The 109874-nt window shown below is 41.7% G+C and overlaps 1 protein-coding gene across 1 annotated transcript; it reads left to right on the plus strand.

The window, feature by feature from the left end:
* Positions 1-511: 511 nt before the first annotated feature.
* Positions 512-58657, plus strand: ETV5 (ETS variant transcription factor 5). Its single transcript, XM_080655042.1, has 13 exons — positions 512-658; positions 3751-3869; positions 4008-4095; positions 4222-4269; positions 4363-4413; positions 28882-29011; positions 29919-30212; positions 42979-43238; positions 45770-45829; positions 50101-50169; positions 50331-50500; positions 54724-54825; positions 56132-58657. The coding sequence occupies exons 2-13, from the start codon at positions 3825-3827 to the stop codon at positions 56351-56353; spliced, it is 1539 nt and encodes a 512-aa protein (XP_080511168.1). The 5' UTR covers positions 512-658; positions 3751-3824; the 3' UTR covers positions 56354-58657.
* Positions 58658-109874: the final 51217 nt, after the last annotated feature.

The raw sequence follows: 109874 nt of genomic DNA on the forward strand, positions 1-109874 counted from the left end.
ATGGGGCCCAATCCTGGCGGTAGCGCGTTGCTAGTGGGAGAAATGGGTGAATGGGGAAGAGGGAAGAGCCGTGCCTCTGTGAAAAGTTGGGAGCCCTGCGAGGAGACAAGTAACCGCAGTTCCTCCGGGCCTCGGCCCCTTTAAGTGCTTCACTGACTCAGCTAAGCTTCCCCCTCAGGTCGTGTTTTTTATGAATGAAAAACGTCCTTACATTCATTATATAAACAAGCCTGTGCTGATTGGTCAATGGCCCCCGGTGCATAGATTATGTAAAACAGATCCCTGAGGGGTGGGGAGGGACGTCCCGTTGACCAATGGGAGCCTGAGTTGATGGGGCGGCCTGGCTGGATTTGCCCGCAGACAGGGTAAACAAGAGGTGATGGACAGCTAAGAGAGAAACCTTAAGCCAATGGGAACGCGGCAGGGCTAGGGCTATGGGCCAATGGCGACGGGCGGAGCAGCGGGCTGCGGGGGGCCGGGCCAGTGCTCCAGCCTGGCTGGCAGCTGCGGCGCAGAGTCCAGCGGCTTGTGTGCGGAGCGGTTCCCTGTACCTAGAGCGGTTCGGCCCAGCCGTTTGCTTAGGCGCCCAGGCCCGGTGCGCGCGTGCGTGAGCGCGCCTGCGCCCGGGGCCGCTGCAAGGGGAGAGCCGCCGCCTCAGGTACGGGCGCGTTGGGGGTGGCCTCAGAGGAGGAGTCCAGGAACGGGTCGGACTTCAAATCGGGGTGCACTTTTTATTTGGGGTGAGCCCCCCCCGGGGGGGTCTGACCGTCCCCTCCTCTCGCGACCCGGTCCGGTTCGATTTCTGGGAGGCTTCAGGCGGGGGTGGCTAACGGTTCCGGAGCGCGTGGAGAGCGGGTTTCCGCACGTCTCGGGGGAGGCGCTCGGGAGCGCGAAGTGCGGGGGCTCCCGGGCGGGGATGGGGGCGCGGAGTCGCGGGGCTTTATAGTCTCCGGAGGTATGAGAGCCCGGAGGGGACCTGGAGGCTCGCGAGAAGAGACGCTCCGCGGAGCTTTGCAGTGGGGAGGAGGGGGCCGAGAACAGCATAGGGGGGAGTATTTGAGAGATGATGCCCCAGAACCCCAGGAGCGGTTAAGTGACATTAGGCTTGTGCAGCCTGCGGGATTGGAGGTCGGCCCGGAACTTGCAGGCCTTGCAAGTTTCAGGGTGTGGAAAGTGGACACCCAAGCCCCCAGCGAACTGAGCGTCAAGCTGCACAGCGATTCCCGAGAAATCCGGGAGCATCCAAACAGCGGTCTGGGGATGGTGGGGAGAAAAACGGGTGCGGTGGGGGGGATGGAGCGATGCTGGAGCCTCGCGCAGGATTAGGGATCTAACCTCATTTTCAGAGGAGAGGGGACCTCTGGAGGGGGGAGGTAGAACTCCTCGTTGAGAAGAGGTGCCAAGGAGGGATGTTCGGAGGGTCTTTTGGGGGGAAGGGAAGGAATTGGGGGCGGTTGGTAGCTCCCGGCGCCGCAGCTCGTTTTTATGAATGTGAGTGACTTTATGAATGAAGCGGGTTTCTTTCGTTGGCTCCTGCTCCTTACGGCTTTTTCTTTTTTTCTTTCCCTTTTTGTGAATGAAGCATTGAGCTTGCTTCCTAAAACGCTGGGGTGAGGGGCCTGCGTTGGAGGCTGGGCGTGCGTTGGGAGTGGGGGCGGGGGCGCCTCTGAAGGAGTTTTCATGAATGGGGAAGGCTGGGAATTGGGTGGAAGTGTGTCTTGTTTTGTGAATGGGGCCCAGCGCGAGGGATCCAGTTACAGGCTTTACCTGATGTGGCTGCCGCGGCTCGCTCTCCCATTCATAAAACCGGGTCCGCTGTGCGCCGCGGGGGAGGGGCCTGCATCGCTCCGCTGCTCCGTGTTAAAGTTTTCCTGGGGGCACCGAAAAGGACGCTGTGGCGGCGGGGGGGTGGAGGGGCGCAAAGGAAGTAGTTTAAACTCCTGGATGAACTCAGCCTTCCCTTCAGGTTTAAATATATACATATATATATATACTTTGAACACGATTTATCTAACCCTTGAACTGCGAGGGCTGCTTTAAAGATCCTCAGTGCCTCTTGGATTCGCGTATGGCATCCTTTTTTTTTTTAATTTTTTTAAAAATATATTTGCTCGTCGTGGTGAAGTATTTTGCAACGTATTTTATCATGAGTCTCTGAATATATCTCCCCCTCCGGTTTCCCCCCTCCGATCTCCTCCCCATTGTCCCCTTCCCGCAATAGACATTTACAGAACTTCTAAAGCCAGGATTTAATCGGGCAGGTTTTTGAAGGGCACAGAAGACTCATTTTCATGCCCCTCAACTCAGTGCTGGTGATTCTCAGATTTTGTATATGGGTTGGTGACATTTGATAAAGGGGCTTTATTCTGAACGTTTTAGCGATATTTGGAAGGCACGCAAGCAGGCCAGCAGGAGTGTTTTTTGTAGAAAATTATGAACTGTGTGCAGCTTTGCTCCTTTCCCTCTTTCTCTTTGACTGAAAATATCTGATTACTTGTGCCAAAGTGCTGAGAGGAGGCTGGCGATGAAGGGTTTCCTTGCATTCTGCTCACCAAAATTTAATATGCTCCACACAGTGTGAAAAACAAATTGGATGGAATTGTCCACTGAGAAAAAGTTCCCTATTTAAAGTTTATATACAAGTTAAACAAAAGAATTATCCTTAAGCATTTTACATTGTTTAAAGTTCGAGCGGGTGAAATTGTTTTCCCCATTTTGTTGACTTAACTGTGTTTCCTTATTTGGAGAATAAAATAAATTGTTCAGGAAGATGGTACCTTCCTAAAATTGTTGTTTTATTCCTCCCAAATTAGAAAAAGTTCCCTCCTCTCCATTTTAACCCCCAATTTCTCTTTCCACCCCCAAGACTTGACAGTACTGAAACAAGTTTAATTTTATAATGTGGCATGTTTGGGAGGGGGGAGGAGGATGGACATCAGTATAAGGAAAATATTGAATTTTCTTTTCATGGATTTTTTGCTTTCAAATGCTTTTAAAAAAGATCTGTGGTAGATATGCCTTTAAAATATGTACAATGGAATTTAGTTTCCTTTATCCATTACTTTTCATAAGTTTTTATTCTTTTAGGAGTTAGAGATATCATAGATATCTCTGTAAGTTGCCATGGAGATTATTTGTGACATTACAGACACACACCTGTTTGGACAGAAGGTTTAAGTTTTAGTAAAGAGCAATGTGAAGATAAGTATACCTTTGGTGGATATATTCATGGAACTATATATAGTGTTTTGCCACTGACCTACAAAATACTTTTAGAAACACTATGTATGTCAGATTCTTAATTGCCAATAATTTAGAATGCTTAAACCCAGTTTTCTGCTTCCTGTCACTGTAGTAGAAAAATTAGATTATATATATAACAATCCCAGCACTACAAATGCCTTGGAGAATCTTCTATTGAAGAGAACTTGAAGTCACCCTTTTATAATGAAAATAAGGTGTCCCTCCTTTTTAAAAAAAACAAAAACAAAGAAAAGATAATAGCAAACCTATACTCTAATGATAGAGAGAGAAAAAAGGATGAGTAAATGGATTTGGCACTAAGTACACGATGAACCTTTGATGCCCTTAAACCCAGCAATAGTCTGTAAAGCTAACACCTTGAGTGGGCTTCACGTACCTCAAAGAAAGGTAGTGATTTACATAGGCCCTAAAGAAAGGATGGAAAAAATTATTTCATTTCTCTTCTCCCTCCCCCCTCAGTAAAAATCTCCCAAATTCATATTACAGGAGGACCCCTTTCCCCCCAGAAATTACTCAATGCTGAAACCTTTCAAAGTGGTATTAGAGACGTTGGAAGCACCATGGATGGGTTTTATGACCAGCAAGTCCCTTTTATGGTCCCAGGGGTAAGTTTATGTGGCTTTTGATTTGTTTTGTCCTCCCTCTTCAAATTCCAGTCTTCTCCCTATTGATTTAGTAATACCATCCCCTTTCAAGACCCCTTTTTTACACTTGAGTCTTCAGTGTTTGTTTGCCTTTTTCAGAAATCTAGATCAGAGGAATGTAGAGGGCGGCCTGTGACTGACAGAAAGAGGAAGTTTTTGGACACAGATTTGGCCCATGATTCTGAAGGTAGTGAAGCTTTCCCCTCTGTGTTGTGGCTTCCTCAAATGGCTCCCAGGGACAGCAGCACGTAGATTCTTCCCTTCTCCCCAACAGAGGAATTCTCATTCTGGTGTCTTCTGTTTTTAATTCTAGAGTTGTTTCAGGATCTCAGTCAACTTCAAGAGGCTTGGTTAGCTGAAGGCAAGTTTCTTGGCTGTCCTATTTTCCATATAAAACATTTTACTGTGCTTTTTAATAAAACGTTAAGATCTAAAATAAAAATCTCTTTTTCAGCACAAGTTCCTGATGATGAACAGTTTGTCCCAGATTTTCAGTCTGATAACTGTAAGTACCTTTCTGGTGGTGGCTGGTTTGTTCTGAAATTGTTTGGTCTTGGATTATCCATGTCTAGATTGCTTTTTTCAGTTATATAGTCAGCGTATTTGGACAGTGGAATGCATTTTGTTTCTTTTAATCAAGTTAACCCCCAAAACATTTGTTTCATTCCTTATTGAAATTACTTCTAAAGTGCTTTTATTCTATTACAGGTAAGGTTTACTGAACATAATTTAACCCTAAATTTTTTATTCCCTAAGAATATTGCAAGGCTTCAAGCTCAAGATTATAAATTAATTGACATTGTATATAAGATGTTGTACCAAACATCCATTAACCAGACATTATCTTACAGTGTTTTATGTTTGTTTTATGAATTAAGTCCTTGATGCAAATCATGAGCCTGACATTTTATTTTCTTTTAAAGGTGCAGAAAATAATTAATGGAAGGTTCAGTTAATTGTGGCTTCACCTATCATGTTGTCAATTTTGTTTTCTACTTCTAAGCTGAAAAGGGGTGGTCACAGAGTGACCTGATTTACTCCTAATTTTCACGTGTTGTCAGTACTTTATCATCCAGAGAAGAGTAAAACTACTTTAAAAAACGGTCGTTAAGTGATCATGTCATTGAGATAAGAAATAAGGTGGCCAGCTAAAAAGACAGCTCTCCAAGCTGGCAGGGGTGTGGTTAGCTTTGCACTGATCTTTCAGAGCTGTCCTCAACAGGTTTGGGGAGCTTTTATGGTCCAGGCAGAGCTATCAAGGACAAAGCTGGCTGATGAAATTTGAGCAGCACAGGGCAGCTCTAGAGAGCATTAGTCACTGGCGAATGAGCAGGTTTAAGAGAGGCCTGGAGAAAATGCTGCCTCTCTTGAGAGTTGCATCATAGAGAAATTCGTGTCTCTTAGTCATAGTTTATAATAGCAAGCACCTGAGCCAGGCAAGGATTCGATTTCTCATTTTGTACCAACAAATTCTTCCCAGCTTTGTTTTAGAGAGAGAGGGAAAGAGAGAAAATGAATGACATAAAGAGAGAGAGAAAATGCTTGGGGAGAGAGGGTGTCTTTGAGTCTCAGTAAAATCTGGGTGTTCTAAATCATTCAATGAAAGATCAGAAGCACCAGCTAAACATTCTTTAATGATAGGTCTCATATTCAAGGCATAATGCCATGAGACTTAAAAGGGGATAAACTATAACCCACAGATGCATGGTTACCTTAGCTTTGTCACAGCTTGCTGTGGATATTTTCTTAGGAAAGTAAATGATGTTAATTTTTGCCCTTTGATTGCTTTTAAGTGATTGGGAAACTTACCACTGAAAGACTAAATAAAATAACCCAAAGTGGGGTGTGTGGGTGTGTGTGTGTGTGCGCGCGCGCGCGCACGCATGCATGCATGGATGCGTACATAAGATAAAAGGCAGGATTTGTAATCCCACTCTGTTCTGTGTTGACAACTTGGCCCAGCCTTTCCAGTTCTTGCTCAGAGCAGCATAAATTGCAGTCTGTTTGGGAGGTGGCTTTCTTGGCAGAGGTTCATTGAAATGCTTTTATGACACTTTTGTTTGTTTCACTATAACCCAAAAGAGTGAAAGGGAGGTGAGATGACTGCATTCAAATTAATTTCATGTGCTAGAGCAGAGGTACGTTCTTTAGAGAAAGATGTCAGCAAACAGGATTTATATTCGGAGAGATATTTGTCTGCAGGAAAGAATCAATAAGTGGCTTTTGGCTCCTTAGAAGCGAATAGAATGTGCTAAATTCTTTCATTAAATTGTCATACCGAAAATGGAGGTGCTTTGGGAGATATTTCTGCTTACCAAGTGTGCTATGTTTTTTACTTTGTTTGCTTTTTGCTTTAACTTCTTACGGTTGAGCTTTGCTGTCTTTTAAGGATAAAACAGATGGTTGGGTAGCCTTGAAAGGTATTTTAATAATTCTTTCCCCTTCTCTGTTATTCCTGGAGATGGACCTTCAAGAAGAATAGATTTTAATAGATCCACTTGCTTTAGAGGTTAGTGAAGAACACAAATTTGGAATGGTGTATCCTTCATCCATCCATTCTTGCTGTTAGTGTGACTGGTTTGACTTCTGTTGAAACTGACAATGTAGATGCATGGATGCTGGCAGAGCCCAAGGCTGGGCCCACTCTTCTCTGTGAGTGCATCTCACAGCCTTGGGCTGAGGATCAGCTTCTACTCCTGTCACTTCTCCTTCTGGAAGAGCCTATGATTATTTCAGGGGAGCGGGAGAAACTCATTCATTCAGATTTAATGAAACTTTATAAGTTGGTTTGAATCAACTAGTCCATGAACTATAAAACAAACCTGTACTTGCTTGGTAAAGCAAACCTTTCCCTACTCTAGCAGATCATTTGAAACAAGCACTCTCCTGAGGCCTGCCACTTGGAATGGTCTGCATTTGCTGGTAATGCTGATTTGGTTAATTTTCTATTGTTCATATGTGAGACTGTAGGAGAGACAGAAAGAAATATCATGTGGGTAATTGTCTTTATTTTAGAATTCAGTTTTGAAAATTATGGTGTACTTTCTTCAGTAAGCACTTAGAAGGTCAATTTCTAAAGAGATGATATTTTGTTAAGTATTCTAGCTTTAGGTTCCTACCCATAGGCATCCATCCACAAGTGTGACTTGAATAAATTAAACAATTGTTCTTATAAGTCTTATATAAATGCCCAGCTTATTTCTAGCTGTATAGATTTTACCTTACTTCACAAATACAAACATTAGTAAAGTATCTCCCATCTGGAAACTCTTAAAGGTCAAATTCAAGGGAATAAAAAGTGCAACCTATAGCCTATAGGTGTTCTGCCAAGTTTTCCCAATGTCCCTTGGTCCTGAGAAGTAACCCTGAAAACCCCAGATTGTTTGAGCTGGAGGTTTCTTGCAAAGATAAGTCTTGTCCAGTCCCTTCATTTTACAGAGGGCCTAGTATAAGGACTGAATAGCTGGAGAGACTGACTAGTATTAGGGGCCAATAGCAGGGGTTAGGTGAAATGATAAGAAGAAATTATACAATAATAGCCTTAAAGAAGCAAAAGCTACAGAGGCAGGGGGTACTGGCGGGTTCAGGTGTGCCCAGGGCTCCCCCTCATTGTTTCAAATACCTCCATACGGCCCTCAGGAGAGCCTTAGAGAGACTGCTGGCTGCCTGGTTCAAAACCTCAGTTCTCTTTATTCTGTGATCCTGAGAAACGTATTAAATATCTCAGTGCTTTGAGTTTTTTCCATCCAGGACTAAAAGAGAGAGAGAAATTATAAAACAGAAAAATTATAAAATGGACATGTTTCCTAGAAGACATATTAGCATGTGTATAGATAAAACTGAGTGTTATATATCCTGTATATTATAAATGCATATGGCTAAATATGTGAATTAACACATAGAGCTACCAAACCAGGAAATCTGGGTCAGTAGATAGATGTATGCACATTTTTACTATACATTTTCACAGAATTAACTACAAATCAAAACCATAGACAAGAGTGGAACTCAAAATCCATAGATTTGGGGTGGGGTTGAGGTTATATTGATTTTTCTGAACTGAGTGCTTGAACTTTAAGGGTATTACTGGATTTTAGCATGTACAAATCGTTTTCTTAATGCAGATTTCAATTTTTCTATCTTATTTATTTCATTTGTGATATTGTGAATGTTTACCAACATCTCAAATAACAAATACTTTATGCTGGGGAGAAGGCATGATAAAAATCTTATTTTAAAATCATGGCCTCCATACTAAGTATAATTTAGAGAATTGTTTTAAAATCTAAGTGACCTTATTTCCCCCTGAACTGTTATTTTTAAATATGTGTTTCAAAAAGAATGGCTGGACTGGAGGAAGTACAAGTAATTTTCAAAGGACTAATTAACCAATGAAATTGACTTTTCATAAATACTTTTCATAGATGGCTGGGGAAATAGGATTAACTATTATGACAGCCCTTGAGCCGAAAACACATTGATCTTAGTCCTGTTTCAATATGAGATTATTCAGTGGGATTTTTTCCTTTTTTACTGTGTCTGAGGTTTATGTAGTCTACTATATCAGTGCCTTCCTTTTGGAGAGGACATACCATTGGACCCAGAAGTGGTGTAGCAAAACTCTAGGTTTACTTGATCTCTGGTCCTGGACCATTTCCATTTGAAAGGATCCTCCTAAAGTCTTTTTTGTTATAGAAAGTAAGAAAGAAAACTGTAGGCACTTTTTTTAAAAAATATATTTTATTGATTTTTTAGAGAGGAAGGAAGAGGGATAGAGAGTTAGAAACATTTATGAGAGAGAAACATCGATCAGCTGCCTCCTGCACACTGCCCACTGGGGATGTGCGCGCAACCAAGGTACAGGCCCTTGACTGGAATCAAACCTGGGACCTTTCAGTCCACAGGCCGACGCTCTATCCACTGAGCCAAACCAGTCAGGGCTGTAGGCACTTTAAAAATGAGAATGTTGCCCAGCCGGTGTCGCTCAGTGGTTGAGCGTCAACCAGGAGGTCACTGTTTGATTCCCACCTTGCAGGCTCCATCCCCAGTAGGGGGCGTGCAGGAGGCAGCCTGTGAATGATTCTTTTTCATCATTGATGTTTCTCTCTCTCTCTCCCTCTCCCTTACTCTCTAGAATTAATAAAAAGATATATTTTTTAAATGAGAATGTTGAAGAAGCAAGGCTATCAATTTATCGTTTTTGAAGCCAGTAGTTGGAAGGTAGGGAGAAGAAGGAAGAGTGCTGAAGAAAGCCGGAGGAAAATGTGGGGTTGAGGGAGATTATTTCACTCCAGGTTACAGTGTATTTTCAAAGTCTTTGTGAGCTAGTTCTGACCTCTGAGAGGGTGCTAAATGATTGGATATCCTTCCCATTTTGATAATGTCCAAGATCCTTTGACCCAAGTCTCTTAAGGAACCAAGGCCTAGAGTTCCCATTTAACTTTAAGAGCCATATGTTTATACACATCTGTTTTCCTCTAACTTTAATTCAGTTAGGCTTATTAAAAACAATGGATTTTTCTCTGCCTCTTAGATGTCTTTCTGCTTTTAGTCCTCTGATAAAACCTAGTAACCTTTCCAGTCCTTTGTGTTTGGTGAGAACGACTTGGGATGGGGAATTACATCAGGTCTGCCTGGTAGATCACTTAGGTAAATTCCAGGTAACAAAATCCCATCATCCCTCAAGAAATTACCATCTATCCCCTATCTTACATTTTTCTTCACTTTTATAAGATGAAGACAGGTAGCGTGGTAAAGCTGAGAATTTGTACTATCTGCCATTTCTACCTTCTAGTAGTGTCATTGGTGGTGGAGTTAGGTGGGGTGTGTGGTTCTCTACCAAGAAACTGTTCCCTCCACATGTTTCTCAGGTTTTAACGATGGTAAAGTACATCCAGGCTCAGAGGCGGACAGCCCCTGTTGGGCACATGGCTGCCCTTGAGGCAGCTCAGGCCCCATCTGCACCCTGGCACACAGTGCTTCTCCACTTGCAATCCGAGGAGTGCGGAGCCTCGTCATGTTGCAGCTCCCAGCTCTTGGACCAGTGCCAGGCAGGCTGATGCCAGTACCAGATTAGGTTGCTTTTTTAAAAATTTATTTTGTGAACTCATCAAGCTCATTTAACAGAGGCTTTGGTCGTCAGTTTATATCATTGTCCCATTCCTCTTAGGGGCTCAGCTTGAAGGAGGGGCAAAATAGTAGGCCCTAATATGGGTGTGTGTGTGTGTGTGTGTGTGTGTGTGTGTGTGTGTGTAGCCATAATGTAAGTACACCTTTGGGCTTGGCAGGTAGATCATGGACTAGCAGCTCTCCTCAGGGAAAAGAGCTCTCAGCTCCCCATCTCTCCCCAGCCTCCCTCCTCCCCTCCCCCCTCCGCCCCAGGAAAGGACCCTGCATAGCAAATACAGGAGGCTCCCATGCCTAGAAGGAGAAAGCATCCAGAGGAAAGTTAAGGCAGAGGCTGCAAGATGCCAAGGAGCAGGATAAGATCTAGCCTTTAAAAGGCCAGGTGTTTGAGACAGATCTGCAGAACAGCCCAGGCATTGATCCTGATTCTGTGGTCAGAAGGACTTGAGAGAAATGGTTCTCGAGTCACCTCCCCAGTTCACTAGGGAGTGGGGGTGGCAGCAGCAGAGAGAAGAGGTCTAAGCATAGGACATTTGAAAATAGGCAGATATTTTATAAAAAGAGGAAACAGCTAAAATTTATTTCCTGGCTTTAATTTTCACAAAGTAGTATGTTTTTCCTTGAAATAAAGTCAGATTGGCAAACTGGCTTCATTAGATCTCTCTCAGGGTGATTATTGAAGGTTTTAAAAAAATACATGGAACAAACCAAACCAGTTTTTAGCCTTGTACTTTCTTTTACATTGTCGTTGGAGTAGCCCCATATCTCCACTGCTCTTCTCTTTGAATGTCTCATGGGTATTCAGAGGGGATTATAAACCTTACAGGCTGGACGAAGAGCCAGGAAAAGAAACTGGGAGTGAATGTGTTAATAGTAGGTAGCTTGCCTCCTGCCCCTCTGCAGCCAGAGAATCTAGTAGAGTCTCCAGAGACCCTCTCCCTTGGGGGAAAAGCCAGGTGGCTCCCGATGTAGCAGTTGGCAATGAATGCAAAAGCAAGGAGTCTGGAAAGGCCAGCTTCCAGAGAAAGCTGTCCTCTAATGCAAACCAGCTCTCCCCCGGGGGCAGGAGAAATACCGCTGAAGTCTGTTTCTCTCGGCTAGTAGCAACAGTCCGATTCTGAACCAGGCAGTGCAAGATAGTTTTCTTTTGCCCCTCCCCCTTTGCCAGAGGGCACTTGTCGACCCCACTTGGAGCGGACTTGCACACCCTTGCAGATTTCAGCCCCAGTCTGAGCCATCTGAATCTCAGGGAGGGTGCGGAGCGGGCAGGCGCCTGCAGCGTCTGAATTTCTTACATAAACACAACTCGCTGGGCGAGCAAGCGTCCCTGCGGCGACAGCTGGGCTCTGCTCCGACTGCCCCAGTGAGCCGAGCTGCGAGTCCCCCTCTTGCTGAATGGAGCATTCCAAATTGGTTGTGAATGGAGGGCGGGGCTCCCTTGCAGACTTTTTCAATGAATAACCAGACCCCATTGTGTAGCTTGTGGAAAAACAACCAACTCAAACAACACTGGGACTGTTAGAAATATGCTTGTGATTGGCAGCTTGGAGAACCTCCAAAATTAGTTTCCTTTGGCTTCCCTGCTGCTCCCTGTTCTCCGAGCCTGGGCTTAATGGGGTTTGAGTTTTCTTTCAAGTGCTGACTTTAACCCTTCAACTGCCAGGCTGCTGGCCTGGGTTTATGGGGGAAGGGCTGCTCCTGACCAATCAGGCCCCCCTTTCCTGGTCTCCCATTATATTGGTAGACTGTAGCTGTCTAAAAGGAGTGATAATAGGAGAGGGTGGTTTAGCTTCCCTGGAGGGAGAGGTGTTGAGACTTGATCTGAGGATATTACCCTTTTATCTCCTGCTTCCCCTGGGGCTGGGTCTCTAGCTTCCTAGTGAAGTTTCCCGCCCATTCTCCTGCTGCAGGCTCCAGTCTTCCCTCCTGGCCTGAAGAACGGCTGTTTGCCTGCCCCCGTGCAGGTATTTCTTGTTCAGGCTTACACTTTAACATGGGAGCGACAAAGCTGTAGTTTCTCCACTCTTTGGCCTTCCTTCTTCTAATTAATTTCCCATTGTGGTCAGATATGTGTCATCTTAAAATGACACTTCCCAGACTAGTACTCAGCTATAGGGGAGCCCTACTATGGCTGCAACCCTTCCAGTGGGTGCTCCTCAAATGCCTTGCTTCTTCAAATGAACATCCCGGCAAGTACCAGAAAGAGCCCAGCCTCTGAGCAGCAACCCCAAAGCCAGGGTAGCCTCACCCCAGAATGAGACCAGGTTCTAGGGGTACACTAGCCTCAGTAGCACTCCCTAAACATCCTCCAGTATCTTGGCTAACACCTCACAGACTACCCCAAGGAGCTGTATGATGCGCATAAAAAGGACAACCAGTTAAAAAGCAAAACAAAACTTAATAGTAATCCAGTGCAATTTCCTCAAGGTTTTTTAAAGAGCTCTTCTTAGTCCCTAATCCTTATCCTCACAACCAAAATGAGGCTGTTTGCATCTGTGTTTTGCTATAAGGATTTTTTTTTTAAATAGTTCCCTTGGTATAAGTTGGTCCTTCTCTGTTAAAAAAGGAACAGGCCTGGGCAGATTGTCCTTTTGTGAGAGAGTTTGAAACCTCTCAGGAGGTAACCCTAGATATCAGCTGTGTGAGAGGATGCTGATGTTTGTGCTTGCTGAGGAGAGGACTTCAGCTTACATAAACACTTTTCAGCCCAGTGCCTGGAAATGCTTTGTAATTGCCTGAAAGGGCACTTAATGAGGGTCTTTTATACTTTTCCCATAGAAAGGGTAGAATAGAAGAGGGGGGGGGGTCTCTTCTATGTGACCGCCACTGTAAAGACCAGATCCTGGAATGCCTACTTTTAAATTTCCTAATCTGAATTTTGGTAGAGAATAATTTAGTGTTGAGGGATACCTCGAGTCAGAACATTTCTGCCCCTCCTCAAGTCCCTTTTAATTCCTTTCCTTCCCCACCAGCCTGGAATCTTATTTCAAACTTTAAATGGTTGCCTCTTAGAATAGAAATCTTGAGGAATAGGGAGAAAGCAGCATAAGGTTTTAATGTGCAGTATTTGGTATCTTGATGAATATTAAACTTAGTCCCTGCTTCCCAATTTCCATTCTGTTGAAACAGGAAACAAATTCTCTTTGGCTCTAAGTGTCTCCAATAACAGAGAATCACTGCCTTGTGTTTCCTCATGCCTGTCTCAGCCATTGCACCTGCTCTGCACACAGCCAGTACTTGGTGAATGTATTTTGCACCCTACCACATTCTCTATTATGTTCCCTTTCCACCCATCTTTCAACAGCCCCCAAGTCCAGCCTCTAGCTGGTAGGGAAGTAACTCTGTAGAGGGTCTCAAGACCTGAGTTCTGAGAATCCTTGTGATGACCTTAGAGATAAATAGAAAAGAACTAGTTAGGGCTACTTCTCCTTTTCTGATTCCCCTTTTAAACACACACACACTAGCCAAGTCTTCCTAGGCTGCATTTAGACTTTGTGCAGCTAATGCTGTGTTTCCCAGAAAGAGCATGTGCGAGAGGACAGCCACAGTTGAGGCACCCTTGATACCCTTGCTGAGTTACTGCTTTGGGAGGAGGGCTATAGACAGAAGGAATGGCAAGAGGCACCGATTCCTCTAGCTGGGATTTTCTCCTGTCAGATTTTAAAGATGAATTTTAAATTGGAAGATAAATTTTTCCACAGTGCTTAGATCCTATTTCAAGTATTCCCTTTACTGCCAATTTAAATGAGAATTATATAAATTGGAAATAAATTACAGAAGGGATGTTAGAGAAGGTTTAGTTTTTGCATTTTTTCCCCTTTCAGGAAAAATGCCCAGTTTCCCCTTTACCTGATGGTGTATTCCACAGTGAGCAGCCCTCCGGGGTAAAATAAAATCTAAGGTTGACCAAAGGCCCACGGTAGGGAAGCCATCCTGTCATTTCTAATAAAACTCCAGTTGGGAGGACAGAGCTCTCTTTAGGCCTCTTTCTCAACTGTGAAAATTAAACAAATAGTTGTCTATCATATTGGTAAAGACTGAATATTAAAATTTTTTGAACAGCTGCCCCAGGAAAGTAGATGGTATGAATCATACTTGGCCCCCCCTTTTGGCTTAATCAGGCCAGTCAGTCACCTTCTCGTCCCAGCAGTCTCTTAAGCTTGAAGGTAACCAAACACCCCAGGTGGAAGCAATGTCTCGAAGCTGCAGGTCTAAAGAGATGCAGCCTGTGGCAGTGGAAAGGGGCGGTGCATTCAAAACCAGAGGAACCACTTCTATCTTGACTCTCCTCTTGGTCAGCTCTGTACACTCAGACAAGCCTTTTATTTGACTATCAAATGCTTTGGTATCTCCATAACCCACAAGTTTGGGGATGTGACATCTTACACAATTAGAAATATTCATCCTCTACACAATATTTTTATGAAAGAGCCCCATATCTATTAATACACAAGCCCTACCTCCATCAAAGTTGGGCCCGTTCTTTTCTAAGCTCCTTTTCCTCCCTTTAATTTCTGACTCTCACATTCAAGGCCTCTGGGTTTCCTTTTTCAGAATTCTAAAGTAGCAAACCTAAATTATTAGGATAAATGAGTTCTTTGAAGAAAAGGTACTGCACAAATCCAACCTATACTTCAAAAATAATTCTGAAGTGTGGAGACAGTGTGCACTTAAAGGAAGTAAATCTGAAACTAGTTTATCTGAGTTAAAAAAAAACAAAACCCTCTCTATGACCATTGGTATTAAATTATCTTCTTTAATTGATAGCAGAGAATTTTCTGTTTGGAAATGACTATTTGAAAGATTTGCAGATTTGTGCCAAGAATGAGATGCAGCTATTCCGCGATAGACACTCGTTTTTAGCCAGTTCCCCATCTGTTAGTCAGGACATTCCTGGTTTGGTACATACATTCCTTGTTGGGCTCCTCTTGCTAGCACAACCACTTCTTTTGGGAGGAGGAGAGAAGAAGCATTAATACAAAGAATCTCTTTCCTTCTATTTTAGCCAGACTTAGAATAGAAATCTTTAAAAATCACTCATGTCATTATTGTTAGTACTGATAGAGGCGAAGAGAGGACAAGGCCAGTATCCCAAATTCCATTTAGCAACTAGTCCTCCTAGTTGATGACCAAGGACATGACCAGCCAAATTCTTTACCCTGATAGACCTGTCCTTGGACCATTGGTCAGCCTTGAGGACTGTCCTTCTCAGAAGGCCCATTATCACCCCTACTTCTTCCCAGGCTGAAGAGTAGCTTCCAAGTTCCTTGCAACTGAAGAGGTAAATCGCCTTGATGGCCACTTTTGCTCTTCTTAGCCAAAGCTATCCCATCACTGTCCTCTAGGACCTGGGTGTCATCCTTGAATTGGATCACATGTTTTCCTTTCTGGAGGGGGAGTGAACAGGTAGGGGAAGCCTCGAGCTCCCATGAAGGGTAGGACACCCTCCCACCCTCCACATTTCAAGTGGTCAGCCTGAGTGGTACTATTCCAACTTTCAGGTTGCAGTTGTACATTTATACAGTGACTTCCCAAACTGACTTTCATGGGGGAAATTTGATTTTGAGATACCATGTACTGGCCTGCCGACCAGCTGCTACTATTGTTGAAAGAGGCAATGGGAGGAGAGGAGCGAAGGAGGGAGGAAATTTGGGGGGAATGTTCTAATCATTGAGCTGGGACTAGTAGAAGCAAACCTCTAAATCACCTCCTCTCCTCCCCATTCTATGAAGCCACTAGATAATATAAACATACTGTAGTTTAAATTATATGATCCCAGCAGTGTAAAGAATGCCCCCAATAAGGCCCTGTAAAGTATAATCCCCTTGTTAGGTCAACTCCCACCCCTTCCCACAGAGAAATTAAAGTCTCTTTATATGTGTAAAACCATTATTTTCATCTTTTACTCTAGCCAGAAGGACTTTGTTTTGGGGTCTAATGGAAGCTGCAACCTGGGGGGCCCTTACGCTGAAACCGCTAATGTGCTTTGGCATCTTTGGAGCTGGGCTTCTCCATTGTTGAGTCTGTCTTGTAGCACATATCCCACATTCCAGAGAGCAGTAAGGGCATAAAATAACACCAGTCCTATGCAAACAAAATTTCCAAACACTTCCCTCTCCACGCCAGCGTGAGCACTGCAGCATCTTGTCATCCAAGCACCAATCCTAAGTACTGCCAGCATTTCCCCAGAGAAAGGAAAGTTCTGCAACCCCAATACATTTATCTGTGGCTCCACTTAGACCTATGTTGCTGTTGTCAGCTCGAGTCCATAGCAGAGATTTAGGGTTATCCGAGATAAACAGAAAATGGAAGAGAGGCTTACAGAGAATAGCCTTGTGGTTTTAACTTCTCCGTGGTATCAATTCTGTTGTCTAATTTAAAACCCAGGTGGGAGAAACTCTATCAGTAACTCTAATTCCTGTATTCTGGGAGAAATTCCACTGTCTTTGCAGGTGGCCTCTTAGAGTTGTTTTAGATACCACTCTCTACTAATGCTATTTATTCAGGGGTTGGTAAAAGTAGGTTTACAGTTGTCAGTATGCAAAATACAGTTTATACTTGTATTATTATTTATTACTTATTGTATTACTTGAATTCTTTGCCATATTATTATTATTTTGTATTCTTAATTACAATTTATCGTTTAGGTAATGATGGCTGGTAATTTAATCTACTTTTGCCCATCCCTGTGTATTTTTTAAATTGGACTATTTTTCTAAGCTCCCTTTACTTTTATTTTTATTTATTTTTTTTAATCTTTACCCGAGGATATTTTTCCAGTGATTTTTAGAGAGAAAAGGAGAGAGAGGGAAAGACAGAGAGAAATATCAATGTGGAAACACATCAATTGGTTGCCTCTTGCATAAGCTCTGACCAGGGTCAGACCTGGAAGGAGCCTGCAACCAAGGTACGTGCCCTTGACCAGAATTGAACTTGGGACCCTTCAGGCCACAGGCCGACGCTCTATCCACTGAGCCATACCTGCTAGGACTAAGCTCCCTTTACTTTCTAATGCTATATTCAAGGCTTCGGGGTTCCCATTATCAGAATTCTGAAATAACTAGAGGCTCCGTGCACGGATTTGTGCACTGGTGGGGTCCGTCGGCCTGGCCTGCAGGGATGGGGCTGAAACCGGCTCTCCGACATCCCACGAAGGGTCCCGGATTGCGAGAGGGCACAGGCCAGGTCAAGGGACCCCACCGATGCATGATCGGGGCAGGGGAGGAGCTGCGGGAGGGCTCCAGGGGTGTTCGACCCATCTTGCCCAGTCCTGATGGCCGGACCCCAGCAGCAATCTAACCTACTGGTCAGAGCATCTGCCCCCTCGTGGTCAGTGTGCATCATAGCAACTGGTCGAATGGTCAAACAAACCGTTGGACACTTAGCATATTAGGCTTTTATTATATAGGATCTTCTCATGACCCTGCTAAGCCTGTTTTTCTACCATCCCCGTTGTGAGTTGAGAGAGGGCTCTCTGGAGACACAGTCTCCACACTATCAAGTAAGTGCCTATCATCTATACTAATAAAAGGGTAATATGCTAATTAGACCGGGAACCTTCCGGATATCCTTCCGGACAAAGCCATGGTGGCAGGGGCAAGGCAGAGGCGGTTAGGGGCGATCAGGCCAGGAGGGGAGGGCAGTAGGAGGTGATCAGGCTGTCAGGGGCAGGGGGGTGCGGGCAATTGGGGGCGAGCAGGCCAGCAGTGGGGGGCCAGTTTGGGGTGAGCAGGCCGGTGACGGGGGCAGTTGGGGGTGAGCAGGCCGGCAGGCAGAGTGGTTAGGGGTGATCAGACAGGCAGGCAGGTGAGCAGTTAGGAGCCAGTGGTCCCAGATTGTGAGAGGGATGTCCAAGATTGGAGAGGGTGCAGGACGGGCTGAAGGACAGCACCCCCCACCACCCGAGCACGAATTTTGTGCACTGGGCCGCTAATTTTTTAATAAGAGCTCACTGACACAGTATTCCTGGCTTGTGTCCCAAAACAGGTTCCAGCTCTTGAATTTCCAAATACTTGATATAAATTTCCATCTACTCTGATGGGCAAGAAAGGTGTCTTCCTCCCTCACCTCTTTTCCCACTGGACCAAGACCTGGCTCGAGTCTCATTGGTTATTCTTTCACTCTGGTATTCCCCAGCCATTTTCATGCAGGATCATCAAGACTTAAGTCTCACTCTTGGGTTGGTCCTGTTTCTATATCAGTGTAACCCTAACCCTATTTGTTCACTCTATCTTTTCCCATAGGTTATGTCAGAAGTTCAAAGCCTTTTTTCTTTTTTTTGAGCTGATTTTATTATCCCAAGTTTCTAGCTCTAAATCATGAAAAATAAAGTGTTTTTTTTTTTTGTTCACACATCAACTCCTGAAGCCTCTCTCCTGCTGACTGTAGGTTTTTGCCACTGCATAGGAGAAATCTGATTCCTGGAACCAAATGTTCCAGGAACTAGCTTTATCAGTTGCTAATTTGGCTCTTTTGTTATTTCTTGTACAGATGATATTGGACCATATAGGAAGGCCTTCTACAATTGTTAATTAATGAATTCTGCTTCCTCATGTTGATCCTGACCCCTAGGGCTCTGAAATAAACCATTAGCATGATAGTGAGTGGGTCCTTACTGAGAAAACAGGACAAGTAGGAAATTACCTGGAGTAATCAACACCATAACCCCACCCACCCATCACCACCACCATGATTAATCACCAACCTAAAATTCTGAATACTATTGCCTCTGGTCAGTCCTGAAGAGGTCGTTTCCTATACTTACTGATATCAAATTCTACCCCAGAGCAGAAGCCTTGCTTTCTTCTTGTAGGACTTTGTCCAGGACAAATTCAGCTTTTCTTGTAGTTTGAGATTGTAGAATGAGCCTGCCTGGAATTTCAGCCCCTGTATGTGGTATGCTTACCTAGATGTTGGCTGTACCAGATGTTTGTCATATTTACCACGAGTTGCACGGAAAGCCTTGATTCCACATGAGAGTCCTACATCCATCCTTGATTCCCAGAATATAAATGTACAGAGGATTCTCCAACATACTTTCTTTAATACAATGTAGGTCTTCAGCTCCACATTCCTTTCTGATCTCCTAGGTTGACAAGCTAGGTTGGACCAGTTAGAGCCCCCAGAAACACTTGTGTCATTTTTCCTTAAGGCTCAGAGCACCATAAGCCCAGGCCACGAAACTTGGGGAAGCACACGAGACTTGTTTGGAAAGGTCAAGGAATAATTAGGGGCGCTGCCTTTGGCACTCCCCTAATTAGGAATTCCGATAAACAGGGCAGGCCGCCTTCAGCACACTTCCCTTTTCTCAGAATGTCCTCCTTACAAACTTTCCCTCCAAGTCTCGTGTGCTCCCCAACAGCCACCCATTTCGAACTTCTGGCCCTGGCCCTGCTCAGCCTTTATGGGCAGAAGGAGCCAAACCAGCTGCTTTCGAGGGAAGAGCATACAGGAGAACCTCAAGGAAGAAAACTTTAATTATTTTTAATGTTGTCAGCCTTCACAGGTTGGTGATGGTGGCACTATTCCCTTTTTTTTTTTTTTTTTTCTTTTTTGTTAATCCTCACCTGAGGATATTTTCCCCATTGATTTCTAGAGAGAATGGGAGAGGGTGAAAGAGGGAGAGAAAGAGAGAAAGAAACATCGATGTGAGAGGGACACATCGATTGGTTGTCTCCCACACTCACCCCGACCGGATTTGGGGACTGAACTTGCAACCCATGTACATTGCCCTTGACTGGGAATTGAACCTGTGACCGTTGGATGCTCGGGCCAAGGCTCTAACCACTTAGAAAACTGGCCAGGGTTGCACAGTATCCTCTTGAATACTCTGGGATGAAATCTAATGAGTTGTCTAGTTGTTTTGGTAATGTTCTAAACCTCTTGGGCATATATATGCACAAAGAATGGGTGTTCTCCATTTTTTCCCCCAAGAATGCTTTGTGGTCTTGAGTAGGATGTATGTTTTACTTTATGTATATTAATATCTATATGGAATTGCTAATAGATTTCAGTTTTGTTAATATTTGTACTTATATAATTGATGTCGTTTTACAACATCAGTTGGAAGAGGGGGCAATGGGCAATAGTCATGTTGACAGTTTTCATTTTGTCCGCTCCTGGGTGTTCCCGTCTCTTTTCTAAGTGGGCCAGAGCCACACACAAAATTTGAGAACCCTGGCTTAGAAATTAGGGTATGACCAACATTTGTTCTTGTGTAATTTTAGATTCCTGGGGCTATGTTATCCAAACATAGTAAAGGTACAAATAAACAGGTCAGTATCCTTTCATTTTGGCAATAGGCCTGGGTGACTTTCCTCATGTGTGAATGCATGGTCTTGAAGTTCTTCGCACATCTACTTGTGACCTTTTTAGTCAACCATAAGATAAAGGGATTTTTTTCCTCTAAGTATCTCAGAGATGTGATATTATACCTGTTTTACTGATTTATTTTTAAAACATTGCTACATTTGTTTCATTTCTCTATATATAGATGTTTTTAATTTCTGGATCATTTGAAGTAAGTTGCAGACATTTTGATATTTTACCTCCAAATACTTTAGTGTACATCTCCAAAGATTAAGGACATTCTTCTACATAGAAATTAACTTTTATTCACTGATATTCAGAATTCCCCAGTTGTCCTCAGATGTCTTTTATAGCTGATATTGATTCTGTTTTTTATCTAGGATTCCATTAAGAACCATATTGTTATGCCTCTCCCATCTTCAATCTTTAACAATCTGCCTACCTTTTCCCGCCCCGCCCCCCATGACACTGAGGGTTTTTTAAGAGGCCTGGTCAGTTGTTTTGTAGTTTTGACTTTTTTAGGATACATTTTTAAAGGATATATAGAAATGCAAACATACAAGAATGCTAATCTTAAATCTGGAAGTCTCCTCTCCTGTTTAAGTCTGGAAATCTGTTGTCTATTCTCATATCTGATATCCTTGTTATTGTGTTGACTTTAAAACACTGGTAAAGCCCAGCCGGTGTGGCTCAATGGTTGAGTGTTGACCTATGAGCCTGGAGGTCATGGTTCGATTCCCCGTCAGGGCACATGCCCAGGTTGTGGGCTCGATCCCCTGTGTGGGGCATGCAGGAGGCAGCCAATCAATGATTCTCTCTCATCATTGATGTTTCTATCTCTCCCTCTCCCTTTCTCTCTGAAATCAATAAAATAAATAAATAAAATAAAACACTGGTAAAAATAGTGAGTCCGATGGAGATACCTGGGTCAGAGATAGCTTGTGCATGTTCAGGAGAGGGCGTTTGAGGGACTCATTTAAAAAAAATTTAGCATAGCTTACTAAATAATTGATTTATGGGTGATTTTTCACTATATTCAACTTTTGAATCTATGCTTTCAAATCTTAGCTGTGTCAGATATTAAAGAAAATGGCATACCTCCTCCCCTATACCTCCTCCAATTCTTCATTTAGAATCTGTGCCCCCTAACTAAATTTGATAATACTTAAAGTTTTTATTTTTGGAAACTATTTCCAGGCGGAATAGGTGTTAACCATTAAACGAGTTTGAGCATGTCTCTTACTTGGTTTGGAAATCCAAAGGCCTCTCCTTTTCCATATGTTCTTTGTTAAGTGCCAGAACCACTTACTTTACTCCAGAAACAAGAGGTTCATATCCTTGTCATTCACTAGTGCTGCTATAGCAATTACAAAGAATATTGAGCTATTAATAATATATTTTATGGTTGAAATGAATTTCTAATCTTCTCAGCCCTAGAATAAAAACATTTCTGACCTATTAAAAAATAAGTCTCATACTGTCAACCTCTTTTTTTCTTACTAATTAGCTATTTGAGCTTTGTCTAAAAATGTGTCCTAAAAAGGGCCAGAGCTAAGGAAAGGCAGCCTTTGTTGGGAAGTAAGCCTCTTGCTTTTTTGTACTCTTCAAATCAAAGAAACCAAGGGATGCTGCGTTTGGTGGCTTAAGCCCTTTGATCTTTGGCAATGGGTACTCTGACAAGTTAGGGGTAAATCAGGGGAGAAGAAGTCACACCTGCTTCTTCAGTTCTGTTTTGCCAGTGTCACTTTATGGTCACATGTCCATCTGCTTGATAGTCTTTCCCTTTGCCTGCCTTCCTCGTGTTCCACTCACTGTCATATCCAAAGAATAGTATGGGCAAATGCCTCAGGCTCCTTCATTCCCACATTCTTGAACTACACAGCACATATTTCCTAATATGGCAGGAAATGAGGATGGGTGGTAATGGTTTAAGAGAGGAACAGTGAGCTAACGCTGGTGGCAAAGAGAGTAATAAGCTTAGGAATAGACCTTCACTTCAGGATTACGGCTCTGGAATCCTGAGAAGTCTCTGACCGCGACTATGTACATTCCACATCATGTTTGTTCAGAAGTGCTGTGAGAGGCTCTGCAGACTGAGGCTGGCCACCTGAGACATAGCCTCATGGACATGCCGTTCTAGTCAACTTCCGCATGAGACACAACTTTCCATGTAAAGTAAGAAGATCATGGCTGTCGAGTGTGACCAAATAAGGTCCTCCCTGAGGTCAGTCTTGCACAGCTGATGAGGGAAAGATGAGTCTGCCCCAGATGAAGGTAATGAAACTGCAGAAGAGGGAAACCCCCCAAACAAGATCTAAACGACAACCGGTGGAAGGCAGGCAAAGCGGGAGAAATAAGGACTGTGTGTGAAGCGGGAGAAATAAGGACTGGCTTGGTCTTTCTCCCTCTCAGACCGCAGTATAACTGATTGGCAATTTCTTTAACACTTGACAACTGCATACATGTTGTATGTATTCACAACAGTCTGCGACATGTTACAACTTTGATGATTATGAAACACCAAAGTAAAGGTTTATTGGACAAGGTGTTTTTTGTCTTTCTAAGAAAAGAAACAAAACAATTTCTTGTGACTTAAATTGTTGTTCATCATAACATTCAACAGAAGTGTTTTCCTTTGTTTTGATCCTTGAGGCTGTAACAGTGAAGTTCACAGCCAGCACTGGCATGGGGTAGCTTCCTTGGGATAGATTCCATAGGCCTGTACTTGTGGGCAGGAAACAGATTTTAGCAGCAAAGAGAATTATTATTTCTCTTGAATGGGCCAATTTGTCTATTTTTTCTATTTTAAAACAAGTGGGGTATTTCTTTGAAAGACTGCTTCTATACCATCACAGAAGAATTGATAAAATTTTAGACATCTTAACTCGATGATGGATAGGGCTCCTTAACTCGATGATGGATAGGGCTCCTAATTGAAATAACACATAGCAATCATAAGAGTATAGTTTGATAGATTTTCACCAACTGTATAAACATTTAGATCAAGACCTAGAACTTACCAGAAAACAAGAAGATTCCTTGTGCCCCTTAAACTGGCACTACCCCCAGACTCAAGAATAACCTTCACCCTGACTTTAAACACCATAGATTAGTTTTGTCTCCTTTTGAATGTTATACAAATGGACTCATGTAGTATGTACATTTTTGTGTCTAGCTTCTTTTGCTTAACATGTTTATGAAATTCCATGTTGAGTGTAATTTACATTTCATTCTCATTCCTGTGTAGTGCTGAGATTTTGTTTGGGGTTACCATGAGCCTATACATAAATTTGGGGAGAATTGATATCTTTATAATAAGCTTTTCAGCTCATAAATATGCCATATCCTTCTTTTTATTGAGAGTTCTTCAATTTTTCTTAGTGTTTTGTAGTTTTTAATTGAGGTATCTTACATGTTTTTTATTAGATATGTTTCTAGGTATTTGATGTTATTTGTTGCTATTGCAGATGCATTTTTTTTCAATTTCACATTGTTTTAGTTACAGTGTATGAAAATAGTTCTTTTTATATATTGGCCTAATGATCGTGGTAAATTAACTTATTTATATTTTGTAGATACTTTTATGTTTTCTATGTACCCAACCAGGCCACCTGTAAATAATGACCTTATATTTCTTCCATTCTAATTCTCCTGCCTTTTATTTATTGTACTTGACTTATTGCATTGGCTAGCATCAGGCATGACTTTTGATCAATTTGTCAGAGAGAAAATTCTTTCATGGAGTTCCCTAGTGAAAAAAGCAATTATGAAGTTAAGTTGGTTGATTTGTGAACATCATATCTAAATTTAAAATGGTGTTATAATGGCCTACAAAGCCACCATACACTGTTCTTTGTTGTGCATACCCACAGATATGGATTTAAAATCTTGTCAGCCAGCCACCCTTGTCTTTCCTACCCCAGAGAAGCAGAGCATCTCATTTATATTTGTGCATGGGTCCTTAACAGAGTCTCGTAGTCAAATAGGGGTCCAGACAGCTCACTGAAAATGTTCTTGCCTCAGAGGTGGAATTAAGAGAGTATTGTCAAGAAGCGATTTCAGGAGGGCAGGGCTTGTGGAGAGATGGTATTCATGGCAATGGTGCCGTGTCTGGCAAGCCATTGGCTGTCTGTAGAAGATACCAAGTCTTCCAAAGTGCCTGCAGTTGTCTAAAAGAGCAGACAATTTTGGTCAGCTAGCATATAGAGAATGGTATCTTTTAGATGGAACACTAGAACTGGAGGCAAGGATTGTAAGAAGTAAAAGCTGCTGGAGTCAAGAGATGTCAGCTGCCAGTAGGAGGTGGGGAGGGATCCTGGGCCTAGCGATAGGAGAAAGTATAAGTCCTTGTATGAATTCAGGTGTATCAGGTGTACCTCCAGCTGGAGAGTGCAGATTTAATAAACATGAGGATACAGACCCTGAGAGGTGGCAAAATGTATTCTTCCCCTCTCTTCTTTGGTGTTGTCTTCCTTTGCCATCTCTTTCCCTATTTCCTTTAATCCCTTTATGATATAGTCTTTATCTGTCAGATTTCATCTGGGAGGCAATGTGACGGAATGACTAAGAACTATTTAGGTGGGAATCCTGACCACTTACAGCTATGCAACCAGAACAGATTACTTACCTTTTTTAAGCCTTGGTTTTCTCATCTATAAAATGGAGACAGTGGAAGTAACTTTTTTATTGGGTTAGAAAGATGAAATAAAATAATGTATGTATGTAACTTGGCACAAAGTAGACGCTAAAGGGCCTGTCTGGCTGCCTCTCTCTTGGTCTGTCTACCTTGTTCTTTTCCAGAGGTATTAGTTCTTATGCATGTTTCCCTTGTACTAAGTGTAATGTGTTTTTCTTGTTTTAGTTGAAAAAAAGCTTTATGTCCTATTGTTTAACGTACAAACTCCTTTGGGCCCCAGGGTCCTTATCTATTAATGTAAGGGACTAGATTAAGTGGACTCTGAGGCCCTAGTCTAACTCTAATTGTATCTATGAGAAGATGCTAAAAGTCAGATTCCTCACTAAATTATACATGCCATGAAGAATCATGTCTGTTTTGCTTATCATCATATCCCAGCGCCTCCAGGATGCCTGGCCCATAGAAGATGTCAGCAAATGAATGATTGACATCTTTACAATAAGGAATGTGGTTCATATTCACCAGTTGTTGTTGTCAGAGCACCATTGGCTTTATGGGCCCATCTTATATAACAATGAGAAAAATTTCTAATTGTAGAAAATGCTTATCAACTCACATAGTCAACTTTTTTGGCATTTATTTTCAAACTTACGAATTCAAACTTCTTAAATATTTTAGAGTTCATGATCCTTTCTCAATTTCAATTTGTTGCCATGCTTTATAGCCCTAGGTCTCATCTTTGTTCAGTAAGTCGCCTGTATGAAGGTAAAGACTCTATTTTTGAAAGCACAGTGTATAATTACACAATATCATAACACCATCTGCAAGGTGCTGTGCCATTTTCTTTATTTCTCAAGGCAGCATCACATATTTACCAAAGGAAGGAACAGACTAAAGGCCAAGGAGCATTCCTTGGGCTTCTTCATTCCTGCTTTAAATATACATCACTATCTCTGACTAACGCATGCCATAATCAGAATCCTTTATACATCCTCTGGCTCAGCAGTTCCTTTGGAGAGCTGAGCCTTCTTCCTTACTGCTTACAGGCCCCTAATGGCTTTCCTATCAGTGGTCTGTGAAAGTTCCAATTCTCATTCCTGCTGTGTTCCACTCTCTTCTTTCTCCTTTAAATGGTTGATTCCTGGGGAAGAAATATTCATGACTATCACTGTGTCCAGCTTTGTAGGCTAGATGTGGTTAAGAATTAATTGGAAATTTAATCCATTCAGTCTCTCATTGTCTTAATCCATTCAGGCTGCTATAACAAAATACCATAGACTGGGTAGCTTATAAAAAAAAAAGTTTACTTCTCACAGTTTTAGAGGCTGGAAGTCTGAGATCAGGGAGCCCGCCTGGTTGGGTGAGGGCTCTCTTCAGAGTCTAGAAAGTTGGCATCCTCACATGGCTCTGCCCTCATTACCCAATTATCTCAAAGTTCCCTCACCTTTTAATACCATCACATTGGACATTAGGATTTCAACATATGAATTTGAGAGGGACACAAGCATTCAGACCATAGCACTCACCAGATAGTATTTGAATTACTCCTTTGTGTAGAGAACATAGGAACCCAGGTATAAGACAATTTGGGGGTCATAGAAGGTAAATAATTTAGAGCTAAAATGGTGTGGTCCAATTTAAAGAAATCAAGACTTGGGATTATCTGGCAGTTTATATTCTCTTGCAAAGTAGATATACACTGTTCCTGAAGCCATATAAAAATTTTTTTTTCTTTTAGGGCAGCTTTGGTTTACCCTCTGGTGTTAGTCTTATCAGCAGAACTGATAATATTTATAATAATATCGTGAAAATGTCAAGACATTTCTAAAGCCTGAAATGAGAAAATTGAATGGTACCATAATCATTTACTTTCTAAACTTAGGTAAAACAGGGATTGATTGCAAATTCTTTTCTTTAGATAAAGCAAGAAAAGTAGACACAGAACCTTTGTTCACATTGGAACATCATCACCTTTCCTCATTGTGTTCCCAGAACTTTTATGGCTGAAGACTAGTAGGAGAGGCCATGACGAAGGGGCAGTGCTGCCTTGGAGAAACGGTTTCTGTGTCCAGTTGTCTGACTCTCCCTTCTCGTTTACTAACAAGATGCTAACAATAACAAGCCCAGCCATTTTCTATGTCTGAATGTCTGAAAACATTGGATAACAATTGAGAATTGGCTGCCATGTTGTCACCATCAAAAAATCATGCAAGAGACTCTAATGGCTTCTAAATATAATCCTCCAGTTCTGAACTTATTTCATGCACTCAGGAATAGCAGCTAGCATTATGTAGGGAAGAAATTATGAAAACCTGTCCTCTCCAGTCAGTCACTGGCAGGACTTTGCTGTATAAACTTGTCATCAGTGATAGACTCGCCTGTCTCATTTGTTCACTTCTGAGACCAGAATTCGTGGTTGGAGGAGGCACTGAAAAACCAGTTGGCCTAAAGATTGTTCAGTCTTATCAGACAGAAAAGGGATGATTGTTTAGCTATAAGTCTACTTCCTTTAATCACAAAGAATTTGCCAATCTCCTGAAAATATTTTAGGAGTAAACACTAAGTCAAACAAAATGTTCGTGGGTTACCAGGGCACTGACTGTGGTTAGCTATTTAATGAGACCTTTGATTCACTGGAAAGTAGCTAACACAAATGCTTAGCTCATTCGCGCCTCCCCCACCCTCCAGGATAGCTGGACAAAGTAGCAATTCTGACCTATAACAAGAAGAAAACAGCCTTCATGGTGCAGCATCTTTCAAGTTTGTCCCACTTTGGGTAAAATGCTCCCTCTAAAATGAGTTAGCGCCTAGATAAGACAGAAAAGGCAAACCTGGTCTGATTTAGTTCAGTTTGGGTTTGGCTACTACATGTAAGTCACCTTGACTTGAAAAACTCTTTGTTACTTTGGCTTCTCAAAATCACAGATGGAATACGCAGTTGACTTCCAAATGGAAAGCAACAGCTCTGTGTGCTGTTTCATTAACTTAGGAAACGTAATTGGCACCATCCATGAAAGGATGAGGTGTAAAAACCTGCCCTTCCTGGTGGGTCACTAGGAAAATCAGACATAAGCACAAAGGTTTCCAGGACATTTCCTGTACACAATTAGCTTTTCCTAGGTTGTGGTCTGGTCCTTTGTTGTACTCCTTTGCTTTTAAAATGCTTGAAATGCCCCTAAAGTTGAATATCTCCTATTCAGACCTGATATTTAGAGTTGCTTGTGGAGGGACTTTTAAAAAGTCACGTATTTAATTTATAAATATGCCTCCAAATATGAAATGTATTTGCCAGAGGAATTTCAAGTCTTTGATGAGTTAATGTGTAATGTCTACCAATATGTTTTCGGCTGTTTTGTCCTTTGTGGATACAGAATTCCTCATGCCTGCAATTCTTGGTTTTCTATCACACCTGCATTGGGGAGGAAAGGGGAGCATCACCTGCAGAATGTTTTAAGTGTTTCAGAGCCTCTGGGAAGCAGACTCAACACCAAAGAAATTTGGAAAAGACACTTGGCCCTGGCTGGGTGGCTCAGCTGGTTGCAGGTTCCCCATCAGGGCACACACCTAGGTTGTGGGTTCGATCCCCATTCTGGAGGCAACTGATCTCTCTCTCTCTCTCTCTCTCTCTCTCTCTCTCTCTCTCTCTGAAAATCAATAAAAATATATATCCCCGGGTGAGGATTAAAAAAATAATAATTTTTTAAAAAGTGTCATATGATGGATCATTTCTGAGTTTAAAGAACTTTTCAATGGTTTTAGATGGAAGACTCTATATTTAAGCACTTGGCTTTCTCTGGCATGTGATTTGACATGAGTTCCAAGAACAATCAGCTCATTTCAGGGTTTGCAGAAGGAAGCACTGTGCTCCCTATTAATCGGCTGTCCTCCCTCTTCTCATTTCAGTGGTGCTTCATGCCCCACCTCCAACCAAGATCAAACGGGAGCTGCACAGCCCCTCCTCCGAGCTGTCATCCTGCAGCCATGAGCAGGCTCTCGGTGCTAACTATGGAGAAAAGTGCCTCTACAACTATTGGTAAGTGGAGCCAGAGAAGGCTGGCAGGAAAGTAGCCTTCAAACTGACTGTTTCAAATATTATTCAGCAGACACTGAGGATAGCAAACCCCATCTTTCCCCGCAGTGTAATCCTCTAGGTGTAGGCCAGCTCAGATGGGCCTTTCTTTGTGCTGAGCATGAAATGCAAAACTGTTAAACTGGCTGGGGTAGTGGGAGGACTCAGTGCTTGGCGTACTGACCACCGCAAGGGAAAAATCCTTGAATACTGGGATATTTGATCTGTGACTTCGAGGGAGGGAATATATACTCCTTCGTGTCTATCATATGTTAATGTGAACTTTAAGCACCAAAGAAGTAATCTTCAAATCAGAATATATGAAAAAGCCCTGATGCTTGTGCCCTTTACTTAAGAATATCCAGGCTCAGGAATGAAGCTTTATTTTTAAATCATTCTTTGCTCTAGAAGATAAACATAGATCTACTTGAGAGGGGGAGGAGAAGAGTTGTTAATTCAAGTGATGTTACAGCAGAAATTCGTCTTCAACGAAGATTCTAATTTCTGGGAACCCTGGAATACTTGGGAGAGGGTCTGGGAAACTCCTCCCGACACACAAATTCTGTCCCCATCCGGCCACCTTACACACACATACATGGAGAGCTCGGTTGGAAGTGTGGAGAAAGGAAACCGGAAGCAGAGGCTAAAATTATCTTTGAGAAGAATCACTAGAAGTGTTAAATAGTCCCTGTGACGCAGTGTGTTTGTCACTTTTCAGAGGTACAAATACTCCCTCAGGGCTGCCAGCAATTTAACTATGTTAATGCTGTCATTTCCTGGCAACCGAGGGCTGCAACATTCTGCTGGACCTGGTGACCAAGCTAATGGCTTCATTGTAGCTTACTGGTTCCTTCTCTTTTTCTGTTTGCAGTGCCTATGATAGGAAGCCTCCCTCTGGGTTCAAGCCATTAACCCCTCCTACCACCCCCCTGTCACCCACCCATCAGAATTCCCTATTTCCCCCACCTCAGGCAACTCTGCCCACCTCCACCTCCGTGCACCCTGCTGCAGCCGGCCCAATACAAGGTGTGGGCCCAGCCCCCACCCCCCATTCGCTTCCAGACCCTGGACCACAGCAGCAAACCTTTGCGGTTCCCCGGCCACCACATCAGCCCCTGCAGATGCCAAAGATGATGCCTGAAAACCAGTATCCATCAGAACAGAGGTGGGTGCTGATCCGGGCTTCCTTCGATGCCTCTATTCCCCTCCCCTTTTCCTCATTGGGAGACCGGGAGCCGTTAGTCATATTTACCAGGTGTCTATAAAGTTCTCATTCCACTGAGGCATCTTCTGAGGTAAGACTAATAATAACATGAATATGACCTGTTTACATGTCAGCCTGTTCCTGAGGTATTCCAAGTGGTTTATAAACATTACAACATCCTTTTGAAGCAGGAATGGGGAGATAATTAGTACCTGTCCCCCCATTACAGAGCTTGGGGAAGAGAGACTTTCCCAGGACACACTATCCAGTGACCCTCACTCAGGGCAGCTCTCCTGGCTGCTCACTGGATTCTAGAATTGAACCTTGATTTATGCTACCCATACATCCTTTATGAACACTTACCTACTGGGGAAGCTTGCTGACAGGAGGCATTATTACTCATCTGATTTTCACAGATTTTAGCAGTAGGAGATTAACTAAAGCCTTTATTTATAATTACCTACTTTTGAGATAGAAACCTCCTGATTTCACTCCAGGTAGTTCTACATTTCAAATAAGGATACTAAGGCACCAGGAGGAACTCGCCCAGAGTCATGTATTCATCAAACAAACCAACGTGCGAAGGGAACCTCCTCTGCAAACCTGAAACTTAGGTCCCGGCCTTCCCAGCCTGTTATCTGCCGTGTTCTAGAATTTTGGATGCTTGTGGCCTTGCTTTATGTAGGGTGTCTTGGGGGGTCTGGGTTTTTCATTTCAAGTCTCTCTGGGATAAGGAGGTAATGTAGGCGGCAAGTTGTCAGTGATGTTACCAAGGGCTGCAAGATGGTGGCCATTGTATTTGCTTTCTGTCTGTCTTGCTCTGCACTGGGTGGGTAAGAGGGCGAGAGGCAGGAGAGGAGGGAGGATGTATGAGTACACCTCCTCCAGGCCTGGTCCAACCCAAATGCCGCCCCTCTTTACTCAGAGGTCACTTTCTTTATTTCTAAATAAAATGCAGAAAAACATTAGCACTCCTATCTGGTTCCAATCCCCTGACCCCCTTGCTGTGAAATTCACCATAAAGAACTACATCATTTGGCTGGTAGTGTTCATTCCCCTGGTGAGGCCAAATGCCACAAACACCAGTGATACATAGGGCCCAAGGGGTGAGTATTGATTGGAGGCTGGCTCAGTAGTGGGCCTCCATTTAAACAGAACTCATCTAAAGGAAGCAGCCACCACTAAGCTTTGCCAATTATTACCTTGTTAACAGCCTTGCACTTTTCCAGGAGAATTTGGAAATTTGGATTTTTATGTAAAAATTCCAGGTTGCCTTTTTTAAAGTTGGCAACTAATTCAAATTAAAAACAACAGCAACACTTTGCAGACTAAACAAAATCTCTCTGTGGGCAAAATTACCCTGCAAGCCTGCCAGTTTGTGAACTCAGGCCTGGATACCATTTTTATTCCAATAGTTTTTGTGTGTGTTTTTAAATAGTATCCTCCTGATTTTCTGCAGGGATTATTAATTGAGGGGAAGGGATGGAGTTGGACATATATTCAGTATTTCAAATACTTAGTAAACTTTGTATTTGTCATACCATGTATAAGAGAAAAATCTCTTTTATTTATACAGCCGTACACTGCTTAATAACAGATACATTCTGAGAAATTCATTGTTAGGCGATTTTGTCATAGAGTGAGTGCACTTACACAAACCTAAATGGTCTAGCCTACTACACACCTAAGCTGTATGGTGTAGCCTATTGCTCCTGGGCTACAACCCTGTACTGCATGTTACTGAATATCATAGGCAATCGTAACACAATGGTATTTGTGTATATAAACATCTACACATAGAAAAGGGATAGAAAAAAATGTATATAAGATAAATAATGGTCCGCCTGTCTGAGTGTACCTACCATGTTTGGAGGACCAGGAGTTGCTCTGGGTGAGTCCGTGAGTGAGCGGTGAGTGAATGTGAAGGCCTGGGACATGACTGTGCACTACTGTAGACTCTATAAACACTGTGCACTTAGGCTCCACTCGATTTATAAAACAACACGAGATTAAATCAAGCACAAGAGAAATGATGTAATCAAGCAGCGGGGTAAACACGAGACGTGTGAAGCTGCTGCTGGCGTAACACAGCATGCTATTTTTGTGCACTCTAAAATAGAATCAAAAGTATAGTAAAGCATAAACCAGTAACACAGTCACTTTTTGTTATCAAATCGAATGCAGTGCACCTAATTGTATGCTCTATACTTTAATATGATTTGCAGCTCAGTAGGTTTGTTTACACCAGCATCACACACAGACACGTGAGTAATGTGTTGCACTGTGCCGATACAGTGGCTGTGACATCACCAGCTGATAGGACTTTTTCATCCTTATTATAATCTTACAGGATCACCACCTTTTTGGGGTCACTTACATTGTTGACTGAAATCATTAAGCAGCTCATACCGTATTTCTCTCTCAATCCCTATTTCTTATCAGATTGTGTTCAAGGTTAACTGAATCAGGGAAAGAAATACCCTAATTTGGCTGGAGGTTATTTGTCCTCAGGCAGGCCTGGCAGTGAGGGGGCCTTGTCTCCAGGCTGCCCAGCCTCCTCCCAAAAGGAGGAAATTTGATCCCTGATAGTTAAAAGTTTCTGACTTCAAGTGTCCAAAGGGAAAGAGGTAGGAACCAGAAAGTAAGCATTTCTTTTATAGGGTGATTCCTTCCTGAATTTTGTCTGTTCGTCTTGGACTTACTTCCCCTTCCCCCTGCCATTAGGAATGATGAGTCTAAAATAAAAAGACCTCACATTCCCTGGGTGATACAAAGATCCTTGAGAGAAATGGGGTGAAGGGTGAAGTTCTGAATCGATAAATAAAAAACACTGGGGCACTTTGGCTTATACAACAGAGCACTGTAGTCTCAAAGTTGAGGGTACACAGGAGTTCCCACGGGAGCTTATTAGAAATGCAGATTCCCGCTGCACCCCAGAGATTGAGTTGGTGGGTCTGGAGCAAGGCCTGGATATATTATTGTCACACTTTGAGACATCACAATCCAGCCCTCTCTTTTATCCCCATCTCTACTCCAATCCCTCCCTTTCTTTCAGCATCAAGTACTCAGTACTCTGAATTTTTTTCTTATTGCCCTGGTCTATGACTAATGAGATAAAGTGATATCTGTGTGATGCAAAATGCATTTTAAAAACGACAAACAATTTTGCTTATAGATTCTGGGTAGCACATGGAAAATGAGACAAACTGAAATCCCTGGTCTGATTTTGTAACGGTAACAGTAATTGCAGGCATGTATGATAACAAGCTTAATAATCACATATTTAATAACTTTCATGCATGCCCGAAAGTGGGGCAGATTACTCTTGTTAGTAATTGTAGTTTGTTCTCTGCTAACTCTTTATTTAAATTAGAGGGACTATTACTTCAAAAACTAACCCCCTTAACAAAAAGATATGGTATTTTGTAGGATAGAAGGAAATACAGTCTTATTGGAGCCCTGTAACAGCTCTGTAAACAAGGCAGAGTAAAAAAAAATCTATTTTACAGATAAGAAAATCAGGCCTCAGCAACTAAAGGACTTCCTAAATATCACGTAGCCAACCAAATGCAGGGTCCCCCATTTAGAAACCAAAGTGTTAACTTACAGCTACGCCATATGTTTTCGTTACGATTTGGGTGTGGGGGGCAGGTTGCTAACATTTACTAATGTCTATTAAAAACTGAGTAAGTGACCTTGAGAAATTTGTTCTAGCCTTGAACTCTATCCATCTATTTATCTCTTAAACTATCAGAACATAAGCCATCTCTTAAACTATAAAATCCTACTAAATTCCTTCATCACTTACAGACGTGTTGTAATACGTATCTGTTTTGTTTTGATCATTCTGTGCCTTATCACTTCAGTTGAATGGAGTAAGCCTGTTGAGGTTTAAAACTATGATTTAGACCCCATTTTTTAGACCACATTTAACCCAGTATCTTACTTGTCTTCAGTATGTCTCTTGATGAAGTGATAATAGTTTGCTAAGATTACACTTTAAACAACTAAAATATAATCTAGTCAAAAGTACATTCTTAATGTTTTATGCAATCTTAGTATATAATTCTTCACAACTCAAAATTTATTTTTAGAAGATAGATACTTGCTTGGAAGGGTGATTTATATTCACTATTTCCTCCCCTCAAGGAGGAAAAACCCTTGTAATTTGGCATGTTCAGACCTGTTCCATTTATCCTTAAAGACCACAGCTGCTCTTGAAGAGGAGAGGCGAGTGCTTTTCATTCATCCACTGCAATCTCACACGGCTTCTCATCGTGCTGTTGACCATGTTTACATGGCTAGGTGCTGGAACTTAGAAAATACTCTTACGTTATGCCCATAGTACTGGCCAGATATGGTTTTGTCTGTCACTGTACCATTTCTCATTGCATCTTGAGTTGAGACTCCACAATTCAGTTTAGGCTCAACTAAAAAACTGGTCATCTGCCCTGACCGGTTTGGCTCAGTGGATAGAGTGTCAGCCTGTGGACGCAAGGTTCCGGGTTCGATTCTGGTCAAGGGCATGTACCTTGGTTGCGGGCACATACCCGGTAGTGAGTGTGCAAGAGGCAGCTGATCGATGTTTCTCTCTCATCGATGTTTCTAACTCTCTATCCCTTTCCCTTCCTCTCTGTAAAAAAAAAAATCAATAAAATATATATATTTTTTAAAAATTGATCATCTAAGAATTTTAGAATACTCTGCTCTCTCATTTGACATCAAGAAGCAAAAACTCAAGAAAAGACAAAATTTTAAAAAATATTGCTGCTGTTGGAAAAATCCTCTGCTTCTTGGATGAGACCTGAAGGCATCAGAACTGTAATAGGCTGTTCTGCTGATATTGATAGAATACAGTGCCCCCGAGTCACCTAGAAAGGATTGGTCACGTGTGGCATCTTCTGAAGGACCAATGGCCTACCCTGCTAAGTTCTGTCCCTCATTGGTTATGACCAAAGCTTCAGAGCTTGAAAGGATGAGCCTAAGTGTCCTGGAATTGTGATTTACTAGATACTACTCATTCTCTAAAGATGCTAGTAAGAGAGTTAATATATGCAAGTTTTTCTCTTGTTTCTACTTTCTCTTTTAAAGCCCATCCCTAGTAAATTGCTGTTCGTTTTGGTCCGTCATACTTTGTAGCTTTTAGAGGGGGAAGAACTTGACTGAGTCACATTTGTTAGCCTGGACTGGAACGAAGTGAGTGTGTCTGATGCATCTTCTCTCCGTGCACTCCTGTTAATAGCATGTTACGAATGGCAGCACAAACTCACTTTGGGATCCGAAACTGCGTTTCATAGATGCTTAATGGAACCTTCTTTAACAGACTCAGTAATCTATTTCTAATGGTTACAGTGTGGGTGTTTTTAGTTCTGAATCTTAAGAGAGTTTGTTTTCAGCAATTCACCATGTTTACTATAGGGTTTTTGTTACCTTTTAATTAGGCTAAAGGAAATTTCCTACTATCCCTAGTTTACTGAGAGTTTTTAATGGCATGGATATTGACTCTTATCAAACACTTCTCCCTCTGTTGAGACGATCAAAGGAAATTTTTCTTTTAATTTCCCACTGTAGAGAGTTACACTGATTTATATGGAACCAACCTTGTATTCTTGTGATAAACCTAACTTACCTGTTATGTATCATCTTTTGTACGTTGCTGGACTTGATTTTCCAATATCTATTTAGGACTTTTGCATCACTGTGATTGAGATAAATATATACTTTTTCTTATATTGTCCTTGTTGGGTTTTAGCATTGAGGTTATACTTATCAAATGAGTAGGGGGTATCCTCCTTTTTATATATTCTGGAATAGTTTGTGTGAAATTGGCATTCTTTATTCCATGAATTCTTGGAAGAATTTGTCAATAAAATCATGTGGGTCTGATATTATCTTTGTGGAAGATGTTTAGTTACTGATTCAGCATCTTTGCCTTTTTATAGTTTTGCTCTGGGATTTCTATTTAGTTGAGTGAATTTAATAAATTATTTTTTCTAGGAATCTTTTCATTTTGTGTGAATTTTTAAATTAACTGCCATAAAGTTGTTTATAATGTTTTTTTAATAAGACCTCTATCGCATCTATAGGTATCCCTTTTTCATGTTTGATATCTATCTAGATCTTTTTCTTCCATAGTCTTAGCAGACAGTTTCATTTGTCTTTATAACAAATCAACGTGGGCTTTACTCATCCTCTCCATTGGGTGTTTTCTATATCACTGATTTCTGCTTTTACTAAAATAGCTCATTTTTATTTATTTCCGTTTATTCGGTTTCTTTTTCTAACTTCTTTGGTTGGATGATTACCTCATTAATGTGTAGCTTTTTTCCTTTATAATATAAACATATAACCAAATAAAACTCCTCCTAAGGCTCAGTGACCATACATTTAGTTTTTCCCAGGTTGTGTATGGTTCATGTCTTGTCTGGATGTAATTGCTAATAGCCTCCGCTTTAATTCCCCAAAATATCCTGGTTGGGGCAATCAATTATTTTATCTCCCTGCCCAAATCCTGCTTAAGCTGTCCCCACAAGTTCTGATGTGTAGTATTTTAAAAATTCAGTTCCAACTGTTTGCTATTATTTCTTTTAGTCTTAAAGTTCTTTAAAAAATATATTTCTTAATTTCCAAACCTATGTGAGTTTTCCAGTTGCCTGGACTATATTTTTATTTAAATGTCATAAGATAGTATTTAAAAACAATTGTAGAAACAGTATAGGCCAATAGCTCTGGAGTTGGACAGACAGACCTCGTTTTGAATCTGCCTGACCTCAAGCAAGCAGTTAACTGCTCTAAGTGTTGGTTTCTTCATCTGAAAATGGAGAATAGTAGATACCACATGTATCATTGGGTGGATTAAATGAAAAATCATATTGGCACAGAGAAGGTACTTATTAAATGTTAACTTTTATGACAATTTCACTGCTTAAAAATCACTCTTATATTTCATAAAGGAAACTATACTTAAGGAATCTTCCAAAAATAATGTAGATAGCACAATTTTAGAAATTGCAAGTTTTGAAAATGTAAAATCCCTCTTTATCCCTAATCTTTTCAATTTATCATCAGACTTATTAATGATGTACATATAAAACTAATACTTTCACTACTTTATATTGGGGACATCTCATGTTTACATCACCTTCTTCCATATTTGATCTTGAGAAATCAGATAAGCTTCTAAGCCTTTAAAGTTTTATCACCCAATGTTTTATCGCCATTTAGATGGGCCAACTTGAGTCTAAGCAGAGCTGACAGGCCTCTCAGAGCCCTGAGAGCTGTTTCAGAATTCTCTGGTTTGCTTTTAGGGACGGTGTTTGGGTTTTGCTTTGCAACAGTGTCTGGCTTGGTATACGGCAGGAAAAATAAACATTAGTGTGAAGTTGGGTAGCACATTGCCACCCAGAATATAAATCAGCATTCTCTTTCTGAGAAAGCAAACTAGATATTGGGTAGGCATCTAGAAGGCTCTTATATTTGGTGTGTGTGATAGTACTCTCTCCCAATTCCTTAAGGTCTTTCCTTACATTTGCATAACTGCTGAATTTGGCTTGTTGCGGGCTAGGAGAGGGCTGGTACAGATGATAGTAATGTTTAAACGTAATATATATCAAGAACCTAGCAGAGTGTGGGGCCCCGTTTCATATTATCTTACATAGTCTTTACAACAGACTTTTGGTGCAGATCCCCTGGTTGTCTTTATTTTACTGAAGAGGAAACTGAGGCTCAGAGCAGTTATATAACTCACCCAAGGTCACACAGCTAATAAGGATAGAGATTGGATTTCAACCTAGGATGTTCTGACTTCACAGCCAGAGCCTCTTACCCAGCTATGCTGCTGCTCTATTTTCTATCTGCTCTTAGCCTTAACGGAAATATTAAGTACTCGGTGTTGGTGTCTTGGCTGATCTTACGTATCATCTCTCAACGGCCTCTGAACATCACTGCTTCACCTGGCACCCAGGGCCACTGTGTGGCCTTCATTGAATCCACACTTTTCTCCTTTTTTTCCTCTAAGCATTGTGTTTACTCTGTGTGTTGGCAGCAGAAACCAAAAAGGAAATGCAGAAAAAGCATCTAACGGTTTTCATAACGTAAACCAAATGTTGGTAGCGTGGGTGAGCTCTTGGGAGGAAAGGCGCTATATAAATCTGACAGATAAATAAATAACTGGTTCTGTAAATAAACTGGCACTGAAAAAGCCTTAATCTGTAACCTATTGAATTTAGAATCCCTCTGTAGTCGGAAGTCTCCTTTTGCTCACCAACTGTGACTTCACTACCACCTGGGCCCTGTTGGGATATGAGTTTGGGGGTGAGGGGACAGAGGTTTGTTAGGAACCAGGCCCCTCTTCCACTGAAAATGCTTGCCTGCCTCAGTAAACACGAGGCATCTTTGTCACAGCTGTATTATGTATACAACGCATTCTTAGGTACTTCAAAGGATTGCGAACAGGGAAAAGGGTTCAAATGAAGGTCAGTGAGTTAAGTTCACAGAATGTATTTAGGGGAGAAGAACTGAATTACTTTACTAATCTCAGCAAATAAAAGCCGTTATCAGCAACAAGCTCTGAGAGACTCTTTCTTCCAAATATGTTGGTTTTGTGAACTTAAGATCCTCTTTGCTGCTTCCACTCCCTCAAAACAAACCAAGAGCAATCCCAATGACAGAATCTATCTGCAGATCCCAGGCCCCCAAGTTTCACAAATCCTTCAAGTTATGCTGCCTGATGCCCATATGGAAGTCCCTTTTCCTGAATGGGGCTGTACCAGGGCAGCTCTAGAGTTTCATTCTGAAAGGTGAGAAGATGAGCGGAAGTGGAGTGGTTGGGCCTGCCAGCTGCAGAGGCTCTGGTTACAGAACTGAGTGGTTCCTGCCATCCCGGAGCCATCAAAGGAAGTGATTTGTGCAGGTCACCTTTGAAGGTGCTGAGACGGTGGCAGAGGAGAAAGATAGAGAAAAGTGCCTTTATTACTGTTCCTTCCTGCTAGCCTAAGGTTTGGGTACTTTATAAAAATAAGACCTTGAGAATATCCTTATCTTTCTTTTGGTTTCCCTTCTTCAAAATTCAGGTTTGCAGTGTAGTGCTGGTGCCTATATTCTATTTCTTTCTTTCTTTCTTTCTTTCTTTCTTTCTTTCTTTCTTTCTTTCTTCCTTTTTTTTTTTTGTGGTTAAATTCTAAATGTCAGGTCGAACCCCGAGTTTCAAATTTACACTTCTTCAAACACTCCACAAGGGTTTCCTTAAATAACAGCATACTAGAAAATCTCATTCCTGATGAAGTTCCACTGTAATGCATTCAGTCCCTCAGTGAAAGGCTCTCAACCCACTAGGCCTTATATAGTTTTAAAACTTATTCAGTACATTGGCCAGGTGGATCCTGATGCTTTTAGTTCTGGAATAAAAGGGTAAGTATATGTAAAATTGTTGGTGATCTTTATGTTGTAAAATTATCTTAAGCTGCTGCTTTTTTTAAAATCCTCACCCAAGGAGTGAGGATATTTTTCCCATTGGTTTCTATAGAGAATGGAAGGGAGGGCGGAGGGGGAGAGTCAGAGAAACATCGATGTCTCTCACGTGGATTGGTTGCCTCCTGCATGCTCCCCCCTTGACTGAGAATCGAACCGACCCTCTGGTGTGCAAGCAGATGCTCTGACCACAGTTATGCCGGCCAGGGCATAGGGTTCTGCTTTTGATAGGGTAGTAAAGACTCAGAGCCATGCTGTACCCTGATCTAAAAAGTACTTTATCTGCACCCAATCTTTTCAGTTTAAGATTTTAAAGCTTGATGTCCTAGAAATCTGTTGGCCACCTGTTGCCACAGACTGATTAAAATCAAATTCAAATGATTTGATTAAAGCTATTAATAGGATTCAAGCTAACAGGAGAGAGTAAGACCTTAATTTTACAGGATTATATTGTTGATTTTAAAAAACGTATTGAAATTAGTTGTTCTAATATCTTTTCTTTTTTCCCCCTGAACCTTGGCTCATATTTTTTACCTGAGAGCATATATTTGCAAATGCTTTTCTTTATACACATAAATTATGCATATTTCATGGATTAAGGCCTCACATTGAGGGTTCCCATCTCTAACTTCTGCATCCACCCTCCTGTCCTGCAGTGATTACAGCTGTGCCAGAAACCATGCTTTTGTAGACATGACTTTATTTCATCTCTCCAATAGCATTTGGTCAGATAATATATCCCCATGTTACAGATGAGGAAACTGAAACCAAGAAAATGTGCCCCCCATCACTTCCCTAGTAAGTGGCTTCACTTCAGGACCCCAGGCTTTCCCTTTTACTACTCCGCCTTTGCAACAGGGCAAAGGCAGTTGGCACTCCTCTGGGTTTCTCTGACAGCTAAAGAATGTTAATGATACTCATTAAATAACAATAACAAAGGCTTTTATTGTTCTGTCTTATTATAAAACTAGAAGCCCAGTGCACAAGTTTGTGCACTGGTGGGGTCCCTCTGGGTGGCCTGCAGGGACCCAGCCGAAACCTGCAATCCAATGCTGCCTGCAGCTCCTACCTGCCGCTCCTGCTCATCCGCCAGCCATGAGCCCTGCATCGGGCCCCTTCCCAAGGGGAGTGGCCTGTGGGATCGAGCTGAAACTGGCTCTCCCATATCCCCTGAGGGGTCCCGGAGTGCGAGAGGGCACAGGCCAGGCTGAGGGACCCCACCGGGGCACTATCGGGCCGGGGAGGGACTCCAGGAGGGCTCCAGGGCGTGTCGGGCCCATCTCGCTCCATCCCAATCAGCCGGACCTCAGCAGCAAGCTAACCTACCAGTCAGAGCATCTGCTCCCTGGTGGTCAATGCACATCATAGCAACTGGTCAACCAGTTGACTGACTGTCCCCTGGTGGTCAGTGCACATCATAGTGAGTGGTTGAGCAGCCTTAGCATATCATTAGCATATTATGCTTTGATTCGTTGTTCAATTGTTCTGCCATTTGGTCTATTTGCATATTAACCTTTTATTATATAGGACTAGTGGCCTAGTGCACGAAATTCATGCACATTAAAAGGGAATTAATTAGAGGAAATATTTTAATATTGCTATTTGCCCTTTCTCTATAATAGAAGTGTCAGAGATGAAAGAAAATTAGTAAAATGTATTTGAAAATCTTCCTCCTGTCAGAGTCTAGAGTGCGCCGCAGGACCCAGAGTCAAGTTCCTGCCCATCCGCGCCTTGAAATCGCGCGAGACCCAGACCTGGCTGGCCCCACCCCTGTCAAGCCCCACTGGGCGGGGGGCACAGCCTCAGGTCCCCTGGCCTGGTGCCAGGTGGAGGGCACAGCCTCAGGTCCCAGTCAAGCACTGCTGGGCAAGGGGTGCAGCCTCAGGTCCCCCACCCCAGCCCAGCTCCACGCAGCCTCAGGTCCCTGCTGATCGCTTGTTATGGGAACCCCGCCTCCGCTGTGGGTGCAGCCATCTTGTGATGGCATGATGGTTAATTTGCATATTACCTCTTTATTATAAAGGATAATGCATATTTATTCAACTATAGATGAGCAAAAAAAGAAAATCACCTAAAATCATTACCACCCAAAATAAGCAATATGTACATTTAGATACAAATCCAGGATTTTATATAACACCATACACACTTTCCTTATGTTTGTGAAAATGTGATGCTCTTTGTACTCTTTCACAGCCCACCTTATAATATCCAAAATACCTTTGCAGGTCCTCATATATTTGTATATCATTTTTTATAATTCCTTTCAACTAAATGGCTGTATTACCACATCCTTAGACAGTTCCTTTATTAGACATTTGTATTGGTGACCATCTTTGTAGGTAATATCTAACTATATGATTTCAGTGTGTGTTTTTTATGTGTCAGACACAGATTTATTAACTGCCTGCTCATCCTCTTAAGTAATCAGGAAAAACTGTCTCTCCTTATGATTATTAATGAAGTTAAACTTTTTGTTTATTTATGAGTGCTATTATTCCTTCCTTAGTGATTTTTCCTGGTTTATGTCACTTACCCATTTTTTTCAGTTGGGATGTTCATGTTTTATTGATTTTTAAAAGCCCTTTATGTCAACAACATTAACATTGCTATATTTGTTAGAGAATTTTCCTCCAATTAGTTTAATTTGGGGGTTTGATTCTGGTATTTCCTGACTGTCACAGATTTTTCCCCCCAGTTTGTTGTTTCTTTGTTGGTTTTGTTTCTGATGTTTTTTGACTTGTAGAAACTTATACAGTGAGTTGTGTTCATATTTATTTTGGTGATTTCTGCTGTTGGTAAAATGTATAAAAAGGTGTTTTTCGCCAAGATTTTATGTTTTACTATTATGTTTTTACGTTAAATCTTTATTCTATATTAAATTTATTTAAGTATATGGTATAAAATAGAAGTTCAACCTTTTCCCCCACTAATTTGAAATGCCTATCTTAACAAATTTTGGAATATAATTGACAGTTTCTAACTTTCCATTCAATTCCTTTGACATGCCTATCTTTCATTTCTTCTATTCCTGTATTATTATGGCTTTATAATATTTGTCAGTGTGGAATAGATCATTATCTCATTTTAAAATTATTTAATCTTTTAAATAAAGTTTAGGAACATTTTGTTAAGTTGGTTGGAGAGGCATTGCTTTGCAAATAATTTCCTTAACCTGAACACCTAATCCTCAATGCTAAATTATAGTAGGTATTCGTGATGTTCTTAATTAAACAATATAACTACTTTCTTCTTGCAGATTTCAGAGACAACTGTCTGAACCCTGCCACCCCTTCCCTCCTCAGTCCGGAGTTCCTGGAGATAATCGCCCCAGTTACCATCGGCAAATGTCAGAACCTATTGTCCCTGCAGCTCCCCCACCCCCTCAGGGATTCAAACAGGAATACCATGACCCACTCTATGAACATGGGGTCCCAGGCATGTCGGGCCCCCCAGCACATGGGTTCCAGTCACCAATGGGAATTAAGCAGGAGCCCCGGGATTACTGCGTTGATTCAGGTTAGTATGAAGTCATGCCACTTCTTTCTTCATTCTCTCATCTATCTTTCTGGGCATTATTGAATGTCTTCCTCCTGTAGGGCTTTGGGGAATAGTTTCATAAAATTAGCCCTGAAAGAACTTAGGAGCTAGTAAAGCAGGCGTGTTTATGCATAACTGAATAAAAAACAAAAGACAAAAGACATACAAATGGTAGGAAGTGCAGGAGGCAGTCAAAAGTGGTGCAGGGCGATTTCAAGATGGTGATGAATAGGTGGAAGCTACACTCACCTCCTCCGGGACCAAACCAGAATTACAACTAAATTAAAAGTGGTGCAGAGTACACCTCTGAGGCCAAGCCTGAAGATTGCTGGGGTCCAATATATTTTTTTTTTTATTTCAGAGAGGGAGATAGAAACATCAATGATGAGAGAAAATCATTGATCAGCTGCCTCCCGCACGCCCCACAACTGGGGCATGTGCCCTGACCAAGAATCGAACCGTGATCTCCTGGTTCCTAGGGTGATGCTCAACCACCGAGCCATGCTGGCCAGGCCTGGGGTCCAATCTTGATGATGCCCTTTTTAAGACCTATTATCTTAGAGTCACTGGACACAGGGAATATTATTTCTGCATCTTAGTCCTATCCCTAGTTCTGTGACTTTCTTTCTTAATACAAGACTCATAAACTTTCAATATAAGAATATGGAAGAGAGCCCACATGTGGGACGGGATTCTTTCTATTCTTGAAATGAATGGTGTTCCAAGAAAGGACCTGGTGTGTCATAGCTCTGTGGAGTGCTGGGTGAGCCATGGAAAAGGTGTCTTTCTGGTTGCTTCATGGGATTCACTGCTCTATTGCAGTGCTTTCATCTGGAAAAGTTTCTGTGTCCTTCAGTGGCTGCTGGTGTACCCAGGGAGAAATACATTAGGATTCCTATTATTTGGTTACTAGAGGCCCAGTGTACAAATTTGTGCACGGGTGGGGTCTGACCGGCCCACCCCAATGGGGGCCGATCGGGGCCAGGCCAGCTTGGGGGAGGGGCTGCAGGAGGTTGCAGGGGAGCTGATCAGGCCCCCATCGGGCCGGTTGACCACCGCAGTGCGCATTATAGTGACTGGTCGTTCCAGTCGTTCCATCTTTCTGGTTGCTTGGCTTTTATATATATAGATAGGTTATTCTTATCTGGAACCTTAAGCATATCAAGAGTTTAAGCTGTACTTGGGGGCCCTGCTGTCCCCCTCCCCTCCACACACACTCATTCACTGACTACATATCTTAGAGGTCAGGCTTATTAAATGAGATCAGCAGGGAAAAGGAGGATTGGATTGTAGCTTGCACATTTAGAAACTGTTTCTTCCTCTTCGTTTTTCCTTCTTTCAGAAATGACTTAAGTTTTCACTCTTCTTTTGCAGTTGGTGCTAAAGGAATTTGAGGGTTGGTGGGTAGGTTTTCAGCCTTCCCCAGGCATGTTTTCCTTGAAGACCCTAGGGAAGGGCGGGTGGGGCAGTATATACTTGAATGGCTTTTGCAAATGGAATAGGTTATAGAATTTACTCAATGGCCTTTTGTGAGATAATACATAGGTTGCTAAATTCAGGCAGAAATTGATTATGGAAAAGGCTGGGGAGGTAAGCAGAAGGGAGACATCTGTTGCTTTATGATAGAAAAATTACCAAGTGTAGGTATCAATAACTTGTAAAATTCCCACTGGCGTTCCTCCTGAAGGCTTTGATGTATTTATTCTCAGGAGTAGGCATGAACAGCTACATTTTTCTTTGGGATTGACATTTTAATCTGTCCTGACCAGTTTTTTACCCCATCCCACTCCCTTAAAGCAAGACACACAGCAGATGTTTTACCATATCTGTAATTCTTTGGTCTGAGTGGTGTCTTGATATGCAGGCAGGCTTGTCCTGCATAGACACAACTCAACTCACTGTCTTGAAAACATGATGCCAGAAGAAGAAATGGATGTGCAGGGGTTCCATTCTGACAGGTCCAGCATAGTGCAAATATACTTGCCAAATCCACTCCTGCCAGTTCTTGTCCTAGCTTCATAGCCCCTAATCTCTTTAGCCTAAAAATACCTTCACCTCTTACAGCAGAACTGGATGTGACCATCAGCTATAAAGAGTAAATTGGGAAGATCTTAGTGACCCTCCTCCCTGTCCAAAACCCCAAAGCCGCAGAGTCATTATAGGCATAAGTCCAACCTTGGCCTTTTAAAAGCCAGTTTCTTCTACCATTAACTCTCTCATCAAGTTTGGTGTTAAACTAATTTCTAAATGAGCAAGTTGTGAGAACGAGACATTTTTTTCTCTCAGTTCTCGCTTTAGGAGTCAAGAGTCCTACTTTCAGATGGTGGGTTATATCGTGTTTTCCATATTGATTATTAGGGTGGTACCTCTTTCCCAAGACAAGACCAAAATGACATGACCTTGGAGCAGGAGAAGGTTAGGGCTTTACTGCAGAGCTGCAGTTTGATTGTTGTGATGACTCACCACAGAAATGATTGATGAGAGTGTGTATGTCTGTGCTTCTCTTTCAGAAGTGCCTAACTGCCAGTCAGCCTACATGAGAGGGGGCTATTTCTCCAACAGCCATGAAGGTAAGTAACTTAAAAAAAAAAAAAAAGTATTCAAGGAAGCTTAAGATTGCTCAGTTTCCAGGCTAAGATTTGAGATCATAGTTTAAAACCATCCTTAGCTCATGAATATGAGACCTAGTTGATAATATTCTTCCGTTATTTTGCACACAGGGTCTGAGGCATGCTCCTGAGCACAGTGAGGGCTGCCAGCATTTTCAATAGCAATGACCCTAACCTTAGGAGTTCAGGGGAGAATATGAAGAGAAGGTGAACCAACCAGGTTTCCACATTTCCATACAAGGAGATTACACAGCTGTATATAAGACATTCGTCCTAAACTGGAATTTAGGAATTATGACTTGAGATGGTAGGTTCAGGACTTCTTTTCTGAGCATTGAAACACGGGAGAGTTTTTTCCTTGGAACAGCTTCCCCAGAAGTATGTCTTATTTTCTGTCAAATTAATCACTCCATAAATATCTAGAGCAGTGATTTGTCAAACCCAGGGCATCACCTTCATCTGGAACTTGTTTGAAATGCAAATTCTCAGGACCCACCCAGACCGGGTGAATAAGAAACTCTCAGCAATCCGTGTTTTAACAAGCCAGGTGATCTGATGCACATTCAAGTCTGAGAACTACTATAGAGCAGAGAGTCTCAGCTTTGGCTCCACATTAGAATCACCTGAGGAGCTTTTAAAACATCTGATATCCAGGCTTCATCCAGCCTGCCGTGGTCGGCAAACTGCGGCTCTCGAGCCACATGCATCATTTGGTCCCTTGAGTGTGGCTCTTCCACAAAATACCAAGGCCTGGGCGAGTCTGTTTTGAAGAAGTGGCGTTAGAAGAAGTTTAAGTTTAAAAAATTTGGCTCTCAAAAGAAATTTCAATCGTTGTACTGTTGATATTTGGCTCTGTTAACTAATGAGTTTGCCAACCACTGAGTCCCAGAGCATTAAAATTGGAACCCAGGGGTTAGTAGCCTCTAAAACTTCCCAGGTGATTCTAATTTGCATCCAAAATGGAGAACCACTGTTCTCTATAGAGTTTTAGAGGAAGGTTGAAAGAACTAATAAAACAGCACTATGAAACATTGGCTGGTTTTTGTAAGTGATTGGTTCACAAGAGTGGTTTCAATGAGAAATTATTTCCCACTGGCTTGGTTGGAGGGGAGACCAGGTGTTGCACTGGGCACTGGGATATTCAGAGTGAGTGTCCAGCCCTGGGAAGGAAGGGCTTCTATTGGACCTCTGACTGTGATCGGCACAGCTGTGTGGGGCTCTCTTCCAGGTTCCCAAATGTTTCTACAGCATCAATTGATGTCTGCAGCAGGCAAAATAAGAGGGAGTGGGGGCGGGGCGGGGAAGAGGGAGGAAAACATTTTGCATAATTACAACATTTAGAAAGGAGCATGCTCTTAAAGGAATTATTTTTAGTAAGGCATTGGGCTGCTTACTACACACAAAAAATACCTGGTGAGTTTGTGTTCCTTTTCCTGCCCCCACACAGTGAAGAAGTTCATTGCAAAGAGACCTGCATTCTTAATTGCTCAAAATTATTCTGACATGGTTTTTCTCTCCGTATACAGGCTTGACCACAGGTGCCTGTGAAACAGTTAGTGGAACAAGTGTTTCTGATTGGCATCTGTGATTACCAAGATAGCCATCTTGCCTTAGGGTTCACCTGGAATCTTTGCGTGCTGTTTTGAATCTCTCATTTCTACTTTGCTCCTCAAATAGGTCCTTCCTTCCTGCCACCTTTATTTGAGTGATTAGATAGTTGTAGCCACAACTGATGTAATTGCTGGCGCAAATTCAACTGACTTACATTTCACTTAAACCAACAGCATCTTCCAGATGTTTTAGAGAATCACATGTGGTAATAACTAGAAACCACAAAATACATCAGAACGATACTCATGGGCAGGCCTTCGTCTGATTAGTTTGAAAAACAAACCTAGAAGGTAATCTAGCTTTACATTTTCTCCCGGTATAACTGTATTATCTTTACATTAGAGGAAGAAAAGCTCTAAAAATAACACAGCAAGTGTAACGGGTGTGTGAACTTTGAAGTAGTATATTTATAATGACTATAATAAGGCCATTCAAACACCACTGGAATTATCAAAATCCATATGGAAAATCAGGAATCTGTAGTTTTCTGGCAAACAAGGCAAAAAGCATGATGTAACTCTTGTTGATGATATGAAGTATTACAGTTTGTAATAAAAGTCAGTTTCTAATCAAATTGGAAAATAAATGTATCATAGGAGTCACTGAATTCCTGATTTAAAAGTTAGCATTGTATTCCTAAGTCTTTTTTAATGGAGACTATAGATTCTCTCATTTATTCAAATACTTATTGAGCACTTATTATGTATCAGGTGTCATGAAGATATGAAGATATTCAGAATATGATCCTTATCCTCAAGGAATTTAGAATCTATGAGAGAGAATAGAAGATAAAGCTCTCACATTATTCAATTAATTTCTTAATAGTACTTATCACAATGTGCAATTAACTATCTTAACTTTTTTTAATTATCATTTATTGCACACTTATCTACCAGGAGCTATTCTTGGCACTAAGATAAATAGACCCATGGAACAGAATGTATATTAACTCATTAAATTCTCACAACCCTATAAGGTAGGAATTATTATCTTCCCTAGTCTTCATATGAGGAAACTGGAGCACAGAGAAATTAATTAACTTATTCAAGGTCACACAGCTAATCTAGGTCCATCAATCTGGCTCTAGGGCCTATACTCTTTAAATGTTCCATGCTACACCATGTCTCATTTATTTATTTTTTTCCTACTTAATTGTCTGTCTTCACCAATTGGGATGAGAGCTCCATGAGAACAAGCACAAGTCCGTAGTCTTCTCATGGTCTACCTCCTTCCAGCACAGTGCCTGGCAAAAATATTTATTGAATTAAATAATAAATAAATGACAAAATTATACATCCTTTGAGGTAGTTAAGCAAACAGAGAAATCGTGCTTGGAGCTGAGGAAACAAAAATTAATAATTCAAACTTCAAAAAAAAATCTCAGTTTCCTTTAAGTTGGGCAGTGTTTTCCCAGTTCCAGGCCTCTTAAAAATGGTGCTGGTCCTGCCAAGAACTTGGTCTGGACTGATCATGAAGAAAGAACAGCAGATTGTTTCTTGGCACCTTTATCTGTGGATTTTTCAAGTTATAGCAAATCCCTCTCAAAATGTAAGATAGCCCTTCAGTGCAGAGTGCCTCCCCCTGCCTGTCCCCACTGCAGACCTGGCACACATACACCTGTACTACACAGCCAGGAGAGTGGACCCGAGAACTGAGCACAGGGAGCATCATTTACCAGACAGGAGCTCCTGGTGCTTTCTCCTGAGAAGTGTGCTGGTGGAGGAGAGTACACTGGAGTGCTCACACCCGGAAGCAGGCCAGACCATGAGGAGAGATGTGGTCCCCATCAAGCCTGTCTATTAAGTGGCTTTGATTTGAACTGCTGATCTTGTCAGGATGCCTGGTGACATGGTGGTCAGCATGGAATGCATATTAAGGGTTTTTGTGAATTGCGAATACAGGACATTCCTTCCTTCTTCTTGACCCCTTTCACTTTCTGCCCTGGCTTCCTTTCATTTCCACGTACATGTGTTGTTGGGCCAGTCAGTTCCCTCTTCTTGATCTCTGTTTTGTTATCTATAAAATGAATAAGTTTTATTGCTAGAACATCTCTTCAGATTCCTTCCATGTGCCTGGTAATAACTGCAACCTGCTTTTAAAGTTATTACTCCGTGAAATCCTCCACAGGCCCAAGTCTTTACTCAATTTGGTGACCCTCTCTCCCCTCCAAACTCTTTCATAATTGAATGAGGTATATGGGCAGCCTTGACAAAGAAAGGTTGAAAATGGTGAGACTATGCACAGATCAACCAAATTCATGTAGCTAGGCCGACTGAAATAGATGAGATGTCTTTTCAGATATAAAGGCTTAGTCACAGCCAACACTGATCCATACAGACATCAGAAGCAAGATGTGAAGGAACTTCTGGTGACTCAGTGCTTCCCTGCAGTCTTAGCTCTCAGAGCAGGGCCACTCTGAAGCTCTGGTGATTACATCAGCACGCAAAGGCCTAAGTCCTTTTGAAGTCCCCCAAAATTCAGTCTAGCATCGATATTTCCATTAATAGGGCTTAGGACCCAAAAGGATAGAATCCCATTTTAGTTCTTAGATCCAGAATTTTAATAGAACACACAGAGAATTTGTTAAGCAACATGGTCTTTCTTTTTAACTTCTCCTTCAGGTTTTTCATACGAAAAAGATCCCCGGTTGTACTTCGATGACACTTGTGTTGTTCCTGAGAGACTGGAAGGTGAGTAGTCCTATCCGGTTTGTTGCTAAGCTGGAGGCTCAGGGATGTCAGAGCACCTCCCTCAGTCTTATTAACAGCAGATTAGCATTAACTCTTTTGTGCCCAAATCACCTGAAATACTTAAGATTAAAGTATTGTATGTGTATCTTTGTCCCAAACAGGCAAAATCAAACAAGAGCCCACCATGTATCGTGAAGGGCCCCCTTACCAGAGGCGAGGCTCCCTTCAGCTGTGGCAGTTCCTGGTTACCCTTCTGGATGACCCAGCCAATGCCCACTTCATTGCCTGGACAGGCCGAGGCATGGAGTTCAAGCTGATAGAACCTGAGGAGGTGAGCATTGGATGCTGGACTCGAATGATTTTTTATTTGTTGATGGTGATGATGTTTGCTCTTGTTTAGTTCTCCATTGAGGCTGTTACTGTGTTAAATATGCTCTTCTCATTCAGATCTGGCCTGGTCAATGGGCTTGGCGGTGCCCTTCCTATTATTCAGAGGTCAGCTTACAATTCACGGACAGGCAGAGTTCGCCACTGTAAAATACATTACAAAGCATTAGTATCACTTCTACAAAATCTGGGGAGGGAGGCCATAAAGATCTAAATGGGGCCTGTTTTTCGCCTTGGGAAGTTGTTTACAAGTGTTGTTTCAGTGATAAACTTGTTTTGGTACCACCCCTTATGTGTCATAGCCTATATGTGAAGCTACAGAATATTTGTATGATGCTTTGGTAACATATTACAGGATGCAGCTACCCCAGTACATATTTCAAATGGCTCTAACCTAAAGAAATGAAATTATCAGAGATAGGTAAATCTTATGAGCTTTAGGGTTGTTGTTTTTTTATGTAACATCACAATAATTGAAAGATGACAAAACCTTCATTATTTTGTTAATAGAAAAAGAAATATTGTTAACATTATTACTGTCTGTTGCTCAGAACTATTGACAAAAAGGCCTATGGACAGAACCAGTACCATTTCTTCAGTGGGGAAGACATATTACAGAACCCCTTACCTGAATATCACATAACAAAGTAAATTAAATTAGACTCTCAGTTTGGCATATTCCAAAGGGATTGATTTTTTAAATTTCTATTTGACTTAGATTCTAGAGAGATTATAAATGAGAAGAAATAACAGCCCTGAAAATTTTGCATGTGCTTCATAGAGTAGCATGTACTTAGGTGTTACATATTAAATCAGCAGAGCATAAGTATCTTTGGGTATGTGTAATTGAAATGAAAACAATGTTCTTAGAAAAAATTTGAGCAAGAACTGCAGTTTTAAATGTTGTTCCATTAATTCCAGGGCTCATGTTAGCACACTAAGGGGTTAAGTTGGTATGAGGGCTAACAGCAGAAGGTAACAACCTGGCACTTGATTTGGAAGAAGAAAATGGTCCAAAAGTTAAGAGGAGAATATGTGGATTGGAGACAGTTATAAAAGGAGATGCATGTATGGTGTTCCTTACCTTGTATTACTCACGAAAATGGAAATGTGTCAACATTCCATCTTATAAATGGTTTCTGTCAGGACTCAATCTACCTTCAAAGCCAGAGTCCCGTACTGTTGTGTTTCTAAGCGTTTCTTTATGGCTAAGTCATGTGGAAATGGAGCCATGTTTTCGCCGTCCAGCCATACTGGGGAGCCATGGGCCCACATATTCTGTTCCTCATAACGCGGCCTGGTTTATGTGAGGCTTGAGGAAAGCATGTCGCCTAGACTCTCCGAGGCTTTGTGACAGTAAATCTGTCCTGCGGCAGCCCTTATTGATTTATCCTGTTTCACAAACAGGAGCTTTTATTACTTTATTGCCACTGCCTCAGGCCTAAGCACAGGCTGTACAGCTGCAGGTGAACCTGGTTATGACCCTTTGTAAAGCTGTTATTGAATCTTCTGCTCTCCTACCAGTGGTAAAGAAAATGATGAACAGATGGCAAAGGGCCTCTGCTTTCTCAATAAAGAAACAAATATTAATCCAGAATGCTCATAAATGCCAAGCGGCCAAATCACGTGAGAGGCCCGTGGTGGCCTTGAGCCCCCCTCGGCTGATTGGACAGCTTCGTTTCTTCAGGAAGTGCTTCTTCCCACCCCACCTTGCAATCCCAGGCATTCCATGAACGCTGAATGTTCCCGTGTCTTTACCCAGGACAGTTCTGTTTCATCTCTGCACTTTATCTCAGGACAGGCAGCATTTGTGGTGTGTTTTTCCCACTGTACTCTTTGCGGGCCCTTCTCTTGTTAATGTCAGGAAGATACCAACTCCTCAGAAAAGCTGTAAGAAGTCGTCATTGGGGGAGCTTGGAGGGTGAAGTGGAGGAGGAAGCTGTTTGGGACGTAATTGTAGGCAGCTGTGTGGCTGAGTAGTGCACTCTGGGTAATTATCCATAATATCCATTACACTGTGCATGGAAATTGTGGTTTTAGAACTGCGTTTTGGCAGCCCCCCTAATCAAATGTCTTTTGATAGTCGTCCAGCTTAGCACCCTCTCAATTATGACTGACTCGGCTTTAATCTGGAGCCATTTTAACTGTGAATCTGCATTAATGAATATTTTGGGGGTAGGGTTGTTTGTTGAACATGTGGCAGATAACTGATGCCATGGGAGGTGTAAAAGGATGGGCTGCAGAAAGAACTGCTCCCCATGCTGTGGCTGCTCTCTCTTGAAAAGGGAGGAAAAGATATGTGGATTTTTTTTTTAACTCCTTCGGCCTCCATCCTCAAGATGCCTGCTATCAAAGTAATGGTTGGAAAAGATGAAAGGCAGAAAGAGCTGGTAACAAACCATTCCCTGCTCCCCTCACCCCAGAAATGAGGCAGCCCTAATTCCCAGCTGCTCTGCAGTTGTGCCGCATTATGCATTACTGCAGAAGGAGCAGCCCTGGTGAAGGCTACTGAATCATAGGGCCCTGGCCCAGGAGGATGAGTCAGTAACTATGGCTACCACAGATGCTTTGAAGTCTGTGCATATACAAAACCTCTCTCCAGTAAGCTATTGCATAAGCAAGTGACTGCAAAGAGAGGTTGTGGCAGAAGCAGAGGAATATTCAAGAATGTTTTCCACCACTAAATATACTAAAATGATGAGGCTGAGCTTCTTTTAAGGGTCCCTGCGTCACTTGTGGCTGACAGTAGTTGAAGTACGGTTTCATAGTGTCATTTCTATTGAGCCAGGGTAGAAGAACATATATTGGGTTAGCAGGTTTCCCTTTACACTACTATTTCCAGATGTAATTTTTGGTTATTTTTGCCCTTTTGGCTATTTCAAAAATAGAGCTGAATGGATGCATTATGGAGAAAGGAGAGCCAGGACATCATGTGTGCATAGGGGCAGGAAATAAACGAGTGGAAATTTAACTTTCACAGTTTCTTGCAAGGCAGAGTGGAATCATGGCTATTAAATTATTCTAATGTAATTAGGACAGATGCATTCCTCCTTACTTATCAGATCATTTCTGGTATTTATTAAAGGTCATTTTAGAATCCTGAATTCAGATGTTGTTTTCATTCTGCCCAAATACTTTAAGCAAAATGCTGTCTTATGATTTACTTTTCCACTTGCAATCTCCCTACTTCCCATTCCATATTTAACATTTGGTGTTTTAATATAATTATTTTGCTTTTTTAAAAAAGTTTCCAAAACTGACTTAAAATGTTCAAAACATGACCCCTGGTTTGCATATATTTAAAGACCTCTGAGAAAACTCACATTTCTAGGGTTGTTCTTTTCCTGCCTTGACAGACATCTTTATAGGCAGGATTTGGGCTCTTGAGATACTTGAGAACAGAAATTGCTTGGCTGTCCTGAGAATTGGGTAAACTCTACTAGGAAGTTTTCTGGCTGTAAGACTTTTTTGCCCAGAGCTCCAATTACTTCTCCCCATCACTGCACCTCAGGTGGACTGGGTGGGTATAATGCACTTCAGAACTGTTTGGGAAACCCTGTTAATTTTTCATTAAGTGGATAATGGTGCTACATGTTTTAATGTCCATTCTGCAAGTCCTCTGGGAGCAGGGGATTGGATGGCAGTAGGCTGAAATGATCTGATTCCCCCTTATTCCATGAGCTGCAATAAGTAAACATCTCCCAGCCCCTCTCCAATCTTATTAGAATTGAACTTTTGCTCTGCTGGCCCATTAGCAACTCACTAGTGTGTTTCTAATGTTTCAGGAATGACCATTCTAATTATTCCTTATTGACTGCTACAGAAACTATAGCACTTAATGGCAACATGTTAATGGTCTACGGGTATTGGTCAATAATTCATATGTGGAGACGCAGTAGAGGGCCTGCTTCCTCTGGGACATTAGCCAAGCCCTCTGTAATCTACAGTACTAGCATTCTTCCAACTCTAGGTCTCACCTCTTAGCCGTTGTGACCGAATCATCACCTTTGTGGAATGTTTAGTCTTGAGGGAATGAAATGTTTTCCTTCCAGGTCAGGGAAATGGAGCATTGACCAGAGCAGTCAGGGTATAGAACTGGCTCTCTTGGGTCGGGAGAAAACCAGTAGGCCCAGGGAATGAGTTTCCATTGCTTCCCTGTCTCTTTAGGTTGCTCGGCGTTGGGGTATCCAGAAGAACCGGCCAGCCATGAACTACGACAAGCTCAGCCGTTCTCTACGCTATTACTATGAGAAGGGCATCATGCAGAAGGTGAGAAGTTATGAGAGACACAAACCGCTCTGACCACTTTCAAAGAGAATGCCAAGGGCTTCTGCAATAAGGCTGTTTATAATGGCTGGCTGGAGAAAATTAGAAAATAAATGGTCTTCTCAAGTTCTTACTGGAGAAAATGCCAGCCTCATAAGTGATTCTGTGGTAGGAGAAAGTCTTGGAAAAGCAAACTTAAGACAAGAGTCAAGTGAGATATAAAGAGTACCTTTATTGCTCTTGAGTGTACACGAAAACCAGAGGTTGTGTGTAGAACAAATCATGGGAAAATTGGGCTCCTCTGCTTTACTTAAACTGCCTCTAATTACGAAAATGTCCAGACACTTAAGCCAATCATTGTGTCCATAAAGGAGCATGTGTGGGAATTGACTTGAAGGTCTCCACTCTCACAAGAGTTTCATTGAAGTCTTTAGTTGTTAAAACATCTAGACCTTCAAATATATTGGTTTAATGTTCTCAAAAGTGTTAGAGAAGTAACCAACTCTTGAGGTGGGGAACCAGAGATTTAATGTAAAACTGTGGCTTAGAAAAACTAAATAGGGATGGTTAAGTGTATGTCTGCATTATATGAGCGAAGCTGATTTTCAGGTTTGATTTTTGGAGGTATGTGATGCTAAACAACCAGCAGAGAATGGTTCCCAGTGACCTAGATTGCTCGTCAGCTACATCATGAGGCCTTTGGATAATCAAGACTTTTTGGTGCTACTTAGTGTTATGATGCGTAAATCCATATAAAGTAGTTATCAGTTCCTCAGTGTAACAGAACCATGGAATGAGCAATTTAAAACTGCAGATAAGCCAAGAAGCAATTCTTTTTGGCTTTGGAACAAACTTAAAATTTCCACGTAGGCTGTCTGATCAAACTCCTAGCCCTTCAAAATAACAAAGCTTATTGTGGAGACTGAACTTTGGAAGTGACTGAAATCATGGCCTGGCTTCGGCATTGTACTTTCAATGCCGAAGCCATAGTACCTCCTCGTAACACCAAGCGCCAACCTCAGATACCCATTCTTTCTAAGCTGTGACTATAAGACAGTGAGCCTATCTAGTGTGAATTTGAAATTCAGATATCTCAACTGCTGAGCTGTGGTGTCAACCCAACACTTGGCAGGTAGCAGGTCCCCAAGATTTATCAAAATAAATCTGAATGATTTGGATAATCGGTTACTAATGAGCCTCCTTTGGTCCCTGGCTTCCTGAGAGCTTGGTAAATATCTCATTATTCTTCCCTTGGTCCCTACCATGCCCTGTTCCAGCTGGGCCTTATTAGGTGTGTTTTCTCTCTCAGGTGGCCGGGGAGCGATACGTCTACAAGTTTGTCTGTGACCCGGATGCCCTTTTCTCCATGGCCTTCCCTGACAACCAGCGCCCATTTTTGAAAGCAGAGTCCGAGTGCCACCTCAACGAGGAGGATACCCTGCCGCTGACACACTTTGAAGACAACCCCGCTTACCTCCTGGACATGGATCGCTGCAGCAGCCTCCCCTATGCTGAAGGCTTCGCTTACTAAGTTTCTGAGTGGCTGAGTGGCCAAACCCTAGAGCTAGCAGTTCCCATTCAGGCAAATGAGGGCAGTGGTTTTGTTTGTGTTTTTGGCTGTTCCTAAAACTTGCCCTTTGAGTATTATCTGGAGAACCCAAGCTGTCTCTGGATTGGCACCCTTAAAGACAGATACCTTGGCTGGGGAGTGGGAACAGGGATGGGCAGAGAAACCTCCAAAAGGCTGGTGCCTCAGCTCTGATCCTGACAGGGTTTCTGGGAAGAGATTGCAATGGAGCCTCTTTCCCATGGACAATATATGCAAAGCAATACCTTGTTCAGGTTAGTACCCACAAACTGGGAGAGAGTGTGACAATCTGCATCGATCATGGACTACTAAATGCCTTTATATAGAAGGGCTCTGATTTGCACAATTTATTGAAAATGAAATCACAACCCCATAGGATAGTAGGTAGGCTAAGTTGGGGAGGCTCAAACCATGAAGGGTTAAAAATACATCATAAAATTCAGAGAGCTCATCTAGCTCAATCTGAAATGTTTCCCCTTGGTCTAGAAAGACGGGGGAAAGTCAGAACAGCTGTTACCCACTCCATGGTTCTCAAATAATTAGCATTGCTACTCCTGGGAACCTTCTGGCCATGTGGTCACCAAGTAGAACAAGCCCCCTTTTCTCTTCCCAGTCACATGGCTGTGTGCGGATGGCTTTAATATTAGGAGAAGGGTGATTAACACTTTGACAGTATTTTGCTTTGCTTTGATTTGGGAGATTGTTTTGTTTTGGTGGTTGTTTTGGAAAAACAGTTTATAAACTGATTTTTGTAGTTTTGGTATTTAAAGCAAAAAAAAAACAAACCTTTTGGTAACTGCACTGCATCCCTTAGATGGGGCAGTGCCGACTTATGAAGACGCTGCAGCTTGAAAGGGGCTTTGTGGGGGCTTCCCCATAGCCGTGTACAAGCCCACTTTACTGCCCGCTTTGTGCTTTCTGCACCAGACAGCCTGACGGAACACTTGCACCTGAGTTGTACATTTTTGAGGTGTGCAGGGCAGCCTGAACACACCACTTAGATTCTATGTGTATAGTTCCCCACGGTCTCTAACACGCCCTCTCTGGAAAGCAAATGTACATAATACATGTCATGTCCATTTGGAACCTGGTCACCTGGTGGGAACCCAGGGGACTCGTACCTGGGTATGACTGATGACAATTTCCGTTTCATCAGTTTGTTTTGTTTTTCCTTTTTCTTTCATTCTTGGACTTTAAACCCTGCATATGATTCCATAGGGTTTGAGACTTAATGTGACACTGACAGGTAAACAGTGCTAGCATTTTAGTTTCCTGCCACCTTAAAAGAAAATAAATAAAAAGCTTATCTGATTGCTGTATTATATTGATAACGTTTTAAACAACCCAGCTAAAGCTATGTGGAAGTTGAGCTCAAAGTAGAGGAAAAGTTCATTAGGAAGGAAGTGGTAACACCTTGCTGCCGGCCTTCTCTGTTGACAGCGCTCTGTGCTCCCATGACACTTAGCGCTGAGAACTGTGCTGCTCCACACATGAAGGACAGCATGGGCTCCGCGAGGGTGACACCTGCCATGAATTGTTTTCCTATGGATGCAGCGCTCCATAGTCTCAAGTGGTCCCCCCTGTGACCGGCAGCACATTTGTGAAGACGGTCACTGGGGCAAGGGGTGTGTTTTATAGCTATAGAAACATAAGGTTTTCCTCTGTTGGAAGCTACTCAAGCCCACAAAGGTGTTGAACCTATAGCTTGGGCCTTCATTAGCCTTGTACTCTAATCAAAGGACTCTTTTTCAAACCATATTTATAGCTTTCTAACCTACACATAATCTATATACATAGATGCATATTTTATCCCCGGCTGGCTAGAGATTTATTTGTTGTAAATGCTGTATAGGATTTGTTTTTCCTTTCTTTGCTTATCTTGGTTTGGGTTTTTTGGGTTGGTTTGGTTTTTTTAATGGGTTTATGCTATCGTAGCAAGAATGAAAATAATCGCGTAGCCTGAGCTCCCCTTCCCTGCTGTAACCACGTGGCCTGTGCTGTCAGGGGCGTAGGATGGAGGCATCACCGTTGCATTCCCATCGGACTCATGCACCTCCCGAGGGTTTTATTTTTTTGTTTGTTTGTTTTGGTTTGCTTCTTTTCCAGAGTGTGGAAAGTCTACAGTGCAGAAAGGCTTTAACCTGCCAGTTGATTTGAAATACTTCCCCCTGCGCAGGGCCGTATGCATCCTGCCAAGCTGCGTTATATTCTGTACTGTGTACAATAAAGAAGTTTGCTTTCAGTTTACCAAGTGCCTGAAACCGCCTCTTTCTTGCACTCAGTGTCTGATTTTAAAGCAAGCGAAAGCCACCTGGCTACGTCTCTCTTTTTCTCTCTCCCCCCTCTTTCCCTCTCTTACTGTCTCTCAACTGTTGAGCGTTACCCAGGATTGTGGAGGTGACAGTAGTTTAGGGAACTGTTACCTAGAAATAGAGAACACAGCTGCTCTTTGGCCTCACCTCTTAAACTCTGGCTGAAATGTGATCCAAAGGAGAGGAGGAAGAGTTCCTTTCCCCAGCCAGTGATGAGCTGAGGCCACCCCATCCCCTTGAGCCCATCTACTCACCCACACTTTAGTATTTTTTTTAAGATATTTTTATTGATTTCATAGAGGAAGGTAGAGGGAGAGAGAGATAGAAACATCAATGATGAGAGAGAATCATTGATTGCCTGCCTCCTGCACGCCCCACACTGGGGATTGAGCCCACAACCCAGGCTTGTGCCCTTACTGGGAATCGAACCATGATTTGGTTAACAGGTCGACACTCAACCACTGAGCCATGCCAGCCAGGCAACACTTAGTATTTTTTAAAACAAAGCTCATGTTTGGGCTCTGAGTTGTGTGAAAAGATTACTAACTAGCCAGGACTTAAGAGTTCCTGAATGATTCCAGCTCAGCCTCTTACACAGATAATTTTGAAAACTAGTAAAAACTTGAGAAGACATTTATTTCCTAATTTTCCCGAAATAAGTTTTGATCTTAAAAGTAAAAATTTTACTAATAGTTGGTCCCTCGAGAACAACAACAGCAAAAACTTAGGGAGGTCTTGCCTGCTTTGTTTTTTCTAACCCTGCAGCAGTGCAAAAATCTTCCAAATTTGTCTTTTTCTCATGGGTTCACTTGGGTAAAGTCTGGAACAAAATGAAGTTTGCAGGGTTGTGTGCAGTATTATGCCTGTTAGTGTTCCTATTTCATCCTTTTTCCGCAGCTTACCTTGGGCTTTTCAGGACTCCTATTACAGTAGAGAAATAAGTAGAGCCTTTTTTCAAGCCTATAACAGAAGGCTTTCTGTAAGTTTATCTACTTTCTCTCTTCGACCATTTTACAAGCCCTTAAGTGTAAAAACATCTGAGACCCAACGGGTGCACAGCCGCTTGAATGGGAGCTTGTGCGGAATGAATGTCTGCCACATAAACCCATTAGCTCAGACAGATTAAGATGCTTGGGGAGAAGGCCGGGGAGTCCAGGACAAAGCAGCTCTGCCTCTAAGCTTCACCATGATAAGGCTTTGACAATCAGCGTCCCATTATTCATGGGCTCATTATCCAAGCTGGGCCCAGACCCAGATCGTTAACCTAACGCGGGAGGTCACCAAACACTGGGCCGCCCTTTTCATGCTGGGCGCTAGGATAAGGAAGCCCAGAAAATGTGAAGTTTACTCTTCATCGAGGTCCCTTTTCACCAGCCAAGCCAAGGAAACAATGCTTATTCAGTTGTTCAATGACAAAGAGGTAGTGTGAGGGCAAAAGAATGTGCTTTTGAAAGCCAGAGTATGTGTAGAATCTAAATTCTAATGCAGCTGGGACAAATGTAAACGAATGTGGGAGAAAAACACTCATGTTTCCAGTTGGTTGGAAACCTTGGACAGTTTGTTGCCCAGTGGTACAGGTGGCTGGAGCTCAGTGTGTGGCCTCAAACACAAGCAAAAGGGGAGTCGGAGTAGAGAGAAAATCATCAGTTCTAACATATGAGAGCATTAATTTTATTCAACATATATATTGTACTTAAAATAGGGGGTGGGGATGAGACTACCACACAGATAAGCCACTGAGTCCTTTTGATCTCAGCAAATAGCACTGGTGTCCCATTCAGGAGGGGCCCCTTGCATGGCCAGCCTTCCCTTAGCTCTTCCAATTTAAGACCTGGCTCTACACCCGCCTGGGTTTGTTGACCTTGGCAGTGAACCTCAGATAGCTAACCTTTGGATAGCACTTTACAGTTTACAGAGCACTTTTCATTCCCATTATCTTTTTGGCAGACTTTCTTAAATGGTAACACTTTGTTGAAAATGAAAATACTCACGGCTGTTAGCCTCCAAAATTACTTGCTTGGAGTGTTCACAGCGGCTACACTGGGAAGAGGACTAGACACTGGGAGGCAGGACACGGATTCTGGCCCCAGCTCTGAGGTTGATTGGATTAACTGGATGATTGCTGAGCCATCCTGGCCTAAGCTCCTGAATTGAAAATAGATTGTAGGGGAGCAAGACCAAGTAGTAGGCTATTACAGTAATCCTGGTGAAGTGAGACAGTGGCTTCATCCAGGGCATAAGGAGGTCATAATCTGGATATATTGTTAGGGTAGAGCCAATAGGTTTTGGATGTGGAGAGACAAGGAAGTCAGTTTGGCTCCAAGGTTTTTGGCCTGAGCACAAGTGTTGATGTTTCCATTTATTGAGAAGAAAAAGACTGAGGAGAAAAAATTGGGGGTGGGGGTGGGGAAAGAACAGGCAACCTGTTTGGGACATATTGACTTTGAGGTGCCTCTTGTAAATCCAAATGGGAATGGCGATTTGGATATGCAAGTCTAGAGTTCAAGGGAAAGATCCAGGCCAGAAATAGAAATGAAGAGTCATCAATGTGTAAAGAGTATTTAAAGCTGAGACTGGATGAGATCACTAGGGAATAAGAATAGATTGAAAAAAAAGTTTCCAGGACTGAGCCCTGAGGAACTCTAAGATTAAGGATAGGAGAGATGAAGAACCATCAGAGGAGACTGAAAAATAATGGCTAATGAAATAGGAATAACTAGGAGACTACTTCCAGGAGAACGGAGACACCAACTATGACAGACGCTTCTGATGTGTAAAGTAGGGTGAGGACTGGGACTAAATTAGTAACATGGAGGTCATAGATTACTTGCACAAGCCATTTCCATAAAGGGAGAGAGATAATATACAGAACTAATCAATACTACTGGGATCCAAAGGACGTTTGAGTTTACTCTCAGTTTGGGACAGGGATCAGAGAAGGCTCATTGTTCCAAAATCCTGGGTTTGAATTCAGCCCAGCCTCTTACTAACCCTTCCATTTTCATTCTCTTAAAATCTGAAAGAGGCCCAGGAATCCCTGCCAGGTATTCTGTCCAGAAGGTATACAGAGAGGTTTTTTTTTTAGGATAAATGAGCGATTAAGATGCTGTTATCATCACCTTTCCCATCTCTATGGAACTCTATTCTTGTTTTATGCTCAAATTTCTTTTTTGGAAATGTTGTGTTTTTTAAATAACTTTCTTTTTCATGTTACACAATTGGCATATGTTTTTTATAGAAAAACAGAAAACATAGCCAAGTTTTAAACTATTCTAAAAATTCAACTAGAGATCATAATTAACACTTTACTGCACATCTTTCCAGATGGCTTTTTTCTATATTGTTATTTAAATTTTAAAATGTGGTCATATTTATATCATACATAAGTTTGTAAATTACTTTTTAAATAATATATTTGAACATCTTTCCATACTAAAAAATATTCTCCTACAAAACCTAGCTGCATGCTATTCCAAAGTACATATATAATATATTTAAGCAGTTCTCTTTACTGAAGATTTAAGGAACCACAAATATATATTCAAAACCAAACCAAGTGATCTCCATCCAAAATCAAACAAATAATAATTTGAGCCTTTCCTAATGTTCCCTTATTAATTTTACCTTCTAAATGTCTCTTGAATCCATCTCCACCATCACCACCATCATCTCTCACTTGGACTATTGCCATCACCATCTAGCAGGTCTCACCACACCCTCTCCCACCCCTCTCCATATTGTAGTTAGAGTGACTTATTAAAAGCCCAAGTCATTCCCATGCCTGAGACTTTTCATGATACCCACTGGAATACCTAAAATTAAAAAAAGACTAACAATAGCAAATTTGGCAAAGATACAACTCTGGGGGCATGTAAAATGGAACAACCACTTTGGAAAACTGTTTGGCATTTCTTATTAAGGTAAACATACATCTACTCTCTGATCCAACAATTTCAATTTGAAATATTTACCCAAGACAGATATAAACGTGTTTACAAAAAGACCTCTGCAAGAATATGTTTAGAAGCTTTATTCACAATTGCCACCAAAAACAACCCAAATGTCCATCAACAGGAGATCGGATAGACAAGTTGTGGTATCCACATAGGAGAATACTGTACTACTCAGCAACAAGAAAGGAACAAACTATGGTGATAGAATCAGAAAGCAGGGGATCGGTGGACAGGAACTATTTGGAAAGGGGTGGAGGGAGGTTCTGCAGCGATAGAAATATTCTACATCTTGGCTTAGTTGATTGGTACATGTATGTTTAGCAACACTTGGCAAACTGAACACCTGAACTCTGTGCATTTTATTTTATGTTAATTATTCCTCCAAATGATATTTGCAGTCATTTCTTGGGATAAAACCAAATTCCTTACCTTGGCCTTACAGGGTGAGTCCTTGCCTATCTCTCCAGCTTCATCTTGCTACATTCTCTCCTTTATGTTATACTAGAGGCCCGCTGCACGAATTTGTGCACCAGTGGGGTCCCTTGGCCTGGCCTGTAGGATCAGGCCGAAAACGGCTCTCCAACATCCCCTGAGGGGTCCCAGATTGTGAGAGGGTGCAGGCCAGGCCTAGGGACCCAACTGGTGCATGATCAGGGCCAGGGAGGGACACTGGACGTTGGCTAGCCAGGGAGGGACCACAGGAGGGCTCCAGGCCAGACCCTAGCAGCAAGCTAACCTACCGGTCAGAGCATCTGCCCCCTGGTGGTCAGTGCATGCCATAGCGAGCAGTTGAGCAGCCTTAGCATATCATTAGCATATTACGCTTTGATTAGTTGAACAGATGAACAGATGACCGGATACTTAGCATATTAGACTTTTATTATATAGGATGTTTAGCACCCTGCCTTCTTCTGGTGTCTCAACTATACCTTGCTCCCTCCTTGACACAAACTGTTCCCTAGACCTGAAACTTTACACTGCCTCTAAGTCTATCCCTAACTCAATTCAGCTCAGCCCCCAACATTCTTTTAACCTCAATTCGAAAGCCACCCCAGGGAAAACAATCAACTAATCTTGCAATTAAATGAATAATTTTAATTTCCTGGCCTTCCTAGATATGATCTTGTCTCCCAATATATGAGTGCTCTTCTTCAGCACTCTCTAGTTTTGTGTGTGTGTTTTCATAGCCCATCTCACAATTCTTAATTATTCACATATTTGGAAAGTTAGTTGATTGTCTTCTCCAATAGACTGTAAATTTCATGAAGGCAGGACCATGCCTCTTATCTCTTAAGTAAGTAATTAAGAAATATCTATTGGATGGATAAACATAATAATGAACATCTTTATTTATTTATGACTTTCAGGATAAATTCCAGGAAGATAGATTGTTTGGGCAAAGGGTAGGCACATTTCAAGACTATTTATATGGCCCTAACCGGTTTGGCTCAGTGGATAGAGCGTCGGCCTGCGGACTGAGGGGTCCCGGGTTCGATTCTGGTCAAGGGCATGTACCTGGGTTGCGGGCACATCCCCAGTAGGGGGCGTGCAGGAGGCAGCTGATCGATGTCTCTCTCTCATCGATGTTTCTAACTCTCTATCCCTCTCTCTTCCTCTCTGTAAAAAATCAATAAAATATATTTAAAAAAAAAAAAAAAGACTATTTATATGAACTGCAAAAGGCCCACCAAAAAGTCTGTATTAATTTGTAGTTGTTTCAGCAGGAGACTATTGGTTCTCACAACCTTTGTCTACAGTGGGCATTATTTATGTTTATACATCTATTTGCCATTCCTTCCTTCTCTTCTTTACTTGATTCAAATATTATTTACTGGGTACCTATTAATACTATGTACCAAGCCAGATGTTGAGAATTCAATAATGAATTAGAGCAGTAGTTTTCACATTTTTGGCTTACATACCCTATAAAAGAATTTCGAAAAGCTAGGTATCCTTTATCACTATTTTAAGTTGACATTAAAAATTTCCCATCATATTTTTTAAAGTTGAAAAGGATAGCCCCAGCCAGGTGGCTCAGTTGGTTGCAGCGTCATCTCATACACCAAAAAGTTTTTGGGTTCAATTCCCAGTCAGGACACATACCTAGGCTGCAGGTTCAATCCCCAGTTGGAGCACATATAGGAAGCAACCTATCAATGTTTTTCTCATATTGATGTTTCTCTCTCTCTCTTTTTCTTTCTCTCTCTTCCTTCTTCTCACTCTAAAATCAATGAACATATCCTCAGGTGAGGATTTTTTTTAAGTTGAAAATGGTATAATTTTCAATTTATTGCAAATTCTCTCTTTTAAAATATAATTATTCCAATTTAACAATGGATTCTATTTACATTAGCAATTTAATTACCACCATCACTAAATTATCACCATTAATTATCACCAAATACACAACCTCTTCTTTTTTAAATGTTTTACTTTTTTCACAATCTCTTTAACAGACTTTTGTCACTCCTTTTTATCCTTAAACCCATATTTTCATGTATGTCCCCAAAAGAATATTATCCTAATACAATACATTTTTGTGTTTGCAAGTCTTTATCCTACCTTTTTATCTTGCCCTAACATAGTTATATATAACAAATTATTTTAAATCATTTCCTTTGATGATGACTTTACAAATTAAAAATTAATTTGCATTGAGTGATTACTAAAATTATCAGTTCATAATTGATCAAAACAGCATAAATATATAACCAAATCTGATATGTAATTATTAAACATAAAAAGTAGAAATTTGACAGAAATGAATCTCTCAATGATCTCATTAGGATGGGTATGTTATTGGTTTTTGCATACATTCACTACAAGAATGAGATAGGGCTTAGCACTAGTTCTATTTCTAATTTCAATTTTATGTAAGTTCTAAGTTATACCATGTGACAGAGAAAACTAGCTGTTGACCAAAATCATTTTTCTTTTCTCCCTTGGTAATAAGATTGTAGCCAAATGTGTGACTGGCTATTATCCTCAGCATCCCTTGTAGTGTAGCTGTACTGGTTATTAATATGTTGCCTTTCAGCTCAAATTCACCCTTTTTGTTTGCTCTGTGAAATGGATCTGGGCCCTTTAAACATTTTTCCTTTGCTAGCTGGCACTGAAGCTTTGTCAGTAGAGGGCATTAGAGTGACTTTGAAGGAGAAGGAGAAAAGAGTTTTACTAGTTCCTGTGTGCAGGTTCCTGAAGTGATAACAGCTTCTTCTGTTTCCAGCTCCTGTAGTACCCAGCAGCCAGCAGCTTCCCTCCCAGATAGTTTTGTAGCAAAGTGCCTTGAGCAGCTTAGATTTCCAGCAAGTTCCACCAGCCAGGCATTTCTCTGCCCTCCAGTGAGCCATGGCCCTACGGTCTAGTACTGTAAAGGATTAACTTAGTAGGCTCACATTGTCCAAATCCTGCACATTTCAAAAGAATTTGGCCTTTGCCTGGCTCCTGTAAGGTAACTGTTAAGCCCTTGGAATATCCTACCTGGGAATAGTGTATTGGGACTATGCCATGTTAATCTATGCTAACAATGTAGTTTATGGTAGGAGGCCTTGGGCCACGTGGTATCAGTTGGCTTCTGGAAGGGCTGGAGACTAAGTAACTAAGGTCAGCCATGTGGACCAGCCCTCAGTAGAAACCCTAAACACCAAGGCATGGTGAGATTCCCTAGTTGGCAATACTTCGTGGATGTTTTCACACAGCATTGCTGGGAGAATAAATGCTGTCCATATAACTCCACTGGGAGGGGACAATGGAAGCTGCAACTGACTCCACCCGATGTGCCTTTTGCTTTGCTCATTTTAATCTATCTGTATCCTTTCACTGTAAAACTGTTTGGTCAAACTGTTTGGTCAAAACTGAAAGGTCAAACATAATCTATCTGTATCCTTTCACTGTTTTTGTTTAAAAAAACAAACAAAAAGCATGCTCTTCTGAGTTTGTGCCCTTCTCACAAATCATTGAATGTGCAGGTAATATACCTCTCTCTAAAGTTTGCATCTCAGCCTTGAGAGGAGAGGAGAGGAGAGGAGAGGAGAGGAGAGGAGAGGAGAGGAGAGGAGAGGAGAGGAGAGGAGAGGAGAGGAGAGGAGAGGAGAGGAGAGGAGAGGAGAGGAGAGGAGAGGAGAGGAGAGGAGAGGAGAAGAGAGGAGAGGAGAGGAGAAAGTAGAGACGCTTCCTTAGGCACTCTGTCCCAGCCCTGAGTCAATATCCATTCTTTATATCTGCCATTCCTTTATTTCTGAGCTGCCGATTCCTGGTCATACCAATCTCCCGTTACAGTTAGTAATTCTTCATATTAAACTTTCCCTATTCAAATTACTTTGTGGTTTTCCTCTCCTCATTGGACCCAGATAGACACAGGGGTTGTGTTACGGGTTCTCTCTAAACAGAAATGATGTATGCTATTTCTGGGCTATTAAGAAAGCAGGTACACCACCACTGTGCACCCTTCCAGTTGGATATAGATGACAACAAGACCTGAGGGATGGTGGAAGCACAAGCCTGGGCCTCTGATTCACCACCTGCTAGAGAGCATCTGCCAATTAAGAAATAAACTTTGATTATGTCTGAACCATTTTTTAGTCTATTTGTAATACTCGCGTAACCTACCCTAACTAACATACCTTGTTCACGTAAACAAGTGCTTAGGGATGGAAGGAGTGGTGTATATGTGTTTCTAAATACAAATGCCACTTCATTCGTTGAAGTCCTTCTAAGTTCTGTGCCAAAATATACATACTGATCTTTCATTGGAAACTAGAGGCCTGGTGCACGAAATTCATGCACAGGGGGTGGGGTACCTCAGCCCGGCCTGCACCCTCTTGCAATCCAGGACCCTTAAGGGGATGTCTGACTGCCACAGTCGGACATCCCTCTCACAATCTTGGACCTCTGGCTCCTAACCACTCACCTGCCTGCCTGCCTGCCTCATCGCCCCTAACCACTCTGCCTGCCTGCCTCATTGCCACTAACCACTCGCCTGTCTGCCTGATCACCCCTAACTGCTTGCCTGCCTGCCTGCCTGATCACCCCTAACCGCTTCTGCCTCGGCCCCCGCTGCCATGGCTTCATCCAGAATGACACCCGGAAAGTCATTCAGCTGTCCGGTCTAATTAGCATATTATGCTTTTATTATTATAGATTATCTTAAATGACCTATCAATTGACAACTCTATTAGGTGCCCCTTCAATTTTGTTGAAAAAAAAAAAAAAGATTAGAAATGATTTAATTTACAAAAATAGAAGTTACCAGTCACTAGAATCTAATCATTTTTCAATTTCTGAGAACTATACCAAAAAGATTTTAACACATCTTAGCTACCAAATGACTCTTATGTCAGTGGTTCTCAAAGTGTGGATTCCAGGCAAGCCGTCAGTATCATCTAGCAACGTGTTAGAGATAAAAATTCTCAGGCCCTACCTCATACGTACTGAATCAGAAATTCTGGGAACCAGCAATCTGTTTTATGAACAAGCCCTCTAGGTGATTCCGATGCATTGCTCAACTTTGAGAATCACTGCTGTACACTCTGCCTGTAATTCTTTCCCTTGGATTTGTATTTAATCTGATAGTTTCCAAAAGTGTTTACATAGTTACATACATCCCATGATTTTTTCCATATTCTCTTACTTAAAATAACTCTTAGATTTCACCCACACTCAGGGCGAGGGGATGACACAAAGGTGAGAATACCAGGGAGCGAGAATCGTTGGTACCCTCTTAGACCTTGTCTGCCACATTACTAAGCAGTTTTTGTTTAAATGCCTTTGTTTTATCACATGATTTCATTATGTTTGTTTCATTCTTGAGCTACACGTGGTGGTGGTCCCTGGAAGCCCAAGCTTACACTCTTATGACTTCAAGTCCAACAGAAAAAAACTATCTCCTTTGAAATAATACCAAGTTTTATCAAAACTTCAGAGATTCCATTTAGAACATTCAATAATAAGCATTCTGGAAAATGTTTACTAGATTTGGCAAAGTTGGGCCCCATGTTCAAACCAATCAGCCAAAACAGACCACGACCTACTTTCCATCAGGAAGAGTCTGATGTTATTTTTTAATTCAAATAAATATTTTAGTATAAAGAATAATATACAAAACTTAAAATGATACATTTGCAGCATATTACATAAGAAAGATTATTTCAAGCAGTCAGGTCAAGATCAAACTGATGCAGATCTAAATAAGTCATCATATTCTAGTTACCCAAATAAGATGATAGTGGTAGGCTTCATTACTTTAAAATTATGTGTGGCTAAAGTTATCAATTATTATTAATGTGGTGAGTATTACTGAAGGCAAGGTACTCCTTCAGTAAATGGGTGTCCATGTGGATATTGAACTCGGGTGGACAGCTTTGGGGATAATGCATTTAAAAAGCCAAAATAGCTCCATTAATTTCATTAGACTTTATGATTAAATTTCCCATGTATTTAATGAAAAAGAAAGGTATATACTCTAAAACTAATTGGTCCAGCAGCTAGCATATAATTTTATTTTTTGTTAATAGGAACTGGAAAATCTTATTATAAGCTGAAATAAGATGAGTATTGACCATAATTGTAATGCACATTTCATAATATGATTTGACAGAAGAGGTTTGAACTATTTTATTGAACAATGCACAACAACTTCAAAAGCACATGAGATTTTTATATAGTGTATATTTTGTGTGTTTGTGTGAAGGATAGTTTATTTTGTTTACAGATTTATTTATTTTTTTATTTCAAATCTATGAAAGGTCAAACGAATAATATAATGAACACATGCAAACATTTCCCTTAAATTCATCTATCCTCCTATCTATTTATATACTTTTAAATGAAAAGTATATAAAATGCAAGTTCCTAAGTGCAATGACATTTCTCCAAGCCTATTGTCTGGTAGAATGTCTCACAAGCTAGATTTGTCTGATATTTTCTCATGATTGGATTCAGATAAAATGTTTTGGCAGGAATATGACTTAAAAGTTATTGTGTACTTCCTAGCACATCACTTCAAGAGGAGCATGATATCAGTTTGCCCCAGTATTACTGATGCTGAGTTTGATCACTTGTTAAGTGGTGATGCCAGTTCTTTCTATTATAAAAGTACTTTTCCCCCCATGTCATTAATAAGTAACCTGTTCCTCAACTAAATTTTAACCAAAGTTTTTATCATCCTCTGATGATCTTGCCTGAATAAATAAATATACACATTGGTGGTTGCCCAATGTTGATTTTCTGGTATATCTTGAAAGGTGAGTTGATCCAAAAAAACTTTGCAGGTACAGTTAAAAGAATCAACACCCTGAAATCTGCATTGCTTCAGTTGTTAAGAGAGGCTACTCCTTCCAGTGAGTGACAGCTCCTAGGGATGAGTGATGAGACTAGATGAAAAGAATTCTTTCCCTCTTAGGTGAGATTCCCCAGAAGCAGAGTCTGAGACTGGGGTTCTGCTCAACCTATTCATTGGAAAATATCCTCAAAAGAGGGGGAAATAAAGGTAGTAAGGAAGGGCAAGGAGGAAAAGTTAAGCAAGAAGGCTCTAGATTACAGTCCCACTTTGAGAAAAGAGAATTAGCCTTTTTTCATTCCATGCCAGTCAGTCATTGGCAGAGTATAGGTTGGTCAGAGTCATAGCCTCCCTTGTAGTAAGGCTCCTGTATGGGCAACACCAATTCCCTAAAGAAGAGGACAGCTAAGAACTGTTAACAGCCAATGCTCACAGCAACATTCAAATTCAAATGTTTTTAAACACCAAGTTAACTAAGCAAAAGATATCTGAAAACCAAGTTTCTCTAATTTATGACCTTTGGAATAAATAAATAAGTCAATGGAACAGATTTAGAGGAATAAGTTTATATAATAATTTTCCATATAATAAAAACATTTCAAGTCAGTGGATTATTTTTTCAGTGAGGGGTCTTTTAATAAGTCAAAAATCCCAGTTGTGTTTGTGTGTGTATACAGGAGTGGACAAAAATAGGTTTACAGTTGTTTGTATGGAAAAAAACATGCAAATTATGATTTTTATCTCAAAAGAATGTCACAACGTCACAATGCACTTAAGTACAATCTCATAAGTGCTCAAACTGCCAGCCTTCATTATTTATATACTAGAGACCTGGTGCACAAATTTGTGCACAGATGGGGTCCGACCTGCCCACCCCAATGGGAGCCAATCGGGGCTGGGCCAGCCAGAGGGCAGGAGCTGCAGGAGGTTGGCCAGTCAGCCCTGCCCCTGATCGGGGTGGTTGGCTGGCCGCAGTGAGCCTCATAGCAACCGGTTGTTCTGGTTGTTCCCGCATTCTGGTTGCTGGCATATATATATATATATATATATATATATATATATATATATATATATATATATATATATATATATATATTCTTGTAGGCTACTTGCTATCCTCAGGCACACGTTGGCAGAGTTCTTTATAAACCTACTTTTGCCCATCCCTGAGTGTATGTATATATTTGGCTCACATCACTGAAAAATCCAGGGGTAAGATATAGTTGGATCCAAAGACTCATATGGGAAAAAAAAGAAGACATATGTACTACTATTTGTAATACTTCAAACAATTCAAAAAAATAATAATATATATATATATATATATATATATATATATATATATATATATAAAAAACACAAAAAAAAACAACGAAGACTCATATGATCACCAATACCTAGTGTCTTTGCATTATACAACGCTCTCTTTTTCATTGTGTTTGCTTCATTCTTGAGATACACATGGCAGTAGTCCCTGGAAGCCCAAGCTTACAGTCTTATAACTTCAAGTCCAACAGAAAGAAATAACTATCTCCTTTAAAATAATACCAATCAAAGTCTTAGAGCTGAGTCTTCTTGACTCAGATTGTCCTAGCTTTGGTTATGCCCCATTCCTGAACCAATGACTATGGCTAAGGTTTATTTATTTACTCAACCCTGGAGCAGGAGCTAGTAGTATCAATTCCAAAAAACCATATGGACAGAGAGGTGGTTATTCAAGAAAAACAAAGGGACTGTTATTAAGAGAAGAGGCAAATGATTCTGGTCAGGGGGCAAAAATAACAGATGTCTCCTATAACTGATTATTCAATAAAGATGTTTAGACATCTGATAAGCCAACTGAAAAGACCAAGGTTGGACAATTGGGAGTGAAGCTAGGCACTTACTCACTCTTTACATCACAATAGATTCCAGATGATTTAAACATTTTTATGTAAAAAAACAAAACCACAAAAGTACTGGAAGAAAGCATGACTAAATAGTTTTAAAAGGTAGAAGCAGAGATAGCCTCATTAAGCATGACACATGACACAGAAACGATAAAGGATAATATTGATAAAATTTGACCACATAAAGTCTTAAAAGCTTTCTACATAAAAAATACCACACTAAATGAGATAAAGAAGATCTACAATGAAGATATAATAGTTATGAAAATCTATACACCAAGTAATGTAACAATGACCATCATATATAGCATAAATTATAAAAGACACAAGAAGAAAGAGACACAAACACATTAGGAGGAGACTTTAATTCATCCTTTTAGTCGGTGACAGATCAAGTGGATAAATGATGAGAGAGATTTTATAAAGATAATTATTAATAAGGAAGTTCTAATAGATAAAATTCTAACACTTTACCCTGAAAAGAAAATAAAAAACAATACATTCCCCTTTCCTCCAAGGGCCCATGAAACATTCACAAAACATAACTATATATTGGGCCATAAAAAGACATTCTCAGATCATTGTACAATAAGACCAGTAATAATAAGAAAATCAAAAGAATTTTAAAATTCTGTGTCAAACACTTCTTGGATTTAAGGGAAAATAACTACAGTTGTAGTCAATCTAGAAATAATAATAATGAAAACAACATATTAAAATCTATGAACATTGTTCAGAAGAAATTTCATATCTTTATAAGCATTTGGCTCCAAAATTAGAAAAAGAACAACAAAATAAACTATAGGAGAATAGGAAAAAATAATAAATCAATGTTTTAGAAAACAGAAAAATAGTAGGAATAAGAATAAATAAGAGCAATGAATAAATTAAGGAAAAATAATCCTATATAATAAAGAGGTAATATGCAAATTGACCATCACACCCTCACACAAAGATGGCCGCCCCCATGTGGTCACAAGATGGCCAGCAGGGGATGGAAGTTGTGGGAAATCAGGCCAGCAGGGGAGGGCAGTTGGGGGGAACCAGGCCTGCAGGGGAGGGGAGTTGGGGGCAACCAGGCTGACAGAGGAAGGCAGTTAGGGGTGACTGGGCCAGCAGGGAAGGGCAGTTGGCGGTGACCAGGCCTGCAGGGGAGGGCAGTTAGGTGTCGATCAGGCTGGCAGGCAGAAGCAGTTAGGGGCAATCAGGCAGGCAGGCAGGTGAGTGGTTGGGAGCCAGCAGTCCCGGATTGTGAGAGGGATGTCCAACTGCTGATTTAGGCCCGATCCCTTGGGATTGGGCCTAAACCAGCAGTCAGACATCCCCCAAGGGGTCCCAGATAGGAGAGGATGCAGGCTGGGCTGAAGGACCCCCCCCCCCCAGTGCACGAATTTTATGCACTAGGCCTCTAGTAAAATATAAAGTATATATTTATAAGTTTTTATTAAATTAAATAAGAGAGTGCATGAGCATAAATGTGGTAAAATGTATACATTTGAGAAAACTGGGTGAAAAGTATGTGGAAATTCTTTACACATCTTGTAATTTCTTAAACAGCTTTTCTTGTGATGAAGAAGGCCTTTTTGATTATTATAGGACAAGGGAATGCTATCATCCTTGAGTGGATGGGAAGCAAAGATGTTAAACTTTCTACAGTGATCCAGGAAGTTCTGTACACTGAAAACTGTAGGATCCAAAAACCAACTGCACCTATGTTAGGAACCCTTACAGGAGCTATTGGGGTCAGGTCCAGCCCACTGTTATTGCGCTATGTGACTGGGCAAGTCACCAATCCTCCTCATTCATTTTGAAAATCAGCATTTTATACCAGATGGGAACTCATATCCTTCAGCCTCTGACTTGCCCAGATTCTGTCATCACATTTGGTTGGCCCCTCAAAGGAGGCCAACAGTGGTCAGCAGCAGATGCTGCCAATGACACACAGGTGCATGCAGAGTAAATCCCCAAGCCCTTCACTTTGTCAGTCCCTTGGGCTCAATGGCTTCACAGCTTAGCTAGATACCTAGCATCTTAGATGATAACTATGCTCTTATTTGTAGAACTCTTTATAGTGTTATAAAGCATTTTCGCCTGCATTATTTCATTGTTCTCCCATTAGCCCTGTGAAGTAGTTATTACAACTCCAGTTTTATAAATGAGAGAAACTAGATTCAGAGTACAAATGACTTGTCTCAGATAACTGGGTCAGTAATTGAAAGATGGAGCTGAGATAAAGGCCTGTCTTCTGAGGCCAAATCCAAAGCACTTTTCAGCCCCTCTCCATGCCCTAAGGGCAAATGCTGGATTTTTATTTATTTATTTTTTTTTACCTGCTCCTTTTGGTCCAGGCTGTGCAATGATTTCCACTTCCCCATCCTCCTTCTCTCAGGCCACTATTTTCACTTGGATTAGAAATTAACTGGAGAGCAAGCAAGAGAACCACAAGCTTGCTCTTAGCTTCCTTGGGAAACAGATTTCTAATACTAACAATAGATGGTTAATCTATAATAATAAAAGTGTAATATGCTAATTAGACCAGACAGCCAAACGACCTTCTGGACATCCTTCCAGACGACCTTCCAGAAGAAGCCGGGGCTGCAAGGGCCGAGGCAAGCCACCGGTTGCAAGAGCTGAGCCCCTTGCACGAATTTCGTGCATAGGGCCTCTACTTGTTTATAAGGTAGTGAGCTCTCTGTCACTAGGGTGTTTAAGAAGACAGTGGGTGACTATCTGGCAAAGATGTGGTAGAGAAGATTCCTGATTTGCAAACTCAAAAGATCTCTGGAGTCCCTTCCAAATTTGAGAGCAGAGGACTCTGTGCTTAGGGAGACAGCATGGTTCAGAAGCTGACTGGGCAGAGGACCAGGCTGTGGAACAGAATCAAGTCTGGAGAAGGAAAGAAAGAAAAAAACTCTTAAAGTGATTGTGAAGCAGATTCTTTTCTTCCAAGAAAAAGACTGGAGCCCCAACAGGGATGGAGAGACAAGCTGGGTTGATGCCTAAAGAGGAAGTTAGGGGAAATGTCAGTATTTCTCAAATAGCCTTATACAGAAAATGTGTCAACAAACACCCAGCCAAACTTCCCCGACTACAACTCAGGCATCACAGACGAGAAACAGAGGAGCAGTCTCTTGAGAGAAAAGCACTTGAATTGAGTTAAAAATATATTAAATTCACAATCAGTCAAAAATGCTAAAGGCCCACAGAATATCTTTAGACCAGACTTCTTCCATTTCCCTGAAAGTAGGATTCTTTTTAAAACATTATCTGAATCAACATTTGGGGGTGGAGGGTGGGAAGAACAGGCCTTGCAGTGGGAAATCGGCATTTCATCATTTAGCCGGAGCAGTATTTTGAATGCAATTCCAGAGGGAATTCTGGGGACTACTGCTGTTCTTACAATGGAAACCAGGTCCTGAATTATCTTTGCAGTCTGGCAGCCTAGTGTAATAAATAGTTTCAGGGATTATTAATGTAATAAATAAAAAGGGATTCACATTTACAATAACCAACAGAATGCCTTTTTCCCCCAAAACTCTTTAGAAATCTCATTTAACCCCTTTCAACCATGGGTACACTTGAATATGTTTAGAAAAAATAGGTTTTAAAATAACTCCTTCTCTTATATATGTAAAACATAGAGAAAATACACATGCACCCAAAACAGGAAATAAATATTATCTGTTTATCCACCACCCCAAAATAAACATTTTAGTATGTCTACTAGATTTTTAAAAAATATATGTTTAGCCCTAACCGGTTTGGCTCAGTGGATAGAGCGTCGGCCTGCGGACTGAAGGGTCCCAGGTTCGATTCCGGTCAAGGGCATGTACCTGGGTTGCGGGCACATCCCCAGTAGGAGGTGTGCAGGAGGCAGCTGATCGATGTCTCTCTCTCATCGATGTTTCTAACTTTCTATCCCTCTCTCTTCCTCTCTGTAAAAAATCAATAAAAATATATTTAAAATATATATATATGTTTATTGATTTCAGAGAGGAAGAGAGAGGGGGAGAGAGATAGCAACATCAATAATGAGAGAGAATCATTGATTGGCTGCCTCTTACACACCCCCTACTGGGGATCGAGTGACATCCCTGGCATGTGCCCTGCCCAGGGAATCGAACCATGACCTCCTGGTTCATAGGTTGACACTCAACCACTGAGTCACACTGGTGGGGCACGACTATATTTTTTAAAGTTTCGTTTTAAGTTTTCGAATGGTTCAAAATCATTAAGGAGATATTCTTTGACAAGTGTTGTCTCCACTTGACCCCCATCTGTCGTATTTCCCACCCACTCCCAGGTGACCTCTTTTGAGTTGTATGTATCCTTCTAGTACAAACATAAATTCTAATTTTATACCTTTCTTACTACGAAAGGTTGCATACCACATATACTACATCCAGCTTTTTGCACTTGAAAATATATCCCGTTCACATTAAAATTGGATCATACTTTTTGTAACTTGCTTATTTGCTTAAGAATTTTTTATGGACATGTTTGCATATCATCAAATATTTTTCTAGAGTATAACTTTTAAAGGATACGATGCCAGGAAAAAAGCCCTGGGGTACTACTATGGCTGGATTGTTTTGGGGGTTTGTTTGTTTTTGTTTTTTGTTTTTGCCTCTCTCGGGATAATTTCTAGAAAAGGAAAGAAGAATGCTCTGGCCCCTGGAGTCGAGGCCTGTGAATGAGTTTCAGCTCAGCCAGTTGCCAGCATGTGCACATAATGACTGAGGCAAGACAAGCTGGGAGCCTCAGTTCCCAGGATTTACACTTTCTCACCCACAATAATGCCAGCTTGGTTTCTAACCGAGACTGTGTAAGAATTAAATGAGACAATGGTTAGGAAGAAAACATTCAGTGTGAGGCAACAAGGAGTTAAAATATTAACATACCTACACCATGCTCACAAAAATGTTAAAGTACCTACACCATGCTCACAAAAATGTTAACGTACCTACACCATGCTCACAAGCATACAGCCTTGCATGCGTGCACCAATACATACACAAGTATTTACATTTCAATAGGGAACTCTTTTTGGTTACTGTTTTATGGCTTTTCAGTAAATAATTTTTCTCAAAACTTGAGTCTTCTAAAAACATTTTTCTTGTTACATATTTAATGTAAACACATTATAGAAAAATTAGGATGAGTAAATAAACAAAAAGGAGAAAACGGAAATAATCTATAATTTATTTGCAAAGTCCTCCCCAAATTTCCATATTTATGTGTATATGGGTGTACATGTGCATGTGTTTATGCATCTATATACACACATATATAATTTATAAAACTGAACTCATATTGTATATTGTTTGTGCAACCTCGTATTTCCACTCAGTATATTACATATACTATTCCATATTCATAAACATCTTTATTGTCATTAATAGTTACATAGAATTCTATTGATTAATAAATGTACTATATTTTGTCTAGCCAATCCACTTTTGTTGGGAATTTAAGTTCCTTTGAGATTTTCATTATTATATATAATGCTATACTGGATATCTTTATAGCCAAATGTTCATATACATTGAAGAAATCAATGCAAAAGGAGTGTTGCATGTCTTATTTTATTCATTCAACAACTGCTCTGGAGCACCTACCATTCACCGTGAACTGTCTAGGTCAGTGGTTCCCAACCATTTTTTGTCCATGCCTCACCTAAGTATCTCTAAAATCCTGATGCCTCCCCTGTGACATATAATTATTATTCAAAAGTGAACTCCTATTCACTTAGAAGAAGCCTAAAAGGCCATTAACTTGGTCTAAACAAGCTTCCAAAGAACATGGCATCCATGAAAGAGGAAAATAAAAAAACCAAAGGACAGTTGAAGTACTGAGGAAGAAATCACTAAGAAATTGTTAGAAAAATAATAATAATATGAAGTGCTATGAAAAAATAGCAAATAAATTTCAAAACATAATAGAGAACTGAAATGCATAAATATGTCACAATATATATTTATATACTGTATATGAGGCCCCTAGAGCCATAAGAAAAAAAATTCACTGTTAATAACCCATTCTCGAATTGCCCCCTTAAACATCAAATTATCCCCTGTGGGGCTTGTGCCCCACCTTGGGAACCACTGGTCATGGTGCCAGAGTTACAAAGATGAATCTACTTCAGGAACTGTTAATTTAGGAAAGAATACTGAAAGAATTATGATTACATTTTGGGTTTGCTGAACTCCTTAGGGTTCCTGGTGTGCCTAAAAGTCCCGTTCAAAACACTACATCTACTCCCTAACCTAATTGACCCTTTCTCTGCCTGGAAAACTACTCATCTGTCAAGACCCAATCCAAATCTCCCCTGCTCTGTGGAGTCTTCCCTGATCCCGCAGGAAAGAATAAATCTTTCCTGGAGAACCTTATGGCCCCAGAACACCTGTCCATATACCCTCCTATCTTTATCTCTCTCTGCAATGTAGGTTCCTTGAGGTTGGGGATTTATTATCTCCAGCTGTGCCCAGCAAGATCCCTAACACATAAATGTTCTCACTGAATAAATCACTAATACCATGTGCTTAGTAAAATTGGCAAAGAAGGGCTGTTAGCAAAGGCCCATGGCCAGCAACAGGTTTGTGGAAAGGCTCAGCTGTCCTGGCCCATGCAGTGAGCCAGCTTTATCCTATGCCCTTATTTTGTCACTCTCTCTTGACCCTGACTATATATTTTTTTTTATTGATTTCAGAGAGGAAGGAGAGGAAGAAAGAGATAGAAACGTCAATGATGAGAGAGAATCCTTGATTGGCTGCCTCCTGCATGCTCCCCACTGGGGACTGAGCCCGAAACCCAGGCATGTGCCCTTGACCGGAATGGAACCTGGGACCCTTCAGTCCCCAGGCTGACACTCTATCCACTGAGCCAAACCAGCGAGGGCGACCCTGACTATTGAAGACTTCACTCCTAAGTGTTTGGGCTCACTTAGGCACCTAAGGGGCAGCAGGGGCTCCCCAGGAATTAAAATTTTTATAATTAGGGGGAGTTTTTTAAAGTGTAATATACAAAATCATGAATATCTACTTAGGGATAAAATAATAATTTCAACCAAGAAAAGAAATCAGCAAAACACAAATTTTAAAAGCTGACCAACATCACAAGATCCCTAAAAGTCTGATGCACTGCTCTAATACTTTTTAAAAGTTTCAATTATTCTGAGAAAAATATACATTAGCCTTAAATTAAGAAATACACAATGACAATTCAAATACACTTTTTTAATTTTTTATTTATTTTAATTTTTTTATTGGTTTTTTAGAGAGAGAGGAAGGGAGAGGGATAGAGAGATAGAAACATCAATAAGAGAGAAACATCATCGATTGGCTGCCTCCTGCACACGCCCCCTGCCCAGGGGATTGGGCCGCAGCCCCGCCAGGAATCAAATCAGGGGCCTCTTGGTTCCTGGGTCGATGCTCAATCACTGAGTTGCATCAGCTGGGCCAAATACACTTTTAAATGGCTACAATCTGGGGCAGGAAATATGCACCATGAGCCTCAGCATGCTGCAGGGCCAGAAAGCAAGGAAGTGCTAAAAACCCATTGCCAGATGTCAGAGGAACACAGGAGCTAACTGAGAGAGTTCCCAATGGCCAAACCTGGAACAATTTGAGGAACAAAATAAATAAAGAAGTATTGGATTATAACCCAAAGTATAAAATAAATATCCAGACTCCATATTCATAGAAATAAATGACTGCATAAAAGAGAGAGAGAGAAAAACAGAGAGAGAGAGAGAGAGAGAGAGAGAGAGAGAGAGAGAGAGAGAGGAAGAGAGAGAGAAAGGAAAGAAATCTTTCAAGTAGAATTTCAAATAATTTATGTAGATACTGCCCCCTCAAGGGAGGTTATATAACTCCCATCCTCTAACTGTGGGCTGCACACAGTGATTTCCTTCCAAAGATTACAGTGGAGAAAGAGTGGGGTGGGAACAGTAATTGTACGGTGCAGAAACCTGACGAGCACCACCTCAGCCAGGTGATCAAGGTCATCATCCACAGTGATGTCACATTGATAGCACATGCCCTTGACATACGTGATGAAAATGGCACTTTACCTCTGTGGCCTTTCTCCCACAAACCCGTAACCCCAATCTAACCATAAGAAAAACAGACACATTTCAACAGTGGGGTATTCTGTAAACCTGACACGTTCTCCTCAAAGCTGCAAAGTAGTCAATAAAATGAAAATTTGAGAAACTATCACAACCAAGAAAAGTGTAAGACAACTAAATGTAATGTGCTATCCTGGATAGAGTCCTGAAACAGAAAAGGGACATAAGGTAAAAATGTAGGAAATATGAATAAATATGCATTTTAGTTCATGATAATGTAGCAATATTGGTCCATGAATTGTAAGAAATGCACCTGACTAATGTAAAATATTAATAATAGGGGGATACTGGGTACTGGGTATATGGGAACTCTGTACTATCTTCACAACTTTTCTGCAAATCTAAAACCATTCTAAGAAAGAAAGCTTACTATGAAAAAATGGCTACAATGTTATATTGAATTCCATAAATGTATAGTGAAATTATTCCTTAACTACAAATTTTAACTTTTTAATGAACATGTATTCATTGGGCTGCATCAGGAGAAATCTTCCCTGTTCTTTTGTTTAGAACAACCAGACTTTATCAGTAAATGCGGGGTTTCCATATCTTACCTGGAAGTATTTATTTAAAAATTAACGGATGAAAGTGAGTGCTTGGAGTTGAAATATGGATGGGCCTGGAGCCCAGTAAAGTGGTTCTCCTCTCCCAAACCTCCATGGCATCTGGGGAACTGCTCAGGGCCCTGAGAAGTTAGTTTGAGCATTTACTGAACAAATGCTTGTGTTGCTAGAAGATGCTGTAGTAAACAATTCAGACAAGATCTCTGTCTTCAGTAGGAGGTGCTCTGAAAAGCCTGGATTGATTCTCAATTCTGCCTGGACTTTAGAATCACCTGTGGAACTTCTCTTTGTATATAGGGAGAGATTTCAGAGGGGAGGAGAGAGGGAGAGAGAGATAAGAACATCAATGATGACAGAGAATCATTGATTGGCTGCCTTTTGCATGCCCCACACTGGGGATCAAGCCCACAACCCAGGCATGTGCCCCCACCGGGATTCTAACTGTGACCTCCTGGTTCATAGGTCCACTCAGCCACACCAGGCATGCTGGAACTTGTCTTAAAAATACCAAAGCCTGGGCTTCTCTCCAGAATCACCGAGGGCGGGGCCCAGGAGTGTATATGCTTTAAAGGCTCCCCCAGAGATTCTGAAGGGTAGGCAAGATTGGGGAACATTGACTAAATGGTCCAAGAATGACCTGCTCTAAAATGGGTGTTCTCTGATCTCTGTCATCATGGAAAAGGACTGAAATTAAGAGCCTGGGGTGTCCCCTCTCCCTGGGGAATCTGGGAAGAAGGAGCAGGGGTGGCAAGGCTCCTCAGCAGAAGGCAAGGCTGGCGTTGGCGTTGGCGTTGGCAAAAGAGGGGGTGAGGGGCTGCGCTGGGGAGCAATGGTGCAGAGCAACCCACGCACTTGCTCGTTTTAGCACAAATCAGCTCTTCTCAGACATATGTACTGAAGAAGCCTCCTCCTGGAATTTTCCAGAGAGCTGAGAACTACTCCCAGCATAAAAGCATCAAGCGCAAATTCTGCTTATTTTGACACAAAGAATCTCAAGACTGGAAAGCCCTTAAGAGGTCACCAACCTCTCTCTTCTCTCTCTCTCTCTCTCTCTCTCTCTCTCTCTCTCTCTCTCTCACACACACACACACACACACACACACACACACAGCTCAATAATGTCAGTGCCACAAGCTGTATGTTTTGGAGCAAGTTTTTGTGGTGCGTCTGAACAAACCATATAGCTATTTGATTTGCCTTTTGTCGTTTTTTATAACTGCAAACAAGAACTCAGTTTAAGGAGAGCCTGGGAAACATGGCTGAGGGATAAAGTAAGGGAAGAACAATGACATGATGGCCTACAATTAGACAACTTCCACCCCCATATAACCTTATAGGGAAGGTGAGACTCTCCCCACTTTACAGAGGAGGAAACTGTGCCTTAAAGAGTCAAATGTCTTCCCCTGAGTCATTCAGCCAGCATTCGACAGAGCTAGGATTTACTTCATCTTCCCAACAATTCCAGGAGGTAGGTGTTATCATCCCGGTTTTCAGATGAGGAACCATTTATGGGAAGATGGTGGGTAGCGGGATTATACTTTAAGTTTGGTCTCCTACTCCAAGGTCAGTTCTCCCTTCAAGGTTATCGCAGCTGCCTGCTGATCTGGGAGGCATTGTCTGTCCCTCTCCCTCCCCCATCCACACCAGGAAAGGATCTGGAGAACTTTCTGTGCTAACTTTGCAACTTTTCTGTAAATGTAAAAAGTTTATTTAAAAACAGCAAATATTCAATATCATTGCTCTCAGATTTTTTGCACACTATAAGTAAATGAGATACAATAATTATTTAAACATTGGTTTTTTCATCTCCACACATTTTTCAATATCTATTTCTGTGTGTGCTTTATAATGTGCATAATATATCGATACAGTAGCACATATACAAGTTGTAATACTTTCTTAGGGCTGCTGTGACCAAGCACCACAACTGCATGGCTTAAAACAACAGAAATGGTTGTTCCCACGGTTCTGAAGGCTGGGAGCCTGAAGTTGAGGTGTCCTCAGGGCCTGCTCTCTCTGAAGTCTCTAGGGGAGAATCTATCCCATGCCTTTCTCTTTGCTTCCGGTGTTACTGGCAATCCTTGGTGTTCCTTGGCTTCTAGACACATCACCTCAATCTCTGCTGTTTGTCACATGCTTGTTTTCCTGTGTGTCTCTGTGTATCTTCTCTTCTTATAAAGACAGCAGTCACATTGGATTATCCACCCACCCTACTCCAATACAATCTTATCTTAACTATATGTGGAATTACCCTATTTCCAAATAAGGTCAAATTCTGAAGTTCCAGGAAGGATATGAATTTTGCAGGAACACTAACTAACCTAGCATAGAATACCTTTTGGTCCCCCCAAATTCACCTCTGTCCCATCTACAAAACATCTTCACCTGATCCCAATATCCTCAAAAGTTTTAAGTCATTCCATCATCAACTCTAAATCTAAAATCTCATTTAAATATCATCAAGTCAAAAAGGTCCACATTTCATCATCTAAGTCATTTATGGTTGAAACTTGGGGTCTGGTACAACTTGGAGCCAAATTCCTCTTTATCTATGGACCTGTGAAACCAAAATCAAGTTATCTGCTTCCAAAATACAATGGTAGGACAGGCATAAGCCAGGTACTCCCAGTCCAAATGGGAGAAAGAAGGAAAAAGGGGTCATGGATCCCAAGCAAGTCTGAAACCCAGTGCAAATGTCTAGGTGACAGTCTAGGTGTACTGGTCTAGTCTTGCTATTTTTATATTTGTTTAAATTTTCCCCAAAAAAATAAATAAAAGGAAAAATAGCTCCTTTTTACCTGATATAAGAAGGGTAGGCTTATTGCAGAAAAAATACAAACAGTAAATAAATATCACTCCTAATTCCATGACCCTCTTCACATTTGGTATAATTCTACATATACATTGGATTTATTTTTCATGTTTTATCACTTTCTACATTATATCTGTACCACACATGTGAAAAAAGGAAAACAATACATATGACATCTATAGGACTGTAACTTCTTTGTCCAAGCAGTTTGTGTCCTATGCCACATGTTTCCCAGCCATTGTTACAAATAGCATTGTTGAAAGAGTGCAATTTCAAGTGACACCCGGCCACTAGCCACTGATCACCACTAATGAGATCTAATGGGATGAGGAAGATTTATAAGAATAGAATGAAATGTTATCTTTTTTTAGATGAAAGTCCTAGGGTTCTTTTAGGCTTTCAGTGCAACCACTTGTATCCTTTTCTTCTTTCTTCATCTGACTAGAAAGGAGGCTCTAAAGAAATTAAAATGTGAGCCGAAACCGGTTTGGCTCAGTGGATAGAGCGTCGGCCTGCGGACTGAAAGGTCCCAGGTTCGATTCCGGTCAAGGGCATGTACCTTGGTTGCGGGCACGTCCCCAATAGGGGGTGTGCAGGAGGCAGCTGATCGATGTTTCTCTCTCATCGATGTTTCTAACTCTCTATCCCTCTCCCTTCCTCTCTGTAAAAAATCAATAAAATATATTTTTTAAAAAAAATAAAAAATAAAAGAAATTAAAATGTGAAATATTACCACAGTAGATTGTGAAGGAACATGATCACAGAAATCATTCTTTGAGGTATACACAGCTCTCAGAGTCTGTAGAGTTGTTTATTTTTGTTTTTAAGTATTAACTAAAATTTTAGAACTGTGCATCAATCCTGAAAGGAATATTACTCCAACAAATAAATGTAAATTAAAAAGAAACATCCCTTATTCTGACTAGGGACAAACAAGATTGGATTACTAGTAAAATGGCTGACAATACAATGTTGAAAACTATTCAAGATACCTCATCAAATACCATCTACATATTTATACCTCCAAAAACTTGCTCAATAAATTCACTTTTTTGAGTTAGAGTTTAGTAATAATGTATAAGTTGAATTACTTAATAAAATGTTTTAGTTCTATTTAAAAATAATACTACATTTAGCCCTAGCCGGTTTGGCTCAGTGGATAGAGTGTCGGCTTGCGGACTGAAAGGTCCCAGGTTCAATTCCAGTCAAGGGCATGTACCTTGGTTGCAGGCACATGCCCAGTAGGGGGCATGCAGGAGGCAGCTGATCGATGTTTCTCTCTCATCGATGTTTCTAACTCTCTATCCCTCTCCCTTCCTCTCTGTAAAAAATCAATAAAATATATTTTAAAAAATAATAATAATACCACATTTAAATGCAACAATCCAGCAACGCAGCATCAATCAGCTCCCCTTCCGTCAGACCATGCATCCTCCACCCACGACTGTTTTTATTAACTGGGATTCCATCCATCTCTGTGTAAGTTTATGAAATGTGTTTTGGCTTGGAGCACAGAAAATCCATTTAGACATTAATAGTCTAGTTGCAAGTTATGTTACTCATTCACAGGAGTAACAACAGTGCGCTGTGATTTTTTTCCCCAGCATTTTTCCCTTAATTTTATTGGCTAATAAAATCCAAACACTGGAACCTTTTGCCCAGAAAGTGGCGCCAAAGGAAAGCAGCTGCCCACTCAGACCCCCAAGGGCTCTCCAAGTAGGATCTGAGTCTTGGGGGAGGCTCCAGGGCAGAGAGGAAGGCCTGCTCTTCAACTGCTGAACCTCTCTGCACAGGGTCAGCCAGAGGTTTTCCTTATGTCTTCCTAACTGAAGGAAGAGAACTCAGGTCTCTAATTCTAGAAATTCAAAATGGTGGTATCACTGTGGCTTGTTCCCTAACTTAATCCTTTCCCTCAAACGTTCTTTTTCTAACAAACCTTAACAAGCAATTTTGAGCAAATATTATGTATCAGATTCTACATAAGGTGTTGGTCATATATAAAGGCGCTCATAGCTTAATAGGAAAGAGAGAAACATGCAAACCAATCATTGTAGGCCAACCTGATGAGTATCATAATGAGATAGGAACAAAGTACATAGAAACCCAGGGCAAAATTGGCACAAACTCAGCTAATATAAATAATAGCTCTTTGGGAGTTACTTTTACTAATACACTGGTCAGTTTCTTCCCTGACCAGTATATTAGTAAAAGTTATTCCCAAAGAGCTATTATTTATCTATAATAATAAAAGCATAATATGCTAATTAGACCGGACATCCTTCTGAACAACCTTCCAGAAGAAGCTGGGGCTACGTGCCAGAGGGAAGCTGGTGCCAGCAGCCAGGGGAAGGAAGACCTACTCTTGCACGAATTTCGTGCATTGGGCCTCTAGTATTGTATAAAAGTGGGTAAATATATATATAAGAACATTACCTCAACCTCATTAGACAAATGGTGAAAAATATCAGCAGGTAATTAACAAAAGAAAAAATAATAAACAAGCAGTTTTAACAGACCCCCTATTTTATTGGTCTTCAAAGACACAAAAATTAAAACAATAAAAACAAAAACTTATGAAATCTAGTTCTCAGAATTATTACAGAATAATTGAAACTCCATTTAATCTAGTCGCAAAGCAAATTCATGCAAACCTCTAGGAAGACAATTGCACAATATGACAAAATAATAATTATCTTTTTAAACCCAATACTCCCAATTCCACAGAATTTACCCTAAGGAAATAATTGTAATGAAGAAAAAAACTCTATATATATAAAGATACTTGTCACTGTTATTTATATTATTATTTCACTGTTATTTATCATAATGATAGACTATATATCATACATACTAATGTAAGGGTAATGTTTCAGTAGTTTTGTTGTTCTACTTATCTATGCATTCATTGGTTGATTTTTTTTCCTTTTTATTTATTTATTTTTTTTAAATTTCTTTATTGATTAAGGTATTACATATGTGTCCTCATCCTTTCATTAACCCCCCAAGCCGCCCCCCCACTCATGCCCTCACCCTCCTGTTGTTCATGTCCATTGGTTAGGCTTATATTCATGCATACAAGTCTTTTGGTTGATCTCTCCTCCTTTCCCCCACCCTCCCCTACCTTCCCTTTGAGGCCTGGCAGTCTGATTGATGCTTCTCTGCCTCTGGATCTGTCCCTGTTCATCAGTTTATGTTGTTCATTATATTCCACAAATGAGTGAGATCATGTGGTATTTGTCTTTCTCTGACTGGCTTATTTCATTTAGCATAATGCTCTCCAGTTGCATCCATGCTGTTGCAAATGGTAAGAACTCCTTTTTTACTGCAGCGTAGTATTCCATTGTGTAGATGTACCACAGTTTTTTAATCCACTCATCTGCTGATGGGCACTTAGGCTGTTTCCAAATCTTAGCTATGGTGAATTCTGCTGCTATGAACATAGGGGTGCATATGTCCTTTCTGATTCGTGTTTCTAGTTTCTTGGGATATATTCCTAGAAGTGGGATCACTGGGTCAAATGGGAGTTCCATTTTTAGTTTCTTGAGGAAACTCCATACTGTTCTCCACAGTGGCTGCACCAGTCTGCATTCCCACCAGCAGTGCAAAGAGTTCCTTTTTCTCCGCATCCTCGCCAACACTCGTCATTTGTTGATTTGTTGATGATAGCCATTCTGACAGGTGTAAGATGATACCGCATTGTTGTTCTAATTTGCATCTCTCGAATAATTAGTGACTTTGAGCATGTTTTCATATGTCTCTTAGCCTTCCTTCTGTCCTCCTTTGAAAAGTGTCTATTTAGGTCCATTGCCCATTTTTTGATTGGATTGTTTATCTTCCTTTTGTTAAGTTGTATGAGTTCCCTGTAAATTTTGGAGATTAAACCCTTATCAGTGATGACATTGGTAAATAGGTTCTCCCATGCAGTGGGCTTTCTTGTTGTTTTGTTGATGGTTTCTTTTGCTGTGCAAAAGCTTTTTATTTTGATGTAATCCCATTTGTTTATTTTCTCTTTATTTTCCATTGCCCTAGGAGCAGTATCAGTGAAGTTCCTTCAGCATATGTCTGAGATTTTTCTGCCTGGATTCCTCTAGTATTTTTATGGTTTACCATCTTATGTTTAAGTCCTTTATCCATTTTGAGTTTATCTTTGTGTATGGTGTAAGTTGGTGGTCTAGTTTCATTTTTTTGCATGTATCTGTCCAATTTTCTCAACACCGTTTGTTGAAGAGACTATCTTGACTCCATTTTATGTTCATGCCTCCTTTGTCGAATATTAATTGAGCATAGTGGTTTGGGTCGATTTCTGGGTTCTCTATTCTATTCCATTGATCTATATGTCTATTCTTGTGCCAGTACCAGGCTGTTTTAAGAACAGTGGCTTTGTAATACAGCTTGATATCTGGTATTGAGATCCCACCAACTTTGTTCTTCTTTCTCAGGATTGCTGCAGCTATTCAGGGTCTTTTTTTATTCCAGATAAAATTTTGGAAAGTTCGTTGTAGGTCTGTGAAATATGCCTTTGGTATTTTAATGAGGATTGCATTGAATCTGTAGATTGCTTTGGGTAGTATGGACATTTCGATAATGTTGATTCTACCAATCCATGAACACAGTATGTTCTTCCATCTATTTATGTCTTCCTCTATCTCTTTTTTCAGTGCCCTTTAGTTTTTCGTATATAGGTCTTTTACCTCCTTAGTTAAGTTTATTCCTAGGTATCTTAATTTTTTTGGTACGATGGTAAATGGGATTGCTTTTTTAGTCTCTCTTTCTATAAGTTCACTATTGGTGTAAAGAAATGCCATAGATTTCTTGGCATTAATTTTGTATCCTGCTACATTGCCAAATTCATTTATTAAGTCTAATAATTTTTTGATGGAGTCTTTAGGGTTTTCTATGTACAATATCATGTCATCTGCAAATAAGGACAGTTTCACTTCTTCTTTCCCAATTTGGATGCCTTTTATTTCTTCTTCTTGTCTGATCGCAATGGCTAGTACTTCCAGTACTATGTTGAACAGGAGTGGTGAGAGTGGGCATCCCTGTCTTGTTCCTATTCTTAGGGGAAATGGTTTTAGTTTTTGTCCATTGAGTATAGTGTTGGCTGTGGATTTTTCATATATGGCTTTTATTATGTTGAGGTATGATCCTTCTATTCCCACCTTGCTGAGTGTTTTGATCAAGAAGCGGTGTTGGCCAAAACCGGTTTGGCTCAGTGGCTAGAGCGTCAGCCTGTGGACTGAAGGGTCCCAGGTTCGATTCCGGTCAAGGGCATGTAGCTTGGTTGCGGGCACATCCCCAGTGGGAGGTGTGCAGGAGGCAGCTGATCGATGTTTCTCTCTCATCGATGTTTCTGACTATCTATCACTCTTCCTTCCTCTCTGTAAAAAATCAATAAAATATATTTTAAAAAAAAAAGAAGCGGTGTTGGATTTTGTCAAATGCTTTTTCTGTGTCAATTGATATGATTATGTGATTTTTATCTCTCAATTTGTTTATGTGATGTATCACGTTTATTGATTTGCAGATATTGTACCATCCTTGCATCCCTGGGATAAATCCTACTTGGTCATGGTGTATGATCTTTCTGATGTATTGCTGGATCCAATTTGCTAGAATTTTGTTGAGGATTTTGGCATCTATGTTCATGAGGGTATTGACCTATAATTCTCTTTCATTGTGTTGTCTTTATCTGGTTTGGTATTAGGGTGATGCTGGCTTCATAGAATGAGCTTGGAAGTGTTCCTTCCTCTTGAATTTTTTGGAATAGTCTGAGGATAGGTTTTAGTTCTTCCTTGAATGTTTGTTGTAACTCCCCTGTGAGGCTGTCTGGCCCCAGGCTTTAGTTTGCTGGATGCTTTTTGATGACTGCTTCAATTTCTTCCATAGTTATTGGCCTATTGAGATTATTAGAATCTTCCTGATTGAGTTTTGGAAGGTTGTATTTTTCTAGGAATGTGTCCATTTCCTCCAGGTTGTCTAGTTTGTTGGAGTAGAGATGTTCATAGTATTTTTTAACAATCCTTTGTATTTCTGTGGGGTCTGTTGTTATTTCGCCTCTCTCATTTCTGATTTTGTTTATTTGAGTCCTCTCTCTTTGCTTCTTGGTGAGCCTGGCTAGAGGTTCATCAATCTTGTTTATCCTTTTAAAGAACCAGCTCTTGGTTTCATTGATCTTTTGTATTGTTTTTTTGGTCTCTATGTCATTTATTTCTGCTCTGATCTTTATTATCTCCTTCCTTCTGCTCACTCTGGGATTTTCTTGTTGATCTCTTTCTAATTCTTTGAGTTGTAGAGTTAGATGATTTACTACCTTTTTTTTTTTTTTTTTTTTTTTTTTTGAGGTAGGCTTGTAGAGCTATAAACTTCCCTCTCAGGACTGCTTTCATTGTGTCCCATAGATTTTGGATTTTTGTGTTTTTGTTGTCATTAGTTTTCAGGATGCTTTTAATTTCTTCTTTGATCTCATTGGTAACCCAGTCATTATTTAATAACATGCTATTCAGCTTCCAAGTGTTTGAGATTTTTGGATTGTTTTTATTGTAGTTTATTTCTAATTTTATGGCATTGTGGTCTGAGAAGATGCTTGGTATGATTTCAATCTTCTTGAATTTGGGAAGACTTTGCTTGTGACCCAATATGTGGTCTATTTTTGAAAGTGTCCATGTGCACTTGAGAAGAACGTATATTCCGTGGCTTTGGGGTGAAATGTTCTGAAGATGTCAGTTAAGTTCATCTGATCTAGTGAGTCATTTAGGATTGCTGTGTCTTTGCTGATTTTTTGTCTAGAGGATTTATCCAGTGATGTCAGTGGTGTATTAAAGTCCCCTACTATGATTGTATTGTTGTCGATCTCTCCCTTGATATCTTCCAGGAGTTTTGTTATGTATTTGGGTGCTCCTGCATTGGGTGCATATATGTTTATCAGGGTTATATTCTCTTGTTGTATCGATCCCTTTAGTATTATGAAGTGGCCTTCCTTATCTCTTGTTATGGCATTTACTTTGAGGTCTATTTTGTCAGATATAAGTATTGCTACCCCAGATTTTTTTTTCATTTCCATTTGCCTGAAAGATATTTTCCATCCCTTCACTTTCAATCTGTGTGAGTCTCTTGTTCTGAGGTGGGTCTCTTGTAGACAGCATATATATGGGTTGTGTTTCTTTATCCATTCAGCCACTCGATGTCTTTTGATTGGAGCATGTAGTCTGTTTACGTTTAAAGTTATTACTGAAAGGTATTTGTTTGTAGTCATATCTATTTTTGTGTCTGTGTTCCTTCTTACCTGTTTATTTCTTCTTTTTACAGTATTCCCTTTAGCATTTCTTGCAATGCTGGTTTGGTGGTGATAAACTCCCTTAGCCTTTTTTTGTCTGCGAAGCTCCTGATTTCCCCTTCAATTTTGATTGATAGTTTTGCTGGATAGAGTATTCTCGGATTCAGTCCCTTGCTTTGCAACACTTTGTATACCTCCTTCCATTCCCTTCTAGCTTGATGTGTTTCTGTTGAGAAATCATTTGATAATCTGATGGGGGTTCCTTTGTAGGTAACTCTCTGTCTCTCTCTTGCTGCCTTTAAGATTCTCTCTTTGTCAATGATATTTGCCATTGAAATTATGACGTGTCTTGCTGTGGGTCTTTTGGGGTTGATCCTGCTTGGGACTCTCTGTACTGTGTAACTTTTTTCTTCCCCATATCCGGGAAGTTTTCTGTCGTTTTCTTCAAATAGATTTTCTAATCCTTGCTGCTCTTCTTGTCCTTCTGGCAGCCCTATTATGCATATGTTATTTCGTTTCACATTGTCCCAAAGCTCCCTTAGGCTTTTCTCCTGCTTTTTAATTTTTTTCTCCAATTGCTGTTCAGATTGAGCTTGTTTCTGTACCTGATCTTCTAACTCACTAATTCGGTCCTCTGCTTCTTCTAGTCTACTGTTGAAACTTTCCATGGTGTTTTTGATTGTAGCTATATCACTTTTCATTTCTTCCTGATTCTTGCATAGGTTGTTTCTCATCCATCCGATGTATAAATTCCACGACCATTACTCTGAACTCTTTTTTGGTCATGTTGCATGCTTCAATTTCACTAATTTCCTTTCTTGGTGACTCCTCATTTTCTTTCCTCTGGGGATTGTGTCGTCTCCCCATTCTGACTATCACCAGAAGTTCAAACTTCGAGTTGCATGGACCTGGGCCGTGTGCCGTGAGAACTTCGCACCACCAGAGTTTCACTGAAGTGCTCCGACACTAGGATGTGTGGCTGCCGTGGGTTGGTGGGAACCAGGCTTGCCCAGGGTCAGTATTCCCAGCATTCAGTGTGGTCTCGTGTGCGCACCTAGAGTCAGGGACCCTGCCTGCACCACACTGTTGGCGTGTGCCAAAAATGAGTCCCCTAGCGCGTGCCAGGAGTCAGAGTTTCCCTGTGTCTGCACCAAGAATCGAGTATCAGAGTCTCTGTTGCCTTGTGCGGCTTCTCACTGAGAATCAGGGTCCCCGTGTACGCATGCACCAAGAATTGGAGTCACTGGCTCTTAGTGTGAATGCGCTGTGAGTCAGGGATCCCAGGTGCACACGGTAAGAAACAGAGTCAAGTCGGTGGTGCTCAGTGCTACCGCTTGCAAGGAGAATTTGGGTCCAGGTCACCATGGGGGACTGGGTTGCACAATAGCTCTGTGGCGTGCCTGCGCTGCGGAAAACTGACTTCCATGTGTGCTTGCCCAGAATCAAAGTCAGGTGGCACTGCCGCCCTGCGTGGGCTTCAGGTTTGTTCTCCCAATTGCATTGCGGGGAGCAGATTCTAGTCTCTCAAATTCCAGTAGCAGCGCTGCAGTCCACGCGTACTCTCTCAAGCTCAAATTCCCCGTAGGGGAGCTGCATCCTGTGCTCTCAAGCTCAATTTTTCGTAGGGGCACTGCGGCTCGAGCGAGGGGCGGGTCTATCAGTTACTATGGCACTATCCAGGAGCCTGCGGGGAGGGGGATAGGCTCTTTGACTCACAGAAATCTGCTGCCGGGAAGTCTGGATTCTTATTGTCTGTTGGTCTGAAGCTGTGGTCGCAGTTCTCTGTTCCCACTGGCTGCAGGGTCTTGGTTTGTGTCTGAGACCAGGTCCTAGTCTCAAGCAGCTCTGTTTCTCAAGATGGCGTGGTCTCCATTGGTTGATTTTTACATGTGCCCTGACCTGGGATTGAATCCATAACCTTAGTGTATTGGGATAACACTCTAACCCACTGAGCTACCCAGCCAGAGTCAGTTTACTTCTTAATATAAAATTTAATAAAAGGAAAACACAAACTGTCCATAGTAATAAATATAACTCTATCCCCCAGATTCAGTTGGGACCTCAGCATCAGAAACCCTCTGCTAAAATGGGTTTCAAAGTGATTTAGGAATTTTAAGCGAGATAATACCACAGTCAGAGTTAATCAGCCCTTCTCTTTTACTTCCTTTTCCCTAGCCACCTCCCATTCAAGTCACCCTATACTTTATTTATTCCATTTTATGATTCTTCTTTTTTTTTTTTTTTTTTTTTAAATATATATTTTATTGATTTTTTACAGAGAAGAAAGGAGAGGGATAGAGAGTTAGAAACATCGATGGGAGAGAAACATTGATCAGCTGCCTCCTGCACACCTCCCACTGGGGATGTGCCCGCAACCAAGGTACATGCCCTTGACCGGAATCGAACCTGGGACCCTTGAGTCCGCAGGCCGACGCTCTATCCACCGAGCCAAACCGGTTAGGGCTATGATTCTTCTTTACCTCTCTGTCTACCCCACCTTTGAATGCAGAAACTGTCCTACTCATTTTTGTAACCACCTACCCCTTCGCCAGCTGCTAACAAATTCAATGAAATCATGAGTATTTAATTTACTTAACAGTGTACAAATATATTTGAGAAGAATGCAAAGTAATGACAATGATTTTGCTAAGCTGGTAGAACTGAGACAGTATTTAAATTTTTTTTTAATTTTACAACATTTTTTAATTATTTTTATTTTTGTATAGGTAGTACCAGTTGCCTGGAGAGGATTTCACCCTGGCATCTGAAATCAGGCTTTGGACATTCATGAGTAAGCAAGTTTATCTGGAAAAAATAAATTTATAAACTTGAAAGACAAGCCAAGACATTTTTGAAAAAAGGTAAGGAAGGAGGCCTTATTCTATAGATATTATAACTTCTTTTAAAGCTATGGTAATCATGTGAGTAAGAAGCCAACAATCCAGACACCTATCTGAGTGTGAATGTGTTGTTTTATTGTCACTGGAACATCTGCCTTTAAGAGCTGGTACATCAAGTATTCAGTAGTGCTGGGCAGCCACACAGTTTTCATTGTGAGCTGTGATGAGTCTGCAAGGCCACGTTGGCAGAATAACATAGAACCTACCTTGGACATGACTCAAGTTCATAGTGAAGCATCATTTATTTCCTTTTTCCTCTTGTCAGTAATTCTCCAAAATGCTCCAGTTTTATGATATGACTTTTAAAGGAATTAAACTTGAATAGCACAAAATTGTATAATTATGTTACAATTCAGTTGCAATTATTAATGGATCCAAGTCTGCCACAGCATTATGAGGTAATAATGATGATGATGATGATAATGATAGCTAACATCCACAGTCTGTTTACCATGAGCCAGATATGGTGCTAAACAATTAGCAAGATGATTCAGCCTACCAGCCTGCTAGTTCGTGTGTGCTAGTTATTTAGCATTGAAAAAAATTCTAAGAATTTCAGGTGAGCCACAGTCTGTCTGGAGGCAGATGAGTCACACTGAGCTCCCTGAATACATATTGGATGCACAGGCCCTAGAGCAGGGCCCACATCCCCACATGGCAACAAGGGCAGGAGCTGAATTTCTAAGGTCCCCTGTAGACAGGGGGAGCACTTCCATATTCATCACAGTCCTCACTGCTCCCTGCTAGGCTTACACCCAGACTCTATATTTCGATAACTTGCCCGCCTCCTAGACAATATGACTGCAAGCCAGGCATCTGCCACTAATTGTACAATGCCAATAACCAAACAAAAACTAAAGGGGACTTTGGCAATCATATAGCCTGATAGTTTTTCCAACCTTTTTATATCAATGAAGTATTTCTTCTAATAAAATCTTACACAAAGGCCTGATCTCTAAAGACAAAAGAGGAACTGTTCTGGTTGAGGGTGTCCCCAAGAAGTACACAACCTACTTGGCTCCTTCTACTCCCCATCCTTCTGCCTTCCATCCCCTGCGGGATCCCTTGACAATCTAAGGGTACTGGCAACAGTCCAGTCTCCTCATTACGTAGCGGAGGGCACAAACAAGTGAAGTCATCTGTCCTCAGTGACACAGCCAGGTAGTGTAGAGAACCAGGTCTCTGAAAGATGAGTCAGTGCTGATAGTCTCTTCCATTAAAGTTGGTGGGTTTGTGGAAATGAGAGAGAGAGAGAGAGAGAGAGAGAGAGAGAGAGAGAGAGAGAGAGAGAGAGAGAGAGAGAGAAGAAGAAGAAGAAGAAGAAGAAGAAGAAGAAGAAGAAGAAGAAGAAGAAGAAGAAGAAGAAGAAGAAGAAAGGGAGGGAGGGAGGGAGGGAGGGAGGGAGGATGGAAGGAAGGAAGGAAGGAAGGAAGGAAGGAAGGAAGGAAGGAAGGAAGGAAGGAAGGGAGGGAGGGAGGGAAGGGAGGGAGGGAGGAAGGGAGGAAGGAAGGGAGGAAGGAAGGGAAAGAATCTTTTTTCAAGCCCTCCTGTTTCTCCATGTCACATACCAGCAATTGTCTTTATTAGAAAAGTTCTAAACTAAATAGTCAAGCATAGAATTATGAAAGCACACGGTATTAGAGCTGAAAGTGACATTGAAAGTCTTTTTTTATTTTTTTCTTCCCATCCCTTCATTTTACAGACCAGGAAAGTAAAGTCTTGCTTGAAACCAATCCCCCCTCTTAAGTGTTCCAAATTACCATCCCCTCCAATATGTCAAGTACTGTTACATCTTGACTTGATGGTCAGAAGCCAGAACTTCCTGTTTTAACCACTTTCTTTATGAAAATCATGAAATTAAGATATAAATAAAAGTTGTGATTTCATTCTCTCTGTGATTTTCCTTAAATCTTTGAAAGATACCCTTCCAGCTGGGCATTCAAACATCTCCTCACTCCAGAAAGTACACTTACAAATTTATGAGAAGATTGTTTGTTTCAGACTGAACTTTTCCAAGAGAATGCATGTCAAACTATCTGTGGTCAAAGAGATTTTATTTTAAAATTTTCAATTCATTGCAGTGTAGACCAATAATTTATATAATGCAATGAAATCCATTAATAGACAAATGAAATCTTAAAGAGACTCACAAAATAGAAACTCATTTCTCATGTTTTATTATTAGATTCTAAACAAAAAAAATTACAACCAAATTGCTCCAACAGTTTCTAAATGCCTTCTTTCTATTCCTGTACTCACCCCATCATGAATCAGTAACAAACATTTTGTGAACCAAACTCGGAGCTACATTGAGTAGCTCCAGGGTAAAGCACTGTTGAGCTGGTTGGATATAGATTATGTCAGTAAGACTGCTCATGTGAACCAGGTAGTTTCCCCTTCCTTCCTAGCCTCAGTCTGCTACTTTGGGAATATAGATGTGGTCCTCAAAGGTCTGGGGCAGGGTCCCTTCACAGCTCAGGAGAAAGAGAACTACTCAACCTCCTGACTGCACCACCTCAAAACAAGCTGGGCTGGGTTCAGATCACGGAGGGTTTACAAAATAGACTAAAGGAATTTGGGGACTTCATCCTGAAAGTAAAGGGAAGTTGTTAAAGCCCTTGAGTCCTATTAAGATATAGAAAGGATAGGAATGCCTGCAGTGTGGAGCAGGGCTTAGAGGGAAATAAGACCCATTAGGAGGTTTCTGTAATAGTGTTGGAAACAGTTGATATGGCCTGAACTCAGGTAGTAGCAGTAAGGTATCAAGAGCAATTTAGGGATACTTACCTGGCAGGGGAGATGCCATGATCATGAAGGTGGATTTCCCAGGGCAAGTCTTATTGCACTTGGAATGTGCTGACCCCTGCGATTTCCCCAAATGTGGGAAACTTGGCTGCATAATTTGTGGTAGTGGGGGACTGTGTTCACGCTCTCCCATTATTTAAAAAAAAGAGGAATTTAGGGACTGATTATTGATTGAATGGAGGTGATGAAGCACATGGAGAGGTCAACAATGATGCTCAGGCTTCAGCTTGAATGACTAAATGTCTGGTGATGCTATTCAATAAAATGGGAGCCCAGAAGGAGAAGGATACTGAAAACAATGAATTCCATTTCTGACAGGCTGTATTTGACCTTTCCTGACCCTGCGCTATGGCTCATGGTGGTCTCTAAACTAGAATGCCCTACCTTTATATTCACTCATTAAATCCCAACCATAAAAAGGTTTTGCAATCATAAAAGAGCTTTTTAAGAACATTAAAGCAACATGGGAAAATATTTATTAAGTAATGTTAGGTAAAGTAATAAAAATGCAAATTAAAACAAGGTAAAGTTCTTCCCCTGTTAAATTGGCAAAAATAAATTTTTTTTCTTTAATTAAAATGCCCCAACTGCCAAGGATGTGGAAAAACTGGCATTCACACACGTTGCTGGTGGTAATATAAATTGGTATAAACCTTTTGGAAGAAATTTGGCATGAGGCATCAAAAACCATAAAAGAGTTTGTATCCTGTGACCTTGTAATTCCACTTCTGGAAATCTATTCTAAGGAAATAACTCAAAATGTAAGAGAAAGCACTTTATATACAAAGATGTTTATTATAGCAGAAACTGGAAACAACCAAAACATCCCCTAATGGATTGGTTTAATAAGTTATAATAAATTTATTTGCTCTCCTCTTGTGTATAATTAAACTATTCAGTAATATACAGTAATGTTTGGGCTATATCTGCTATTGTTCTAATATGTATTTAACTTCCACAGAAAAAAGACTAGAAGGAAATGATCATGATGATTGGGTTAGGGTGGTGACTCTAGAGATAGCCTCTAAAATTTTTAAAAATACATTTTCCCAAAGTCATTGTAAATGTTCAAAACACTTTAATAGAAACCATCGTGTATAGGAAGAAAACTGGTAAGTGAAAAAAGTAAAACAGAAAAGTCAATCTGTGTTAGTTACCAAAAAAATATATATGTTTTTTTCATGGCCAAGAATGGGAAAGACCATAGGTAAAAGCAAACAGTTGACTTGTTTGAGTAAAGGATTTTTAAAATTCTTTATTTTAATTATAACATTATATGTGACCTTATATTCATTTGAAGCAATCTACCCAATCTTATAAACCATCTCTAAGACCTTCTTTCTTAAGGCTTTCCTCATCCTCTGATCAAACATTATTTCTACTTTTTTTAACCACCCTGGCATTTGCTGTTAGTTCTTATATAATTGTGGCCTGTAGTTCTCATTGGCCTGCATCAGAAAACCTCACCCAGAGTTTCTGCTTCTGGAGACCTGAGGTGGGGTCTAAGAATTTGCATTTCTGACAATTTCCCTGGGATACCCATACTGGGAGTCTGGGGACCACACTTTGAAAACCTTGGAAGGAGTATATGCAGATGCAATAGGATACCCATTCCCTGGAGCAACATCTATTCTATTCCTCCCTCAACCCCTTCCTGCCAAAGGCTGATTAATCCAAGATTATAGACAAGTAACCCAAGCTGTGCCATTCAGAATATATTCCATCCCTGGGCATATAATTGGTCCAAAGTGCAGGCCATCTGTTCATGCCAGACCAATCAGAGCCCTTCCCTATGATTTTTCAAACACAGAACCATTCAGTGTATGTGTGTAGCCCTCTTGCAGTGGAATATAGCCAGCATTAGAGAAAAGCCCAGATGAAAGGCAGAGCCCTGACAGTGTTTGTTTGAACTTGTACAGATTTGGATGCTTTTTGGTGAAAGTAGTAGACGAATTCAAACCATGAACAAAATGAAAAGAGAAACGTAAAAACCTGCCTCACATAAGATGAGGTAAGATGGACCCTATTTCTGGCTGATAACAGCTGCTGAGCAATGTCACCAAAGATTTGGGTTTTCCCCATCACTCCACTCTTACCACTGGGTATCATAATGAGCCTAGCGGCCGTGGGCAAACTATGGCCCGCGGGCCGGATCTGGCTGTTCTATCCGGTTCTCTTGCTCTCCCCTCCGCTCCTTTACTTTGAATTTATATTAGTTCACACAAACACTCCATCCATGCTTTTGTTCCGGCCCTCCGGTTCAGTTTAAGAACCCATTGTGGCCCTCAAGTCAAAAAGTTTGCCCACCCCTGCCTAATCATTGAGGTCGAACATTAAAGAATGTCATGTAGCAAAGGAGTTAGAGAAGCAAAGGCAGTGAGTATAACCTACACAGCCTCAAGCTATGTCATGGAGTCACTCACAGAGATCTCCACCGAATCTAAGAGCTAACCTTTGAGAAAATGTGTTGTTCAACTCTTTATTTGATTCTGTGACCCCTACCTTATATTATCATTATTATTATTATTATTATCATCATCATTATTATTATTAATTTTTTAATCCTTACCCGAGGATATTTTTTCCATTGATTTTCAGAGAGTAAAAAGGAGGGAGGAGGAGGGGCGAGAGAGAGACAGAGAGACAAAGAGAGAGGGACATCGATTGGTTGCCTCCCGTACCCAGCTCTACCAGGGCCAGGGATGAACCTGCAACCAAGGTATGGGCCCTTGACCAGGAATTGAACCCAAGTTCCTTTGGTGTGTGAGCCAATGCTCTAACCATTAAGCAACTGTCCAGGGCTATTATTACTGTTTTTGCTTTACTTGCTTTGGGTTGCTGTACACAGAGCCCTAACTGTTATTTTAGTTTACCTTGAAGTATCTCATTTTTGTCATCAGTTCTCATTCAGCCCTCAGGTAACCACAACCCTACTCCCCTCTCTAACCTTCAGCTTATGGCTTTGGCTGGGGTCCCACCCTTGGCTCAAAGATGAAGCATGAAACCTAGATATGAGCTCCTCAGTGCTTCATCTCTTCTCCCCTACCTACAATGGGCTGAGAAATGGGCCTGTGACCTGTTTACAGCCAGTGGTGCATTATGAGGCTTTTGCTAATAATCCTGGGAAAGAAATTTTTCTCTATTTCCCATTAGACATGAGCCAGATAGGTAGCCCCAGTAGCTGTTAAGAATCATCTTGCAACAACAAAAGTAAAGCCGGTCTGAGAATGGAGTCAACCCAGAAAGCAAAAAAGCTGCATGTTGAGCCCTGGCCACTGTTGTGCCTGTTCTCTTTCTTTGCTTAAGTCAGATGGAAGCAGCACTGTCATCATTGCAAACAAAAGGGTCCTAACTGATTCCCCACTCCTCCTGTTACAATTAGTGTAAAAGCACAGACTAGGTCTTATCTGCAGCTGTGTCCCTAGCAGCCATATTAGTGTCTGGCACACAGTAGGTACCAAAGCAGAGTTTCTTGGATGAGCTTGAGGCTGCCTTCACAAGACATTTCTAATAGCTCCAGGTAGCTAGGAGAACCTTTGTCCCTTCCCCAGGCAGTTACTAATGCAAGGCCAGGACCCCTCCTGAGTCATCAGCAGAGATGCCCAGGTTTTGGTCAAGAGGGAAGCTGCCATGTTATGACTGAATGGTCAACTTGGAGTTTCCACTTGGAACCATTTCATTGCCCATTCCCACCCAAAGGCAGCAGTTTGCACAAGAGCTGTTTATTTTGCAACTAAGCAGAGGGCCTTTCTTGTATGAGGGCTGAATATTAAACCTGAGGTCAAGGACCTGAGGACTGCCAGGCACCTAAAGAAAGTAGTTTCTTCCATTTAGCCTCTCCTGTTGTTTCCCAGAACTTGTCAGGATTCTCATGTTCCAAGAGACCCACCTTCCTGGCAGAGCCTGGGGCTAAGAGCAGAGAAATTATTGGAACAGGTTAAATCTCTCTCAGAGGCTGATAAACAATATCACAGCCCACTCCTTTGGGCTCTGACCTAAGGCTCCTTCAGCTGATGGCAGGAGGCTAGGGGCCTCTCAATTTCCATATTCCCTGACCTATCTGAAATGCTCAATGCCTGGAACACCCGAAGTTCTGAGAATACACTACCCCAGAAGGAGTGCTCAGGCTCTTCTTTCAGGGGAGGGGTGTGTAGGTGGTTGTCTCCAGAGAGAGGTGTATGCTTTGCTCTCAGCACTGTGGGGCCCTAGGTAGCTTCAATTCCTAACCCTGCTGCTAGAAGGAGGGTCAGCTGAGTGGAAACGGAGAAGATGAAAGCAGAAGTGAAGAACCTCCTGCAGTTTTGCTAGTTGATAATTGATATTAGAGTTGACTGAGTCCCAGGTCCCCATCCCCTATTTTGCAAACTCCATTGTTAATAGGAGATCATCAGAATATACAAGTGTCACCATTTTTTAAAAATGTATTTTTACTTGCTGAAACCGGTTTGGCTCAGTGGATAGAGCGTCGGCCTGCGGACTGAAAGGTCCCAGGTTCAATTCCGATCAAGGGCATGTACCTTGGTTGCGGGCACGTCCCCAGTAGGGGGGTGTGCAGGAGGCAGCTGTTCGATGTTTCTCTCTCATCGATGTTTCTAACTCTCTATCCCTCTCCCTTCCTCTCTGTAAAAAATCAATAAAATATATTTTTAAAAAATAAAAAATAAAAATGTATTTTTACTAGTGGCTCGGTGCATGGATTCATGCACCGGTGGGGTCCCTTGGCCTGGCCTGCGGACATCCCCTGAGGGGTCCTGGATTGCGAGAGGGAGCAGGCCAGGCCGAGGGACCCCACCGGTGCACAATTGGGGCCAGGGAGGTACTGTGGGAGGGCTCTAGGGCATGTCTGGCCCATCTCACCCAGTCCCCATCGGCCAGACCCCAGCAGCAAGCTAACCTACTTGTTGGAGCATCTTCCCCCTGGTGATCAGTGTGTGTCATAGCTACTGGTCAAACAGTTGAACAGTCGAACAGTCACTGAGGCTTTTATATATATAGATTTATCTCAAAGAGGAAGGGAGAGAAACATCAATGATGAGAGAGAATCATTGATTGGCTGCCTCCTGCCCACTCCCACTGGGGATCCAACCCCCAATCCAGGCATATGCCCTGACCAGGAATCAAACCATGACCTCCTGGTTTATAGGTCAACACTCAACCACTGAGCCACGCCAGCTGGGCACAAGTGTCACCATTTAGACCCTCCATGACTGGACCCTTGCCTCCCTCCAGGACCCACCTCTTAAGTAAAACTCATGTTAATCTTCTTGAAGTGGATCACTTAACACAGCTGCTCTATGCTTTGCTCATGCTTTTCTTCTGCCCAGATTGTCCTCCAAACTCTCCCCTATTCTGGTCTCTATCATATAAAACTCATCTTTCAAAGTTCAGCTCAAATGCCATCATCTTCTTTCTTGATAGCTCTATCTTCATCTCACCTTCTTTCCCACCCCACCAATAATCTTTCAGTCCTGCATGATCCTGATCACTTGAGGCTGTGTTGGTTAAGTGCACTGCCTTTGCCTGTCTACCTCCTGTATATCCTCTAACGTTCAGTTGAGGTACCACCTCCTCCAAGAAACCTACCCTGATATTCCCAGACTTGACTGAGCACCCCATCAAGCTTCATGCCTTGCCTTAAAATGACATGTGTCTCTCCCTGACTAAGCTATGAGAAGCTCCATGGCAGGACAGAGTCACAGTAGGGTGCATGTCCTCAGAGTCCAGCACAGGGTCTGCCACATAATGGGGATCCATGTCGGGAGCCTAATTGGACTAAAGTGCCTACCAATTGGGACACCTTCTAAAAAACAAACATATTCTCAGGGAGCAGTTTCCTGTGGTAAACAGGAAGGCATTCACCCAGTCCACTAAACTTTCCTGGAGATCAGGAAAGGCCAAACCAGTGAACCTGACACAGCCAGAAGTGCAGTCTATTGCTCTGGCTCCTCCCTAGCATCCTGGGAGTTTGTCCCACCAGCTTTCAAAAATTCAAGTGGTTAGATGTGCTGAACAAGTCACTAGGTGGGGGTGGAGAAGACATAAATAAGGCTTAGTCTGTCCCCAAGGTCACCTAGTGGCACACACAAACAAGTATAGCCCACAGTGCCATAGAGTAGAAATGAGGGGCATCCGCTTTGCCTGGAGGAGTTCAGAAAGGCTTTGCCGAAGGAGCCACATTGAACTGGGTCCTGGAGGGTGAGGAGTCCACCAGGCAACGATGAGAATTAGGGGAGAACAAGCAGGCAAAGGCTCGCAGGCTGAGATGAATGGGCACACCAGCGGGCCAGCATATGTAGAGGGATGAGATGAGGACAGAGGATGGTTTGGGGCCTGCTTGTCAGGGCCGTGAGCACTGCGCTAAAGGAGAGGCTTTTATTTGAGGAGCACCAGAAAGCCCTGAATGTGTTTAAGCAGAGGAATAAAAACTGGCAGCAGCCCGGCCAGTGTGGCTCAGTGGTTGAATGTTGACCAGGACCCAAGAGGTCACCGGTTTGATTCCCAGTCAGGGCACATGCCCAGGTTGCGGGCTGATCCCCAGTGGGGGCCATGCAGGAGGCAGCTGATTGATGATATCCCTCTTTCATCGATGTTTCTGTTTCTTTATCCTCTCCCTTCTTCTCTCTCTCTAAAAATCAATAAACATATTTATATTTAAAAAAAAAACTGGCAGCAATGTTTAGGAAGAAAAGGGACAAGGAGACTTATCAGAAAGTATTGCTGTCATCGGTGAGGGTGATGAGGACCAGGGCAGGGGCTGTGCCAGAGGAGGAGAGGAAGGGATAGCTTGAGACTCGAGAGATGTTGTGGGGGTGGAACCACAAGGAGCCAAGCCTGTTCAGCATCCTGACTCCTTCCAAGTCCTTTTTACACACCTCCCCCACCGCTCCCCACTTCCCAGCTCCACAGCACATCCTTCTCCCCTCCTTGGCTGTTAAATTCTAGGCAAGTAGATTCCAAATGCTGACTACATCTTCCTTGGCCCATCCCAGCTTTTGGCAAATAAGTTGGTGCCATTCCCCAGAAAGCTTTTCTTGAACTTCATAAAGTTAGCAAAGAGGAGAAGTGTTAACAGTATGATCTGTTGAGTCTCAAATTCTAATCCCAGCCCTAACACTAACCCAGCTTTTTCGCTCCCTGAAGTCCTGCCAAAATCAAAAAAGAAGGTCTGTGCCAGACACAAGCAATTTCAGCTGAACAAGCACGCCCGGGTCACAGAGAGCCGCTGTGCTCGCAGAAGGTTCTGCCGATTTAGCACAGGCATCGGGCGGCTGGTGTGCGTGTGGGTGACACAGTCAAAAGGAACATGAAAAGTATTTTTCTTTGCTAAGTAAATATTCCACTGTTAATACTGAATTAAATCAGAAGCTCCAAGAAGACAGGTGCCATTTGTTTGTTAAAGAATGAAGAGAGAAGGCACGACTCAGGACTGCCTTCTAGTGAAAGACAAAAATGATTTGCTCCTGGCACCTTGAGAAAAGTCAAGGTTTGGGAAGCATGCAAAACATTTTTTAGTGTCTATCATGTGTCTAATTCTTTAAAAACACGATTGCATATAATCCCCGCAATCGCCTATGGAACGGATGGTAATGTGCCCATTTCACAGATGAGGGAGCTGGGGCTTAGAAAGGTGAAGCCATGTGTCCAAGGGAATATATAAGCAAACTTTGTTATAGTGAAGTACAGACTGTATAAAAATATTGTTACATTGGGAAACAAGAGGAAAAATGATGTTGATTCCCTTACGTTTGTATAGGATCCTAGAGTTTGCAAGGCACACTCGCATACATTATTCTCACATCATAGTCACCAAGGCCCTGTGAGCAGAACAGTAAAGTTCCCATTGTAGAGATGGGGGAACTGAGAGTCAGGGAGAAGAAGGGGTTTGACAGTTGGTACCTGGGACTGGAACATAGAACTTGAGTCCAGACCCAGCTTCTTTTCCATAGAGGGAGGCTCTGGGAAAGACACAGGGTTTGCTAGGAAAGAGAAGGGCATTCCCAGGAGAGAGAGAACCAGAGAAAAGGGCCCTCAGGGAGAATTTAGGGTGTATGGTAGAGAGGCTTGAGTCACACGCTCAAGTTATACCAATGTGCAGTTTCCTCATATTTAAGTGGTGATAGTAATAGTACCTCCTTTATAGAGAATGCTATGAAGAGTGAACATTGAGAGTGCTTGGAGGAGGGCCTGGGGCATAAGTAATCTAACGAAGGTTTGCTGTTATTACTATTACTAGAGGACCCAGTGCACGAAATTCATGCACAGGGGTGTGTGTCCCTCCGCCCAGGCTGCACACTCTCCAATCTGGGACCCCTCAAGGGATGTCCGACTGCCACAAGGATCGGGCCTAAATGGGTATTCAGAAATCCCTCTCACAATCCAGGACTGCTGGCTCCCAACCACTCGCCTGCCTGCCTGCCAGCCTGATCACCCCCTAACCACTCCCCTGCCAGCCTGATAGACGCCTAACTGCTCCCCAGCTGTCCCGATTGCCCCTAACTGCCCTCCCCTGCTGGCCTAGTTACCTCTAGCTTCCCTCCCCTGCCAGCCAGGTCGCCCCTAACTGTCCTCCCCTGCAGGCCTGGTCGCCCCCAACTGCCCTCCTCTGCCGGCCCCGTCACCCCTAACTGCCTTCCCCTGCTGGCCCAGTCACCCCTAACTGCCCTCCTCTGCAGGCCTGGTCCCTCCCAACTGCCTTCCCCTGCTGGCCTGATTGCCCACAACTGCCCTCCCCTGCCAGCATTCTTGTGGTGGCCATCTTGTGTCCACATGGGGGCAGCCATCTTGGACCACATGGGGGTGGCCATCTTGTGTGTTGGAGTGATGGTCAATTTGCATATTACTCTTTTATTATATAGGATTATTATAACTACTTTCATTTTACCATTGAAGAGTCATAGGGATGAGGCTGGATCAAAGGTGGAAGACTTGGAATCTCAGGTTTCAAAGTTTGAACCTTGTCCTAGTCTGTTCAAGCTGCTATAACAAAGTACCTTAGACTGAGTGGCTTATAAACAACATAAATGTATTGCTCACAGTTCTGGTGGCTGGAAGTCTGAGATCAGGGTGTCAGCATGGTCTGGTTCTGGTGAGGACCCTCCTCTGGGTTGCAAACTGCTGTCTTCTTGTGTCCTCATGTGGCAGAGAGGGGCAAGAGAGCTCTCTGGAGCCTCTTTTATAAGGTTTCACCTTCATACCTAATCACCTCCCAAAGGCCCTTCCTCCTAATACCATCACATTGGGGGTTAGAAGTTCAACATATGAATTTGGGGTTGAGGGGACAGGCCATATTCAGCCCATTGCAAACCTGAAGGAGCAAAAGTAATAGGAGGCCAATTTTATTTATTTATTTTAATATTTTTATTGATTTCAGAGAGCAAGGGAGAGGAAGAGATAGAAACATCAATGATGAGAGAGAATCATTGATTGGCTGTCTCCTGCATGCCCCACACTGGGGATTGAGCCCGAAACCCAGGCATATGTCCTTGACCGGAATCGAACCTGGGACCTTTCAGTCCACAGGCCGACGCTATCCACTGATCCAAACTGCTAGAGCAGGAGGCCAATTTTAGTTGAAACAGAATAACAGTGTTATTTGATGATGATGAGTCTTACAAGGAGTATGCAGACCACTCCTAACACCTTCCCACATCTGGGCTAGGCCCCACCTGAGGGCTTCCCTAGCGGCCTGTGCTTCTTCCATCACCACACTAACCCCAAGACTGTAATTGCCTGATTATTACCTGCTTCCCACTGGACCATGTCTGTCTTACTCACTGGTGCACCTGCTGTCTAGTACACTGTCTGGCACTTAATGGGAGCTTAATAAACATTCTACTGATGGATGAGGGAATAAATGGATGGAGAGGAATAATAGTTTGGAGAGGAAAGAGTATATAGGGAGACTAGCCAAGAGGCAGACACAAGGCTCTGGGCTAGGATGGGGGCAGAAGGAATAAAGAGAAAGTAAGAAATGCAAGAGGCATGTGGAAGAAAGGACAATAGGACTTTGTGAAGGACAGACCATGGAAGTGCAAGGATCCATGTTGACTCCAACTCTGGGCTCCTGGACACTGGCAATGCCCCTGCTAAAAATGGGAAGAAAGGAGCAATAGGCCCTGGCTGGTGTGTCTCAGTAGTTAGAGCACCAGCCTGCGGACCAAAGGGTCTCAGGTTCAATTCCCAGTCAAGAGCACGTACTTCAGTTGCAATAGGGGCAGGGGCAGGAGGTAACCAATCGATGTTTCTATCTCTCTTCCCCTCCTCCTTCCCTTCCACTCTCTCTAGAAATCAATGGGAAAAAAATATCCTCAGGTGAAGATTTAAAAGAGAAAGAAAAGAGAGGAGTGGTAGGTGTGCAAAATGACTTTGCCCTTCTTGAGCTTCATAGAAGTTGCTGGTGATGAAAAAGGAGTAACACAGGGCAGTATGGGAGGAGAGGTATTGGCTGGAGATGGGGATTTAGGAAGAAGCAATTTGGTAACCTCCAATGAGTGTCTGTTCTTCTGAAAAAGGGGCAAGCACCAGGAGAAGGGTGGATTGACCAGTCTAAAGAGGCTTAGAGCAGAGAGGAAATAAGGATGGCAAGAAGGGCACTTGGGCCCTGAACGGTTTTGCTCAGTGGATAGAGCATTGGCCTGCGATCTGAAGGGTCCCAGGTTCGATTCCGGTCAAGGGCATGTACTTTGGTTGCGGGCACATCCCCAGTGCGGGGTGTGCAGGAGGCAGCTGATCGATGTTTCTCTCTTATCGATGTTTCTAACTCTCTTTCCTTCCCCCTTTCTCTCTGTAAAAATCAATAAAATATATTTTTTTTAAAAAAAAGAAGGGAACTTGGATATAACAATAATAGAACCATCATTCCCAAACTGTCAGTTTTGCCTCAGGCAGCCCAATCCATCCAGTGGAGTTGAATTTAAAACTAACCCTTGGGCCCGGCCTGGTATGGCTCAGTGGTTGAGCATCAACCTATGAACCAAGAGATCATGGTTCAAGGGCACATGCCTGGGTGGCCAATCAGTGATTCTCTCTCTTATCGTTGATATTTCTTTCTCTCTCTCTCTCTCTCTCTCTCTCTCTCTCTCTCTCTCTCGCTCTCTCTCTCTCTCCCTCCTTCTCTCTCTCTGAAATCAATTTAAAAATTTTTTTTTCAATAATAAATAAAGCTAACCCTTAGCCCTGCTCAGACATTCTATTTCAGTCTACCTCTTCACCCTGCCTTTTCCTACTCTACTCTTCCCTTCCCTCCAATGGTCATCCCATCTTTTCCCTGTTTCACAAAACATATATATATTACAAACAAGAGGGAAGGCACAGTCACCAAGTGTCCTAAAAGAAGAAAGGCGGTTCTTAGTTCTTGGGACCATTTACACCCCTCTCCTTTTCTTCCTCAATCCACACTTTGCTCCAGACCTGCCTAGAGAAGAATTGGATCAGAAGGGAATGCCATTCTATATCAGAAAGCCAATTTAACATAAAGTGAAGCAAAAAAAAGAACAAACCATTTCATTTTTGTTTTGTTTTGAAATATTTTATTACAATCATGGCTACTCTGAACCACAACTTCTCATTTCTTCATTTCTGCAGGAAAACGGCAGCTGCTGGGGTTCTGAGGGGAGAGAAAGCACAGAGCCATGTCTACACGTTCCTGTCTCCACGTTCCTATCTCCCCCTGGCAGATGTAAAATCAGGGATAAGAAAACTAGTGCTCGCCCTAGCTGGTTTGACTCAGTGGGTAGAGCATCGGCCTGCGTACTAAAGGGTCCCAGGTCGATTCTGGTCAAGGACACATGCCCAGGTTGTGGGCTGGATCACCAGTAGGGGACACACAAGAGACAGCCAATCAATGATTCTCTCTCATCATTGATGTTTCTATCTCTCTCTCCCTCTCCCTTCCTCTCTGAAATCATAAAAATATTTTTTTAAAAAAAGAAAACTAATGCTCATCCCCACGATAGGATAATGGGAAACAATGACTTTGGAGTGAAATAATCTTAGGTGTGCTCTGCAATGAATGGGCTGACTCATTACTTTTAGAGCTATTCCTTTACTGATCAAACACAGCTGATACTGACTCTTACCTTCAGAGATTATAGGATGATGAAATAACCTGGTCAAATCCTCTGCACAATGTAGATGCACCCTGAAAACTGGCTACTAGGGGTCCTTGCTATTTCTCAGGAGAATCTCCCAACCTCTGCTACCTGCAGGCTTCCAGGGGAGAGAACCAGAGAGAAGGAATGAGGTAGGGGGTTGGGAGCCACCCCCAACCCCAATGGAGCTTTTCATCTATTTTCACTTTATTACACATTTTTCATGTTTCTGACTGGTTTGACTAAAAAATCAAGAAACCTCACATATTTGGGGTGGCCAGAGCAGCATTCCTTCCTAAACCAATCACTCTGTGGGCCCAAGTTTAACACCGTCTCCAAACAGTATGTCTATTTCTGGCCAAAAGAAGGCCCCAGAAAGATAGAACTGTCCACCTCATCAAGTGGTGCACTTGCTTGGAAGGGATCCAAGTGTGTTGGAGTCCTCCTGGCCAACCAAAGGCACCCAAGCCACTTTGGGAGAGAGCGGGTGGAAGTGAGGGCTCTAATTTTCATGTTAAGTCCCCATATGGCCTCACAAATGTTAAAAATAAATGTTCACCTGCACCTGATTTTCCTCTTTGTTATTGTTGCAACCATTGTCTGTTTGAACAAAGAGGTATCAAGAGCCTCTTTGAGCAGTTCACAGAGTTCAAGCCAGAGCCCAGATTGGAAGGACACAGATGTTAATGAACAAGGGGGCCAAGCAAGAGTGTCACTGGGGCCCGGCCAGTGTGGCTCAGTGGTTGAGCGTCGACCCATGCACCAAGAGGTCTCTGGTTTGATTCCCAGTCAGGGCACATGCCCGGGCTGCAGGTTCCATCCTCAGGAGGCAGCTGAATCAATGTTTCTCCCCCTCTCTCTCTAAACATCAATTTTTAAAAAGCATATTTTAAAAATTTTAATGAAAAATAAAAATAAGTAAAATGGGCATAAAAACATCATATTGGCTAAAGTAATGCCAGCTGCTATAATAAACACCCAAAAAAGTTAATTGGCCCTAACATTATGGAAGCTTAGTTTTGGTTTACATAAAGTCTAGAACACATGTTCCTAATCTGCAAGCTACTCTCCAAGAGGGGCGTTAAGTGCCTGGGTTCTTTCTTTGTCTGGCTTCACCATTTTCTAAACATGGCTTTCAAGGTCCTCAGGCTTGTAGACGTCAATCCAAAGGTAGGGGGCAGATGATGGAAGAGTTTTATGCTGGGCCTAGAAATGGCACACACTTCTGCTCACATGCTAGTGTCTATATCACAGTTACATGGCTGCCATTAATGGCAAAGAACACTTAGGAATGAGGTCCAGCTGTGCCCAGGAAGATGTGGAAACAGGTTTGATAAACATCTAGCTAGTCTGCCACATACACCAACTTCTCAGGGAGATAATAAGGCTTAAATGAAATGCCAACTATGAAAAAGTGCAGCTTTCAGCAAATGTTGGTTCCTTTCTTCTTTCTCTGCCTCC

This window comes from Plecotus auritus (assembly GCF_963455305.1).
Source record: "Plecotus auritus genome assembly, chromosome: 2".
Taxonomy (NCBI): domain Eukaryota; kingdom Metazoa; phylum Chordata; class Mammalia; order Chiroptera; family Vespertilionidae; genus Plecotus; species Plecotus auritus.

What these genes read in the sequence shown, in the direction of transcription:
- ETV5 (XM_080655042.1), top strand. Translation starts at nt 3,825, where the DNA reads ATGGATGGGTTTTATGACCAGCAAGTCCCTTTTATGGTCCCAGGG. An exon ending in AGCTGATAGAACCTGAGGAG is followed by an intron (nt 50,501 to 54,723) that starts GTGAGCATTGGA and finishes CTGTCTCTTTAG; the next exon opens with GTTGCTCGGCGTTGGGGTAT. An exon ending in AGAAGGGCATCATGCAGAAG is followed by an intron (nt 54,826 to 56,131) that starts GTGAGAAGTTAT and finishes TTTCTCTCTCAG; the next exon opens with GTGGCCGGGGAGCGATACGT.